The sequence below is a fragment of the Canis lupus genome, chromosome 35 (genome assembly GCF_011100685.1).
Source record: "Canis lupus familiaris isolate Mischka breed German Shepherd chromosome 35, alternate assembly UU_Cfam_GSD_1.0, whole genome shotgun sequence".
NCBI lineage: Eukaryota > Metazoa > Chordata > Mammalia > Carnivora > Canidae > Canis > Canis lupus.
The window spans coordinates 25745864-25847960 of record NC_049256.1 but is presented as its reverse complement, the minus strand read 5'-3'; the positions used below and the strand labels follow the sequence as shown (position 1 = coordinate 25847960).

Here is a 102097-nt window from a genome sequence, read left to right as displayed (position 1 = left end):
ATTATCCCTTGAATTCTGTGATTTCTTCACTTTGAATTTTGCCAGAGTTGACAGCATCGACCCAACTCCACCCCACTGCCCACCCTCCACAGGCTGTGAGTCCAGCTGGTGGATTCTGCAATGGGACTTCTCACAAAGAATGCATCCACTGGTTAGTTGGATGCTACTGCTACGGTCCTGGACAGAGTTAGCAACCCTGTGGGTACTTGACTCAGAAAGAAACCAGAAATGTATAAGCAGAAACAGATCCTAGAGCTTCTGGAGATATAGAGGATTTTTTTGATCCATCCTTTTGGGAAAAAAAGCAGAAGTGATGGTTCACATGTCCCATGAGAAGACAGCCTCCAAAGACCTCAGGGGAAGGGTGTGAACTGTGGGAGAGGGAAAGGGGTGAGGTGTAGGGTAGGATGGGCAGCTTTGAGCCAATTCCATATTTACCAAACTTTACCAATCCGGTAGATGGCTTAGTTAAAAAAAAAATCAGTCAACATTCTCATTATGTGTCTGTGAATCTTGTGTATCACATCAACTCCAGCTGTCTCCTAGCCCTAGTGTGCAGCAAACCTCTGGGTCAGAAACCCAGGGGAAGGAAATAATTACCATATATGCTCCAGATCTGGTGGCAAAAAGACCCTTTGCTCTTGGACATTTTTCTTCTCAACCCTCCTTTTTTTGTTTTTTGTTTTCTTAATCTGTAAAATAAATCAGTGCCACCGAGAATGTGGTTGAATACTGATTACTAGGCTTCCATTTTGCAACTAGGCTCTAGAAATTGGGCAGGTGTCATGTTCCCATTAAATCCCTGAGGAAACTGAACAGTCCAATAAATGTATTAAATGAGACATGAATTCTGCATACATAACAGAACAGGAAACATGTTTTATCTCATTATGTCCCTCTCTGGAACTTAACTGCTTGATTTCTATAACCCTATACAGCAGGAGGGGAATAGTAAAAATGTGTCACTGAATGAAAACATAGACTAAAGCTACTGTCAGGGTGAATCATACTTTGCAGAGCAAAAAGGCATTTTGGGAGAATTCCAGATGTGTCCACTGTGTCCTCACTCCAGGACTAAAGCTCTGTCCTGAGTGCAAGAACAGGCGACAGTGCTTAGGAGCCATCTCTTTGATCCTGTTTTGACGCCCATCAGGAACGTCCTTCTTTTTTTTTTTTTTTTTTAAATAGGACTAATTGATTTGATAGATTTAAATTAAAAGATTTGTCTAGAGCATTTGTAGGTTCATAGAAAACCGAATCAGATATACAGAGTTCTCATGTACTGCGTCTCCCTCTGCACACAGTTCCTCCTGTTATAAATAACACCTTGTATCAGTAGCACATTTATTACAATTGGTAAGCAAATATTAATTCATTATTATTAACCTAAGTCTGTAGTTTACATTAGGACATTCTTTGAGTTTTGAGAATGCATGATAATGTGTGTCCACCATTACTGCTTTAGACAGGATACTTGGCCCTAAAAACCCCCTGGTGCCTCACCTTTTTATCCCTCCCTCCCACTCTGAACCTCTAGCAACCACTGACGTTTTTACAGTCTCCACAGTTTTACCTTTCCAGATTCCATAGGGTTGGAATCCTATGGTCTATAGCCTTATGCATTAAGATTCTTCCATGTCTTTTCATGGCTTGATAGCTCACTTCGTTTCAGTGCTGAATAATATTCCACTGTCCAAATGCACCACAGTTCATCTGTTCACCTGTTGAGGGACATCTCGGTGGCCTCCAAGTTTTGGCAAATAAAGCTGCAAGAAACATTGTGCGCAGGTTTTTGTGTTGACATAGCAACTTCTCTGGGTATATACCAAGGAATCCAATTGCTAGATTGCATGGGAAGACTATGTTCAGCTTTGTAAGAAACCATCATTCTTCCAAAGTAGCTGTACCATTGTACATTCCCACCACAGACGGACGTGAGCTCTCGTTGAGCCGTTTGGGCCATATTCTCACCAGCATGGTGCTATTGTGTTTTGAATTTTAACTATTTTAATACGTGTGGAATAGTATCTCATTGTTATTTTAATTCGCAATTCCCTAATGACATAGGCTGTGGGGCATCTTTTCATGTGCTTATTTGCCATTGTACACCTCTTTTGATGAGGTGTCTAATCAGATCTTTTGCCCATTTTTAAATTATTTTCTTGCTGTTGATTTTAAGAGTTCTTTGCCTGTTTTGGATACCATTTATCATGTGTGGATTTTTTGGTAAATTTTCCACCCAGGCTATGGCTTGTCTTTTTGTTCTTTTAATAACTCTCCTTTTTTTTTTTTTTTTTTGAAGATTTTATTTATTTTACACACAGAGTGAGAGCACAGCAGGGGGAGCAGCAGAGGGAGAGAGAGAAGCAGACTCCCCATTGAGTGAGGAATCGAGACCCTGAGATCAGGACCTGAGCTGAAGGCAGATGCTTAACCAGTTGAGCCACGCAGGCACCTCTACTTCTTTTTTTTTTTTTTTAAGACTTTATTTATTTGACACGAGAGAAGTTCACAATTTATGTGCTATATCATTTTGAAATTATTACACATGTAAAATTTCCCATCTCTTGTGGACTGATATTCTTTGTTTTTGTATCTGGCATAGACTCCAACACAGTACTAGACACAAAGTAAGAATGAATAGACTTGGCTTGTCTTGACTCAGAATATTTTATTCTGTCATAACTATATCTCGCTTTGCTTTGTTTTTGTTTTGTTCTACACTCTATTCATCCCTGGGCTTGTAGCCCCTCAGGTTATTCTGGATTTGTTTGTTTGTTCGTTTTTTATATTTTATTTATTTACTTATGAGAGACACAGAGAAATACAGACATAGGCAGAGGGAGAAGCAGGCTCCCCACAGGGATCTCAATGTGGGACTCGATCCCTAATCTGGGATCACCCCCTGAGCCACCCAGGCATCCCTGGATTTGTTTGGCTTTTAAGGAAACAGTGACATTTAAGGATGTGGCTATAGAATTCACCAAGGCTCAATTGGATTCTGAACAGAAGGGTTTACACTGGGATATGATGATGGAGAATTACAGAAATCTGATCTCACTCGTCAAAAATTCCTATTCCCTTTGAAATGCCTTTTGCCTCTGTTAATAGCGCTGACGTATCACAAGAATTTAATTGACTTCTCTCTGATGTGGGATCAAAATAATCAGATATTTCTAAGCACATTTTAACCCAAGAGGCAAGTGTTTCAACTTTCCATTTCCCAGGTACGTTAGTTTGAAGTGTGGGTAGACAGACACTAGCCAGTAGGTTAACTTACATGACACTATTCTCTTTACCCTAGATCAGAAACTCTCTGAAATACTCCTCATTGTCATGATGTAGTAGGAAATACACTAGAGCTTACTGGTTCAGAGTTTAGGATTACGAAGTCCACCTGTGTTACCCTGCGCGAGTCACTCAACCTTTCTGAGTCAAAGTTTTATCTAAGACAAAATAGTACATTACTTGGCTCATTATTCTCCTAGCAAAGAAAAATGCATTGCATCATAATATTTGTGATCACCTGTCCTCTACCTCTGCTCCCAGCTGGGGAGTCTTTCTAGGGACATATTAATGTCAATTTTGTACTACCTTCCAGACCTTTCCATGCACTCTGTATTCCAAAAACACTCAAAGTCTATACTGAGGACCTTAATTGGATTTTTTGACCTTGAAATCTCCAATATCTTATTTTACTCAACCAACATTTTAAATTCTTAATGTTTCACTACTTTTCTTCCTGAAGAAGAAATTCTGTCTCAAGATTGTGACATAGAAATCCTGAGTTTCCGGCTTGCTGGCCCGCTCTACACTATTTATTTGTTCATGAGAGACAGAGAGAGAGAGAGAGACAGAGATATAGGCCTTCCTGCAGGGAGCCCAATGCGGTTTCAGGCCCCCAGCCCCAGAGATCACGGCTGAGCTGAAGGCAGACGCTCAACTGCTGAGCCAACCAGGCATCCCCATGAGACAGATTGATAAATAGATATAGAAGGAAGATCTCTATAAGGAGAGGGATTGAGGTAGAGAGGAGAGATTTATCCCTCATTAAAAGCTTTTCTGGAAGAACCATGACTCACACAGCCACTGATGTTTTACTGTCTTGTTACACAGCAATAGCTTAATGAAGCGACAAGGCTAGTAGTTGTCTACAGATCTGATTGCATCCAAGGTAATCCTTTTTCGCCGAATATCATGTGCTGTGTACTTCCTGTGACTTCATCAGGAAGCACACAGTGTTAATTTGTGCCGCTGTTAATGATGCTAAATTTGATCCCTAGTTTCAGTGGAGAGGTAAGTCTCCTCTCTGTAGAGATTTGTTTTTCTCTTTCCAATTAGCCAGATAGCTGTGCACTGCCACTTTGGTACCTGAGAATCTCCTGTTGCCCAGGAAGCACACTTTTATTTGATAATTTAAGGATGCATTGATGAGCCTCTAGATTTTCCCTTAAGTGGTTTTCCTTTCTGTCGCTCTTACTGCTATCTTCATCTATACAGAATCCTTAGAGGGGCTGCTCTATCAACTCAAGTGTCAGCGAGAACTCTCTTTTTGACCTGAAAATAAACTCTGTCCGTGTGTCCTTGTTCTGATGGTGTCACACTCGGGTAAAGTGAGGTCCTGCGCCCTGCTCCCCGCCTAATCGGAATTCCGAGGTTCCTCTCTATGAGTAAGACTTGTAGTACCAAAACTTGTTTTGAAAACAAACATAGGAACAAAAAAAAAAAAAAATCACGAGGGAACATTTTTTTCCATATATAGGCCTAACGAAAACTACACTCATAGACTATCAGGCTGAACTGGAAAAATGAAATGATCATGTTTGAGGAGGGACACTTCATCGCCGGTGTCTCTGTGGCGCAATCGGTTAGCGCGTTCGGCTGTTAACCGAAAGGTTGGTGGTTCGAGCCCACCCAGGGACGGTGGTTGCCATTTAAGGATCTCCTGCGGTGGTTTTACTTCTGATATTTTGTCTGACTAGGTTGTTTCTGACCATTGTCACAAATTAAATGAAAATCGAGAATGGAGATACACGTCATATTCTCTTGCTCGGTGATTACGGATTTGCCGAGTCCCTTCGCGGTGCCCTCAAATACAAGCGCAAACCCGTCCTTTGTACCTGCTGCTGCTGACTTTGTTTCCAGATTCCACCTCCTGTACCTGCGTCGGTTCGTCCGGTAGCGTGCACACCGAGAAGGGCAGCAGCGGGCGCTTGGCCAAAGTCCTGCAAAGCTTGCCCCTTACACCGAGCTGGCCCGGCCTCTCCCTCAGTCGGGTTCTCAGGTCGGAACCCCCACGTCTGCAAGTGACAGTGAGGAGTGCTGAGGCTTCTACCTGGAGCACCTGGCCTCCAGGGACTGGTATTTCTGCAAACCATGTTTCCTCGCTTTTAAGAGTAATCCCCAAAATGGTCTCTTGCACTTTTCATAAAAGGCATTTTGACATTAGCTACCAAAATTAGTCTTCACAGACTTTCCACTTCTGGAAATGTATAGAAGTGCTGCATTTGTACAAAATTGACCTATGTCAGGGTCACTCATGGCAACATTTAAAAGAGAAATAAAATAGTAAATGTAAAAAAGGAATTTTCCTGCCCTCAAAGGGCTCAGTCCCCAAGGAATCAAGCTGACATTTCCTCGGGAAATTCATTTTCTTCCACCCGTTTTATTTTCATTTCTCACTGGACCTGTGAATTACCCAATTTACCAGGCTGTACGTGTGAGCTAATCATGCAAAACTATTGACTGGGAGCCTGAGATGCTGACCTTGAATATGCCACCTAGCCTGAGAAGTTTATTTCAAATACATAAGCCCTATATGTATTTTACTTTCTAAGTTGTTAGCAACCTAAGGGAAAGAAGTTTCTTAATCTTGATATTCTCTTTATCTAGCAAAGGTGGCAATGGGCACTTAGAATTCTGAGTACATAAATAGCTGATCAAATTCTGACACTGGATCTTTCTGGCTCAGGTGGAAGACATTAGGACCCAAAGAAACAATCCACATGAAACAAACTCACAAGAAATGAACACAGAAACAAGGGTATGGAGTTCTTATAAGACTGAGGCTGTAACATTACACACATTTTTGTTTCATGGGTGTGAAAGGTATAGGCATTGTGGAAAATGTTACACCAAGCAAACATTTTTTACCGTATGGTCATTTTTATTCTCTCAAAACAAGTGCATGACTAAAATTTTACTTCAGAACCAAGTAAGTGGATTAATCCACTTCACCCAAAGAACAAATGCATAATTATATTAAGCATAGTGGGGAAAAAAAATTAAATAGCACTAGCAAAATCCAAATTATTACATTCTACTACTTCCTAGAAGTTTAAAAAACTAGATATTGATCAGTTTGTTCAAGATTTTTTATTTTTAAGTCATCTCTAAACTTGACATGAGGCTCAAACTCACAATCTCGAAATCAAGATTTAGATGCTTTACCAACTGATCCAGCCAGGAACCCTGCCCAGTTTTAATGTTTATCATTTAATTCCTTAGTTTATCGTGACACTTCACTTTTCAGCTTCTCTTCATGGCTAACATAGACTCTGTGGCCTCCAGAGCTGCTTTGAATATTGTTTGTGAACCCGCCCTCATCTAAGCCTTAATTCATAAAAGTGCCCCTGAGGGGCATCATTTGGGCCTGACTACCTCCTAGGTTTTGTCTGCCTTTACAATGGTTTCTTGAACCAAACACTCCATCCATGGAGCTTTGTTTCCAACATCAGGACTAAACCAAGTTAATTTCGATTTTAAATTCACTTTTCAGGAATGATCTAGAAACCCGGTGAAAGTGATCCATCTCTGGAAGACTGTGATTCAGAATCAGCTCCATATTAAGCATGGCTTACCATCCAAGATAGAGTCAACCATGCCCTCCCATGGCCCCTACTTTATCCCTTATATATATCTACAATGATGCCTGTAGTACCTCTGTATATTTATTTCTTATGTATCTGTCTCTTTCTAGTGGTCTATAACTTAATGCCAAGGGCCATGTATTATATTACCTACCATTCCTGTGTCCTCATACAGTGACTTAGTAAATGCTGGGTTAGATAACTGATAAAATGGGCTAAGAAATTAATTTGATAGATAGAAAAGGTCCCAGGCTGAATTGAGAGGGGTCAGGGAGGAATGGTGTCTCTGAGACCAGGGGATGAAGTTAAGGGGAGTGAACAGGACATGAAGAGACAGAAGTCAGAACTTACAAAACGCCTCCCATTTCCAATAAACTACAAACACATTTTTTTCTTTTCTATACAAACATTTGGAAGGTGGCTCCCAATGCAGTCCCACCCCATTAACCCGTCCCTGTTAATCTTATCTAAATAGAAAGGATGGTGCTGTTGCCCTTCACCTAAGTTAGTAAAATAGCTTTCTGCATTAGATATTATCACTCCAGCATGAAGTAAAGGCTCTTCCTGGGTCCAGAAAGTGGGATTTTTAGAAGAGCCTATTGGGCAGGAAGCAGACAGTCAAGAATCAAACAAAATAGGAATGTGCAGTTAGTCATACTCATGCTAGTATGAATTAGGTGCCTCAGCCAGGCAACAGGAGTTGGAGGGGGGACCAGAGATCCATAAGACGTCTATGTCTAAGCACCCACTAGAGATTCCTGGTCTTAGAAATGAAATGTCTGCCTGAGTAGTCATTATCATGTAGACAGGAAGCAGGGCCAGGAGATGAAAAGGGTCTCTCTCCCTTTTAAGAGTCCCTGACTAGTGAGGGTTCCTCTGTGCTCTCTGAAAGTGGTGGAGCTCCAAAGATCTTGGCAAGCAGCCCTCGGTTGGAACGAGCCTGGTCCTTGGCATTAGCTAAGCGAGCCCGTTCACTTCCTCCAGGCCGAGCTGCCTTCCGGGCTCTCAGCTCTTGCTCAGTAGGACGCTGGGCAAAGTTCCAGGAGCCATTCGGGCGGGAAGAGTCCCCATCAGTAGCAAGGAAGCGCTGTCCCCGTTCCACACTTCGAAGATAGAAGTCAGTCTCACGCTTGGCCTGGGCAACCTCGGCCCTGAGGCGCTGCCTGCGCACCTGGCGCTCAAAGGCAAGATGTTCGCTGAGGTGGGACCACGTGAAACGGTGCAGGTACTGTGGACAGGAAAACAGGAAAAGATCCAGGTAAGATATGTCAGGAATGCAGAGGTGAAGAGAGAGAGTGAGGCCAGCAAGAGGGAATGAGGTGCCTAGGCTGGGGCTGGGGAGGTGGGAGGATGAGATGCGGCAGGAGAGCCTAACCCCCCTCACCTTGAGATTCCATAGGTCGTAACGGAAGGGGCTGCGCCTTCGGGCTCCCATGGGCGTGTTGTGAAGACTGGCCGCCACACGCTTGGCTACTCGCTTGTCCCGGAACTCCACCCAGCCCTCGGTGTAGTCCTTGCTGTACTTGGACCGCTTTTTCCCTCCCGTGGCTGAGGCTGACACTGCCTTCTTCTTGCGCCTCACGAACCCGTCTGTGAACCAAAGGCACAGCAGTGGTTTAGGAGGCCGACGTGGCACCCAGTCAACTTCATCTACGACCCCTCGGGCCAGGAACCCACCGCAAGGCCTTTCCCCGTACGCCATTTCCCTACGTCAAACTCAATCTTTTCTTCAAACGTCAACTTCTGCATCAGATCGGCTCAGGACATTCTATTTAAAACTCGCACACGCCCCCAAACCCAATTCAACCAGAGCTCAGACGAAAGCTGGGGTCACCTGGCCATACACCCGTCCTGAGTCTGTTTCTAGACTCAGGTCACGAGAGCAGAGGTGATGGGTGCCGTTGTGTTTGAAAAAGCCTCAGATTTTTATTCAGGGTGAACTCATTAACAAGCCGGCAAATCCGGTTCAGGAAACGGGGGCGTGCGGAATCGACACGACAAGCCCAAATTAACCATCCAAGCAAGAACTACTCATCGTGTGTTACTGAGCTATCCACCCCCGATCCCGCCTCCTGAAAGCTGAGAGCTCCGCTGATGACCAAGGGAGTCGGGCGCCGGCCTGGAGCCCCGTGCCCCCGCAGCGCCCTGGCTTCCGCGCCAGGGAACCCACCCCCTTCCCGAACATCCAGGGCCCGCGCTCTTACCCTCGGGCTGGAAAAAAACGCGTCCAACCTCTCCGAACGCGCTGAGAAGGTTCCGTACATGCAGAGGTCGAAAGCGGGGCGGGAGGTGGCCCAAGTACACAATACCCGGCACCACCCGCTTCTTGGCGCCACACGCCGCCTCTTCAGATTCCTCCTGCTCCTCCTCTGCCTCTGCTTTCTGGTCTGTCCCTTCCAGAGGCTCCTGCCCCACAGCTTCCTTCTCCAACTCCTCTGCCTCCATGCTGGCGCCGATGAGACGTACGACAGCCGTAAAGCGCCGCGCCGTCCTGCCGCACACCGCGTGCGCCGGCCGGCGGCGAAGGGCGGGGAGATGACGTCATAGTACATAGAAGGACCGGATTGGACGCAGCAAGCGGAAGTGGGGGCCTGGTCGGCCGCGGGATTCGAAGCGGGAAGGCGGGATCAAAGGCGAGATGGTGAAGCCGGCTGCGGCTGGCGATGGGGAGGCGGGAGTGGAGGAGTTGGTCCCCGGGGGTCACTTACCCTAGAGAACGCCTCGGCTGCGTGGAAACACGCAGGAGGCGGCCTCTTCTGGATACGTTGCAAAGCTTTGGGAAGTCGGGCGAGGTTTCTGTGTCTTAGCCATCAACCCGACATTTGACCTACGGACCTGGGCAAGACTCCGGTTGGGAGATGATACCACCTTTCAAAGTGGACTTAACTTTCAGTTTTTAAAATTGTCTGGAGTTTTGACGTTTCAGTTATTTTTTTGAGAATCCGAGCGCTCTGAATGTCTTTAGGTTTTGGAAATGTAGTTTAGCTTTGAAAATACACGTTTCGGAAATTTAGAGAAGTTTTAAAGATTTCAATTGTGACCTCATTTAGTGTAAAACCTTTTGTTTGCTTTAAAATATTAATTATAAGTTTGATTTTGTGAATAGGATTACCAAAAAAATGTGCAACAGTTAATATGCAACAGTTACTTCTCTGGTTTTAAAAACGTTATTTCGGCGCCTGTCATAGCTTTGTATTGACACGTGATTCATATTGATGTTACGAACACATGGTTTCCTGTGTCCCCTCGGCCCTGGCGACCCGGGGCGTCGCGCTGCTCTAACTCTGGCCCCCTGGGCCCTGCCCTGCTAGAGGCCGGGAGTAAGGAACCTCCGGGCCGGCGATGCTCACGCCCCTGAGGACCCGGTGCCCCTGCTCGACCCCGTGCCCCTGCTGCAGTCCCGGCCACCCCCGCCCAGCCCCCTCCCTACCGCCTCCGAGACCTCTCCCGTGGCGCAGAAACCGTCCGGGAGGGGGCGCCGTTCACCTGCTCTTGGCGCCGCGGTTCCCCGCCACGCCCCTACCCCTTCGCCCCCGCCTTTGCACCTGCTGCAGGGCCAAATGCAAAGCCCCGAGGCTACCAATGTGGACAGCGGTGCAGCCGGCTTTCTAGAAGGGGCCCCGGGCGAGTGTGAGGATAATATAAACCCGCCCTCGCTGCAGCCGGACAAAATTTCCCATCCCGCTGAGACGGACGTGTGCGCACACGAAGCCGGAGGACTGCAGCAGGGGCACGGGGTCGAGCTATCATCCGAGGGGAAGGCTCTCCCAGTGTTTTGTGGGCTTTTTTGTTTTGTTTGTTTGTTTGTTTAAGATTTTATTCATTTATTCATGAGAGACACAGAGAGAGAAAGGCAGGCTCCATGCAGGGAGCCCGATGTGGGACCCCGCCCTGGGCTGAAGGGAGGCGCTCATCCACTGAGCCACCCAGGCGTCCCTCCCAGTGTATTTCTGCCTGAACACGGCGCCTAGCTCTTTGATAAAGAGGACGAAAGATCGAATAAACCAGACTTCTCCGGTGCTTACACTAGTTTCATTAATTTTATAACGGGATTTTCTATCAGTTGCCCGCCGCCCGCCGCTGCTTTTTTGGAGGAAGGATGGGGGCGCTAAGAGATACAGACTCGGTCCCGCATTTAATTCTAAGGTCTTCAGGGACGCCTGGGCGGCGCAGTGGTTGAACGTCTACCTTTGGCTCGGGGCGAGATCCTGGGGGTCCAGGATTGAATCCCACATCGGGCTCCTTGCGGGGAGCCTGCTTCTCCCTCTGCCGGTGTCTCTGCCTCTCTGTGGGTCTCTCACGGATAAATAAGTAAATAAACATTTTTTTAAAAATTAAAAAAAATAATAATCTTTACCTCTTCAAAACACGGAGCCGCGGTGGATGAAGTGAGAGCACACGTCTAGGTTTTGCTTCACAAGGTCGGGGGTGGGAAGGGGGCATGAAGGGGTATAGATGATGCTAGTTGTACAGGTGTGATGCCTATGATGGTAATTTGTGCTGTTTTCTCCACCTGTGTGTATTTGAAGTTGTCATCAATAAAATGTTTATTCACTTGAATATCAACAGAGAGCCCAGAAAGGCCATCCAAAAGGACCTCCAAAATAAAATGAAAACCTTGGGCCAAGCCTGCTTTCTGCTTCTCCAGACTCCGCATGACCCTTTCCAAAACTTCATGAAAAGTCAGTCTCCCAGGAGACCCTGTCTTACATAAGCAGCTTCTTTTGTACGAACCTGAGGATCCTTTATTTTTTGTTGTTATTTTCAGGCCTACGAGTTCATCTGTGAGCACAAACGACAACCTGCCCAACTGTGTTCAAGTTTTCTTAACCAAAACAAAACAAACAAACAAAAAGTTTTCTTAACTTTCATTAAGGGTCCAGACTTGCTGCGTCAATGAAAACCTTTCAAAAGGTACAGTCCTCCGAGCCGGATTCGAACCAGCGACCTAAGGATGCCCACGTGACTCAACATCTACAGTCCTCCGCTCTACCAACTGAGCTATCGAAGGATCTGAGGTGTGGCTTCTTAGAATACTTTAAATAATGTTTATCTCAGTGGTTTTTCACTATTTTTAAAATAGGTGAACAAAAATGCTAGGAATGTTCTAAAACGGATGGAGTGGTGATCATAGAGATACATTAAATAATTAATACCTTTAAACACTTAAGCTTTGTGCTTTTTACTGTCTGTTTTAGGTTTTTATTTTCTTAAATTTTTTTACTTTATTCTTTTTTTTTTTTTGTATATTTTTTATTAACGTTCGATTTGCCAGCATAGTATAACACCCAGTGCTCATCCCATCAAGTGCCCCCTGCCCACCTCCCCTTCCACTACCCCTTGCTCATTTCCCAGTTAGGAGTCTCTCATGTTCTGTCACCCCCTCTGAGATTTCCCACTCATTTTCTTTCCTTTCCCCTTTAATCCCTTTCACTATTTTTTATATTCCCTGTGTGAATGAAACCATGTAATGATTGTCCTTCTCTGATTGACTTACTTCACTCAGCATAACACCCTCCATTTCTATCCATGTTGAAGCAAATGCTGGGTATTTGTCGTTTCTAATGGCTGAGTAATATTCCATTGTTTATATAGACTACATCTTCTTTATCCATTTATATTTTAATGGGCACTGAGGCTCCTTCCACAGTTTGTCTATTGTGGACATTGCTGCTATAAACACTGGGGTGCAGGTATCTCGGTTTTTCACTGCACCTGCATCTTTGGGGTAAATCCCCAGCAGTGCAATTGCTGGGTCGTAGGGCAGGTCTATTTTTAACTCTTTGAGGAACCTCCACACAGTTTTCCAGAGTGGCTGCACTAGTTCCCATTCCCACCAATAGTGTAAGAGGGTTCCCCTTTCTCCACATCCTCTCCCAACATTTGTTGTTTCCTGTCTTGTTAATTTTCACCATTCTCACTGGTGTGAGGTGGTATCTCATTGTGGTTTTGATTGTATTTCCCTGATGGCAAGTGATGCAGAGCATTTTCTCATGTGCTTGTTGGCCATGTCTATGTCTTCCTCTGTGAGATTTCTGTTCATGTCTTTTGCCCATTTCATGACTGGGTTGTTTGTTTCTTTGCTGCTGAGTTATAATAAGTTCCTTTATAGATCTTGGATACTAGCCCTTTATCTGTTACGTCATTTGCAAATACCTTCTCCCATTCTGTAAGTTGTCTTTTAGTTTCGTTGACTGTTCCTTTTGCTGTGCAGAAGCTTTTTATCTTGATGAAGCCCCAATAGTTCATTTTTGTTTTTGTTTCCCTTGCCTTCATGGATGTATCTTGCAAGACACTGCTGTGGCCAAGTTCAAAAAAAGGTGTTGCCTGTGTTCTCCTCTAGGATTTTGATGGATTTTTGTCTCACATTTAGATTTTTCATCTATTTTGAGTTTATCTTTGTGTATGGTGTAAGAGAATGGTCTAGTTTCATTCTTCTGCATGTGGATGTCCAATTTTCCCAGCACTATTTACTAAAGAGACTGTCCTTTTTCCAGTGGATAGTCTTTCCTGCTTTGCCGAATATTAGTTAGTTGACCATAGAGTTGAGGGCCCATTTCTGGATTCTCTATTCTGTTCCGTTGATCTATATGTCTGTATTTGTACCAGTAGCGCACTGTCGTGATGATCACAGCTTTGTAGTACAACTTGAAATCCAGCATTGTGATGCCCCTGGCTCCGGTTTTCTTTTTCAATATTCCCCTGGCTATTTGGGGTCTTTTCTGATTCCACATAAATCTTAAGACTATTTGTTCCAACTCTCTGAAGAAAGTCCATGGTATTTTGATAGGGATTGCATTGAATGTGTAAATTCTCCTAGGTAGCACTGACATTTTCACAATATTAATTCTTCCAATCCATGAGCATGGAGTATTTTTCCATCTCTTTGTGTCTTCCTCAATTTCTTTCAGAAGTGTTCTGTAGTTTTTAGGGTATAGATCCTTTACCTCTTTGGTTAGGTTTATTCCTAGGTATCTTATGCTTTTGGGTGCAATTGTAAATGGGATTGACTCCTTAATTTCACTTTCTTCAGTCTCATTGTTAGTGTATAGAAATGCCACTGATTTCTGGGCATTGATTTTGTATCCTGCCACATTGCTGAATTGCTGTATGAGTTCTAGCAATCTTGGGGTGGAGTCTTTTGGGTTTTCAATGTACAGTATCATGTCATCTGTGAAGAAGGAGGGTGTGACTTCTTCTTTGCCAATTTGAATGCCTTTTATTTGTCTGATTGCTAAGGCTAGGACTTCTAGTACTATGTTGAATAGCAGTGGTGAGAGTGGACATCCCTGTCGTGTTCCTGATCTTAGGGGAAAGGCTCCCAGTGTTTCCCCATTGAGAATGATATTTGTTGTGGGCTTTTTGTAGATGGCTTTTAAGATGCTGGGGAATGTTCCCTCTATCCTTACACTCTGTGGCGTTCCAGCTGTTCACTCTTTAAATCTCAGATGGAATTTGTAGGTTTGCAGGATGATTTGAAAGTTATCTAGGTAAGTTGTTGGGGCCAGGTGTGTTGAGGACCCCTCTCCTCCATTTTCTGGTGAGGTCCTGTTTTAGGTGTTTAAAAAACAAAAACAAAAACAAAAACAAAAAAAAACACCACCACCCATGTTCCATGTCCTGTTTGCTTAGGTATAATATTGATAGGACCATCACCCTTAATTCTACTTGCTGTCCTGCTGTCCCTTCCGCTTACCGCCGCTCTATTTAACCAATAAATGATAATTTATCCTAAATATAGACAGCGCGGTTAAAGAGGGATCTACCACCCTGAAGTGGACATGCTGCCGAGTTCATTTTGAGAACATTGCAATTCTTTTTGAAGGACAATGAAAATAATGTATAGACACAAATGTACTAGATCGAAAACAGAGGCATTGTGCGTGTGCTGGTGTGTGTTTGTGAATTGAGTGGCTCCAATACTACAGTGAGGCAAATAAATGAAACACCCGTCCCCAAGTTTAAAAAGAGAAATGTAGATATTTGTTCGTAGGGATGCTGCCATGCACTGCTAGGGAGCACCTATAACGGCATTTGGCTTCCTGGCAGAACATGGATGGAGAAAGCAGGAAGCCATCTGGATGGACTTTTCTTGACGATATATTTATAGAGAAGATTTCTGGTAAATTTATAAAAGAGTATTTCTTATTAAAAAACAAAGTACTGGGACACCTGGGTGGCTCAGCGGTAGAGCGTCTGCCTTCAGCCCAGGGTCTGACCCTGGAGACCCAGGGTCAAAGCCCACATTGGGCTCCCTGCATGGAGCCTGCTTCTCCCTCTGCCTGTGTCTCTGCCTCTCCCTCTGTGTGTCTCTCATGAATAAATAAATAAAATCTTTAAAATAAAAATCAAAGTACTTCATAACTGGGCTTTTGAAAAAATAAATTTTTCTTCAAAAGGTGCATGAGAAATCTGCCACACATAATTCATTTTTGTTTCAGTTATTCAGTTCCCTATCATGAGAAACTAAGAATATGTGGTCTGGTACATTTCTTTCCAATAATCTAACCTGATATGGGGGGACTGTGAGAAGCTGGAGTAGAAAAGGCTTAGAGAAACAAATAGCTTCTGTGTGAGACCATCTCTTCCATGTATCAAGTGTCCTGACAGAGCCTTGAACACCACAGGCATGAAAGCAGCCAAAATCTAGGATCTAAGTTCACGTGTCTCTCAAGTAAAAGCTTCCCCAATTTTCTTTCCTTTTTTTTTTTTAACTGGAAAAAAATGTTTAAATTTTACCTAAGTCTCTTAGAACACACACAGATGGACATGATTTTCATTACATAGGACGACATTTCCTTTCCAATGTGTCTCCTCATCTTGGAAACATCCCTTGCAGCTAATCCAAATTTCTTTCTCTTTTCTGTCTTTTGTAAACTTTCAAACCACTACCCGATGATTCCATATTTTTCTCATCAGCTAGTGCTGGGTTAAGCACAGACAAGTGCTTGTCTGAGATTCAGCCACTTCTATTGCAGAGTTGATTTCAGTCTGAAATGTTTCTATAGCTAACTGACTCCTAGATGGTTCTGACTCAAATTTGCCTGCTCCTGAAGCCTGCAGACAATATTCCAGTGGAATCTCAGCAAAAAAAGAAGCAAACTATTGATAAATGTAACAACAGGGATAATTTCCCCTGCATTATCCTAAAGGCAGATACACCTACATGCGTACTGTATTATTCCATTCATAGTACATTCTTACAAGCACAAAACTAAAAGAATAGAAAAGTCAGTAGATAACAAAGTAGAATGTATGGGGAGGGACTAACTACAAAAGGAACATGGGGAAGTTTGAGGGTGTGATATAACTATTTTTTATCTTCATTGTCATTGTGGTTACATGACTATAATTTTGTCAGAACTCATGGAGTGGCATGTTTTATGAAGGGAGTGTTTTATGTAAATGTTGCCTACATTTTTAAAGTGGGAAAAGAAACTTCCAAAAAATTAAAGCAGGTGAAAAGTTAAAGTGTTTAGAAATCAATATAATCTTATCATCACATTTAAAAAGACCTATATGATTATCTCAATATATGCAGAATAAACATGGTAAAATTAAGGGTGCATTCATGGATTAAATTTCTGCCAACTAGTAATATAAGAGAATTTCATCAGCCTATGAAAGACATATGGGAAAACCCTACTGTTACTACATCTAATAGTGAAAGACTGAATGCTTTGCCACTAAGATCAGGTCTAGAACAAGGATATTGAATCCTGACTTCTATTCAATATTGCCCTGAAAGTTCTACCCAGTACAAATCAAGAAAGAAATAAAATCATAATTTGAAAGGGAAATGCAAAGCTATCTCTATTTACATATGATGCAACCATTATGAGAAAATGCTGGAGAATCTCCTGTAAAGCTACTGCAAATAAAAAACTTACCAAAGGTACAGGACACAAATATAATGAATTATAATTCTATTTATTAATAAGTATTCTAATATTAACACTGAACAGCTGGAACTTGAAATATAAAACACCATTTAGAAGGGTATAAAAACGTGAATCTTTATAGAGATCAATTTAACAAAAAATACAATGAAAACAATACATTCTAAACAGAAAATTCAATATTTTTCAGATGCAAATTCTTCCAAATTGACTTATACATTTAATGCCATCCCAATCAAAATCTCAATGACCAGTTTTGTAAAAATTACAAGCTGATTCTAAAGTTTATATAGACTGAAAAAGATATAAAATACTCAAAACAATTGTGAAGAGAAGAAGAAAGAGGATTTAACACCACCTGGTTTCAAGACTTACTACAAAGCTAGATAGAGTCCAGAAAAATATGCCAAAAGTGGATATTCACATGCTAATAAATGAACTCAGACCCTACACAGTATAATGGACAAAACTCAAAATGGACGAAAACCTAAACATAATGACTAAAACTGTAAAACTTCTAGAAGAAAAATCTTTGTAACTTTAGGTTAAGCAAAAAATTCTTAGAGCACAGGTAAGCTATAAAGAAAAAAATGATAAACTGGACTTCATCAAAGTCTTTAAAAATCTCAAAAGATGCTTAAGAATGTAAGATAAGTAAAAGGCAAGCAACAGGTTGGGAAAAATATATGCAAAACATTTAGATAAATGTTTAAGGGATAAGTGACAAAGGACTTGTATCCAGAATATATAACACACTCAGTACAACTGAGTAGTGAGCCATGAATAGGCAAATGATTTGGATAGATAGTTCACAAAACAAAATGTACAGATGGCCAATAAGCAGGTGATACTGATCCTTAACATTATTATTCCTTACGGAATGCAAATTACAAGCCTCCATGAATAAGAGCTCCTGTTGCTTAACATCCTCACCAGCATTTGGTGTTGTGTTTTGGATTTTGGCCATTCTAATAGGTATGTAGTGGTTTCTCATTGGTTTTTCAGTTTACAATTCCCTAATTACATGTGATGTAAAGTATCTTTATTTGCAACCTATATATCTTCTTTATTGAGTTGTCCAGATCTTTTGCCCAAGTTGTTTATTTTATTGTTGAGTTTTAAAAGCTCTTAGTATATTTTAGATAGCAGTCCTTTATCAGATTTGTCCTTTGCAAATATTTTCTCCCAGTCTGTGGCTTCTATTCTTATTAACAGTGTCTTTCTGAAGAAGTTTTTAATTTTAATGAAGTCCAACTTACCAATTATTTTTTTTCCTGAAGCATGCCTCTGGTGTTGCATCTAAAAAATTACCCCCGCCTCACATACACACAAAATTATCGCCATGCCCCAAGCTACCTACATTATTTTCTGTTATCTTCTAGTAATAACATAGTTTTGCTTTAACATTTAGGTGTATGATAATTTTGAGTTAATTTTTCTGATTCATTTTTTTGCATGTGGATGTTCAATTGTTCTACCACAATTTGTTAAAAATATGATTGATTGGTTTTTGCTATAGACAAGGTTTAATTCTATAGAGAAAGGATAAGCTTTCAATAACTGGTGTAGGTACAATTGAACATTCATTTATATAAAACAAAAAAATCTTTGACCCTACATCAATACCATAGTTAATTCTATTTTGATCGGAGACCTAAATGTAAAAGATAAAACTTCCAGAAGAAAATCTCTGTGACTTTTGGTTAGGCAAAAAAAATTTAGCACACCAAAGAGCACAAAAATATAAGGTGTAAAAGAAAAAAAAAAGACAAATTGGACTTCATCAAAAGTTTAATGTTTGCTTTTCAAAAGATACTGCTAAGAAAATGAAAAGTCAGATCATAGAATGGGAGAAAATATATGCAGGACAAACACCTGACAGATAAGACTTTTATCCAGAATACATAAAGCATTCTTACAACTCAAAAAGGAGGCAAACAATTCAATTAAAAAAAAAAAAAAGGAAGGATTTCAACAGACACTTCACCAAAGAAGATATACAGGGACAAATAACTACCTGAAAACGTAGACATCATTAGTTGAGGGGAGTGCAAATTAAAACCACATGAGATGCCTGGATACACTCATTGTAGGAGGCAGAATTCTAAGAGGGCCCTGAGATTTCCACCCACCTCTTATAACATCTGAATAATCCCCACCCCATAAATATGGGTAGGACATGTAATTGTGTCTTGTTAGTTACAAATTTGAATGGCTAATATTTAAAAAACTGTTCCAAGTGTCATCTAAGATGTAGAGAAACAAACTCTCATCCATTGTTAATGAGAATGTAAAATGGTACAGCCATGTTGGATAATAGTCAGTAGATTCTTTAAAAGTTAAATATACACCTACCATAGGATCCAGCAATCCCACTCCTATATATTTACTGCAAATAAATGAAAACACATGTCCATGCAAAGACTTATACCCAAAATATTTATAGCCACGTGATAGTTTGCAAGGACAACCACAAAAACATACCATAGACTGGGTGACTAAAACAGAAATGTATATCCTTATAGTTCTGGATATAGTTCTGGAGGCTGCAAGTCCAAGATCAAGGTGTCAGCCAGACTGATTTCTTCTGAGGCCTCTGTTTGGCCCAAAGAAGGGTATCCTCTTGTTTCCTCTGCACACCCATGCCTCTAGTGTCTCTCTCTCTATCCTAATCTCTCCTTCCTATAAAGACACCGGTCAAATTGGGTCAGGGCACACCCCACATCCTCATGTGAATGTTGTAAGTAACTTCTTTCAAGGCTCTGTCTCCAAATACAGTCTCATTCTGAGGGCCTGTAAAAATTAGAAATTAGAAAAATTAGGAAATTAGAGCTTTAACATATGAAGGGGGCACGTAATTCAGCCTGTAATTGTAAATATTTTCTCAGTTCTATTAATAATAATAAAAACAATAAAAAATTTAATCAGCTGGTGAATGAATAAACTAAATTATAGCACATCCTTGCAATGGATGACTGAACAGTAAAAAGGAATGAACTATGGATGTGCACACGACCAGGAAGAATCTCAACAGCATTGTGCTCAGTGGAGGAAGCCAGACTCAAAGCAGCACGCTTATATGATTGAATATAATTTTCAAAACTCATCAAACTCTACACTTAAAAGGAATGAATGTTATTGTGTTTAAATTATATCGCGGTAGACGTAATTAAAAACAAAACCATGCAAAAACTTCAACATCAATTTGACGTCTTGCTAAGCAGTCGGTTTCTTGCTGCACACAGCCTCCTTAGCACAGATTCCCAATTTACTCGTTTTCTTTTCTTCTGCCTATAGTACTTATTCTTTTTAACATATTATACAATTACACAAATTTGTTTTAACCATATTTTCAAATCTCCAATGCTTTCAAGCTGATGTTTTCAGTATTATATCCAACAGTTTTAGTTGTCCTAAATGTCACATTTGGGGAAAGTTACCTAGTTGCTTGTGTGAAAAGCAGCCAGAAACAAATGCAAATCCTTCATCAGTTAAAGAACCACCATGCAGCACTCAGATGTCCTAGACTTTCAGCAAATTGATGTAATGGACTATTATGCTGTCTCCCACATGGAGAAGCCAAGTGTACCGTATATGGCCATATATGGTGAGCTGTAAAGGACATTACTGCTTTTTAAAAATATTCTGACACAGTGTTCTAGCATATGTAGAATTATAGTCCATTACTCTTTTGGAAATACATGTGGCCATGCAACACAATTGTTTTAACAAATGATATGTCTCTTCTGGAAGTTTGAGAGTTAATGAGCAATTCACCATGTCCCTCTTTACCCTCAGCCTGACAAACTAATTTATGATCTGAGTTGTAGAGGATCTACCAGTCAGGGTCCCAGGATGGAGTGGAGTCCACTAGCCAAACCATGATTTATATGACACAAAAATAAGAGTTTCTGGTTATGAGCCCACATGATTCTCAGGGGGCTCAATAATGAGGGATGCTTATTACTCCACTGTAACTTAACCTATTTAAGTGGACATATACAGGAAATCTGAAAATCTGAATCCACTAAGAAGGCTTATTCACCTCCTAAGAAAATACTCAACAAAAATGTGTGGACTGTGCCAAGATATATGGTGAGAGTTTTCAGATTTTTTTTTTAAAAACAATTGTCCATGTTATATCACTGAGCGATGAAAAAGCTCAGTGACATTTTGCGGAAAGTCTACCTGCTGGCCTAGTGTCATCTTACACCACTTTAAGAGATGTGGGTTTTTTTTTTTTTTTTCCAATTACTCCAAGAAATGGGTTCTAGGAAAGTGTTCTGAAATAATTCCTACTCATAGGCTGAGGCTCTTTGTGGAATTCCTGAATGTGTTGAGCTAAAAGTAGAACCACTTCACTGGAGCGAATACAAATCTGGATTGGAAGTTGTACATACTATGGCAATTTTTCAAGACTGGACACTGCGTACGTGAGCTGGGACTCCAAGCAAAAAGGATTTAATTTATAAAAATAAAAAATTTTTAAAAAGGATTTAATTTAAAGTCTCGGACAGAGGCATTTCACCTGCTCCAGGTCCCAGCCATATCAGCCATAGTGGCCGCCCTTGTCCAAACTGTCTCAGAATTCAGACTGTTTTCCTTTTTTCTTGGTGGCTTCTCCCAGCCACTTGGTCTTTGGGAACAGGCTGAAAACTATAGCACGAGTCTTCAAACCCAAACTCTCCTGATTCCTTGCTGCTCCTGAAAATTACCAATCCAGGTAATTTTTAAAAGTGGAGTTTTATACCAGACTGGGAGTGAAAAGACTGACCAACGTTACATGACCACGTCACATATTTGTGCCCTGTGCACTTCCGTGGCTTGAAAGCTGGAGGAAACCTGGTGGTTGACTTGTTTCCACTTTCAGTTCTGGTGCTGGGCCTGTACACGTCTGAGCTCCACTGTTCTCCCAACGCCTCCCAGCCCCGGGCCACCCCCAGGTACGGCCTCGGCCAGCCTGCAGGGGGACAGCTCGATGCTGATGTGCGCAGGGGGAGGGAATGAGCTGGGCCTGTCCCCTCTTTCATCCTTCACACCCGCTCCTCGGAAACACAGAAGCCGGCGAGATGAGAACACATGTCCAGGTGGTGCAGAGGTCAGGGTGCGGGGTGGGGGTGGGGGTGGGGGTGGATTTAGTTTACATGCTGCCGACAGGGTGGCTGCGCCGGGGCTATGGGCGAATGAAGTTCATTAAGCTACTTCCCACCTTGGGGTACGTCTGAAATTCCTCCAATAACAGGCCCCTTCAGGGACCCCCAGGGTAACCGGGGGCCCCTACTCCCCAGGGGCGCGCCCCCTTGGAGCTGCGCTGCGCAGAGAGAGGTTGCGGTTCGCGCCGGACTAGTAGGACCGAGACGGCTGGGACAGCGGCCCGCGGACCCGCCGCGGATGTATTTCGTGCTCGTAAATAAGAGAGGTGCCCGCGTTCCTGTTTGAGCGGAAAGTCCTCTGTAGACGCGCCAGAAGGTGGGGTCAAGGGTTACGGCGGCTTCCCCGGAGGAGCCCGGCATCTCCAAAATTGTCGTCCTTCGAGCCGGATTCGAACCAGCGACCTAAGGATGCCTCATTGCTCCATCTACAGTCCTCCGCTCTACCAACTGAGCTATCGAAGGACCCCGGAAGGGCCTCTTGCAGGATTGCTGAAATAATGTCTATCCGGAGGGTTGCCGTGTTGGTAACGTTCAGATTCGCTTCTAAAAGTGCAACTTTGAGCTGTCTTCTTAGATACCGAGTGTATTTTCTATAATGAACTGGGTCACTGGCCATGGCTTTAGAAATACATGAAATTCATTGGGTTGTACATCTCAGACGTTAGGATATTACTTATGTCTATCTCAAGGAAAAAACCCAAAGGGTACCCATCCCATGTCCTCTTACCCTAGGAATAGCATAGCTCAAAGTAATGCCCTGGGTTACACCCGGCTTCCTTCCTGCTCTCTGGTGACTTCCTTCTTCTCTCAAAAGCGTCAGTTTGTTCAGTAAGTGTTATAGTTGCCATAAATACAGACAACTAGGCTGAAGATCTCTGGGTTGGGAACAGAGCAATGCCTGGCATTTTGGTACACTGCAGTACTTCATTCTGAAAGTCTAATGGGAAATCGTGTGTATTCATAATGCCTGCGGCAAAAAATTTGGAGTGTTGAGTGTGTGCACGTGTGTGTGTAAATTTTTTTGTTGTTGATGTTTGGGTGGTTCATATTATATTGCGTAATTATAGTAGAGCAATTAAAATGAAACACAAATCCTGAAAATTATTAAATGGAGATATAAATATTCCTTTTCAAAGTTCAATCATTCAACGTTGAAGTTCAACATAGATTCATCAGTTTCCTTGCATCTGCTGCAGAAATAGACACAGATGGAGAAGATACTACACTATCTGGAGCAAATATGTATACATTTTCCTTTGTAATATATTTAAGGAAAAGATTAAGTGGATTTCTGTATAAAATATCTGTACTTATTAAAATAAAATTTCTACAAAATTATATTATTGAAAACATTCCAAAATTTTCTTCAAACAGCACTCACCAATGCCTATTAGAAATGTTGAAAGCACATGGTTGCTCTTGAACTTAGTCATTAGGTCCTTTTCTGTGAGAAACTCAGAGAATAGGACCTAGTGACTTTTTTTCAGTGTTTCTAGCCTGATAGAAAATTCACAGCTAGAGGAAAAATAATCTTAAGAAGTGGACTGTTTCTCTTGACATTATTAGGTGTCCTGTCCATGCCTTGAAACCCAGTGGAAAATAGCCAAGTTGCCAGCAAGTGACAGGATTTCAGAGTGCTGCAAGATTCATTACTGGGGTAATGAGGCACAGGAAGTCCACAGAAGGGAAACAGGAATGTATAAGCCCACTCTCCCCTGCTCCCAGGCTTGCATTCTTCTTCTAGCTTCCTCCTGCCAAAGCCTAACATGGGGTGGGGGGGCCTCCATAATGTGGTATACAGAGCTCCTGCCTCACAAGGCAGATTGAAAAATGATTATTGTCTTAGTCTGCTCAGGCCACTGTGACAAAGTATCACAGGCTGGGTAACTTTAACAATGGAAGTTAATTTTTCTCACAGTTTTGAAGGCTGGAAGTCCATGGCCAACGTGATGGCCATTGGGTTCCTGGTGAAAGCACTCTTCTTGGCTTGTGGATGGTCATCTCCTGGCTGTGTCTTCACGTGGCAGAGTGAGCTTTATAAGGGTCTCCCCTTATAAAGACACTAACCCTATGATATCAGGGTTAGTGCTCTACCCTTACAACCTTATTAATCTTAATTACTTTGCTATTCCAAACACAGTCATATTGGGGATTAGAGCTAAAAACATTTGAATTTTGGAGGGAACACAACTCAATCCAGAGCAGAGAGCTTAGAGTTGAGTCAATGGTTTAACAACTGGTGAAGCTTCTATGTGAACTTTAAAATAATATTCTTGATTTTCATTTAGTACCTGTGGAAACTGAGTGTTGGAAAATGTAATACCCAATTCGGTATTACTGGAAACCAGCACTCCCAGCTCACGATTGAAAGTCCCCAGACAAACCAGTCACTTCCAGCTGAGTTGTGCCAGTGCCCCCATGGATCTGAGCTACGTCCTGTCACTAAATTCTGCACCTGCACCCCTAATAGAGTCATTGAAAATAAATAGGGAGGGAAAAAATGAGTGGAGGCCCAACTGACTTGCGTCTGCAGCCAGGCAAATTCTGTCCAGGGAAGAGTAAGTAGAAAGCACGCAGGTGATGGAGAGATTCAGGGTAAGGCTGACCTTGAGCCAAATCTTGAAACGAATGGTGGGTTTCTACACACACATAGGACACCTGAGTTGTGGACTCTCTGGTCTAAGTTGTGAGGAGGAAGGTAGGTGGAAGGTTTTGTCCCTCAGAAAGTTATTCATCCCTTTTAATCAGTCGTGATTGCAATGAAAAAGAAAAAAAAAAAAGAACAAACGTAAAGGGTATTTTAAGGATCTCAGAAATGCCTGCTCTGCATAGAGACATAGAGTCACTTTCTTGAATGAGTTGTTTCTCCTCCATTTGAATTTTGATCACTTGCTTTCAATGTCATTAAGAGTAAAAATAACACTAACCCAAAAAGAGGAAGTCTCCCACGATGGGATATTAGGGCAAGAAACAGTTGAAGGTTTGGATGTTGGTTGAAGGCCTTCAGATGGCTTTCTGGAATGTGATGGGTTTCTGGCAATGCCCAGCGAGTCCTCCTCTCCAGAGCGAGCTCCCAACAGTAACCAGCACCAAGTACCCAATAGGTCCAGTAAAAGTAAAAGACACGACTACTACCTTTGTCTTTTTGCAAAGACTCTGCATCTAAGCCTGCAGTCATAATTATCTTAGCATCCTAGTAATGTTTTCCTTAGAAAAAAACAAACTTGTTACACCCTTTGATCAAAACCGGGACTGCAGAAGCCAGAATGAAGAAGAAATTAACTGGGACGCGCGCCCCCTCGTGCCCATGTGTCCACAGGCGATGATTTTAAAAAAGAAAAGAAAAGAAAAAAAAAAAAAAAGCCAGGCAGGGATAGATGTAGGGACTTTGGAAAATCTGTTTCTCGGGCCAGCTGAGTCAACGAGTGGAAAATTTAGGGGTGCAGGGATTGTCGGGAACTACTGCGAAGGCCAAAGCCGCGCCTCATTGCTCGAGAAACTTGGTTTTCCCTCCTGGATGCGCCTGCAGCTTTCTTCCGGTCCCGTTTCCTCAGATAGGAACCCAGGGTTAAACTCTCGCCCAGTTTCTAAGACTAGCGTTTCTGAGGATTCCCTGGCCTGGACTCCGCCTGCACTCCCGGGTCTTCCCGACAGGATCCAGACCCGTAGGGCAGGTTGTGGGTGGCTCGGAGGAACATCACCCCGGCTGCAGTCTCGCGCTTCGTTCGCGCCCAGTACTAACAGGTGGCGCCTGAATCACCTCCAGGTATCTAAGGGAGTGAGAAAGGCGCGGCGGCATCTCGGGTGGGGAATTAGCTCAAATGGTAGAGCGCTCGCTTAGCATGCGAGAGGTAGCGGGATCGATGCCCGCATTCTCCAATTTTAGGCTTTTTCAAACAGGACCAGCATAAAGCTTGGCCAGGTCCCTAATAGGGATGGCCTTTCCTTCAAAAGCCACGCTCTGGTGTCTTGTCTTTGGACAGTGCTGGGATAGGCATGGCTAAGTTCTTTATGGAGGATTTCTCAAACGTTTTGCAGATTTGAATATCAGTGTCTGCCAAGTGGATTTACACGTCTAGATTTATTTATGCATTAATATTATATTTGCATTCGCAGAATCTATTTCCCACATGTCCCATCTATTGAGGGCAACCTGAAGTTCTTAAAACTGTGACGAATGATTCCCATTTCTTAATGAGATGGTGAAGAGCCAGATAATATGTAGGTATGTTGGAGATTTGTTTTCGAAACATGCATTTTTCCTCTTCTGGGGTGGTCTTTGGAGGTGGTGGTGATAATGCTGATACTGATACTGGACTATGGCAGTATACTGGAGTATGGCCCAATTATGGGAGATGGAGGACCTCTATGGTGTTTTGGGGAGAAGCTCAGACCAGGACTATCTAACAAATTTTGCATCCAAAGCCCAAATATTATCCTTGAAAAGAAAATTGAACCATTTTTCTTCTTTATTCTTTTGTCCCAATTTGTTTTCAAAAAGCAAGAAGTGACTCAGGAGCTACCATTTTAGACCAACCTTCAGCCCTTAATAGGGGTAGTTTCCAATACATTTTAGGGAGTGGTTCTCAAACCACTACCCCAATTCGAGACATTCTGACCTACATCAAAGTTTGAGAATCATTAAAGAGTAAGAGTTCTGAAACATAGTAAGGAAAATACAAAACATTATCAAGGACAAAATTCTCACACAGCTTTTTAAACTCTGGTCTAATATATTTGTAGCTGAGAACTCTTCCATGGTGCTTAGTATCACATTTTTGAGACAGGGTACAAGTGTGATTAATGTATCTTAATGAGATTGACCCAAAATTAGCAAATGCTTTCTATTGTTAAGAGAAATCTCTCTTTTGAGCTAATTCCCAAAATGGGTAGAAAATCCTGCCAATCCCCCTGTCTTGTCTGTTATTTGTAATTCTAAAATTTTTGTTTGTCTTGTATCTATGGTCCTCAAACCTTGCAGCCCAGTAATATCATCTGGAAGTTTTTAAAACTACCAATGCCTAGATCCCATCTCCAAACTATCCAAGCAAAGGTGCGTTGTAAAATCTGCCCAGGTAACTCTGTATCCACCGACTTTCTTAGCCAGGTTGAAAACCACAGTTACATTTAAAAAAAGAAAAGAAAAGAGAAAAAGAAAACCACAGTTACATAAGTAAACAGAGAAGGGGGAGTAGTGCCCCTGAATTTCATACCACCCCCGAGCCTTCTTCACCTGGAAAAACCCCTTTCCAGAGACTCGGGACTCCGAGCCCACCAGGAGGCGCGCGTGTTCCACCAAGTACCCGCCGGTCGCGGCCTTCCGGCCGGGGTCCCGGATCGCGGGAAGGGAGAGCGGAGACGCGTCTGCCGACCCCGAGCCCCGCTGGGCCGCCTCTGCTGCGCCTGGTCAGGGACCGGTATTTCTCGGCGGCCCGCAGCTATCCTGTATGGAAAGTATGGGGCTGAAATGAACTCTGATCGCGTGGTGTTAGTCATTGTTCCAGAAATGGAAAAAAAATGTTTAAATTGGACTCGCTGTCCATCGGGATAGTCTTAGTAGATGAGCATCGAGGATATATGTATATGTAGCTAGAATACACCATTTCAGGGTGGAGGTTTAAAAAAAAAAACCCGCAAAACTTGAACTCCTTCGAGCCGGATTCGAACCAGCGACCTAAGGATGGCCGTGCGAGCTTCCACTACAGTCCTCCGCTCTACCAACTGAGCTATCGAAGGAATCACACCGCCTGCTCTTCTCGCAGCAGATGCCATCTCTGCGCAAGGTTGGGCGTCTGCAGGCGCTGATGGCTCGATTTAGCTGCGTTGCTCACAGGTCTGCCTGCCCCAGCCGCGTCCACTTTTTTTTTTTTTTAAGCTTTCTTTTTTTTTTCTTTTTAAAATATAATCCAGCAACCTCACGGAAGTGACACTCAAAGGTACACTGCCCCCGACGAAGAAGAAAACGGGAGCATCCGCTGGTTTGCATAAAGGACAATAAAACAAGGAGACACAGGAACGGATAAGACCTGAGCAATGAGCATCTTTTATTAGGAGGAATGAAGGGAGTCAATATTGACTCAACCTACAAACAGGATTTGAAATACTTCAGTCTACAATTCTAACAGGATAATTAACAGGAGGGGGAGGAGGACGAGGAGATGCTGATGGAAGAGGAGGGGGAAGAAAAGAAGTGTAGGGTTAAACTCTCCCAAACCATACTAAAAAGTTCTTGGATACTAGTCTTCGTAGATAAGCCAGACCAACACACTAATTCTAAACCCAGCAAAAGTCTATCCATAAGGAACTAAAACAATGTTTTTGAATTCTCTATGTTAACACAAGGTAGAAAGTCATGTCATTCAAATACTAGTTAATTTTGCAAAATGTGAGATTTTAGTTTAGTTTTCTGGGACTGTCTGAATCTCAAAAGGTCTATTATTCTCTGTTAATGGAATCGATCCGAAGTGGCCTCCGACATGAAGAATGTTTTATTCTTCACGTTCCACTAAACCTCATTCAATTGTCCTATAAGGGAGCCATACACACAGAGCAAACGATCCTCCTTGTGCAAGTAGATCATTAAGACCATCTGTGACACAAAGAAACATTTCTCTTTTCCGAATAAGAATTAAAAGCGAGTTGCTAATCCTTTAATTTGGCCATTGACCTCCTCAAGTCTTTATGAAACATCTATTTGAAGAGGGGTCGGTCTGAATGAATTAAATATAAAATTTTACCTCCTCCTCAAGCCCCACTGACTAAATAAGTTACTTTGTAGATGTAGTATTATCCATCTTGTCAAAGTACACCTTTCAAAAAGTTAAATGCATGATCCTTCCTTATACAGATTTTTTTTTAAAGTCCTTCATTTTGTTCCGCTGCACATTTGGGGAGATTCAGAGATAAAGAAGACAGGCCTTAAGGAAGCCCTGACGAAGGGGGGCGGGGCGGAGGGCAGGGGGAAGGTACAGGAGATTTGGGGGATTCTGAGATGCGTATATACATCCTGTATTCTTGCAGGTGAAGAATCTTGCCTGAGTCACATACATGATTCTTTTCTCTATATTTTCAAAATAAACTATATAATTCCACGTGAACACGGGAGGAAGCAGAAAAGTGTGGGTGTCCCATAGTTTTTCTCCTTCGTGAGTATCCTTGGACGCAGGTAGGAGAGGAATTCGAGTCCTGCCTCCGCACGCTCTGCCCCGTCCCTGCACCCAGCGAGAGAAGAGCGGGGGGGGGGCGCGGGCTCCGGGCCCAACAGAGGGGGCGGGGCGCGGTGCCGGTGAGGGGGGGCGCGGGTAAGCGCGGGCGGGAGTCTGGAGACTGGGGTGCAAGGGCTCGCGGCACCTCCAGAAAACCACAGCGCGTGGGGGTGCCCCTCGGCAGGAAGCGTCTCCAGTGGGACCGCGCCGGTCTCCCACCTGCAGGCACTCGCCCCCTCTTCCACCTTCCTCGGCTTCTGGGTCTGTTCCCCCTCCGGGCGCCCCCCTCTCCCCTGGGGAGGGCACTGCGCGAGGGAGCAGAGGGCCCCGGCGCGCCGCGGCCTGGTGACTGGGGCGCGACCCGAGTCTGCGGAGGGCCCGGGCTGCTGGGCTCCGCCCACCCCTCACGTCGCCCCGCCCCGCCCCGCGGGAGCTGCGCGGAGGGCTCCCCCGAGACGGTTCCGCGGGGCGCTGTGGGCGGCGGGCCTCCTCCATCAGCTGAAGGTCCCTTGGTTTTAAGTGGGGCCCGAGCTGCCGAACCTCAGGTCGCCCCTTCCTTGGTCTCCTCGGTCAGGCTCAGTGAGCACCTGCCGGCCAGGCCCGCGAGGTTGGAACCGGTGCCGGCGGCCAGGTGCAGGGGGGCTCAGGGGGGCACACGCGGCGCCCCGCTGTGAAGTGTGTCCTAATGCTTACTGGGTTGTAATACTTCAAAAAGTAGATACATACGACCTTCTCTATAGGCAAGGCCGGTTTAACACGATTTAAAAGTAAATACCGAATCACCGTGGTAGAAATTACAGCAACACGGCAGATTATTTATCAGTGTGTATGATGCAATGGAAAGAACAAAGGCTTGGAACCATTTGGTTCCATTTGGTTCCAAAAATGTTGCTCAGTCTGATGTCAGGGAAATTACTACATATTACTACCACTTTTTTTTAAAGTTCAAGTAGAATTAGCAGTGTTATGTTAGTTTCAGGCCTACAACATGATTCAACATTACTCATTGCTCAGTATGGAGCAAGTGTAGTCACCATCTGTCACCAGACATTAGCACAATATTATTGAGTCTATTCCCTATGCTGTACTTTTCATCTCCTTGACTTAATTTTGTAACTGAAAGTTTGTACCTCTTAATTTTCTGTATCTATTTCACTCATTTCCCCCACCCACCTTCCCCTGGCAACCACTGGTTTGTTCTCTGTATTTACAAGTCTGCTTTTTTGTTTGTTTTCGTTTTAGATTCCACATATAAGGGGAATCATGTGGTATTTGTCTTTCTTTGTTGACTTATTTCACTTAGAATTATACTCTCCAGGCCCATCCATGTTGTCATAAATGACAAGATCTCATTCTTTTTTTATGGCTAATGTTCCATTGTACATATATGTATATACCACATCATCTTTATCCATTCATCTATTGATGGACACTTGAGTTGCTTCCATATACTGGCTATTGTAAATAATGCTGCTGTAAATGTAGGGATGCATACATCTTTTCAGATTAGTGTTTTCATTTTCTTTGGTTTAGTACCAGTAGTGAAATTGACTGGATCATAGGATAGTTCTATTTTTATTTTTTGAGGAAATTTCATATTGTTTTCCACAGTGACCACACCAGTTTACATTCCCACCAACAGTGCAGTAGGGATCCTTTTTCTCCATATTCTCACCAACACTTGTTATTCCTTGTCTTTTTGATTCTAGCCATTCTAACTGGTGTGAAGTGATACCTAATTATGCTTTTGATTTGCATTTCTTTGATGATCAGTAATGTTGAGCATCTTTTCATGTGTCTGTTGACCACTTATATGTCTTCTTTGGAAAAACGTTGATTTGGGTTTTCTGCCCATTTTTAATCTGATTGTTTTTTGGGTGTTGAGTTATGGAAGTTCTTCATATATTTTGGATATTTGCCCCTTATCAGATATGTCATTTGCAAATATCTCCTCCTATTCAGTAGGCTACCTTTTCATTTTGTTGATGGTTTCCTTCACTCTGAAAATGCTTCTTGCTTTGGTGTAGTCCCAATTGTTTATTTTTGCTTTTGTTTCCCTTGCCTGAGGAGACATATCTAGAAAAATCTTGCTCAGTCTGATGTCAGAGAAATTACTACATATGTTTTCTTCTAGGAGTTTTATGGTTTCCTATCTCACATTTAGGTCTTCAATCCATTTTGAGCTTATTTTTGTGTGTGGTGTTCATTCTTCTACATGTAGCTGTCCAGTTCTCCCAGCACCATTTACTGAAGAGACTTTTTCCCATTGTACATTCCTGCCTCTCTTGTCATAGATTAATTGGCTCTATATATATCTGTGGGTTTATTTATGGGCTCTCTATTCTGTCCTATTGATCTATGTGTCTATTTTTGTGCCAGTGCCATACTGTTTTAATATGATTATTACAGCTTTGTAGTATACCTTAAAGTATGTATGTTATACATATATGTTATATGTTAATATATATATACATATGAACTATATGGAGTTGTGATATCTCCAGCTTTGTTCTTCTTTCTCAAGATTGCTTTGGCTATTTGGGATCTTTCATGGTTCCATACAAATTTTAGTGCATTTTGTTCTAATTCTGTGAAAAATGCTGTTGGTGTTTGATAGGGATTGCATTAAATCTGTAGATTATTTTAGGTAGTATAGACATTTTAACAATATTAATTCTTCTGGTTGATGAGCATGGACTATCTTTCCATCTGTCTCATCTTCATTTTTTTTCATCCGTATTTAATTGTCTTCAGAGTATAGGTCTTTCACTTCCTTGGTTAAGTTTATTCCTAGGCATGTTATTCTTGGTGAAATTGTAAATGGGATTATTTTCTAAATTCTCCTTCTGCTACTTCACTATTAGTGTTTAGAACACTTAGACCACTTTTGAATCCTATCTCTTTCTAGCTGTGTGACCTAACTTCCTTGTGCCCTATGCAAAATGGGGATGATGACAATAAAGATAGTATGGATCTTTAGGGGTATTGTTGTGGATAACAAATGAAATAACATTTGTAAAGCAAATTGCATGGGGTGTACTGCTCAGTCCCACCCCTACTGGGTCAAGCAGGGGGAACCCCCACAGGGTGCTTTGACAAATTTCTATCTGGGCCCCACCTTTGGGTAATTCAGAATGGAAACTTCCAGAATATACCATCTGAATCATAAGGGTATCAGTTTAATCCTTAAAACAACAGGTCCCAAACAATGTCACAAAAAATACAGGTACATAATTTAGACTACGTAAGTGATCAGATTTGAGTGAGATTAAGTAAGGAAGCTTTCCTAGATGGAGTGAAATTCTTTATATGGGAATTTTGAAGAAGTGATTGATAACAAAATCACTTTTGACAAAAAGTAGAGACATATGTAAGCAAGGTCTAAAAGTTACTTGATTTTTTTTTTTTAACATTGGGCTCAGTAGTCATAATTGAATGAAAAGTCAGCTATTGGAGTTTTAAGACCAAAATTAATGAAAAGCAGCAATATATACACAACAGTGACCTTTATATTCACAAACACGTATTGGGCACTGACTATCCAGGTGTCATGTGTGCTATGTGCTTGGAACACACAGTGTTAAATAAGACACTCTCTGTCCCCAGAAGCTGTCAAAATGTAAAAGCCCACAGAACAAGTTTGAGTGGGCCATAGAGTTAATGGTTGTAGCTTTGAAGGTTTGACCCGAAAGTGTGGTATTTAAGTTAATGGAACCTTTGTGGTTGGACCAAACTTTAATAAAAGTGTATTATTCTACTATTATAAACACTTGTTTTTTAGAAAAAGTCCTGGAATTTCTTGAACTCTTGACTTCAGTTGATTATGCAAGCATGTGCTGAGACACAGGTAGTGAAGATGACTGGGCAAGGCAAAGCTAAACTAATTCTACTTGCCAACACAGGCCCTGCCTTAAGGTAGATCATTTTACCTGTAGTACACTGTATAGATTGATTGCAAATATCTTATATAAAGTCTGTCATAAGACGGCGAAAATACCAACAGATGTAAGTATTTCCAGGAGTTTCTCAAATTAAAATTTAACATTATTTTCCCTTGAGATTTTGTTTTAATTGATTTGTAACTTCTTCCTCCAGGATTTCCAGAAGCAGTATTACTTGGAAGTGTAAGCTTGAAGAAAGGAAAAACAGAGTTAGGAATGTAAGAAAAGTAAAGGTAAAGTCTATGAAACTTTGCTAGACATTAGATAACTGTCAGGAAAAAAAAAAATTTAACATGTCCATACTTGGACATGTTAGGCATGTCTTGCCTGATAGGCACTAGGCATTACATACTCTTTACTGAGGTCAGGGACTTTCTGGGCTGATGTGTTTCTAGTTAGCTCTTGACCATAGAGATTGCATGGAATCTTCAGTGTGGTGAGTTCCTTATAAGTGGTCATTGTTATTAGTGCTCCATAAAGAAATCTTAGTGAATAAAAGAATGGTCATATATAGCTCTTATGACACTATATGAGGCAGGAATTAATATTCTCAAAGGGGTAACTGGTCCAAGATTTTATTGCTGAGAAATAGTGTCACAGTCTATTCTGATGTCAGACAATCTGTGTGCTAGCTTAACCTATTGATGCTGAACACAGCAATACGTGCACGGAGAGAATCGGGGAGTTTGGCAGATTGGTCTAGAGAAAAAGTACAACACAGAGAACTGTGAGAGGACTTTGAGTTGCAGATAAGTTTGGTGAAAGTTTGGTAATGTAAATGAAAGCTGAATGTGAGAACTCATTATCTGATTGTCCCCAACCCTCTTGGCTACATTGCCTTTCCTTTCATGCAGTCTTAGAGCAGGGTCTTCTCCCTGGAGAAGCTTTGTTGCAATATGGCTCTCCCAGGCCTGTTCTGACTCCTCTGTGACCCTGTGACTCGGGGCAAGCCTGTTAGCTGGAACAGGTCCCCTTCACCTCCCGTTCTTTTTTCACACCTACTGAGTCATTAGTTAAGATCTGTGGAAAGTAATTTCTTGTCTTCTACTTGGATTCTTATAGGTGTCTAGAAGAGGTATCCCTTTTATGATCTCCTTTTATTTTATGGTTTTCCCTTTCCAAAGCCTACTTTGAGTCTATTGTTTCCACATTGAACGCGGATATATTTCGTTATTTTATTTTATTTTATTTTATTTTATTTCATTTTATTTTATTTATTTGAGGAATAGAGAGCAAGAGAGCCCAACAGGGGGAGTGGCAGAGGGAGAGGGAGAGGGAGAAGCAGACTCTTTGATGAGCAGGGGGCCCACCATGGGGCCCAATCCCAGGACCCCAGGATCTAACCTCAGCCAAAGGCAGACGCCCAACCAACTGAGCCACCCAGGCACCCCTGAACACTGATATATTTCCTATGAGGGGGCTGAGAGGGATTCAGGCATTATGCCCAAAGGATGATTTGTATGCATTGACAGCCCTTACACGTGTTATCCTGATTCTCATAACATTATGAGTTAAATACACAGAACAAGTATTAGACCCCTTTTAATGGGTCACTGAGATTCTGAGAATTCCATTGGTTTGTCTAGCACCAGGAGACTTCCAAGTGACACAAAACTGTGTGTATCTAACACCTAACATCTTAACCCTTGGCTCAGTGTTATTTTCATTCTCTCTTTCCACCCATTTGCTTTTATACCAACCAGCGCAGAACTGCATTAAAAGGTATGATGTGCCATTCTTTTTTATATAATAGGTTCATGCAGCTAATCAAATTCATCCTATTTTTACTCTTCCCTTGTAGAAGGACTACAGTGAGTTCTGTGGCTCAGTGGCTAAGGTCAGTGTGTACCACGATGGTGGCAGTGGCATCAAATTGGGTCCAGCTTTGTGGACAAGTACTACAGAGTTTGGCTCTCATTGATCCACATATTGGTGCCTTAAGAAATCGTGATAAAAATGCAGTTACTATAAGATATGCATTTTGTGTTCCTTTACGTGATGGTCATTCAGGTGGGGACACAAGAGAAATCACAGGGGAGGCTCAGGAAAACAAAAGTTTATTCTACTCACGGGCTCTAGAGCCAGAAAGTACTGTACACAGTGTAGGTTCATGTGGGGAAGCTCCAGGGTGGTCAGGAGGCAGAACCAGAAGTAGGGGACATCTAGACAAAACAAGGCTCAGTAAACAGAAAATTGGCTAACGTGAATAATTTTGATGGTCTCTAAGTAATGGGATGGTCCCTAGTTGCCTTGCACCTGGCTCTGGGATGATCCAATCAGTTCATGATCCAATTTCTCCAATTATCCCAAGAATATCTTTTATATATTTATTTGGTAAATGAGAATTCAATATAGAATTACTCATTACATTAGGTTGTAATGCCTCCAGTCTCTTAATATTCTTATAACCCTGACTTTTTGAAGGTGATTTGTCTTCTGGAAAGTCCTGCATTCTGGACTTGTCTCATGGTTTTGTTCAACTTGCTCTACTTTTTTTCCTACAAATCAGAAGTTAAGTCTAATTAAGTCTAACTTTATTAGATTCAAGTTAAACTTTTTTAGGGACAAGACTCCATAAACGAGGCTGATATTTCATATGGCAACACATCAGGAGGTGACCCAAATAATTTCAATTTTCATTTTAGATCACCTTCCCAGACATGCCTAACTTTTTTGGATGCTATTTCTTCCACTCAGATCCAAGGATTATTCACAGAAGCATAACCAATGGGGGTAGTGCTTTTCCTTAATGAGATGTGTGTGATGGGCTCTGACGGGCTCAAAAGAACGAGTATTAATTTAACCCTCAGATTACAACATTAACGGATTGGTTCCTTGTTCTTTGTTACATGACAGTTGGGGCCTCTTTCCCAGAGGCTTTACCCTCTAACCCAGTTGTGTGTGCAGATCTCTGAGCTGCAGTCCCTGATACTGGCTGACATCATTCATTACATTTCCCTTTTTATTTCACAATCAGAAAATGATACTGTCTTTTCTTTCTGGAATGCCAAGGGGGTTGTCCTCTGGAGCTGCTGGTGCAGATGACCTCTCTTGAGTAGGATATTTCCTTGCTACCTGGCCTATGGTCCAGCCTCTGCCAGGTTTCCAGGTCTGCCCTGGAAACAGGAGTAAGCTCCTACTTTACTGTACTTTCTACTCTGCTCACCTACCCAAGGCTTCCAGAAGCACACGTGGCTGTACAAATTGCTGTTGATCTCTTTCCCTGAACAGGCTAACCTAGAACCTTATATTCACAACATTGTGATTTTGTCTCCCTTTGATTTTTTTCAGAGACTCACCTCTCAAGTTTGAATTTATCTTTAAGCTCACATAGCTTGGTAGGCAGCCCCTCAAATTACTGATGTCTGGCATTTTTTTTATATCTGGCTCAATCCAGTACCATTCAAGCTCTAGTTAAGAACAGAGTCTGTGCATTCTACTTCTAGATTATCTGTCCTGAGGAAAAGCTGCTGTAAGATGGCCTTTTAGGTAATTTAGTAGTATTTATTATATAGTGTTAAATGTATAAAATATTGTGTCAAGGGAAACCTGGGTGGCTCAGTGGCTGAGTGTCTGCCTTTGGCTCAGGTTGTGATCCCAGGGTCCTGGGATCGAGTCCACATTGGGCTCCTCTCAGGGAGCCTGCTTCTCCCTCTGCCTATGTCTCTGCCTCTGTGTGTGTGTGTCTCATAAATAAATAAATATTTTTTTTAAAAAAAGATTGTGTTAAGTGTCATAAAGACAATGCAGCTAAATCATTCATTCAACAAATATGTGAGTACTTACTATGTGCCAGAGAAGTTTCTGAATTCCAAATGTCACCTAGTGTTTTGGGTGTTTTTTTTTGTTTTTTTGTTTTGTCCCCCTGCTATGAACTGAATTGTGTCCTCCCCTCCTGCAAATTCATATGTTAAAGCTTTACTAAAGTTTACACTGAATCCCCTGTGTGGGTGTATTTGGAATATAGAAGTAATTAAAGTTAAATGAGGTCATAAGGGTGGAGCCCTGATGCACTAGGGTTAGTTTCCTGACAAGAGAGGGCTCACTCCTCTCTTCCACATGAGGACACAATGAGGAGGCATCTTCGAACCAAGAAGAGAGCTCTTACTAGAAGCTGAACAGCTGGTACCTCAATCTTGAACTTCTCAGCCCCAGAACTGAGATAATAAATTTCTGTTGTTTATGCCATCCAAGGTATGGTGTTTTGTTTTGGCAGCCCAGGAATAATAAGACACCCCACCTGCCCAACACTCTTTCAAACCTCCTTTCATCAAGGACTCCTTTGCAGCTAATATGTTATATCAAAGGAGTTAGGTTAGCTGGTGCTCAGGACAAGGCTCAGGGACAGCTTTGGCCTTGGAAGTGATGCCACAGGTCTTAGGTTCAGAAATTCAATTTTTAAATATGTCAACTCAGTTTTAACAATACAGCTAAGGAGCTGTAAAAATAGGGAAACAGCCTTCTGTTCTAAGAAACTCAAAAGATGTTTACAAGCCAGAAATCCAGTAAGTTCATTGACAGAAGCATATGTGGTTTATCAATAATACCTGTTCCACCCAGGATAACCCAATATAGATTTTCTGGCACCCCAGAAACCAGAACATTAGGCAGAGGCTGCAGGGTGAGGAAAGGGAGTTCAGGCTTTACAGTAAGACTTAGGGCTTCTTCATATGCACAACATGTGGTCTGGAAATCCTCCACGGTTGTTCCATTGTAGGTAGAATATCTATAGGAATCAGACATGAGGTCTTTGTTCCTTTGATTTGATGTGGTAAACGCTGGTAATTTCTTTATGACCCAATTCTGTCACTACCACCTATTTTTAAATCAGCCACAGCAAGGCCCTCCTCTCCTAGGGCCAGGAAACACAGCCAGGGACTCGGTTCTCATCTAATCTGTTACATCCCCTCAGTACGTAGGAGACAACCTTATTGAAGGCCCAGACCATGTTGTGTGTTTTCCTGTTAAGTATCCAACATGAGAAAGGTGCTTATGATAAACGTGTTCATCAGTTGATGTGAAAAATTCCTTGTCTGGTAAAGGGGATTTGGAAAACAGTCAAGGTTCAGTGTACCCTTGTAGGAAACTTCTTGTTCATGCATTTTCTTTTAGGTTCTTATAAGTTCTGGTTTGTTAAGGAATGGTTTAATAACAAACCAAGTTATGGAATCCTGAATAAAAATTTAAATAAACTCTTGGTGCATAAATTACTTTATAAATTGAATCCCAGATTAGCAATATAGAAGGTAGATAAGTTAACAAACCAAAATATTGCATCATTTAGGTATTTAAGTTTTTTCTTTTAAAATAACCAGGAATGATTTCCTGGGTTTTCCTCTGGAAAAATTGTCATGAATCATTCAAGATTTAATTGCAGCAGGATAAATTGAGCTTTTGTACTGTTTAGGTATGACACATTTCTGTAAAGCTAAATAAACTAGCTGACTGCTGAGTCTTTTACATTAACTGAGTTTAATTTTCACATTACCAGTTGTTTTTATGGCTTATATAATCACCAATTTTCCAAAAATCATTTAAATGAGAAACAAAGGTCTCCAATATCTATGAAATAAGTAAAGTATCAGAATTAGAACACTTACCTTCTTCAAGAAAAAGGCTGATGGCTTCATCATTATTGTCTACTCTTATCAGATGAATTGAGAAAAGGAATGCACCTGTAATTTCTGTTTCGGTTTTGCTAGCAAATATTGTACTACTTATTCACTGGTCTTAAACCTTTAACTCACATCCCACATCTTAATAATCCAGAGTCAAAGGCTTTTCACCTTGACACTGGATAGGAGACCTTCCTGGAGGCTGTTGACGAAGATGAGCCAACACTACTAACTGCTCTAACCCTGACTGAGCAGGCCTAGTGGTCACACCCATTCCACCTGCACAATTCATACTGATTTGCAGCAATGATAACACAAGATTTGGAAAAAATATCATGAAAAAATGAAGAAGAAATACACTAAAACCTATCATCTTCCTCCGGCAGAAAACCAGGGAATTTGTTTCTTTAATTGAGAAAGAACCCACACCAATTCAGTTCCTCTCTGCAGCCCTTGCTTATTACATTTAATTTTAGATAAAAATGGAAATAGGGCTACATAGAAATTAAACATCAACATCTAGAGAATCACAAATGAAGACAAGACAGTGAGAAATATGCATGTTTCTGTCCTTGTTCTTCCAGAATTCTAACAACTTGTTTTTCTTTTAAGTTCATGAGCTGTAATACTTGAGATTCTCATCTGTAGGTTTTAAGATTTTCTTATCTGCTGTATTTATCACCCAGAGGCAAGATCAAAGAAAATCTGCCTTGGATTCTTTCAAATACTAAGCATTTTGAAGAGTTCATCTTTAGTGATATCAAGTAAAATGTAGCGATACTCTAGGCAAGTACAACTCTTGCTTTGAGAAATTTGGCAGGATCCACCAGGCAACCACGACTTTGCATCAGTATAATATGGTATCAATGCTTCAGATGGAAGCATTTGTTTTGGAATGGGTTGTCTGTGCAGAAAGAATAGAACAGGTCGGTACAGAATTTCTAGACTTCTTGAATCATAGAAGGCCATAGTAACGACACTACCATTTTTTTCGATTGCAGCAATGGCTAATTCTGATGCCAACCGTACTCCAATATTAACTTTCATCATAACGGTGTCAGCTCCCTCCTCTACCAGCTGGACACCATAATCTCTTTAAAGTGGCTGGATGGTCATACATCTCCCATTGACAAGCTGAGTTAATTCAATTGGTTGAGTAGGATCCACTTGGCCAAATTGATAAGATACTGCAATCTATTGAGGCTCAAAGGCTGATAATGGCATCTGAAGCTATGATGACCTTCATTAAACTCATATTTTCGGATTTGAATGTAAAATGGAGTCTGCCCCCCCCCCCCCCCCCCCCCCCGCCCAAAGGCCAGTCTGGGCTGGGTTCCTCTCTGTTGTTCTCCTTTATGGCCTTGGCTATGTTTTCTACCTCTTCTCCAATCTCCTGCCATCTTTCCGGGTTCCTGGAGCCTGGATTGGGCTTTAGGGTGGTGAAGCTCACATGGGGCAGGGTCCGGAGCAGGCCCAGTGCCCTGGCCCCACCCCCTGCCCTGCATAGGGCCGGCCATTACCTGCACGGTCCAGGCCCTCCAAGAGCCTGTTCATGCATTTTATATCGACTCTTGATCCTTGCTTTTACTGTGTATATAATGACAATACCTCCAAACACTAGGGAGTCCACCTAGTTTAAAACATGATTCCCTGTACCCAACGTATAGGTGTGATTGATCTAAATAGGCAAAATACAGAAGAATTTTAGAACTTAATATAACATTACACAGAGCAAGTGATAGATTAATGACAATATTCAGGTTCCTGGGTAAGGAAAAAAGGAAGGTTTGGTTGGAAGAGGATGGAGAGTGGTAATTTGTCTTGACGCCATCGTGCCCGGACGTGGACATTCTTTCAATGCAGTCTGGATATTCCAAGGCTTGTGGCAGTCTCGAGGTGCAGACAGCAGGCAGTATCAGGTGTTCACAACAACACAAATGTTATCATCTAACTCCTTCTGCTCTGATTAGACACTAGCCAAGCTTTTATATGATTTTTGTCTTCCTAAATTTGAGGGCAATTACAACACATACACAGACACACACATGTACTGGGCCACCTAACAGTTTGTTTCTTGGCATAAGTTCATTCATAAAGCAGGCACTCTATCTTCAAAGTTATCCTTGTCCTTCAAGTCCCCATTAAAATCCCTTGGACAGCCTGCCAGACATACCCAGAAATCAGGTCACTTCTCCACACCTGCCCTGTGACCACTCAGGTGTGACTTGACCCTTTCGGCCACCAAGAGCCTTCTAACAGGTGTCCTTGTTTCTAGCATATCTCCTTCAGATCTCTTCTCAACACAGCAGCCAGAGTTATTCTTTTAGAAGCTAGGTTAGTTCCTGTCACTCTTCTACACAGAAACTTCAGAGACTTCCTGTCTCACCCAGTTCAAAGTCCTTACAAAGACTGTAAGACCTCACATTTTTTGACCTCCTCCCATGACTCATTTCCCCTTAAATGTTCTGCTCCAGCCACACTACTGCAAACATGCTTTTGCCTTCAGCTCTGCCTGATTCTTCTACTTAGAAACTCTTGAAAATAACACTGTGGCCCCTCTGTGTTCAAATGTTACCTTCAGTAAGGCTAACCCAATAATCCTGTTTAATACTATGATGAGACTCCCACCTATTCCCAGCACTCTGATCACATTCTAACATCAATTTTAGTTTACTTGTATCTTTGTTTGTTATTGTCTGCCTCCTTCCATAGAACTTAAGTGGCAGGTATCTTTGGTTTGTTCACTGATAAATCTCAAACACCCAAAACAATGCCTGACACACAGGAGTGGTCAAGAAATGTCTAGAATGAATAAATGGATGAGCATGTTTTATTTGGGTTATCAGGACCTCATCCCTCCAGAGTCTACATGAACTGGCAAGAGGAAGAGACAGAGGCAGAAAAGCATATAACATCAAGTTTCTGAACCAAAAGCTAATGATAAACACCTACAATCAGTGTTTTCCATCAGATATTGGCTCTTTGTGGGATTCTAGCCTGAGTAGGCAGCCAACTTGCCACATCTATCATGTTAAAATAGAAAGAACAACCTTAAAAGTGCTCGTTTCTAAGGCATCAGAGATTCAGCCTCACTAAGACTGAGATGGGGCCCAGGAATCAAGTTTTTGAAGCTCACCAGGTGATTCACATGTACGGCCATATTTGGATACCCAAGTTAGAGCATGCCCACTGAATTGTCCTGAGGCCTGAAGAGAACATTAGGACAATGTTAGTGAAGAGAGAGGAACATAAATGGCTAATTGTGCTTTTAGAATAAACGAGGAGGTATGTATGTGTGTGCTTTCTCTATTATGGCCATGGGCATTTTGTCAGTAAGTGCTAGTAAACCTAGGGAAGCTTCAAAGGAATGATAAAGGAGGACAGGCATGATGAAATTTTCAGAGGAACAAGGAAATCTCACAGAAAGGGTCAATTTCACCATGGAAATGATTTTCAAGCCACTCCGGAATAGCACAAACCATTCCTATCGGGGATCATATTGCCCAGGCACAGAACTGAGTTAACCTAGTCCATAACCAGAATGGAATTAGACTTCATTTTGGACCTCATTTCTCAATGTGCAGAAATTTGGTTAAGAAAAAAGGAGTGGGCAGCCCCGGTGGCGCAGTGGTTTAGCGCCGCCTGCAGCCCAGGGCATGATCCTGGAGACCCTGGAGAATGGAGTCCCACGTCAGGCTCTCTGTATGATGCCTGCTTCTCCCTCTGCCTGGGTCTCTGCCTCTCTCTGTCTCTATGAATAAATAAAAGATCTTTAAAAAAAAAAAAAAAGGAGTAAAAAGGATACACAGTAGGAATGAAATGAACGAACATAACTGGTTGGACAGGGCAGGTTTTTCCTAGAGGTGGAGAGTTCAGAGAAGTTGGAAGTAGAAATGCAATTTGGATTCTGAAAAACAAGCTTAAATCTTTGGATTTTATTGTGAAGGTAACTGCAATCTGTTGTGGGTTGTTTGATTCTTCCATTTGTCATATATGAAGGGAAGAAAGGTTGGAAACAGCATTACCTATCAGGAGGTACGTTGTGCTATCCAGGTGTGAGTGAGCAGGAACCAAACAGGTGGGTGAGGTAGTGGTAATGGGAAATTCATCTCCCAGAAGATAAGATGAAATTAGAGAGGGAGACAAACCATAAGAGACTCTTAACTCTAGGAAACAAACTGAGGGTTGCTGGAGGGGAGGAGGTGGGTGAGGCTGGGGTCACTGGGTGATGGGCATGAAAGAGGGCACGTGATGTACAAGATATGAGCACTGAGTGATATAAGACTTATAAGACTTATAAGACTGATGAGTCACTGACCTCCGCCTTTGAAACGGAAGGGAGAAAGAGAGAGAAAGAAAGAAAAAAAGAAGAAGAAAGAAAGAAAAGAAAAGAAAGAAAGAAAGAAAGAAAGAAAGAGAAAGAAAAAAGAAAGAAGAAAGAAAGAAAGAAAGAAAGAAGAAAGAAAGAAAGAGAAAGAAAGAAAGAAAGAAAGAAGAAAGAAAGAAAGAAAGAAAGAAAGAAAGAAAGAAAGAAAGAAAGAAAGAAAGAAAGAAAGAAAGAAAGAAAGAAAGAAAGAAAGAAAGAAAAGAAAGAAAGATCGTTCATCTCCCATTATTCCCTAATGACACTTGCTTGGGCCAGAAAGTGGAGTCTCAAAACTCTGCGCGGACATTGCCGCCTCTCACCTCTGCCCTGTGTTTGGATTATTTTTTCCACCTTCAGATTATACCTTTTCCAACATTTCTGCATCCTTCTCCCTGTATCCTAAACCTTTTTTCTCGGGGGGTAGTACTTCTGAATCATCCGTGTAGCTTAAATACACAGAGCCCAAGCCCTACCTCAGCTAGGCCAGAAAAATGCATTCCCGGCAGGGGGCGCTGCGCCTACACCGCAAGCTGAATAGAGCAAGTCAGAGCAGCTTAGCAGAGAGCTGGTGAACCGTGGCCACTTGCTGTGATTCCAGAATTCCACTCCTTAAAAGTGTTGACCTCCAACATTCCTCTTGTTCGACAGCGGTGTGGGACTTAATTTCTCAATGTGCAGAAATTCAATTAAGAAAAAACACTGAAAAAGTAAGGCAGTCACCCAATACAGGGCTCAAACCCACAGCCCCTGGATTAAGGGCTCTATACCTCTATTGACTGAGCTAGTCAGGGAACCTAAAGAGCTCCTTCCCCAATTTATTATGAGGACATATAAATTCTTCTTGGGCCTGCTAGGAATGCAGGATTCCAGATTTTGCTTGATTATTTTTGTTTTATAAAGATGGCATGAAAGCCAAGATGTATAAGCATTATTCTAAATGACTGTGCACATCCCACCCACTTTCACTACATCTCGGCCCACCTCCATTCTCACCATCTGCTGCAATAGACCCCAGAAGGTTTCTGGGATCCAAAGGTCGGCATCTCTGGGCGCTGTAACACTTACCCCAACTCTGGCATTCCCAGAGCCACGGACTGGTTGCCTATGCTCTTCCAGGCATGGAGGTGAGGAGTCCAGGCCCTCCTGGGCCCTCTCTGTGGCCCCCCTGTCACCTGCCAGCCTCCACGGTGCTCTGTGGATGCGGCCCTGAAGAAAATCTATGCGGTTTTTTTTCCCCTCCCTTTCAGGCCCCCATGCTTGCTCATTTTTTGTACTTCTTCACCATCAAGGCTGACACACACCTCAAGAGAGGAGGCGCAAATTCATTTTAATATAAATTATTTGACAACCACTAGAATATGGGATCCAGTGATTTTTTTTAATGTCTCATTTATCACCGACTACAGAAGTTCATCGAATATAACAGATGCTAAACAAATTGCTGTGTACCAAATATCTGAGTGTACCAACAGTATCTCCAGGAGGCGAGAGAAAGTGCCCCTTCCCAATAAGGAACCAGAACCCGGACCTCCTGAAAGATGGGGGAATAGGCAACGCTATGCTAACGAGGAAAGCCAAGATATCTTGTACAAAGTTTGCCAAAACCCCAACTCTGTAGTTCGGTGTTTTATTTTTCCATAAAAAAGCGATGCATGAATGGTGGATGGTACTGAATTGAGATGTGCATCGTCTTCCTATACTTTCCTATGATCACACCCCTGGGTTGGAACTCTAGAGGAACCAGAAACATCAGCCTTTGCAAGAATCCCTTTAGAGTTGGCGGAACACGGAATAAAAGGCAAAACTGAAAAGTGCTTGTCTCTTTCAAGTCAGAGTTCCCGTGTTACTCGGATTGAGGGAATATGCAGCCTACACACTTCTACCAGAAGTGATAGCAGTTTACTGAATGGCCTCTGTATCCGTTTGCGTTGTGTGAGAATTTGAAGGCCGAGTTAGAAAAAGTGGAATCAGGGGAAGTCACAAAAACTGGGCTCGTCCGGGATTTGAACCCGGGACCTCTCGCACCCTAAGCGAGAATCATACCCCTAGACCAACGAGCCACCTATACTGAGGCTCTCTCTGAGTATATTGAATATTTAGTAAAAACAATTTTTTTTTTTGGTATTCCATTCATATTTGGGTGTGTGTAACTATAACCGACCTTTATTTGGACCCTCCCTCCTTTCTTATTTTCAAAACCGGGTAGACGTGGCTCTCAGCACTTCCCCAGTCCTCGCAAGGAGCGCATCAAGCCTTAGTGCTTCGCAGAGGGCGCTGACCCATCCCGTGTAAGCAACAGCCAGGGCGGCTGCTCCGACAGTGCAGCAGCCTGAGCTCCTCCTCACCTGCACCGGTCGAGGCCCGAGCAGCCCCTCCCTCCCTCTGCAGGGGGACCAGGCCCACCGCCGCTCGCACGTCCCCGACCCTCGGGACACTCGGCCTGGTCCCGAGGTCCCCCACGCCCATAGCGGACGCGTGGGAGCTCCTACCGCTGTGAGGTCGTGGTTGGATACAGGAAATCAGCGGCCCTAGGAACACTGGGAGACCCAGGGAGCCGGAGCCGGCTTCGGTGGAGAAGTTGGCTGACACAGAGCGTAAGGACCAGAACCGGCCAAAGCAAAGGGGCCTGCGGCCGTCGCCACCCGGCCGCACGGGGCAGTAGGGGCCGCAAGGCGAGGACACCGTGCGGGAGAGCCCATAGGTCAGAGTGGTGAGAACCTGCTCGTCTCTCAGAAGGATTCCTCCCCTGTCCCGCGCGATGATGGACCCAAACCGCAATCCGACACCGTTTTCCTTCTAAATGAATTTAACAATCCCTACGGTGTCCGGCTGGCTTTCTGCTTCTCGGAGCAAACTTTCTGAGCACGAGGGCTTGCCAAGAGGGGTTCCCAGGGCTCTCCTACGATGGAGTGGACTCGCGGCAAAACGTTTCTTATGGGGACGCAGTCTTAACTTAGAACGCGGGCCTCCTTTTCCACCGGAGGGTCACCAGGAGGATTTAACTCAAGGCAAGGGCAAAAGAAAAAAAAAAAAAACGTTGGACTGGCCCGTACGGGGATCGAACCCGCGACCTTGGCGTTATTAGCACCACGCTCTAACCAACTGAGCTAACCGGCCAACTACGCAACAAGGGCGTTCAAAGTCATAACAAGAAGGTATTGTTGCAGCTTTTTACGCTGCAAACAGCATGGTGCATCTGCGCTGCTGATTTTGCCCGCACCGAGCTAGGCTTCGTCCCTTTCCCAATACTTGTCCTATGTTTTTCGTGCCCTGACGCAGCAACGAGGTGCTAGCAATACCCCCCCCCCACTCCCTCTCTGTATTTTGAGGCCAAGATTATCTCTGCCTCTGAAGACCAGCCGGATACTACAAATTGCCTTTCATTAATGGGTCCTGGGCTAATTTCCAGGCTGATCTGCTTCCGCCATCTCTCCTTCCGGTGTTTTTTTTTCTACGTTTCCAGGGCTACTGGTTTCAGGTAAAGATGAACCCAAATACCTTAGAGTTATCCTGTTTTCCTCCCTACATACACAATTCTAAAAGCAGTGGCTACAAGGACACTGTGGAAATCGATGAAGAGGATATCAAGTCTAGTGATTCCACGTTTTAAAAACATGGTTTCTGATTGTGTTGGCAAAACATCTTGGAGATGCCGGGGATCGAACCCGGGGCCTCATACATGCGAAGCATGCGCTCTACCACTGAGCTACATCCCCAGCCCTGCAAGCCCTGTCTTTCTAACTCTTCCCAATTCTTTGACTCCTATTTTCCTCCCCAGGAACCAGAAGATACTTTGAATACTGAGATTAAATTTTCCTTTATCTGCTCAGCAAAATCATAACATAGTTAAAAGAGCAACATCCATATTCCAAGTAGAGGAGTCTTCCAGCTATGGGACGTTTGTCAGACACTTAACCTAGAGACTAAGAGATGGAACCAAATACCTAAAAATCTGATGAGAAAAAGGACAGAGAGACTCTAAAAGCTTCTTTCTCATATGTTATCTAACTCGAATTTAAATAAAAATTTGAAAATAAAAAGCTCCTTTCTTTCCGTTTTTTTTTTTTCTCTTTTATTTTAAAGACACGTGAGAGGTACTGCAGTGATCTATAGGCTAATAAGATCCCTGGCAACTTGAAGCTGAATTGAGAGAGAAGTGGAAGAGTGTCTCAGAACAGGCGATATTTATTTACTTGAAGATAAATTGGCTGAAGAAATAACGACCTAAGGCAAGTCTTCCACCTGGATAAAACGGATCCAAATACTATAAGGGGCTCTCACCCATACAGAGCAGAAGGTCTTCTAGAGTCATAGTTGGCCTTGGGACTCAAGACATCCAGTGCTAAAACTGGGAAGTTAGTCACCCCACTGCACTTGGGTCCAGTCCCAGAATCCAGAATTTCCAGGCCAAAGCCCTAAGCGGGCTTCTAGAAGGATGGATCTCCTCTATGAGTCTCTGGAGCACAAGGCTGGGAAGAGGAGGGAGGAGTGGGTCAATAGCAGGCCTCCTGTTTTCTTCTGGACCCTTCTTCCCAGCCCTGGAAATGTTAGGGTGCCCTAGTGCTTGCAGGGCATGTGTTCAGGGATCAATAGAATATCATGCCCAAATTGTGCTGGTACTCAAGGACACCGACTGAGAAGATGATTAAGTAAACAGAGATGACTAAGTAAACCTGAGATTGGTTTGTTTGTTTATAGATACATAAGTTTGGATTTTATTATGGAAATTTCCATAGTATATTGTTCACAAACTTAGAAACACTATAATAGACGCCAAATTATAAAGAACAAAAGAGAGAGAATAAACCCCAAATTTAAGACAGTGTTTACCTGGGAGGGTGAAGAGATAGGACCCCAGAGGGACAAATGAAAATTGGTAATTGTCTAAGCTGAGAAATGCACATGTAGATGTACACAGTATTCTAATTAGTTTTCTTAAAACCCATATACAATGTAGGATGTGGACAACCAAGGACAGTGGGTATATGGGAACTTTATATTTTTGCAACTTTTTGGTAAATATAAAACTACTCAAAAGTTAAGAGTTTATTTAAATTAAAAATTAATAAATGAAGACAGCTGACACCCAGCACAAAATCAAACCACTCCCTCTGTTTCTCGATCCATATTCAGGTGTCCAAAGTGCCACCTAAAACCTTAAAAGCACCAGCAATGAATCAGCTTCATTTTGAAAGTGCTCTGTTTGAGGCCAAACGTAGAATATTTGAGATATTTCTCTGGGAAACTGAGGAACTGAAGGCCAGCATTCCATAGTTCTTGACTGCACTGAATTTTATATAGTATAGTATATATCTCTATATAGTATTGACCTATACAGATAGTGTGTGTGTGTGATATATAGTGTGTGTGTGTATATACACACATATAGTGTATATACACATATAGTGTATATATATACATGCATACATATATATACATAAACATATACTGTGTGTATATATATATATACACATATATGTATCTCTATACTTTATAGGGAGAAAGAATTTGGGGCAACATTATAATTAATATAATATGGTTAGACCTTGGTATTAAAGAAGACCCTCCTTGTGACTTTCTATGCTAATTAGTATATTTCTAAGCATTTTCTAAACGAGCAATGCTGAACCAGAATCACAGGTGAAACTTCTAAAATAATTTCCTCCTTCAAGTTTAGGGATAGATTGACTACAGTTGATGTGTCAGAAGCATTTCATGTGAGCCAGTTGAGGTGTATGAGAACTCTATGTGAGCCCGGATAGCTCAGTCGGTAGAGCATCAGACTTTTAATCTGAGGGTCCAGGGTTCAAGTCCCTGTTCGGGCGGTTTGTGCTTTTCTCCCCTGCTCCTGCATTTTTAACCCAGCAAGTATATAACCGGAAAGAAGATAATATCAAATCAAAGGCTGATTTCACTAAATAATGAGGGGATCCTGAACACAATACAGATATCATAACCTAGGATTTGTCCAGAATGTAGAATGGCCTTTTAGTAAGGTGGCTGGAAGCTGCAGCATGCTAAACATTTCATCCAGAGCACAAGTAAAAGTTTCATTAACAACGGTCACAAGTTATCAAAAGTCAAAACAGAACTGCTTCCTCTGCCCTACACTGGAGTGCTCCTTTCCAATCCTCTACTTTGCTCAGCTCTGGGGATGCCCACATCAGCCCTTAGAATTCAGGTCCCAGTTGCAGCAACTTCCAAACTTTTTGGCCATTTCCAGTTTGAACTTGAGTTTACATCTGGACCCAGACACACAAATGTAGCAGGAACAAAATTGACTAACCACTGACCCTCACATATGCACTGCATTCTGATATTTCAGATTCCCTCCTATTTACAATGCTGGGAACTAGCCACCAGTAAATTGATTCCACATCCCCCTCAGTGGGAAACATTGGGCTTAGAGTAATCACAAAGATGGAATTACAGGGTGATGCATCCTGTGCCAAGTAACCTGCCTGCTCTGCCCCTTCCCAGAAATCCCAGGCCCCAAAAACCTCAAGTGACCTGAGCGCATTGGCAGCAACATCATCTCTGCCCTGCTTGGAGTCTCTGAAGAAACAGAACCTGGCAGCCCTTGCTTGAGATTTCATTTGGTCATTGCCCAAAGCAGAATTTTCATCCTAGAGGATCCAGAAGATAATAGAGAAAGTGGATTTTACATTGCTATGAAAAATCATCAAAGTTGCTACAAGCAATTCATATATTAGATCATTATAACATGGCACTGGATTAAGGTAATGGATATGTTGTATTTCCATTCTCCATTACTGTCCCGATCCCTAAACCTGTCTCCATTAATCTTCAAACCTACAAGTCAACTAGTTCTAATCATTTGTTTTACCAGAAAAAGCCAAATGTGGCAGGCACCTTCCACTCAAGAAACTCAGCTACTTTGAGGTTGGTGTCCAGAGGAAAAAGCTACTAGAAGTTTCCATGGGTCATTTACCCTTCTATTGGGCAGATGAGTTGAGGAAAACATCCAGATTTGAATTTTCCAAGCCATGCTTCTAGAAGAAGAAGGAAGAAAGAAGAAGAAGAAGAAGAAGAAAAGAAGAAGAAGAAGAAGAAGAAGAAGAAGAAGAAGAAGAAGAAGAAAAGAAGAAGAAGAAGAAGAAGAAGAAGAAGAAGAAGAAGAAGAAGAAGAAGAAAAAGAAAGAAAGAAAGAAAGAAAGAAAGAAAGAAAGAAAGAAAGAAAGAAAGAAAGAAAGAAAAGAGAAAAAGAAAAGAAAAAGAAAAGCTCAATGAGTGAAAGTAACTCTTTGTTGGGACATAATCCTTCATGAATCTCTCACATTTCTACATGTATTGCTAGCAAGGCACTGACTGCTCTTTGTTCTGGATTTTCTTTTCAAAGATGCTTATACAGCAAACACTGTAGAAGTGAAGACAGAAATGTCTCTCCAGAGCAATGGGTAGGCATGCTTACTGCTCATTATAAAAGAATTGAGATCCATGGTTTAGGGTTTCTTTCTTAGAATCCACTGCATGTACAGATGTCATTCATGGTTTTGCCCTCTGAGAACTAGAGCCAGGGAACCAGAGAAAAAAATGCTCGTAATCTGGCTATTGCTATTACTAGAGTAATGGACTTTCCATTGTCTCTAACCCAGGAGTCTTGTGAATTATACCAGTATCCACGGAACCCTGTGTAGCAAGTTTAGCTTTCACGCTGGGTAAAATTTCAGACCTTGCCCATTTCTTGGCACTCATCAACCCGACGCTCTCCTCTTCCTTCTGTGTATTCCTTATCTTGGTTAGTTATACAACCACCCACATAAATCCAAAGCTAGAAACTAAGTCCTGTCTCAGACTCCTTCCCTTTCTTCATCCCTATTCCTCCTCCTCTGGATCCAACCCATTACCAAGTCTACCCGTTAAGTACTTAAGAGGAAGGGGTGCAGGGAATTCTGTGAAGACTTCATTTCCTTTTCTGCTCCCATCCTATCACGCAAATTCAGGCTCTTGCCATCTTTCTGAGGATTATGACAATCATTTTATTACTATCTTTTTTAGTATAGTGGACAGCTGTTTTTGCCACATCCTCTTGAAAGTCTTCATTTCTAGGCCTGAATAAAGCAGTATATTTCATAGTCAGGAAATCTCCACTTCCAATAACCTCCCTCTAATTCCACCATACAAAGGCCAACTGGCAGAGGTTTTTGTGAAATGCAAGTTTGCAAAGGCTTTTCCCCAGGGTTAAAACTTTTAAGTCAAACAGGATAAAATCTGAAATCCTTTGCAAGAGAAAGACTCTTCCTGAACTGCTTTGCCTCTACGGTATTTCTATCCATGACATCCTTCTTTTCTCTTGTGTTTTATCTAACCGTATGTTAACCTATGGCTCCTAGGGCAGCACAACCAAAAGTGGTGCTTAGAGCTAAATCCTTTATGCAAAGTCTCCTTTGCAAGTCTTTCTTTGTAAGGACGTATGGTTTAGAAACTGTGGAGCCAAATCTTGGAGCTTTCCACTTTTGTTTTTTTTCTTCTCTTTCCTCAGGATGTGGACAGCATTCTTTAGCATGCATATCTAAATGAAGTCATACATATAAGTAAATTTAGATATGTTATATATTTAGTACATATTATATTACACATTTAGTTACATATATATGTAACTAAAATTAATATAGTTAACAATACTGCGTTACATAGTTGAAAGTTGCTAAGAGAGTAAATCTGGAATCTTCTCATCACACACACAATTTTTTTTGCCACTATGTAAAATGACAGATGCTTACCAGACATTGTGGTGATCATTTCACAATGTACAAAAATACCAGACTGTTATGTCATATAATTGGAACTAGTACATTATATGTCAACTGTACCTCAGAAAAATAAATAAATAAAAAAATGACCGAATTAATGGGCTGAATTCTGACTTATTTTTGTGCTCCCTCAGAACCTCATGTGATTCATGTCATCATGGTCACCTAAAAGAAATGTGACCAGGTGCAAGAAAAGTAATACTTAAATTACTAATATCTACATCTCCAGGGGGAGATGGCTCCTCTGTGCCAGGTGCTGTAGGAGGTACCTCTGCAAGGTTTCTTAACCTGGGGCCCGGTCGGTCAACCTGGAAGGAATAAATATTGACATCTTTAACATCTCTGACGTTGAACTAAAATCTGGCATGCCCTTCACATATGAATGTAGAGAGCAAAGGACAGTAAGAAGTCCCTGTGGTTTCATCGCCAAGAACAATCACAGGTTACAGCCTGCAGCCGACCGATAAATCCCCGAGACAGGAAGAGTGATGCTCCTCAAGGAACTCGGGGCTGCCTTACTGCTGATGTTTTACCAAAACCCTAAAGCTATTTTCCCTTAACAGCAGCCAGACCATCAAGGTCTTATGGAGCCCGCTTCCAGCTGACAGAGTCCCTAGAAACGGAGGTTTCCTCCACCTTCCCTCCTGCACAAACTAAAAAGTGTGTCACCATCATCCTCTCCTCAGGATCACCCCTTCTCCTGCCCGCGGGTCCTGCCCCAGCTACCATGGAAACACCTGCTGCACCGGTCCCGGGCCCCTGTCACCGGAACCCACATCCGATGACTGCAGCATCGCAGACCTGAGCGAGGAGACACCTTGTAAATGGCTCATACTTACTCTTCCGACGTGACAGTGGCCGTAAGACGGGGCTTGATGTAGAACATTCAATACGTCAGCACAGTGTTATTTTACATGCTTGGTAACTGTTTTTGTCGTATAATTGCCCTTTCTCTATTTGTTACTGCTTTCTTAGAATATAATTTTGAGGAGGGCTCTACGGGCAGGATCGCGAGGCCAGAGGGCACTGAAGCCCCTAAGGGGTGCCCAGGCCCCAAGTGGCTTCCGGCTCTGACAATCCCCTTCGGGCAGGGTCCTGGGGGTTAGCGCCCTGAACCCCAGGCCTCCGCACGGTTGTGAGGGGTCCAAGGAATCCGGGAAGGAGCTTCACAGGGCCGGCCTCCCTCAGCCGGCTGGAGCCGGGCCGCGACGCCCGAAGCAGAGGCCTCCCGAAGCCCTAGAGAGGCTGGAAGTGCTTGGTGCGGCCCTAAGGGCTCTGGGCGCGCATGCGGGGGGCGCTCGTACTTCAGGGTCGTGCCCCACGTGGGGTGGGGAGCGCTGGAGCGGGTTGAGGGCATTTGGCGCCGTTTTTACGAAGATCGCTGTGTCCACTGTTGAGAAGAGGGCTTTTAGGGCCGGCAGTGAGGCTCCAACCTGATAGCCGGAGGCCAGCCTGGCAGCGCACCGGACAGGCCCCAGATGGTGGGGCCGCCACAGGAAAGCTGTGAGTGGGTTAAGGAGAAAAACTGGGTACCCTGCTCCCTGCCCCAACTAATACACATCATGCCTCCTAGTTAACAACCATCAATAAAGGAAACCTGACCCGGGGGTGGCAGCGCTTTCTCTTCTCTCTCAAGGTGCCTGCTCTCATGTCTGGAGATTGTACTTTTTGCTTTAATAAACTGCCCCACTTGTGTCACTTTGCTGTGCTGTGTGTCTGTCCTGGGGTTCCTTCTCGTGACCAAGAACCTGTGGTGATGCCTTCAGGTCTGGCTGAGCCAAGGCTCCAGGGCCCCGGGGTACCCCCAGTTCACCAGGCAATAAAACTAAGAGGTACGGAAGTGGATACAGGAAAGTAAGTTTCCCTCTCTCTTTCCAGCTCTTCCAGGACCAGGGCCTCCGTTTTGAGAGTCACAAATTTTATTATGGAAAACTCTGGATCACTCAAGCTGTTTGGTGTCAGACACCCAAATTCTCAAAATATTCATAAACCAGGATGTCAATTTATTAATTTACAGATAGGAATGTAAGTACCAAGTGGGTCAGAAAAGGGGGCAAAGAGGTTTAAAGTATAATAATCACTATTTCCTAATTTAGATTTAGAAATATTTGTCTAAAATATTTAGAAATATTTGTCTAAAAAACTACCATCTTTGTATAGAAAAAAATAGGTCTTTCTAGTTTTATGTTGCTAGAGAAACACTGAAATCCTGAATTCCATATGACCACTTCCCCATTGAATTTAGAGTCCTTTTATTCTTTTATTACTACCCTTCTTAATATATGTGTGTATGTATGTATGTATGTATATTTATTTATTTATTTTACTTATGAGAGACACAGAGAGGCAGAAGCAGGGTCCCTGCAGGGAGCCCGATAGGGAATTCAATCCCAGGACCCCAGAATCAGGTCCTGAGCCAAAGGCAAATGCTCAACCGCTGAGCCACCCAGGTACCCCTAATTACTATCTTTCTTTAGTGGAAATTACAACCGTTTAACATGCAGAATATTATTTCTTGCACTTGATTGTTTCCTGATGGTGTCTTGGGAAATGCCTTAATTTACACAGGAACTGGACAGATCACATTTGAAATTTAAACTACTGATCTTAAAAAAAAAAAAATATATATATATATATATATATATACCACTGATCTTTTCAACAATGGAAAGCTTCCAGGCCCTGCAGTTGTAGACCTGGCTCTTAATTTGGATTTTTCTACTCACTGTATTATCTCAAGGGAAATTATTTCATTTCTATTTGCATCAGTTTCACTAAATGTAAAGCAAAAGGGGGATACTAATATTCAGCTCAAAGGGTCATGGAAATCACTGGACAGATACAGTGTTTGGCAAACAATAAGCACTCAAGAAATACCTTATTGTTAAAAAAAAACCTACTACAATTTGGCTATGCATTAATTTTTTTTAATTCAACAGTTTATTGAACATCAACTATGCACCATATTCTCTTAACATCTTTGCAAATGTTATTACTCTTACTAGAAGGCTTTCCTCCACTCCTTCCTTGCTTGACCACTCCTGTTTTCATTTTGCTGCCTAGGTGTCAAAATTACCCAGGAAGTTCTCCCTGAAACCCCTTTATACGCTCTGGCATCAGGCTCAGGGCTTCCGCAGCAGTATCACCACAACACTAAGCACAGTACTGTGTGGTGACTTTTTGCATTTGACTTTGGCTTCTGATGACAGAGAATGCTTTTCTTTGGTCCTGACCTGTTCTTGCTTGGCAAAGAGAAAGCACAGATACAGGTTTTGCTGTTAACCAAATAAAATGGGGCAGGAATAGTTGAGCAGAGGGAAGGACAGCAATACAGCATGGTAATATAGAATTTCATGCAATTCAGTGTGACGGCCATCTAATTTGTCTTCCTTCTTCAACTTTTGCCCTCTCCAGATGGCTGATTGCTTGCCCCCCTACCCCCACTTAGAATGTGTTCTCTGTTGGAACGCTAATGGTATCCCATCACTTTCAGAGAAAAATTACAGCTTGGAGGGTCTTCCATTTCCTGGCCCTCGGCTTTCTCTGCAATCCTATCAGCTGTCACTCTTATCCATCTTCTTTCCAGTTTAGCCACTTCTGCAGCCTTATTCCCTATTCTTCCTCAGCGAGCCAAACAAACACATTTTCACCTCCTGTCTGCTGGAGTGCTTTCCTTGCATATTGACATCTCTTGTTCCTTTATTTCATTAAGTGCTCTGCTCAGATGCCATCTCATCATGAAGGATTTCCCTCACCAGCCTATCTAAATGGCACCCACTTTTACTTGTTAACTTAAGGCCCCTCCTCACATAAATCTGTGTATTTTCTACTTCTCCCTCCCACCCTGACCCAACCATAATATCAGATTGGTGACAGTAAAAACTTTGTTTGTAAAAAAAAAAAAAAAAAAAAAAAAAACTTTGTTTGCTCCTGTGCACTAAGCAGTTGGACAATGCTCAGCATTAGAAAGAGTAAAAATGGGAATAAAACTGTGTAGAAACAAAATTGTCTGTGTATGGTTTGCCTATGTAGAAAACCCAAAAAAATAGAGACATATTACATGAATTAATGAGAGTTTAGCAAGGTTGCTGGATCTAAACATCAAGTTTAGCTAAAAACAGAAACTGCAGTAATTAAAAAGATACCATGAAAATAGCATAAAAACATCTGAAGTCCCTAGGAAATATTAATAAAAGACATTTATGGAGAAAATTATAAAACTTTATTGAAAGACATTTAAAAAGGCTAAATAAATGGAGAACTATATCATGTTCATGGATTGGAAGACTCAACATTGTAATTAGTCTACAAATTCAATACAAATCCAATAAAAATTCCAACATTTTAATTTTGTTTTAGAACTTGTCCATCTAATTCTAAAAGTTGTACAGGAGAGCAAATGGCTAAGAATAGCCAAGATATTCCCAAGGAAGAAAAACTTGGTGGTGATTTTTTTTTTTTTTTTTTTTTTTTTTTGGAGGTGGGATTTGTCCTGAGATAGCAAGATCTTTTTTTAAGTTGTAGTACTCAGGCTTGTATAGTACTGCCACAAGGCTAGACAAATTGGCCAGTGAGTCACCCACATGTGTAGACTTCATTTATGAAAGAGCTGGTGTTATAGATCAGTGGGAAAGAATTAAGTCATTCATAGAGTGGTGCTGGGACAACCACCACTTATCCATATGGAAAAAAAAAAAAAAACATTCAACTGAACTATCTCATACTTTTCACAAAAATCAGTTCAGAGCAGACTAAAACCAAATGTGAAAAGCAAGACTATAAAAGGTCTACAATGCAGTAAAGAATAGCTCTATAACTTTGGGTAGGAAATCCCCTACCACCAAGCTAATTTGTATTCAGCTTAATAAGATATTTTTTAAAACCAGTTTCTTCCAGGAGAGAGTTGATAATCCACAACATTTTACAACTTTCAAACTCCCCTCCCCCGAAAGTCAACAGTCTTCGGTTGCTGTTTTGAAAAGGCAGAGTTCTCAGTAGGGGTGGATGTTTCACAAGAGATATGTAAGATCTTTTTGCAGGTCAACTCCAGCATGTTAGAAAGATGCTAAAACTCTCAGATTACAAAAGGGATGATCTGCAAACTATGAGCAGGAACCTTGGCTCTTTTGAGCAACACCATGTTGATGTCATCACCAGAAAGCCTGAGTATTTTAGGAGGCCCAAGGCCACATCAAAACTATTTCAGGAAGTCAGGTATATGCTGATGGCATCAGGAAAGAAGACAAAGTTTTGCTTCTCCACGATGTAAGGCTTCTAAGCCAAAGTGGCTGAATTATGTGAATGTCAGAGAATCCCTCCTGGGAACCAAGAATAATCTTCAAACACAAGGATAGAAGATCTCATCTTCCCCCATTTCAATCCAGCTTCTGAGACATTCTGTTAGTGGTATTTGCACTTTGCATGAAAGAAAAGACAACAACAATGTGTCTTGTAGGCTAACAACAGAAATTTGAAAAAAAAAAAATTCTACATTTTTATAAAACTTGATTAAAGAAAAATAGTATTTCAAACAGTATAGTCACTAGAAGGACAGCGCTATCAAAAAAGTACCCTTCACTTGGCATCCCCACCACCTTCTGCTTTCTGTGACTGGGCTGCAGAAGCATCTAAGTTCTTTGCAGCGTTGTTGCCATCCTTGCCACCCTCTGCTTTGCCCTTTCTCCTTCTGGGCAGCTTCTCTCCTTTCTTGGCAGGGGTCTTTTTAGGCCTGGGTTCTGGTTTTGGAGGAGCCGGTTTAGCAGACAACCGTGCTGATCTCCTCTGTGGCTCATCCTTCACCTTCCCTTTGTCACCTTTAGCATCTCCTTTTGCCTTTCTCTTGGGCATGGTGGCAGCAGCGCTCGGCAGGTAGCTCTGTCAGTCCAGGGAAGGGGTGGTTTCTGTCTCCTTCCCACTGCTCCTAGAAAGATTTCTTTCACAAACACAGAAAAGTATAAACCATGATGGGAAAGACTGACAAATTTAACTACATTAAGATTCAAATTTGACTATGTTAAAATGAATACTTTGTGTAAATCAAAGATACTATAAAAAAGTAAAAAAGGTAAGTTGCAAGCTGGGCAAAGATATTTGTAACATATATGACTGACGAGGGATTTGAATCCAGAATATATAATGAATTTCTACAGATCCATGAGAAAAGGACAAAAGGAAAATTTTAAACAGTGAGCAGAAGCGTTAACAAGTACTTTTTAGAAGAAGCATGAATGGTGAATAAACACAAAAAAGTACTCTTAAAATGCATACTAACATTTCACACCCATTAAACTAGCGGAAACTAAATTGTTTGACAAAATCAAGGGCTCAGTAGATGTGTAACAATGAAAACACCAAATACTGCTTGGATGTGTGTTTATGTGTATACAAATTAGTGTATTAAATTTGAAAACATACTGAAAAGCAATTTCACTTCTGGGTATTTCCTAGAGGAATTCTTAGAAATGTGCACAGGAAAGAAATCCCTACAAGAATGTTTATGGCAAATCTGTAATTTCAAAACACAATACCACCCACCGGCCTTCAATGATAGAATAGGTAAATATGTTTAGTAGCATCTATGCAAGGGAATGCTATTCAGCAGCAGAAACGAGTAGATTACAGTGACACGCAAAAACAGAGATGAATCTCAAGAACATAATGTTGAGCAAAAATGACAGGTTGCAAAATATGTACAGTATAGGTCCATTTACAAGTACAAGAGTAAATGACATGTTTAGGCTACAAGCATATAGTAAAACTAAAAAGAAAAACAAGAGATAAAGATAAAAATCGAAACAGTCACAGCAAAAGGAATTGAGAAAGGGATGGCGGTTGGAGAGTAAAAAGATCCAGAGAAAGGGCTGGGGGTAGCATTCTCTCCCTTGAATTGAGGGTGGGGTGGAGGAGGAGTGACATGGCTGGTGTACTATTCTCTGGATTCTACACAGAGCCATTTTATGTATCTGTTCAAGAATTAATAAAAATTACTTTAAAAAAGTACATAGCCCAAAGCACAGGTTCAAGGATATACAGAATGGAAAGTGATTTGAGTTTAGGTAATTAGGGCCTAGGCCTATGGCTGGCATTCACAAGCACTGTGTGAACTTTTTTAAAGCTTTACGCTAGGACTAGCTACTCACACTTCTGTCCCACCCTTGAAAACATTTCCTGGGGAATTCTGTAACCTATGCCCTGTCCCATTCCACCATGTTTTAATTTAAGAAAAAAAAATTATCTTGTCCCTAAACTGCTCCAGAGTATTGTTTTGTTGTTTTGTTTTTGCTGGACCTCAGTATCTAAATACATAAAGGGCAAACATGATCCTTGAGCAAACTTGGTTTTGATTTTTATGTTCCTTGACCAACAAAAATGATCACCTACAAATGGTGCTAAAACATCAAACTATCTATTTTTCTCCTCAGTTTTTCACCATGACTAGAATTACTGGAAATGTTGCATTTTTCCTTCCTTCTTGTGCAATAGAGGGAGAAGTGTATTAGTATAAAGAAGAAAAGAAGAAGCAAAGTGACTTGAATCAGTCAGTATTTCCCTTGGTACCTTATAAGAAACTTTGGGAACTGAGATTGAAACTGAGAGGAGAAACAGTTCCATGCTCATGCTGAACAGCAATTCACTGAAAAGCTAATGTGAAATTAGCTGGACCCTTCTAATCCCTTACTGTGCTCTTCCTTTGCCTCTAAATAATCGAAATTACTGAGGGCCGAAAAGTCCCTGTTGCCACAGATACACGCTGCAGTTCAACTGATCCAGTAGACTCAACCTGCTCTCTCCTGAGGACATGCTTCCCTAGACATTTTGTGAATTTATGCCTGATTTATTCCTTTTTTTTCTCTCTCCCAAATGTATCACTAAAGAAATGTGTAAGCGATTCTTAGAGAACAAAAGTTTTTTTTTTTTAATCCAAATTCTGACACAAAAAAGAAAATACTTTATAAAGAAAGTACTTGAGAAGGATGCCAGAAATCACATAGGTCAACTCTGGGTATGGTAAAGGTGTGCCCAGAAAGGAAAAGGTAGGAAAAGACAGCTGTTCTTATGAGGAAGGAACCAACGTTGCGAGATATTTTATGGCATGAAAATCATTTGGTCTTCTATTAGGGTAACTTGGTTTACATCCACTGCCCTGGTGCGATTATTAATAATGTCCCCATTCACTCTCAAAAGTGTGCCAATGTGAATAAAAAATGATAATGTCACTGTAAACATTCTGCATATATTTTTAGAGGCCTTTTCATTACCAGAGGATGAGAGAGGAGACCAAAGGGTGAGCTTTTCTTCTAGGACACACTTCCCTACAGAATGGACACTTCATACCATTCTCCTTCCATCTCACTCCAAAACTGTGTATCTTAGCCCATGTCCTGGTGTGGGAACGCTCACAGTCTGTTTCGTGGGCTCAGTCTTCTTCATGTTAGATCCCTTGCAGTCCGTCCCAAGCAGGGGGGCCGTGATCACCACATGTCAAAGGCCGAAACACAGCAGGTAACAATAAAGATAAATTCAAGGAAAACAGGCCACCAGCTAGATGCTGTATTTGAGTATATGAAATGGATTAGTTCCTTGAAACTCACCTTGCGGAAGCTTATCAGGAGACCACAGGCTGACTCTCCAGAGACCTTGCAAATCAGGAGACAGATACACAAATAAGGAAAAAGGGCCAGTGGAATAAAGTGATTTCATTTCCATGAAGGCCAAAGATAGATGGGTAGGGAGGGTTCTCACCACCCAGTGGTGTTAACTGCATAGAAATTATTGGTGGTGGAGGGCCAGGGATTTTTTAGGATAATGAGACTAATCTGTATGAGCTATAATTGTAGATAGATGACATTATGCAGTTAACAAAACTCAACTGTATACAGTGAAGCCTAAATAAATAATGGACTTCCATCAATTGTAACAGATGTATCCCACGAGCGCAAGCTGTTATTAATAAGAGAAACTAATAATAGAACCTACGTCCTGCTCAATTTGTCAAAAAGCTAAAACTGCTCTTAAAAAAATAAAGTCTACTAATTAAAAAAAAACTATTTTAAGAATTAAAAAAAAAGAAGTGATAATTTGTTAGGCAATAAAATATAGAAGTCATAGGATTACAAATATTCCATCATGCATGTGAGAGAAATAAATATTATAAACTGGCAGATAAATCACATAAGTAATTTTATAACTTTGGGAATACAGAGATAGGACTTTCAATACTATCACCAGGGCAAGAAATTACCAAGACATGGCAACAATTTTTAAAGTTTTAGGAATTTAACAATTCCCCTTTGTTAAAATAACACATCCAAGGACAGAATTATATTAACAGAGAACAGAACAAACAAAATAGTTCATGAAAGTGTTGAATCATTCATTTTCACGTTGTAAAGAATCAGACTGAAATCCTTAAGAAAGCTCACAGTTCAACTCTTCATTTAACCAGACTGCTTGTTCTATAATGTGGAAAGGTATCTTTCCCTCAGCAGCCTCAAGGGAGAGGGAACATCTGCCCCATCCTTTTTAAAAATATTTTTGTTAGCTATGAAGACTTGTATTTTTCATTAGAAACAGACCCATGAAGTTTAAATTAACCAGCAGAAGTAGCTTCAAAGACCTAAAAGTCAAATAAGAAGCAAATAATCTATTTCATCTGAAACAGAAATATGCAAATGATGAGTAATGAGGAGATGCAGGGTACTACAGTTTTCTGTGAGGTTAACTGGTGGAAATTTTCCAAACTGTGGCAATAATAATATATATATAAAACGTCAATCTCAGTCCCCAAAAGTGAGCTGAATTTGTCCCTCACCCAGCCCCCACCCAAATTCATTGGTTGAAGTCCTAACCCCTAGGACCTCAGACTGTGACTGTATTTGGAGATAGGGCCTTTAGAAAGGTAGTTAAGGAAAAATGAGGTCATGCGGGTGGGCCCTAATAATAGTAGATTAGAACACAGACAACACAGAGGGGTGACCATGTGCAAGCTAAGGAGAGAAAGGCCTCAGAAAGGACCAAAGCTGCCACCATCTTGATGACTGACTTCCAGACTTTAGGACTATGAGAAAATAAACTTCCATTGCTTGTCATATGTGGTCAGTAGCACTTTTGTTACAGCAGTCCTGGCACCCACCAACACAGGAGAATAGAGCGTAAAGACCTTAGTGGCCTGCGACACATCTTGGATTAGGTGCATTCTGAGGTTTTGCATAGCTCTCAAAATCCTTTTCCTGGTTTTTTTTGTTTTTGTTTTTGTTTTCTCTTTCACTGTAAGCTTGTCTCCAGTATCCATGGAGCAAATCCTACCTCATCCAATACACACACATCCTTCCATTTCCAGCAACCATGTACAAGGCACATTTAAGCAGCATTCTTCTGCTCCCTTGACTGTTACTGACCTGGATCTCAGGGAGATAGTTCTAACTTGGGTTCTAGTCTCAATCCCACCCCAAAGTCAGAAGGCCACCTTCTTCTCTCTGCACCTTGGGGTCGGAGGGAAGACCTGGAAGAAGACTGCTAACACCAAGGTTAGGAAAGAGAGAATAAAGGACATAACACAATTAAATAAAAAATTGTACATGCAGGGTGTGGTGTGCCACAGGAGCAAGAGCTCACATGGCGTCAGCCATTACCTAGAGCCTTTTTGTTCTCCACCTTCCAAATGAATTATCAGCCAAGGTGGGCAGCCTTAGCTTCCATTTGGCATTAAGTGAGGGAGGCAGGGAGGGAAGGGTAGTAGGAGAAGGTAAGAACAGGCAGGGTGTCTCAAAGGGTAGGGCTGCTTCTGCATCTTGCCAGAATACACCTGGTTTGAAGAAAAGCAGAGAGCCACAGGCTTCCAGTGAAACTGTCCCCCGTCTGCAACTAGTTGGCTTGGGGCACACATGGTCTCCCAGCTAAGGTACTCCTGCCCACTGGCATCCCAGAAGGATGGGAGAGGACAAATCTGCCAGCATCTCCCAGGTTCCTGAGACCCGTGCCTCCTTTCAGGGCACCTCTGAGTGATAGAGGAGAGATTTCAAATGAAAATGTCTTGGGTACATTTCTATTGAGCACATGCCAAAGCTTATTATCTTGCTAACAAGGAAATTAAAAAGATGACAAAAGCAAAGGTTTTGGGATGCCTGGGTGGCTCAGCAGTTGAGTGCCTGCCTTCCATCCAGGGCAAGATCCTGGCGTCCCAGTACAGAGTCCCACATCGGGCTCCCTGCATGGAGCCCGCTTCTCTCTCTGCCTGTGTCTCTGCCTCTTTCTCTTTCTGTGTCTCACATGAATAAATAAATAAAAACTTCAAAAAAAAAAAAAAAAAGAAAAAGGCAAGGGTTTTTGGAATAGATATGAAAATGGAGGAAGAAGAGAAAGAAAAAAAGAGTGAAAGAAAGAAACAGCTCATTCGATAAAGATTGCCCTTTCTTTTTTATATTATGGTCGTAAAAACACCGCATTCATAGCAATCATTTCAGGGAACCTAGAGCAATGGGATCTGAGAGACCAGGCTTGGCTAACCCCTAAAAATAGCAGTAGTAGTAGCAGCGGTAATAAAAATAATACAAGTATTAATTGTAGTAATAATTCATCTAGGAGGGAAATCCCGAGGATATACCTGAAGCTGTCCGGTGGAATGTTAAGACTTCTGCACCAGAAAAGCCTTTGACGGATCCCATTAACACGGAAGCAGGCCATGTATGGCAAAACAGAGGTAGAGGCCAAACACTGGGGCTCAAGACCTGATTTTAAACGGGGGCTACCAGGTGCTTTTCTCAAGCTTCAGGGCAATACGCGGAATCCAGCTGGTCCGTTTCTTAACTTTGGGATCGTTTTCTTTCTTTTGGCGAGGAAAGCAGAAGGCCACGGTGAAGGTAGCCCGAGGCGCGGCCAGGGAGAAGGCGGGGAGAGTACGGGCCCGCCGCGGCCCTGCAGCTCACGTCCTTGCAAGGGCTCCCCCGCCCCCGGTCGTGCCCCGGCGTCCCCGCGGGGCTGTAAGCTCAGGAACCCAGCACCGGTCGTGCCCCGGTCGCCCCCCCCCCCCCCGGTCGTGCCCCGGCGTCCCCGCGGGGCTGTGGGCTCGGGGACCCAGTGCCGGCGCCCCGCCCCCCCGGGCCAGCAGCGGTGCCGTTACTCCGGAGAGGCGGGCCAGGCGGGCCCTCACGGCGACCCGGCTCGACTGCGGAGGCCCCCGCACCCGAGACTTGGGGGACCTCCCCACGCACCCAGGCGCGCCCCGAGGCCTCCGCCGCTTACCCGAGTCCGCGACCGTCCGGGAGGCGAGGGCGCCCGGCTGCGGCCCGGGCCGCGCGGGTGCCCTCGGCTGGGGCAGGGCGGGCACGGGCCGTGGGGCGGAGGAGAGACGCGTGCGGCGGGCCCTGCCGGGGACAGGAAGGTGACCGGCGGCGAGGAACCGCTTCCGGGACTGCGGGCAGCAGCTACCTCGCGTCGGGGCAGGGGAGAGCCGTCTCTCCCCTCGCGAGACGTCAGGCCGCCGCCCGGGCCGCGAGCCCCCGACCCGCCTGGGGCGGCGCCGCCTCAGCACTATGGCCCGGCGACAGGACCCCCAAAGGCTGGGGAGCATATTTCTGAAGGCGTGGTATTTTTAAAAATCACATAAAACAAAATTTTGAAGAATGAGTCGCAAAACGGAGCGCACCTGTTTCCGCCCGGTTTCGAACCGGGGACCTTTCGCGTGTGAGGCGAACGTGATAACCACTACACTACGGAAACCAGCCGCGAGGCTGCCTCGCTCGAAGGTAGTTGTCCCTGCGGAACACGCCCCGCGCTCGCTCTGCTCCGCTCCGCTCCGCTCCCGCCTTCCCCAATCCCTGCAGCCGAGCTTCGTTCGCGGGTGCGTCGGTGCTTGCACGTTGAGCGCTCGCACCTGACAAGGCGGTAAGACGCGCACATGGAGTCCTTCCAGAGTACATGCCTGAGGCCAGAGCCTTAACAATTCACGCTCAAAATGGCCAGACGGAGGAAAACTAGAGAGACTACGATCTTCACGCGTTGCGACCGGAACGGGCACGCCCCGGGACGGCGCGCACTCAGCGGCCGAGCCGCGGCATCCGCTCTGCAGTGGCCTGGTGATCCCCGCGGTGGTAAAAGCGGGGGCTTTCTCGCCGCGGAGAACTTGCAGGAGACTCCCTCTGCGCGAGGTCTGGAACCCTGCGTCCCTCGCCGCCGAGGCGTGGAGGGAAGAGTAAAACGGAAGCGCGCCCACCGAGCCAGCCAGGAGTCGAACCTGGAATCTTCTGATCCGTAGTCAGACGCGTTATCCATTGCGCCACTGGCCCCGCATGCGGGAAGGGGGCGCCTGCAGGTCTTCGTGAGGACTCGGGTTCCGGCGGGGCCCGACGCCAGGCGTCCGCGCTCTGGTCGCGCTCCGGCCGCCGCGAGGATGCTCCGGGGCAGCCACCTGCTCGCCGCCCGCATTCCCTCTTCATCCACGCGTTCGCGCCGCAGCCTGTGTCACCCACCGTTCAAGGCTCTGGAAGCGGAGCCTAGAAGAAAACAGGTGTGATCCCTGCCCATCGAGGAGATTACAACCGTGAATCACTAAATAAGTAGAATAATTATGATAAGCACTTGGAGGAAAATAAACCGGGAAGTCCAGGAAAGCCCAGCGGAGTCGGGGATCAACGATAGAGAAACGCGGCCACCGGGGGAAGGAGCCATTGGAACGCTGGAGGTCAGGGCGGAAGCCAGGAGGGACCGGTGCGCGCAGGCGACCCCCGCGAGGGCTCTGCGTGGGACCTGTAGGAAACTGGAAGTCGTTGGGGGATGGCGTGATCGGACATGCTTTCTTGTCTCTCCTCGAGTCGTTAAAAAATTTCCATCTCAGTATTTACTAAGCAAGACTCGGTGCTAAGCACCTGCTCTGCCTGTGCTTCCACCGCTGGGCCCCACCGCACAGCATCTGACACCTGTCAATGGAGCATCATCAGCCCGGACACACGGGAACGCTCACGGGTTTGCCTTCTCAAATAAGCATCTCTATTCTCTTACGTGTGCGGTTCAGCCTCTGTATTCCTGAGGAGTCAGCGTTCTCTCCATGCCTGGGTTGAGCGTTGTAAAGTTGAGGGCTGTTGACAGAGAGAGTAAAACTGCCTGACGTGGAGAACATAGGCGCTGAGTTTAGAAAATACTTGCTTTCAGCTCGTAAGATTGCAGCAGCCCTTAAGAAGAATATGCATCTTGCTACTCTTTTCTGCATAAGTCAAAGTACACCTCGTTGGGAATTCCACACACACACACACACACACACACACGCCCATGGTAGAACAGGGGACTTCTGACGGGGGTTTTGTCCTTGTACCCCTAGGGCACTTTGGTGGTTATTGATTGCTTCACAGAATAATAATTTTAAATATAAAGAAAAAAATAACGTAAGATTTCAAAGGGAAATCAATTATATTGAAATATGTTGTCAAAGTATTAAAATGGAATATATGGTAATATTTGTGCTCCTTTATTAATGCACTGAATGACAATATACAGCAGGAGGTCTAATAAGTACTGTAATTTCAAAGCACTTGTGAGCATAAATGGTATTTAAAGAAATTTGTAACAACTGTTCTTTTATATGAAATATTCGTGATTTCCAAAAGCGATAAAGTAAAAAGGACTGAAATACAAGTGTGATTTGTTGCCTGCATTCATAATGGAAGAAACCCCAAAATTTCAGTAGCAAGTTAGTCAAAATAAAAATGTATTTTCCCATCCAAGTTCACAGACTATCCGGTCCCTAAAGGAAGCAAAAGACTTCTAAAGAGAAGTTTGGAAACATGAACAATTTGCCTGCGTTTTCAGAAATAAAGCAAACTGGGGTACTTCTTGGTTCTGTTTTATCCTCATCACATACTCAGGATAGGCAGGCCAGATCCCACGGTGTCCCTGGAGCCACGGGTCCCATCCTGCACCTCTAAAATGGGCTTCCACTCAGATAGCTGGAGGCCCTGTCCACATTTGCTCTGCTCATCCGCTCACCAACAAAGACCTCTCTTTGTTTTGCAGGTTTTGAAAGCTTCTCCTGCTGCTTCAAATTTCTTAGCCATGTTCACAAATGGACATGAGCTGGGGCAGGCTTTCACTTTGTTTTTGGAGATCTTTATACTGCGCCTTCTTTTCTGAGAGTTCCAGTTTCTAGTTTCCAGTCTTTTCTTTAGTGGTTGTATCAGTCAGAGAAACAGAGTCCAGAAAAAATAGAACCAGTAGAAGAATATAAATGAGTGAATGAATGAATGAATGAATGTTTCTAGGACTGGCATGTATGAAATCTGCAGGGCAGGCCTGTACTTTAATAAAATCTCAGGCAGAAGCTGAGACTACAGTCTTGAAACCAAATTTCTTCTTCCTCAGGAAAACCTCCATTTTGCTTTTAAAGCCTTTCAACTGGTTGGAAATATTAATGGGTTAGAAATAATAATTGGTTCAACTGGCTAGCTTATCCATATTACTGTGGATACTTAGGGTCAAGTAATTGTAGATTTAACCATATTTACAAAATATCTTCACAGTAACATGTAGATTACTGTTCAGTTGAATAACTGGATAGCATAGCCTAGTTGAGTTAATACACCAAGCTAACTGTCACGGTGGTAGACTCCTCTCCTTTTCTGTGTCCCAGTATACTTGTTCTTCTGGTTTCCTTCTCAAACATATGGAAAATGGCACTGTCTGCCCCTCCCACGCTTGTTTACATTAATGTCAGCAGGCTGCGACACAGAGATCCCCACCTTCTCCAATTTCAGATTTGTGGGACAGAGCTAATGTAAGAGGCCTTCCATGGTCTTTGCTGGTCACACTTGGAATTGAGTAGAAGAGAGAATTCACACCCAGATTTCTGGAAACAATTGCTCTAAGTCTCAATTTTTTCCCTCTAGCTTGTTAAACAACTGCCTTCCCAGAATTTCAGTGCAAATGTAGACAGCTGGTAACCAAAGGGAAAAGCCAAACAAAATACTATTGGCTCTGCTGTCTTTCTGACTGCCACAGTTTGATCAAAGCCATATGAGGTGTGACTGTGCTGCTTATGACTATATTAGCTCCAAGTGCACTAATAATATAATGGCTACTCTTATCATATTAAGGAAAACAGGTGATTATTCCTTAGAGTCTCAAACTAATTGTATAGACTTTCTATGTTTTACTGAAATGAGAAATCTAGTAGAGTCATGGGCTTTTACACCTCACTCCCCCACCTCCCATCATATATGTAGGTGGAGGTAAAGGCCTCTTATAGTGTGACAGAGAACTCCTTCAAATATTGATAGAGTTTAGAAAAACTAAAATATTGATTTCAACATTATCACCATGACAATAGATTTCAAGCAACACAACCAATCATCATCTCATAGGGGAAGTTACTTTCGCAGTTTACGGCAACAATTGGGAGTTTCACTGGTGCTTACTGTTCAAATTTTATTCCCAAGGACAGATTTATTTTACAGAGAATAGAATAAATTGGGAACACTTACAAATACTCACATGAGACCTCATGACAATCTAGAAATTCTTATGAATGTCTCAATTTGACATCTTACCAAACAGATCCTTTGCACAAGTTTTGGGACAAGAAAGCTTCTCTCCCTCTGTAGTTGCAGAGGAGAAGGGACTGCTCTCTCCTTTCTCTCTAAGACTAGGTCTAATTATGAAGTCTTGTATTTTTAAGGTGTGACTCTGGAATTCCACTAGCTAACATTATAAGCAAGAAGCAGGCAGGTGGAAGCTAATTTTCTGGAAAGAAATGGGGTTAAGGAATGACTGAATTTTTAATTAAAGACTGAAACATAGGACTGAGAGCTCGCTCCCTTCGGGGACCAGTTCTGGGTGCTGGGAGTATTCTGGTGTCAGTGTGGTGTGTTCCCTCCCTTGGGCCTCAGGTCCCACTCCCACTCCCCGCGGAGGTAGGAGAACTGCCCTGCTCGCAGTTTCTGGGACAGGACGCCTCGGGCTCCCGCGGGAAGGGACTCAAGTTTTCCTGTAGTCGCGCGGTTTCTTAGGTCTTCGTGGTGGTGAAGCGGGATTGACTAGTCGTTAGGGTCTGGGGTCGTCGTGGGGGTGAAGCATTTGTGCTGCTCCTGAGCCTGTATAGTGAGAAAATCCAGAGATGCACACAACAAAAGCAAAGATCATTCCCTTTCACAGTCGATTTAGGAGCCGGTGAGCGTGTTGGCTCCGTGGCTTAGCTGGTTAAAGCGCCTGTCTAGTAAACAGGAGATCCTGGGTTCGAATCCCAGCGGGGCCTTTTGTGATTTTCCCACCCTCAATAAAGAGGATGAGTGATCAAAGTGTAATATTTGGGATAGATTACTCTGCAGAGTTTGGAATTTAACTCTACTGTTTTATATGGGTCTGAGGGTGGCCTCTCTGTTTGCATAGAAGAAATGTAAAGATGAACTTACATTTCTTTAGGGAGAAAGAATTTCTACCTTGTCTTTTTCCAGGCCTAGAGTACAGAATTCTATCAAATGCAGAGGACAGCTGAGTCACCGTATAGAAGTCAATACTAAACCACTACTTAATCCCGTTACTGAATTTGACTTAATCTTCACCCCCCTGCTCCATAGGGTCCAGGAACACCTTTACTGGGATGCTTCCAGCCAAGAGGCCCTCAATTGATTGCATGAGGTAATAGTACTGGCTACTAAAATGTATAGAATGTTCCAGGTGATGAATCTAACCATCTCTCCCAAAAGCTTAAAAGCCTTTCTAACTCTCCATATTTTCAATCATGAAAGTGATTTATACGTACCGGTGGAAATGACTTAATCAAATGCTTGTTTATTCAAGCGGTGACTATTTGTCCAGAGCCAACTATAAGGCAAGCACCATACTAATCACACATGGGTCCTGAATTCTGTTCTAAAAAGACTAGGGGACGGTGTGGCAAACAATTTAATGGCAGTTCCAGGATGGTAGCATGGAATAATACTGGGAGTGGGGACACTGTGGGACATGGTTTGCTATTTAACCCAGACTGGCGGAGATAGAAGGAAGTGGGGGAAGACTTCATGAAAGAAGTGACATCCAGACTGAGCATGAAGGAAATGTAGGAGACTTCTTGCAGACATGAGAGTGGATTGAGGAGAAGGAGTGGAAAAAGTGCTCAGGGCAAAAGGGAAACTGTGTGACCAGAGGTGTGAAAGGGGATGCCCAGTGCAGGTAAGTGGAAGCAATGAGGGCAGGGAGGTATGTCTGCACCTGAAACTCTTCCGTGTCTGGAGATGACCAAAGGCCTTTGGGCATCCTCATCATTTGTGGCCTCATGAAGATCACAGATGGACATGACCTGATAATTGACAGTTATCAAGTGCTTCATGTTCATTTGTTTTGTTTTGTTTTTGCTTTTTGGTTTTGTTTGTGTTTATGTTTGTGTTTTTCAAAAAGACCATGTGTTACCAAAGCAGAAAGGGTGGCATTTGGAATTTACCAGTTGTGAGTAAGTAGAGTCTACAGCTGGACTGCTGAAATTTCTGTGAGGAGGTGGAGCTGGAATTCCCATTTCACCCCGCATAGCAATACTCATCTACTTGCTTTTTATCTTTGTTGCCACCCTGTCTACTTCTTGGGGCAAGGGCTATATCTCTGGATCTTCAGAGTTCAACATAGGCCCCAGCAAACAGCAGGTGCTCTATTGGAACAAAAAAATATCGTTTATCCGGTGTTGGTTATTTACCAGGCATTTATTATTTGCCAAGTACTTAATACATACTAAGTTATGCGATTCTCACAGCACACTTACAAAGGATTGTTCAATTATTTCCCATATTTTAAAGAGGAGGGCACCAAGGCAGAGGGATACAAAGTCACTTGCCTGGAAAGTCATAGAGTTCATAAGTGGCAGAGTCAGGGGTGAGCTCATGTAACCAGAATAGCATTAAGTCAACCTGTTGGCCCCCCAAGTATCTCCGAATGCTTCTCCTCTTTGCACCTATTTGCTGTTCCCTCCTTTGTCATGTGCTGCTGAGACCCAAGTGGGGACTCAAAACGGGCAGAAATAGACTGAATATATGGCCACCTGGACAATAAGGAGAAACCTACTTTGGTTGTTCTTTACTAACCTTATTGACGACCATCTTTCTAAGAAATACCAATTCATTTTTCTTTCACTATATGTATGAATGTTCCTGTGAATTTTAAGGAGTTTGGGAGAGGGCAGAATGATTCTGAATGTCAATGATCACAAAACAGATTTGCCCCATTTGCTGTCTTTCTAAGTGAGTATTTGATTAGATTTCTTTTTTAAAAAGGAACAGTGGGGAGAAAATTCCAGTTACCTGAGATTTTTTATTATTTGGGGCTTTGCAATAAATTGTGTAAGAATAATAATATTCACTGTCCAAGTTTTGAGTTCAAAACAGAAACACCGTATGCTAATATTTGTAATTAGCTATTGATGCTTAAGATAAGCAGGCTGGACATCAGGAACCTTGAATTTGGGGAATATTTCTGAAGATGTCACTACACATGAATTTCTGTGTTTCTAAATCACATTCCCTGGGTCCTGAATCCTTTTCTGAAGCTCAAAGTTTGCAAACCGTCAGACTCTCATGCTCTTGTGACAGGGAAAGCTTCATAATGGAATAGATGGGAGGATGTTCATTGAGAGCACCTTTTCTGTGGTGGGGAGGCATGGGACCCAAACTGGGAGTCATCCCTGGGTGAGTAGGCAAACACACACTTGTGACAATTGAAAGAAATTGGTCTTTTTTTTCCAGGCCTAGATGTACATACAGCAGCATAAATAAACCTGAAAGCCATGGTAGGACGGAATATGGTAAAAATAGAATGATATAGGAGGCAGCGTCATTTATGTAAATTAAAGAGGGAAGCACTGAAACCAAAAAGAAATGTTCTACAAAAAAACATTTAGAAAGGAAAAGATGACCTCTCTCCAGTAATTTCTTACGGGGGTGAGGGATGAGAAATAAGCTTGAAGGTGAATATTAGAAAGAAATCTATAAGTAAACAGAACAAAAGAGGGGTCCTGGGGAACATCATCAGTGTTTGTGATTTAGGAGTTGACATGCCTTTCATTCCTTGAATGTGAGAAAGATAGGAGATGAAGGTAAAACTACTAGAGTTTATGTCTTCTAGATAGAGTGCTTAATTTTAGAGCGTTGATAAGAAATTTTGAAATATTGATCATTCCACACGATGGAGAATATAGGAAAAGGAGGCAGGATACATTCAATTGCTAAAAACGACTTGTCAGGAGTGGGATTCGAACCCACGCCTCCAGGGGAGACTGCGACCTGAACGCAGCGCCTTAGACCGCTCGGCCATCCTGACTCGCTGGAAGTTTCCCTGGCTCTGAATATATTTCTGGGCCCCCGGAAACACTATTAATTTATTCAAGATAAGGGACTTCCCCGGAGAAAGAGTTAAAGTGCGCCGGGGTAAGCCGCCGGCGCGCCCGCCTGGGAACCGCCGCACGCGGCCGGGTTCCCGGGGCGGCCGAGGAGCACCTGCTCTGCGACCTGGATTCCAGGCCCCGTGGAGGGCGGGGCGGGATGCGGGAGAAGAAGGGCACCCTCCCTCCACTCTCGGGGAGTCCTGCAGAAGGCCACCGCGTTCTCCCAGGTCTTAGGCCGCGGCAGGTGAGTGCGGGCTGAAGCCCAGCCCGCAGGTGCTCACTCTGGGAGCCAGGTTAGGAGGCCGGCTGGTCTGGCTCCGGGTTCTGAGTTCATTTTGCTCTATGCACTGAGGACTTACGGTGTTACTCTATGGATATTTTACTGCAAGAGGTAGTTTGAAAAAAAAAAGGGGGGGGGATTGGGGGGAGTAGTTTCTGTATCTAGTAAACCTGGCACAGGGGGCCCTTGATACCATGCAGCCACCTTTCTAAACATACCTAACATCATATATGACCTTTTCTCGCCAAGTGTTACAATCAGGATCCTGTGGTCAGAAAAGCATTCACTGCAAGTCCGGGAACCTGACTGCGAGTTTCAAACAAAGCTAGGACTAGTGTATTAACTGCCCGCAGTATTTCAGACAAGACATTTTGTCTCTGTCCATCTGAGAAACTGCTTTCCTAGGTGCTTTACAGTTTCATCTAAATTCAGTTAAGGAAATACAGTGCTTCATCTCATAAATGATGCATCAAATCCTCCTCTCTGGGGAACCAGTTAGAGGCAAATTCAGACCTACTGAATCAGACATTTTGGGGACAAAGTCCAGTAATCTGTGTCTAATAACTGCTCCATGCAATTCCAAGGCAGGCCCAAGTGTGAGAGTCACCTGCTTAAAGCCTAGCAACCTGTAATTCTTTCTTTCTTTTTTTTTTTTTAACTTTTACACTTAAGTATTTTATTATATGCTGCTGCCAGTGTATATAAATTTACGGGGGTGAGTAAATTCTATTTCTTGTGAAATAGAAATTTATGAAAATTCAGAGAGGTAGATGTTAAGGACTGACAAAGGAAGAAGTTTATATAGTATGGCACGTGTTATTGGGATAAGCTTTTGTACAGGCTTCAAATTTAGTTCTCCTTTGAATATTCACTGGTTCATGTAAAGTGGTTTAGAAAACCATCAAAAGATTCGTTTTACTACAAAAAGGAACAGACTTTCTGGGGTCTGAAGGGATTCGTACTTGAAGATACACCAGTTTGCAGGGGGTCGTGTTGGACATTCTGCAGACAGAATTGTTTCAAATCTGCAGCTGCCTGGGAGACTTTCACGCGGTTGAGCCCCGCTTCCAGCCGGAGCTGCTGAACCACTTTCTTCATCGCGGTGACGCTGGAGGAACCAGAGGTTTCGCAGGTGCTGGGCAGGCTCTTCCGCGGGTGGATCCGTCGCGCAGTGGGTCCGAGGGGCGCAACCTGTAATTCTTAACAGATCCACTGCTCTGCCGGTAGCAGGAGGTGACATGTGAAAGCATGTAGCTATTGCCAACATCCTCCCCACCTCAGACCTGAGAGTTCCACCTGGGAATTGTATTTGTTAAGAATTCCCCTCCACCCCTAGGTGATTCTCCTGTGAACCCACTTTTGAGTCATTATTTTAGGAGCTTTAGAAACAGGCTGAATCTTTCTTTTAAGGGTAAAGTGGAGGAACCACATTCAAAAGAATGTTCAGACCTCTGTGGTACAGGCCTCTGGCCCAAAATATTTGTGAATCCTAGAGTGCCAGAGTCCAAAGCACAATTTATGATGGATGTTCATAGGCTCCGTATATGTGAACCCACGTGCACTGGGATGTCTGGATATGAATCATTGGAGATAGCCAGGGATGACTATAACCAAAGGAAGGTGTCCCCTGGTACCTGAAATGCCAGAGCCCACCTGTCCAGGAGAAAAGATGGAAATAATCTGTAGAGAATATTAAAATCCGATTATTGGAGTGGTTGTACAGGAGGAGGCTGTATGTAAGCGTTTTGTGAAGACAAATATAATCTCTCAAGGATACAGATAAACTTTTTGGGTTATAGAGGTCTAGCAATACCCGATGTCATCTCTTTTAGAAAATTCAGAAATAAAGCCAGGACTACCAAGACTGATTGTTTCCTCTAGGCACTGGTAGCTGGTGCCAGTTGGAGAGAGCCTGGAGGTTCATCAGATAAGTTCTTCCTTAGAGGTGTCTCAGGCAAAGAGGTGAGAGCTGGGGGTGGAGTGGGTGAGTTTAAAGGAAGGACACAAATGTTTCCTAAGAATCTACTGTCAGCTCAGTACTGTACCTGGTGACCATTTTCCTTGAGTGGTCAGGGAAATCATGGATCATGGGGAGGTCAAGGATTAGGAGGAAGGGGAGAGGAGTCACAGAACTGATTAAAACCTATGATGTCTTTCTATTCTCAGAGAGGGGTTCTTGTGACAGCCCTGTCTATTATGAGTGAGATTTCACATAAACATTTCAGGATACACGTTATACATTAAGCCAGCAGAGCAACTGCCTAAGGTTCCCAAATATTTTTAAAGAACTTTGGACTTTGTTTTTCTTTGACTTTCTAGAAGTATAATTTGAACACAAATGAATACTTAAAACCGTGATAAATAATGTTCTTCTCCCAAGGGTATTGAGGTGTGGGGCATGGCATGAGGTGGACAATGTGGTGAGAAGTGTTTGAGGTAGGGGTTCCAATGGAAAGGAAGACACTGGGTGTTGAGGATCCATGAAATGATGAAGGGGCCCTTTCTATCTGGTTCTCCAGGTCCCTGCTCTTCGTCCGAATAAAAGGTGGCACATTTCATTGCTTTTTTTCTTCTCCTGACCTTCTTCATGCCTAAGACTCACCCAATCAATGGATCCCACCTTGGTAATCTCTCTAAGTCTCTAGTCTTGCTACTCAATCGTGGTTTGTTCTGTGGAATATGTCCTAAACAGAGAGAGAACAAGGACACTCGCTTTCAGATCCTAGCTTGGACACAGACTATATGCTTTAATTAGATATCTTTATGTCTCCTGGCTTCAGTTTATCTCTGAAATCCCCAAATAACACCTGTGTGGGTCTCCTGATATACAAGCCTTTATGTGTATTCATAAAGGGGTTGGGGTCTCCAGGCTGATAGTAACAAAGATGAGTAATAGAGAGTTGTTGACAATGTCGTATGTCACGATACACAGTGAATGTGATGATAATAGGCCTGTCTGGTGTTCAGAATCGCCCCCTAAGAGACAATGTTGGGCTTTACTTTGTCACAGTCCTCTATGAGGGTAGTTAGTAGACTGAAAATGAAGAAAAATTGGTTCTTAGCTTACTCATGAGATATGTCATGTGGTATAATGATGGAAATAATATGTCCAGTGTGAACATAATTCGGAAGCTGGCTTTCTTGTTGTTGGATCTGTAATAGATCTGATTTTGATGATTTCTTGGCAGGCGACACACATATCAGGTGATATGGTCTCCCACCATTTGGTGGACCTTTGGAGACTCACAGTCTGCCCCTTTGGGCTGTGGAGATGCTTGAATTGCATTAAGGTCAGGCCTTCTGTGAAGGAGACCCTTTTCGATCCTTGCTTGGGACCACACAGGGGAAAGTGGGCATCTTACTGAACGACAAGGGTCTTGAAATAGGAAACCATAGGGCTTCCCCTCTGGAAGAGTGGTTTCTAAAGATCACCCAAGTGTTTCTGGTTTTCCAATTACAAGGCATTACCATTAAAAATTTCCCAAATCTTTCCTCCTCCTGGAGGAGTACTGTTAACATCTGAAGAGGTGGCCTCACTCACCTATACCAGGAGTCAATTACCTTTTTAGTAGTAGACATGGAGTCACCTCCCAAACAGAGGCTACAAGTCAGCAGCCACGGGTACTCCGGCCTTTCTGTAAGCAGCTAGAGGCTAAGGGGACAGCAGCCCCTAGTGCCTGCCTACCCCTGCCAGCCCACTGCCATCAGGCCTGCAGAGGAGTCTTGGAAACAGAAACGCACGCTGCTCTGTCCAGTCAGCTGCATTCGCATGCAGTTTCTTTCTTTCTTTTCTTTCTTTCTTTCTTTTTCTTTCTTTCTTTCTTTACACATGCAGTTTCTTTCCTGTTTTTGTTTCAGTTCTACTCATTGAGGTAAAGAAAATGTGCAGATGCCACTTTCAGCAATCAACAGACTTATTAGGCTAAAACCATGGGTGACCTCTCTTCTGGAAACTGGAAAAACACAATGGAAATGGAAGGTGTAAGCAGTCCATTGGCATGATAAGCTACATGTCTACAGGAAAATGCAGACATGAACAGGTGTGGTCAGCCTAGCTGTGCTGAGCACAGGGACAAGGCATCTGGGGACCCAGGGGACAGTGCACAGGGATGGTGGGTGGGGAGACTGAATGCTGGCCTGGGGTGGCCATGGACTGCAGGGGAGCAAATTGAAGGTACATTTGGGGTCTTTTTTTTTTTTTTTTAAGATTTATGTGTTTATTTAATTGACTGAGATAGAGAGCACGAGCAGGGGGGAGGGGCAAGCAGGCTCCCACCGACCAGGGGGCCCCATGTGGGACTCGATCCCAGGACCCCAGAACCAGGAACTGAGCCAAAGGCCAACACCAAACCAACTGAGCCACGCAGGTTCCGAGTCTGAGGGGTTTAAACCAGATGTTGGGATGAGGGCCGAGGGGCCCTGAGGCTGACCCTGGCTGATAAAGGGGTGCAGTCACTCAGGTGGATTCCTGTAAAGCCTCTGAGATGGACAGATTCTAAATCAAAAGGAAGGAGAGAGCTGAAAATGTGTGTGGAGTCCACAAAGTGAGACTGGAATGACCCCTGGGTGAGAGGCAAACAGGAGACAGCAGAGAGGAAAGCAGGATCTGGGGTATGGCAATGCTTGCAGCCTGGCTTTTGTCTGAAGTTTTCTCCTGGATCAAATGTTCAGTCTGGCCCCCAGCCCTGCTCATTTCATCCCTTCTCTAGGCCCCCAGGCCAACTGCTCAGATCCCACAGAAGTAGTGCCAGTGGTCTCCACTCTGGAGGGTGTGTCTTAGGGAACTGGAGATACAAGCCCAGAAACTCTAGAAGTGGGCCAGGTGTTCATCCTTGGCCTGGGTTCCCCTCACTGTCCTCCTTTGGGATGTCCCCCCCCTCACAAGTTACTTTATGGGATTTCAACCTTGGATCTTCTCTTCCCAGAACCTTTTGGGTTTCCTGCTTGCCTAAAGCATGTTCCTCTACACATCCCTATTCTGGACACCCAGATGTTTCTGTCATAACCCCATGCCAACCCAACCCCCATCTTATTGCCGAGCTATCCCTCCCTTTAGGATTTGGCCTCTGGGGATAGGAGAACACTGGAAGGAGCTTCAGAGTCACCTCCCTGCCCCCTGAGCATCAGTACAGAAACAGATGAGGAAGGTCCCACACCCCACACTCTCCAGCAGCAGCAGCAGCAGCACAACCTCCCCAAGACCAACTGATCCCTACCCAACATGAAGAAATGGAGAAGCTGGCAGGTGGTGCTTCAGAGGCATGGAGGGAAGGCCTTAGGGCAAAGGAAAGCAGTCTGGCTGGGATATTCCTTAAAGTGCCCTTTGGCTGGGCTGGGTGGGGATTAGCTTAGAATGGAGGGTGTCTGTATCCCCAGAGGCAGAGTCCTGCCCCATGGGGGACAGCGGGATCTCCTTAGTGAAGTCCTTGGCATCAGCAACCACTGTGACTCTCTCAGGCCCATCAGTGATTGGGCAGATGGTCAGGGGCTTTTTACCACAGGACCACAGGCAGAAGAAAGGCTGGAGGGGACCAGAGAAGGAGGCATTGGAGAAAGCATAAATAGGGGACCCATCAGTCATATTGTAGAAGGAGATGTCTCCTGATTCATAGTCCAGGAAAATCCCCACCCGACGGGGGGGTCCTACCAATGGGAGAGGGGTCCGCCGTGGGGTGAGGGCCCAGTACCCATTCCCATACAACTCCACAGCCCAGAACCCATTCTCAGGAGTCATGGGGTCAAACCCTTTCTTCACCACATTCTCCCTACATACGCCGACTGCCCAGTCAGCCCTGTCTCCCACCTCTACCTCCCAGAAATGTCGCCCTGACGTGAAGGTCTCACAACCTAACACACAAGGCCAGGAGTCAAATCTCTCTGGTTTCTCAGGCAGTTCTTGACGTGAATCTTCCAGTCGGACAGACTTTGAATCCTCAGACAAAGAGAGGTGGGGGTGGGCGGTGTCTGGATCCAGAGTCACATCAACTAGAGACAGAGAGCGCAAGTCTGAGCATCAGTGACCATTAGGGGTTACAAGACCTATTCTTTCTTTTCCAATAAATAAGTAAGTAAGTAAGTAAGTAAGTAAGTAAGTAAGTAAGAAGTAAGTAAGTAAATAAGCACTGTTCTAGATGTTAGCAGGTCCTCTTAGGAGGAGAACTGTTTGGCCTGTGCAGCTGTCTCTATTTTCCTCTTCCATCAAAAGTCTTGGGGTGAAGTGTGAGCCGACTGTCCGCCAATGCCCAATGGTCCCTGTCAGAGGGGCTTGTCTTCTCATCATCTCCCAAGGGCCCTCTATGTGCTTCAAGGAAAATGTGGAGGCCATTTGCCATCATCTTTCCCCTATCTATCCTTACCAGGAAAATGGGTTAGTGTTTTTTATTTCCAAGTATGATAGGACTTTGAATCCCCGGGGGATTGAGCCTCAGAGCTCCTGAGAAGTTCAGAGCCACTGACCTCTGTGCAGTGTAGCCTTTTTCCATTCTGCAATGAGAGAGAGAGAGAGAGAGAGAGAGAGAAAGAGAGTCAGTGACAGGTTTTCTAACAAGAGAGAATATCTTGTTGGTGAAATAATGACAAGAAGAGAGAACTTACTGAGCTCTTCCAGGAGTTTCTCTGGAAAACAAACAAATACCTTTATGACCTTTTATAGTAGGCATGAGAGAGGGTAAAAAACTGGTGTGAGGAACACATAAAGGAGTAAATTGTTAATTTATGACTACCTGATTACAGAAACTTTGTCAATAATAAGGAACAAGGATTATGGTGGTGTTTTTTTGTTTTTTGTTTTTTTCCTAAGAAATGTGCCAGTAGGAAGTTCCTACTGGTTTGGGATTAGATCTTCAATCTTTACTGGGAAACTGAGTTAGAAGTGAGAGGAGAGTCTGGGGGCTGGGGAGTGGCAATAGTGAGCGAATATCAGGTCTAATATCTCAGTTAGCATTGGTTTTTGACTCCTTCTACACCCCAGACCTTCATATTGGGTATCGGTGGATTCAGGTGCCTTATAATCCCCCCCCCCTTGACTTTCAGAATTCTGGAATCAAATATCTTCCCATTGGCAGCCATCTGAAAGGATTTGGATCTAACCCCATTTGGAAGCACGCCTGACAAGCAGCCCACGACTTACCCTTAGAGCTGAATTCATCCTTTCTGTGTCTAGATCTTTCCTTGTATAGTCTCCAAGTACAAACTATGGACCCAATTGTGAGAAGTCCCAGAACCATCAGGATGACAGCCACTGCCACCATCCAGGGAGTCAATCTTGGGAAGAAGGGAGCTGAAACAAAATCCCAAGAAGGACAAGTTGTTGTACAACTCTGAATAAATCCAGCTCTGTTTTCTGATTCCAAAGGGTTGGAAGAGAGGATGATTTGGACCTCTCCCACTCCTCCTCTGGCAAAAAATAGTCCTTCCAATGCTGCTTTAAGCTTTTCAGAAAAGTTTCAATCTTAAGTAGGTGAGGGCAGAGAAAGAGAGGAATGAAATGAACAGGAGTCATTTCGGGCCTGATGGCGTGCTGCTCACTAGGGGTGTCACCTTTGAGATTGGGACTGGCTGCCTGTGAAAGGATCAAAATGCCTTTGTTTTTTTGTTTGTTTGTTTGTTTTCATGCCTTTGGCTAAGGATTTACTACACCTGCCCTTGGAAGGGATAAGAAAAAAACGTAAAAAGAAATAGCTAGCTCAGAGCCCAAATTCCTAGTTTATGGATGTCAAGGTTGCTACAAGATTACCCTGTTTTTCAACTATGCTCAGATGGTGGTTCCTTGTGCAGGCTATTTAACAGTGCCGTGACAGCCAACAGGACAAAAGGCCACTCACACAAGTGTATTTGTTTAGAAGAAAACAACATGTATGGTCCACACAACCTCTTGAATTTCTGTTATATTTCAGAAAGCCTTAATGGTTTAGTAATTCCAGTTAATATAACCAAGATGATGTAATTATGTTTAATTTTGCAAGGTATACAACAGTGATCTACTTTGGTGTCAGTTTTTCAAGAAAGTTTGGAATATGGGCAAGAAAAAAAAAGTCATTTTGGGACAGGACCTGGGAAATAAAGAAAATAATGGATCAATTCAGGTTATTGTGAAAATTCTTTCTTAACTGTCAATACAGGATGGGAGCCAAGTGGGTGGAGGAAGTAAATCAGGAAGGGAATTGTCACAGAATGGGACCGTGTGCCACAGAATGGGACTCAATGACCAAAGAATAAGGAAATGTTCCTGCCTAAGCCAGAGATAGTTTGGGGGAATAATGAGAATACCTGCTTTCCTGAGGACCCTGGAAACCTAGACAGAGCTCTAGCATGGGATGAGAAAGACAGAGGGGCAAGGGTGGAAATGGGTTTTCTTGTTATTTCAGGAGAGGAGGCCCACCCCCAGAGACAAAGTTTCTGTATCTAAGATCTATATCCCAAAATGGAAAATCTGGACTTTCTATGAGATCAAGGCAGATTTTATGGATTTAGGATTTAAAATTCTTTTTTTAAAGGTTCTATTTATTTATTTTTTAAATATTTTATTTATTTATTCATGAGAGACACAGAGAGAGGCAGAGACACAGGCAGAGGGAGAAGCAGGCTCCATGCAGGGAGCCCAATGTGGGACTTGATCCTGGGACTCCAGGATCCAAAGGCAGGCGCTAAACCGCCAAGCCACCCAGGAGCACCTAAAGATTCTATTTTTTGGGACACCTGGGTGGCTCAGTGGTTGAACGGTTCAGTGTCTGCCTTCAGCTCAGGGCGTGATCCCAGAGTCCCAGGATTGAGTCTCACGTCGGGCTCCCTGCATGGAGCCTGCTTCTCCCTCTGCCTGTGTCTCTGCCTCTCTCTCTCTCTCTCTGTCTCTAATGAATAAATAAATAAAATCTTTAAAAAATATTCTATTTATTGGACAGAGAGAGAGAGAACAAGCAGTGGGGAGAGGCAGAGGGAGAAGCAGACTCCTGGCTGAGCAGGGAGCCCAAGGTGGGGCTTAATCCCAGGACCCTGGGATCATGACCTGAGCTGAAGGCAGATGTTTAACCGACTGAGCCACCCAGGGCCCCCTGATTTTATGCATTTAGAATCTTTTCTTTTCCGGGGCACCGTGTGGCTCAGTGATTGAGCGTCTGCCTTTGGCTTGGTTTGTGATCCCGGGGTCCTGGATTCGAGTCCTGCATCAGGATCCCCCCCCGGGGAAGCCTGCTTCTCCCTCTGCCTATGTCTCTGCCTCTCTTTCTATGTACCTCTCATGAATAAATAAATATTTTTTTAAAGAGTCTTTTCTCTTTTAATGAAATTGAGGGAGGTTCCTTTATGCCAGTGGTCCTTTATGCTTAGGTGGGGAAAGTAGACAATTGTACCATGAGGGCATGGCGTGGGCAGGTGTCCCAGGCAATATGGCCCTGAAATGGCATCAAATAGGAACCCAGCCTTGATTTCACTGACCTGGTATCGAAATGTCTACTTCCTTCTGCTGGCCAAGAAGGAGGTTCTGGATATAGCAGGTTACATTCTTCATGGAGGGGTCTCTGATGACCACTGAAGCAGCCACACTGAACAGGCCTTCTTCATCAGGATTCCTAGACTCTGATGTGGATGAAAACTTTTCTCCCTCGGAAGTTCTCCACTGTATCTGGGGTTCTGGGTACCATCCTACTGAGGTACACTCCAGCCGGACCTCTCCACTTTCTTGAACTTCCATACGGATGTAAGGATCGGAGCCCAGAGCTATGGAGAGAGAAACTGGCCTTACTTCTTTAGTGGACGTTCTCCTGGGAGTCTTATAACCATAGGGTTACACAGTTTTAGAAACAGAAGCACGCAGGGACTGGGAGTGAAGGATCCATCTTCATCTCCTATTTCATTACACAAGAAAGCTGTGCTATCAATAAAAGAAATTTCCTGCCTTATCGGAGAGGGATGCCATATCGGGACTTAGTGCTTGAGATGTGGGCAGGAGTTTGATGGGCCAACAAAGGGAGCTTTTCTACTCGGCAGGAAGAGCAAGACCAAGGGCATAGACACAAGTAAGGGAGCTCCAGAGATGGGAGAGGGCTTTGGTCAGAAGTATTATGAAAGCCTTTGGGGGGGGGGGGTAGGAGAACTAGGAGTGGGTATTTGAGGATGGTCAGAGAAGGAGTATCCTTGAAGAGAAGGAGGTTGGAGGTTCTTTGCATTGAGATTGTAGCTGACAATTTAAGTTTCCTTCATCTGTGTTACTGATTCAGGGATTTTCTTAAATGGGTTTCAACCTCATCTTCCCTACACACAGTTATGTCCTAATATATATCAACATAAAGCTGTTTTTCCTTTCTGTCTTCAGCCTGATTATCTTCTTACACTTCTACAGAGTACAAACAAACAAACAAACAACAAACCAAGCTGCAGAGAAGAATCCTCAAACATGTGTCCACAACTGTTGGTTTAAATCCAGGTTCCAATTTGTGTGAAAATGTGGATTCTTTTCATGAAAAGGCTGCCATCTACAGCAGATTCTCAAAGATGTCTATCACTCATAAAAGGTAACAACGGCAGTTTTATGCTATCAGATCTCTAGGGTTTTATAATCAATGTTTAAGATACTTCCCGAAGAAGGAAATGTGAGTTGTGCATAATGCATTATGTCCCTGTTCTGAGGCAGGGACCCAAATTACACCCAAGTATTTTTTAAACTTTTAGTATAAACATAAAAGGTAATATATTCATATACTGGAAATTATAGGGCAGTCTGAGGCATAGTAATAATATTCACAAGTATACAATACTTCTACAAGCATTGATAATGCAGTTTCTTAGGTATTGTCCAATTTTATTTCATTCTTGAAAAATCTTTTGACAGTTTTACAGCAAGGAATAAGGCTCAGAAAGAGATTTGTTTGCTGCCATTCACTAGTAAGTGGGAAAACCAGAGACAGTGCATGCTTTCCTCCTGAATGCTTACCATTTGCTTTATTGTTTCGCCCTGAATTTTGGCTTGAAGCAAAATAAAAGGAATCAAAAACCAAAAACTTGTCTAGGTGGATCAAGAATGTTAAGGAGCAGCCAGGCTCTAGGATCTTAGGAAATCAGTCATTGGGTGCTAATCCATAAAGCAGCCTCAGAGGATGTGCTGCTTTACACAGCCTCATCGTAGTGGGTGAAAAGTACGTAGTGAAAAGTAGATCAAAATGTTCAGGGCTGAGCCTGAATCACGGAGACTACGGTGTGCCCATGGAAAAGAGTGTTCTAGAGCCATTACATCTTACATTTATTTGATTAATAATACGGGGAAATGCTCTGACCCCACTCCCAAACGCCCCTCCCGCCCCCTCCCACTCTGGGCCTGCCCCCTTGTCCATCCCAAAAGGCATCTGGGCACTGCATCTGGTGGTTTCCAAAGCACCAGGGCCACAGGATAACCCACCGCGCCCGGGTCAAAGCAGGCGTACTTACCGGCCACCTGCAGGTGCACGCTGGCCTCCTCGTAGCTTGCGTCCTGCCGGAAGGAGCAGCGGTACTCGCCGTCGTCCGAGGCCCTCACCCGGTGTAGCCTCACGGCCACGCGCCCGGCCGCGATGTCGGCGTCCACGAGCGAGGCCCGGCCGCGGTACTGGGCCCCCTGCTCGGCCTCCTGCTCGCGCCCGTCCCTGCGCACCAGCACCGCGGCCGCCGCCTGCCCGCGGAACCAGCGCAGCTCCATGCGCTCGGCGCTCACGTTCGGGGACAGGTGGCAGGGCAGCTCCACGTCTGCCCCCACCGCCGCCACGACGGGCTCCGCGGGTCCAATCACGTCAAAGCGGGCTGCGGAAAGCGGGCAGGCAGACAGCGTGGACGCGGGACCCAGGTCGGTGTGGGCAGCGGGAGTGCCCGGCGGAGGTCGCTGGGGCCGCGAGAGGGAGGCCCGGGCGGGGGAAGGGGGCACCTACCCGAATCTGGCTTGGACAGCTGGAAGAGAGTGAGGAAGAGTAGACACGACTTTGGGGAAACTGCCATCTCCAAGCCTTCCTGGGGCAGAGGCTACTGGTGGCCTACCTGGTCGTGGTCGTCAGAACTCCCGCCTGGGTGATGAACGAACGAATGAATGCACGGGAGATCGCGACGTTTCTTTCGACACCCTTCTCTGCGCCCTCCCCGCCCTCCCCGCGGCTCCTTCCAGCTTGGAACGCCCCGGACCTTTGCACCTGAAGCCCTCCGCTCGCCCCTCCCACTACAGACCCTTGGTCCCGCAGCCACGGCCCCCGCGCACCCACTGCCCCTTTGGTCGGCCGCGCATCCCGCCGCGAAAGAGACCCTAAAACCCCAAGAGAATCTTAGAAGAGAATGGTGAGGCCTAGTAACCATGAATGCGCTTCTTATCAACGAACAACGCTTGGGACCACGGCTTTTCAAAAACCTCTTTTCCCCCCAAATATAGTAGTTTGGTATTCGCTTTGAGCAATGCAGGCTGAGACAGAAACCGGGGGTTGAAATGGAAGAGAACAGAGAAATGATGAGGGGAGAAGGCACAAGAATGAACCGAGAGAGCAAAGAGTAGAGGGTAGAGGGATAGAGGGACTGGGAAAGAAATGGGGAAGAAGGAGCCAGAGGAAGAGCAAATGCGCTGCTGGCTGCGGCTCTCGGGTTCTCTGGACGAGCGGGAGCGGTCACCGTACTGATCTCTGTTCTGGCAGGAAGATGCACCAGGGGGTCCAGCGAGCAATCGGCAGAGCTGGCTGTGGCCCCAGGAGCAAAAGTTAAAGACAGCGGAAGAAGGAAGGGGGAAGTGCTCTCAGGAAAGCCTGCCCCCAGGTCCCAGATGACTTTACTTTTGGGGGGGGAGGGGTAGTTTTCCAGAGAGATGGTGAGTCTGTGTATTTGTGGTCTTCAGCTCAAAGACCAGAATATACACTGAGAAGCTGGACTCAATCAAAGGTGATTGGACGAAAAAGAGAGGATCAAGAGAACACTAAAATGAGCTGTAAGGCCTTAAACCTGTTCATTCACCTCTTCAAATCTAATCTCCTTTTAGCTCTAAATTAGGAATATTGTTGATAATACCTTCTTTGGAAAGGCACTGGATTAAATGAGATGAAGCAAGTAAAGTGCTTAGAGAACCGTAGGGATTTAGAAGACGGTAAGTTGTTATCCTGTTTGTTGTTTATGTGGGTTGAAAATTTAAAGGTAGGCTGGGAATGCATGTGTATGATGCAAGACCTCAAAGTGACCTCCCTGCAAGCAACTCAACCTGCATCTCCCTATTTTGAACTAAACCTCTTATTGTTATGAAAAATATTTTAAATATGGAAAAACATTTTTATTTTTTAGGATATTATTATTATTATTGAGAGAGAAAGAGAGCATGAACTGGGGGGTGGGGTGGGAGAGGGAGAGAAAGAATATTAAACAGGAGCCCACAGCAGGGCTCTATCTCACAACCCTTAGATCAGGACCTGAGCCAAAATCAAGAGTCTGATGCTGAACTGACTGAGCCCCCAAGGAGTCCCTTTAAGACTATTTTTAAGTAATCTCTACACCCATTGTGCAGCTCAAACTGACAACTCTATGATCAAGATTTGCTTGCTCCACTGACTAAGCCAGCCAGCCACCCCTGGAAAAACATTTTAAAAAAGTAGAAATCACTGGGGCACCTGGGTGCTCAGTTTGTTAAGCACCTGCTTTCAGCTTGGTTCATGATCCCAGGTCAAGCCTCACATCCACACTGGGGGTGGGGGGGTGGGGTGGTCCCTTGCTCAGCGGGGAGCCTGCTTCTCCCTCTCCCTCCCTCTGACCCTCCTCCCCATTTGTGCTCTCTCTCTCTGTCTCAAATAAATATATAAATAAATAAAATCTTTAAAACAAAAGCTCATTTAAGGTCAATCTCTTCCAAAGTAAGCATGTGCAACCACTCTTCTAGAATTTCTCGTTTCTTCACTTGTATCTTGCTGTGGTCCCATCTGAGCACGATAACTAGAGGGGTTTTAGGAAGAAGCTCCCAAGCATTGCCCAACTCAGGTGAGAGACACCTCAGGTGTTATCTTGGGTCTTATCCATAAATTTAAAGTAAATTACAGCATTGTACTTCATTCTTTATGAGGTTTGTTTATATATGACTCTGGATAGCGTATGCCCCCTCCAAGTGAAACCAAGTCTCCAGGATGATGGTTGGGTTTATTCTGTGACAGACAACTTCCTGGCCCCTTTCTCTGCTAGTGCACACCTGACCTGAGTCTTGCTTTGACAAGCTCATATATTTACTTCTGTCTTTTGTTTGCAAGTCTATCTTCCTCTCCTAACCTAAACTCTTGAAGTTCCTATTCTCAGGCTTTTCATCAGCATATAAACCAAAATAGAATTTGCAGCTCAAATCAAACCAGCTGGTCTTTGCCCTTCCTAGTTTGAAGTGCTTCTGTCTTGTTCTCAACCTGGCTTTTGGAAATATCACCTATAATCAGTTTCTTTTCCTCAACCCACTCTGACTAGACTTCTGACCTCTGCTCTACATTGTCAAAAAAATTGGGGGGCGGGGGTAAAAAAAAGCTTTTACTTGTCTCAAGGGAGCTAGACTGACAAGGAAGAGGCCAGGGGAATAGAAAGCAATGGTATCCAGAACTCATGCTAAGTGGCAGCCATAGTGTCAATTGGGTGACCTCTGAGTTATCTCTCCATAAACTAACAGCCTTTAAAGGCAGGATCTCTGAATCCAGGCTCACTCAGGGAAAAAGTCTACGAGCCCCTATCCCTCTAGGCTCACGCTGTGTGTGAAGTCCTGTATGGTGTGGGGCTGCTATGGGAAAGGTCCTGCTACTGCCCAGCCCCTGGAGACTGGAAACACAAACTTCTCCCTTAGAGACATGAAAATCATTTGAGTTGAGGAATGTGATGGGCTCCACACGAGCAAATCTAACAGCAAAAATGTCAGGACTTGCCTCCCCTTGCTCTTTTCCAGCATGGCTCTAATTTCCCAGTGCTGTAGATCAGTTGAATCCAGGGATTACGCTCATCCTTGTCCTACGGGACCTTCATCTGCTCTTTGTTGAGGCAACTGCTTGCTGCTTCTCTCTCTCTCTCTCTCACACACACACACACACACACACACACACACACACACGCACGCGCATGCCGCGTTTTTAAGTTTATTCATTTCTTTACTTAAGTAATCTCTGCACCAGGTGCGGGGCTTGAACCTAGAACCCCAAGATCCAGTCACAGCTTTTCCCACTGAGCCAGTCAGGCCTGCTGCTCCTTCTCTTTTTAAAATTAGTTTTCTTAGGGGCACCTGGGGGGTCCAGTTGGTGAAGTGTCTGCCTTCAGCTCAGGCCCTAATCCCAGGGTCCTGGGATCCAGCCCCACATTGATGGATCCTGCTTCTCCTTCTCCCTCTGCCTGCCGCTCCTCCTGCTTCTCTCTCTCTCTCTCTGTCAAATAAATAAATAAGATCTTTAAAAAAAATTAGTTAAAAAAATTAGTTTATCTTGCTAAAGTAATCCATACAGATTTTTAAAAATCCAAACAGTTAAAGAGCTTTTAGGAAAAGCATCTATCTCACTTCCACATCTCATTCCCCAGAAACAGCTTCTTCACCTGCTTGTATTATCTGGCATTTATCTAGGTATTTCTCAAGACTATAATATATTACCTTCTTTTTTTTTTTTTTTTTAAGATTTATTTACTTGAGAGAGAGAGAGCACGTGCGAGCATACACGTGTGTGTGGGGGGGGCGGTGGAGGGCAGAGGGAGGGAATCTTCAAGCAGACCTCCCCACCCCACCCATGAGATCACGACCTGAGCCAAAACCAAGAGTCCATCCCTCAACTGACTAAGCCACCCAGGCGCCCTGAAACTATAACCTATTTCTGTTGCTTTTTCTTGACATAATCATTTTTAGATTTCACTTTTCAAAGCCCTAGCAATTAAGTCGATGATGATTTAGTTCTTGTGACAGTTAATTTCCTTTGTCAATTGACTGGGCCTAAGCAATGCCCAGATAGCTGGTAAAACATTATTTCTGAATGTGTCTGCGGGAATGTTTCTGGAAGAGATTACCATTTGATTCTGTAGACAGGTTAAAGTAGATTTCCCTCAACAAGGTGGACGGGCACCATCCAATCCATGCAGGGCCCGAATGGAAAAAACAGGAAGGGCAAATCTGCTCTCTGCTTGAGCTGGGACATCCATCTTCTCCATCCCTCAGACATTGGCTCCCCTGGTTCTCAGGCCTTGGAGTTTGGACTGGTAGGCCATCACTTTTCCTGGGCATCCAGTCTGCAGGGCACAGATCATGGGGCTCGTCTGCCTCCATAATCCCACAAACCAGCCCTCCTAACACATCTTTTTCTATACATCTGTATAGATCCTGTTGGTTCTGTTTCTCTAGAGAACCCTGATGGATACAGCTCTTTAATCACCATTAGAAATAGATCCCTTTTGTTCCATGTTTCCAATGCTATGGTTCTGTAGCTATAATTTTATGGATCCAAGTATCACATCTGATTCATTTATTTTCCTATACAATTTCTTGGGTTTTTTCGGGGATGGAAGAGGGAAGGAATTAAATGGTTCATCTTTTTTTTTGTTTGTTTGTTTACCTTTCTGTGTTCCCATCACAGGTTTTTTCCCACCCCTCCAACAGCCTCTAGGTATAGTTTCCACAGTGAAATACATCAGATGGTTTATTAGTGCTAGGATGTGTCCCCCTGCCCCCAGTGTCCCTCCCAGAGTGATGTTTAACTTACCTGAGCCTATGTTTCACTGGAGGGTTTTCTAAATAACAGATTCTGATTCGATAGATCTGGACAGGATCAGAGTGGTCCTAACTGGGGCTGCTGGTCCACAGGAGTTTACCCTGATCATTATTCAGAAGTCACAAGTGAGGAGGCAGCTGGCAGCTTTACATGAATTGTGGAGCTGCCCCTGAGGGGTGGCTCTGGCTCAGGGTCTTGGGCTAATTTCTGTTGCTAAACCAAGCTACAACAAAGGGTGAGGGCCAACGGGCACCGGGTATAGTACTGAATTCAGTGGTTTCCGAGGGAGCTTCATGGTCAACTGCTCTTTCTTGGGGCACACACCGTTGACATGCAGATAATAATTAGAAGTGATCTAATGATATATCCATATTGTAACACTAACCTCATTCCCCTATTTACCAAGCCTGTGTTAAATTCAGGTGTGGGGACACCTGGGTGGCTCAGTTGTTGAGCATCTGCCTTCAGCTCAGGACATGATCCTGGGATCCTGGGATTGAGTCCCACATCAGGTTCCTTGTGGGGAGGCTGCTTCTCCCTCTGCCTATGTCTCTGCCTCTCTGTGTCTCTCATGGATAAATAAAAAATAAAATCTTAAAAAAAAATTCAGGTGTGTGGCCGTACCAGGGTTTGCATTTGGGAAGGGTGGCTAGAAAGGAAATGAAAAGGCCTGGAGAAAATACAGGGATAGATTTCTGTGTAGAAGAGGGGCTCCTGGAGTTGGAGGGAGGATAAGTGTGCCCTGGGAGCAAGACACTGAGGTCTGGTTGAGTGGGGACATCTGAGTCAGGTTCCTGGAAACCTGAAAAGGAAAGTTCCTGGAACACAAAGGGAGCAGACAGGGAACTCATGGGAGCCAACAGAGTGAGGTTGGACTGGACAGGGGTAAATAGGAAGATCCTGTGACGGGGTCCGGGTGGTGCGGACCACTTTTGAGTTCTTTCCAGAATCTCTCCCCTGCAGCCTCTTTTCCTGTTACCTGGGAAGTAAACCCTCCAAAGCTACATGCATTCACCTTCTGCGAGGAGGCTCTAAAAACATGAAAATACAGAGTTTAGCTCTTCTTTGGCTGAGGATCTTTTAGGGTGAATATCACAGAAAGTGTACGCAGGTGATTACCGAGAGAGACAGACACAGAGAGAGACAGAAAGAGAGACACAGATAAGTTAAGAAGAAGGGGAGGGGAGGGGAGAGGAGGGGGAGGCGAGGGGAGAGGAGGGGAAGGGAGAGAAAGAAGGGGAAAGACAGAGTCAGTGAATGTGAGAGATTCAGAAGGCATCTCTTTTTTTCTTCAAAGAATTGATACACCATGCTAAGAATTGTCAGTTATCCTCAGGAGAAGACCTTTCCCAACCTGTTCAGTGGCTTCCACTCCCAGCCCCTGGCCCCCACCCAGCCTGCCTGCCCCCCCACCCCACAACTTCTTTCTTAATTATCAGTTACAGATGAGTGTACCTTCAAGTTACTCAGGGAAAGAAATGCATGCACTAATCTTACGATCATATTTAGAGAGGCCTGTATGTCTGTCTCCTAAGGACAAAGTTGAGGCAGTTTATACTCTCTCTTCTCTCTGCCCTCATTACTACAATGTTGTCAGTATTTTTCACTTCTGTGCATCCCGAGGCTTCGAATCCATGGTTGGTGGGAGTTCAGAGTCCCAGAAATAATGAAGAACCACTGATGTGCATACAATTGTGGTTTTTCCATTCTGCAGTAACAGAGACGTTTTATACGAGATGAAAAGCCTTGTTTATAGAAAAAAGTGAGAGAAACCCAGAATTCTTCCAACCTGTTTTAGGAGTTTCTTTGAAAAATAAACCGAACAAAAGCGATCTTAATGATTTGAGCTAAGATATGAGGAAGTGGAATGTGCTTATGAATCACACAATGGAGTCCCTGTTCCCTTCTGTGAATACCTGATTATCAAACACCTGTCAATAAATCATGAACAGGAATGCATGTGTTTCAGTTTAAGTTCTTAGAAATCTGCAGGAAGTTCCTTTTGGCCATAGATGCTAAGAGATGTTGCTGTATCTGGGGAAGTTAACTTGAAGTCTAGAGCCAAGTTTGGGAGGGATGGGTATGAGGGCTGGGAGGCTGACAGGGGTTCTGACTTCCTGATGGCCATGCTGGAGCCCACCAGCCAAAGCTGACCTGTGGCCAAAATAAACTGAATTTGATGGTACTTGTTACAGCAGTATGGACTCCACATGCCGTGGGGAGGCTGGGAGGTGGGGTGTCTCAGTGAGAGGGTGTGGGAGGAATTTACAGGATTTCAGTTTGTGTTGGTGCTTTCAGAGAGGGTCAAAGAAAGAAAGGTTGCTCTGGATGAATGCTGTTGGAAATCAGGCGACTGTTGTATGATCAGATATTCCAATTTTTATTAGGAAGCAGAACAAAGTGGGTTAAAATTTTAATTGGTCAAGAAGCAGTTAGCCGAGACAGGGATGTATAGTCATTTTTGTGGTTTGCATGTGGGTCTTGTATTTTTGTCTGTGCTGTAACATGATTACACAGGGGACCTATCTATTTTGTCTCACTCCATTACAATCACAGAATGGTCTTGTCTGATGCTGACCACAACTGTCATACCTGCTTTTTGCTTTCTCAATTACAGGCCATATTCTTTCTCAGATCTAAAAGTATTTGGGGTTTTATAACCTTTAAAATCCCTTCCAGGGCAGCCTGCAGTTTAGCGCCACCTTCAGCCCAGGGCGTGATCCTGGAGACCTGGGGTGGAGTCTCACATCAGGCTCCCTGCATGGAGCCTGCTTCTCCCTATGCCTGTGTCTCTGTCTCTGCCTCTCTTGGTGTCTCATGAGTAAATAAAATAAAATCTTAAAAAAAAAAAAATCCAAAAAAAAAAAAAAATCCCTTCTATAGGGATCCCTGGGTGGCTTGGCGGTTTGGCACCTGCCTTCGGCCCAGGGCGTGATCCTGAAGTCACGATTGAGTCCCACGTCGGGCTCCCTGCTTCTCCCTCTGCCTCTCTCATGAATAAATAAAATCTTTATATATATTTCTAAAGATTTTATTTATTTATCCATGAGACACAGAGAGAGAGGCAGAGATACAGGCAGAGGGAGAAGCAGGCTCTCTGTGGGGACCCTGATGGGGGACTCATCCCAGGACCTTTTGACCCTTTGCCCTGAGCCGAAAGCAGACACTCAACCATTGAGCCACCCAGGTGTCCCATCCCTTCTATTTTTTAAAAAAGGTTATTTATTTATGTAATCTCTTCACCCAACTTGGGGCTAGAACTCAACCCTAAGTTCAAGAGTCATACGTTCCTCTGATTGAGCCAGCTGGGCACCCTGAATTTTCCCCTTCAAATTTTGAAAAGTCCTAGAATCCTATATCTAGATCCTAGATTGGTATAACTTTTGACTGAAAGTCATCTTAAAGGATATGGAATCCAGGCACATCTACAGTGCAAATGTTTACAAGGCACAAACACCCCTGACAAGCATCCTGATATGGTATAACAAGAATCAAACTCATCCTTCCCATGTGCTCCCCACCCCAATTCACTTCCAAAATAAAAATCCTGTCCAAATGAGACACCTCAGGCATGTGATGACCATTAGCAGAGAATTAGCCTTAGAGGTACAGGAAGAAAGAAAAGCCCTTGAAATTTTGATGATGAAAGACAGCAGAATAGGCCACCCCAAATATGCCACTTTGTCATAGACATTATTTTGAGCTAAAGGTAATTTAGAAGCAGCCGACGCAGAAGCAAAGATATCAGAATTTTGTTCTGGATGCTGCAGGGAAAATGCATTTGGAATTATCCATTATGTGCATTTAAACTCTGCCAGGAAAAAAATATTTTTTAATCTACTTTTTGTAGTTAGTAGTTATTTGTATAAATTAAAGGTTTTCAAGTTAGAAAAAAAGGAAGCAACCCACACAGGAAAAGCTCTTTACCTTCACCCCCCTTTTCTGTCCAAAGGCTGGATATAAATTCTCCTTTTACTGGAGACTGATTTACTAGCCCAGAGAGGAACCAGAAGAATCTGCAAAGAAACCTTTCTCCATTACTTCCCTCTCTTCTTTTTACCTTCCCTTGGGGCCTAAAATTGTTTTCCTTGGTCTGTTCTTTATTGAAGATAGTAGATAAATTGGAATTCTAAACTGCTATTCTGAGTTCCTGCTCATTGACGTTTCCCTCTTGTGATGTACACCGCAGGCATTAACTGTTTTTCTCCTTTTGATCTTGTTAGAGTCCTGGCTGCATCCTAAAATGGGGAGGGGTGGAGTTTTGCCTCCGCTACAAGGCTACAGGGAGAAAGGGCAGGTGTCCCACTAGGTGAGCCTCTGGCATACGGATTATCCCAATGAAGTTACTCCAGAAACAGTGGGTTCAAGGACGCTCACGTCCTCCCCCGTCCCACTGAAAGCAGGAAGCACATCTCCCATACGAAACATACCCTCCCTTTATTAAGTAAAAAAAGCATCCGCATCTCCAGAGGACAGAGGCTGGAGAAAGCCAAGGAGATACCGGAGGGGGGACTGCTCCCAACCCCAGGGCTCTTTGGCTCTCTCAGCAAAAGCAGTAATTGACGCGAAGCCAAGGAAAGATCAGGCCGTGTTTATTGGGGGTTTATGCTCCAAGACCAGGGAGGCGGCCCAGGGAGCTAAGGTCTCGGCCCGCTCGCTGACAAAACCCCAGAAAGCCTGTAAAGAGGCTGAGGAGGGCAGGATAGACGTCCTGGAACCGAGGGGTGGAGATTCGGGAAGCTGTGCGCAGGCGCGGAGGCGGCACCAGCCTCCCACGCCTCCTTAGCATCTTCAGCCTCCACCCCGGGCCCTGACCGTGAGCACTCCAAAGAGGAAAAAAGTAGGTGAAGGGTCGGCGCCACGGTCCACCAGGTCACAATCTGGTTTCGCCCGGTTTCTTCTGGCAGACATCCAGCTTCAGCATCCCTGGAGACGTGCTCACAAACGGGTAGCTCCGCCTTGTCTTCTGGGTGAGCCGCTGGTGAGGGCAGGGGTGGGGTACCAGACACAGCCCCTGTGCTTGCTAGCTCATTCCCCTGAGAGGTTTTACTCTCCTTATTTCTGAGGAGGAGGGGCTGAAGGTCTCCTCTTCTGAAACTGCTTCTTGCGGAGCCGGGGCGTTGTCCCTGTCCTGCCTGGAGGAGTAAAAATCTCTCTGACTGCTCTACTGATCTATAGGGTCCTTGTTCTTCTTGGGACTGGATAGGTGGGTCCCTTGTGCCACCATCATCAGTCTGACAGGAAACTGCTGTCTAGAAGACACAAACTTAACCAGAAGATTAAAGAGGCAAGGTCTGAATATTAACAAAAGAATTATTGGCACAAGCCAACCTAGGAAAGGAAGGTATCATGTGATGTTAGGAGTCCTGAAGAGTTTGGGGATTGTGATTATAGAACCCATGCAACCATCTGGTTTGTCTGTAAATCTCCTGAATGTTTAGTTCAACTTCTCCAGAGATGCTGATGTATGTACAGCAGGTGTTGTTGACCACTGCACAGACACCCCCTTGTTCAGCCCGAAGATAATCTAGAGCTAACCGATTGTCAAGTATGTCATTAGCCAAGGAATCCAGGGACTCCTGGAGGCCCTCTAAGGCATCACCAGCGTTTGAGGCCAGGTTTTCAATGACCTGGGTAAGGTTTTTTAAGGTTGTTTCATGATAGGCAAACTCTCCCCAAGGGGCAGCCAGTCCCATGGCTTCTTCAGTTGCTCCCAAGATTAATCTGAGTGCTCTCGTCTGTCTGGTTTGAGAAGTGACATTATATATAGTGGCACCTAATCCTTTAGGGCCCAATCGTCCCAAAGTGCATTCTCCCCGGAAGTGAACATTATCTAAACACGAATAGGCCACTGCCTGAGGAGGCCAAGAGAAAGAGGAATTGGGGCTCCCTTCATAGGGTAGTTTATTTTGTGGTGGACCGCAGAGAAACAGATACCCAGGGGGAGCACATGCTTGGTGGGGTGAAGAGGAATTAAACCAGCTTCGTAAATGGGGACCCCAATTAGGTGCAGTTTTACATCTGGGCGACAGGGGCCCTCCATCCAGTGGCCCCCCACCTAGTTCTGAGTCCTCTTCTATTCCCTCCTGGCTATCAAAAGCAGATGGGGTCTGGTAGGTGAGCCTCCAGGAAGGGGTTGCTGTTCCTTTCCAGTATGTACAGGAGAAGTTAGGTTGGTCGTCTGGAGAGAGTAGAGATGAGTCTACACACCAGTGGGTCTTGTTGGGGGTACATGTAGAGCTTGCAGAGGAGAATGACATAGGATAAATGGAGGGCAAGCTGCCCACATTGGTGAGGCAGGCGTTTGTCCGGCAGGGACAACAGGGCTGTCCCTGTTTTTTACAGAGAAGAGGCCGCTTAACCTGGAGACCAGTTTGATTCCAAGAGTCTGTAAGCCTGACACATTGCATAGCATCACGATCGTCGAGTTCTACCACTAGAAGTGGTATGCTCCTAACGGACCCAGAAGTCAAGGTGAGAGTAATATCCTCATTTATAGGTACAAACTGGAGCTTAGGAACCCCAACTTGTGGCTGTGGATGACAGATCCAACAATTGGAGAGATTATTTCCAGAGGCCACGATGCTAGAAAAATTGACAATTGAGTTTTCTCTCCAGGTTGCCCCCACTTTGCTATTTTCTTCCCAACTCATTCCCAGGAGAAGGGCCAAGAGGAGGGTCCACTTCATCCATCCCATCATTGGTTTTGATCTTCTAGACCCCGTAAGGGCAGAATGGGTCTTTCCCAGGGAGGGGAGATGACCGGAAACAGTACTCACAGAGAAGGAAAAGTAAAACAAAGGCAACAAAAAGCAAAGTTGGCAAACCGAAGCACCAATCACTTATCTGACTATGAGGGTCGCTTCTCAAATAAGTGCTTGAGTTCTTCTACGGGCTCACATGAGTAAGATGGTCCAGGCCTTTCAGGAATTTCTGAGCCTGTCCAGGAGAAAAAGGTATCAGCCTGGAAAGATATACGCAGCTAGGAATTCCTTGCAGCTTAACTGCTATTGGGGTGGCTAAAATCACCCAATAAAGGCCTTTTCACTTGGGTGGCAACTGATCTTCCGGGGAGTCCTCCTTCCAGGGTTTTAAGGAGATCAGATCCCCTGGATTAATTGCAGTGGTGGTGGTTGGAGGGGTTCTCTTCTAAATTACCTCTAGGGGGGTGCTGGTGGTATGTGATTAGCATAATCCCTAAAGCTTTTTGCACCTAGCCCAAATAAAATGCTGCAAACTCTGGCTTATTTTCCCATCTAGTAAAATACCAGAGTTGAGCAGGGGTCTCCCATGTCATTTCAAATGGGTTGAGTCTTAGGTTAATCTTAGGGGCAGTGGCAATCCTGAGTAGTGCCATAGGAAGCAATTGAACCCAAGGTTCATAAGTTTCTTGACAAAGTTTTGCTAAAGTCCCTTTTAGGGTAGGATTCATCTTGTCATCCTTCTCTGAGGAATGGAGGCGCCAGGGAACATACAATTTATAATTTATTCCCACAGCTGCCGAAAGGCTCTGGGTGATTTTAGCTGTAAATGGAGGCCTGTTATCGCTTTGGAGAGACTTGAGAGCCCTAACCAGGGGAATTCTCTGGAAGGCTTCTACCCATTCAGTAAAATTATCAACAAACATGAGGTGGTATTTGTAGCCCACTCATGGTGGAAGCTGGGTAAAGTCTACTCACTTGTCTTCTCCAGGATATGTCCCCTGGTGTTGGACTGGTGTAAGAAGTGGGAATCAAATGGATGGGTTTGAGATGCATAAATTATAGGCGAGGGTAACTTGTTTTATTGTCTAAGTCCCTATCCTGAAAAGACCCTTTGCACCAAGTCCCAAAGGATGTCTCTTCCATAATGGGTGGCATCATGGAAATGTTGGGCTTCTAGAATGAGAATTTTGTTCTCTCTCCTAAGCCACCTAGTGCTTTGTTCTGTATATCCCCATGTCTCAGATCTTCATGTTCCAGCAGCAGGTATTGAGGGCAGCTGGGGAACTGGTAATAATCTGAGCTGGCTCTTGTGCTAAGGTGGCCTGTTTAAACAGTTGATTGGTCAGCCTTAATACCTTCTTCAATTACAGAGGTCTCATCTTTCTGACAACTTTTACAGTAGACTCCAGATACCTGATTGAGAAGTTGCGCTATCTCCAGGAGGGTGAAATTTAGGGCTTTATGTTTTATTGATAAATTTGTAACTGTTAACATTCCCCTTACTTTCCAGAAGAAAGAATTATTATTATGAATCAGTATAGAGACTTCAGCTTTTCCCTTCTCCCAACTGTAAGGCCCTAATTTGGGCTATCAGTTTAGTCTTTTGGGTGGGCAGAGCATTGAGGTGGAAAAGCTCAAGCCTCTATGACTCTACTTAGGCTCATTATGTAGCCTGGCTTCCAGATGCCTCCTCCGCAAAACTGCTCCTGTCCATAACCGACACCAGATCTGGATGGTCAAGGGGTTTTTCTTGAAGGTCAGGTCTACTAGAATATGTCTGTTCCATTGTCTCCACACACCAATGCTGGAAACCTTCCTCTTCTACAGACGGGAGCAGGGTTTAGTTTGGCACACATTTAAAATAACATCTGGGGAATCTAGCGAGAGGACCTGATCCTTAGTTAGCCTTTCTCTGGTCAGCCAGTGGTACTCTTTAATTTCTAGTACTGTCTGAACCTGATGGGTAGTCAGCAGTTGACCCAGGTCAGCTTAGGGGTCTCGCTCACTAAGAGAGCTGGGCTGCTACTGCTTATAAGCAGCTGGGCCATGCCTGTGCAACTGGGTCTAGTTATTTTGAAAAACAGGCTACCAGTCTCTGATCAGGGTCCAGCTTTTAAGTCAGGACCCCCAAAGCAATTCCCTGCCTCTCAGGGACATCTAAGTAAAAGGCTTATCCAAACTTGGGCAGGGGCCCCACCCAATCCAGTTTTCAAGGCTTTAAAAAGGCCCAGTGACATCCGTGTTGTTGGGGTCCCTTTCTCCCCACTCAAGGCCTATAAGGGGAGTTAGCATCAGACCATAATTAGGGAACCAGATGCAACTGAGCTCTGCCATATCCTGAAAGCCACAGAGAGTTGCTTTCTGGTTTGGGAAATGGGCATAGTGCTGGTGGTCCTCTTGGGATACCCAGTCTGGTGTGAGGATCAAGTCCACATATTGGCCCTATTGTTGTGATATGTGGGCTTTTGATGGGGGAACCCTATATCCTCTCTTAACTAGAAAATTTCAGGTTTGTATAGTCTTATTATCTGAGGCCTGCTTAGCCAAACTGGCTATTAGCAAATTCTCAACATACTGTAAGAGGATCCCATCTCTCACTTTTAATTCCCATTTAACTGTCTTGCATAGTACATTTCCAAATAGATGGGGGCTGTCTCCAAAGCCCTAGGGAAGCACTGTCCAGGTGTACTAAGTAGCCCCTTAAGTACCAGGAGTTTTTCATTCAAAGGCAAGTAAATCTTGACCCTCCTCGTGATGGAATATGCAGAAAAAGGCATCCTTCAGGTCTGGCACAGTGGAAAACTGAGCATCGCCTGGGACCTGGCTAAGCAGATGATTCAGGCTGGGTACTCTTGAGTGTAGGGGAACAATTATTTTATTCACAGCCCTCAAATCCTGTACAAAGAATATTCCCCACTGGACTGCCTCACTGCGAGATCTGGGGTATCACATGGGGATTGACAAGGTTCAATCAGCCCATACTTGAGAAATTGTGAAATTAATGACTGTGTTCCTCTTAAAGATTTACTCTGTATAGGATCCTATTATTCCCAAGGACAGCCTGCTCTGGGTTTTAACTTTATCTGAATGGGGTAGACATTTTTTGCCTCACCCAGGACATGAGTGTCCCACACAGGTGGAGCTACTCAGTTTTGTGTTCTGAGCAATATTTAAGGGCTCAAATCTGGGACCATCCAGCAGTGCCTGTGGATGAATTTGGGTTTCTGTTCAATTTTCATCTTAGTACCAACCCTTTTCAAGGTAAAACATGGCTCCAGAATCATTTAGCAGACCTCTCCCCACCAGTAGGGTCATCAGAAAAGAATGAGTAATAACATTTGATCCGGCTTCACAAGCCAGGGGAAGAGTAAGCTGTCTTACCTTTGACTGTCCATCTATCCCAGTTACCGCACAGTCATGGTTAGAGAGGGGCTGATCATCAACAGGGTGAGGCGGGACAGAGGAGGCGGCTCCAGTATCCACAGGGAATTTAGTTTTTCTATCCACCATGTCAAGGGTGACCCCAGGCTCCACTGGCATGATGGTGATGGGCCTGGTGGGCGCTCAGGCCTCTTCTCTACAGTTGTGTGGCCCTGCTTCCAAGAGGCTGGCCAGGAGGAAGCCAGTCAGCTAGGGCAGCCAGCTGTCCCTTCCACTGGCCTTCCTGTCTGCAGGATGCACATTTGTTCCATCCAGGTGGCCTCTGCTCTGATCATATGGCTCAGGCTAGAGTCTTCCAGGCCTCCTGGGATCACCCTGAGGTGGTGGGCTGTACCAGGGCAGCCAGATCTGCACCTTTTTGACTAACCTTTTGTCTTATTGGCCTCCTCTGCCCTGTCTCAATTGTTCAAAACCTTGAAAGCCTCCTCCACCAAGGGTGACAGCAGGGTCTGAGAGCCTGACTCTAACTTTCATAGAATCCTAATATCCGAGACAGATGGGGTGATAAAATGCATGGCCAATAAAGACTTCCCCGCTGCTGACTCTGGTCTCCACTGGCATATTATCAGAAGCTCTCTATCACTGGTTTAGAAAGACAATTGGATTCTCATCCTCTTCCTGAGTTGTTTCCCTCACTTTGTTGTAATTAACTGGTTTCACAATGCACTTCATCCCTTCAGAAAGGCAGGTAACGAAGTGCCTCATCTGCACCTTGTCCGTTCTGCCCTCATAATCCCATTGTGGGTCCTCGTCAGCGACAGCATTTCCTTCTACCCAAAGCACTCTGTCCCCTGGGCTGGCAGGTACCAGACTGACAGCATACTCACTAGCCTCCTAAAGATCCTGTCTTTCTCATCTAGGGTGCAACAGTAAGGACTATGATGACACCTTGTCAGGTGAGAAAGGAGGTTAGTTAATTTAATAAATGCATCTCTAAATTTAGAGGGTTTTCTGGAAAAATGGCCAAACTTTTCTTTCCACAGCCCCAGGTCTGTGAGGGAGAAAGGGATGGGAACTCTGGTCACTCCTCCCTCGGGGATGGCACAAGAGTCCCTTAATTTGGGGTCTTGGTATTTCTCCCCACTTCTGAGATCTTTTGCAAAACAAGTCCAATTGCAAGATTGTATTAAAACTTAATGATCCATTTTGGGGCCACAGTTCCTGGTCTCCTAAGTTATGTTGGAGCCAAACAGTATTGTAAAAAAAAAAAAAAAAAAAAAAAAAAAAAAATATATATATATATATATATATATATATATATATATATATATATATATATATAAATTTCCTTTTCTTCAAACCATCCAATTTAAATTGATCCCAATGATTAAGAATATATCCTAGAAGGGAATCCTTTGTCACATCTAAGGTGCTGACCAGGTTGGGTAGTTAGACAAAGCTGGTGACTTAATTAAAAAAAAAGGTGAAAGCTGACTAGCAGGTGTCATCCCTGGGACTTTGTGTCTGTGTGAATAATGGACTTGTTCTCGTCCCACTTGGGCTTTTGGTAGAGGCAGACCAGTATGATGAGGCAATCTTGATTTCTTAAAAAAGGCAGCTTCCAGTACAGAAAACGATTAGTCCCTTGAGGCCCCCGAATCCAAATCAACGTCTGGATTTCTTCCATCTTACACCAGAACCAAGTCTGGCTCACCAAGAATTTTCCTTCCCTCTAAATAGAATAAATTACCAAATGTTTCACAAGACAAACAAAAAGGGAAAAGACAGGATGATCAGCGGCAAGACAAGACATGGTAGGAAGTTAACATGCCACTTTCACAAAGACAATGAGATTTCTCAGGGCGACAGCTGATCTGAACCCCAAAGAAAATAACAGAGTCTGGGAATAATTCTGGGTTTTAAATAAACCCAGGAAACAGAGACCAGCTAGAAGAAAAGCCAGGGGAGGGGCCACGAGGCATAAGCCACGAGTCACGGGGGGAGGGAACACTTAGGTCGGGCTCGGCCCCCCCAGAGGACCTCCAGTGACCCCGCAGGGGATCAATACCGGGGAGAAGAGTGTGGGCACAGGGACACTCGGCCCCGCAACGCTCGACCAGAAGGCCTCCCTCGCCGGGGAAGTGCAGAGCCAAGCGACAGACGGGCAGGAATCCGCGAAGCCTCTGAGCCGAGGCAGGGGCCGAACTTACCGAGCACCGGGCGTCCTCGGGAGCACGAGTCCCGGGGGGCTCCGGGGACAGACGCCGGCGACTCCCCAGCGGGCTGAGGCGGGAAAGGCGCGGAGCCGGGAAGCTGCGCGCAGGCGCGGGGGATGCACCTGCTACCACCTGCCTCGCGCGCCTTATTAGCATCTTAAGTCAACACCCCTGGCCCTGACTGTGAATATTATAATAAGGGGAAAAGTAGGTGAACGGTCGGCGCTGGGGTCCACCGGGGCAACAAGCCAGTTTAGTCCGGTTTCTCCCGCGGAGTTCTTTCTGGCAGACATCCTACTTCCGCATTCCTAGGAGATGTCAAGAACGACTTGCTCCGCCTTGTCTTCCAAGGTGACACGCGGGGAGGGGGGGGGGGGCGGGGGGGAGGGTGTCCAAACACAGCCCCTATTCGCTCTTGAGACCACCTTTGATGGCAAAGTTAGGAGGGTCTCCTGGAGGAAGTGATGGTTCTGGGGAGACTTGTCTGCTGCGTGACTCCCCTCCTCTTAACCCCACTCATCCCCCTTCTCATTTCCTGCCTCGCGTTAGTTTGGAAGAATTTAAATGCCTAAACCAAGTGTTTGACGTTATTCTTTATTATACAAGCGATTTCCCACAAGGTACCCCACAGTCCACCCCCCACCCCCCACCCCGCCTTTCTC

The 102097-nt window shown here is 44.0% G+C and overlaps 5 protein-coding genes, 13 non-coding genes and 1 pseudogene across 27 annotated transcripts; 4 read left to right on the top strand and 15 right to left on the bottom strand.

Annotated features, from left to right (window-relative positions):
* The first annotated feature begins 4849 nt into the window (after positions 1–4849).
* Positions 4850–4923, top strand: TRNAN-GUU. The gene has a single exon. It is a non-coding gene; the product is annotated as a tRNA-Asn (tRNA).
* Positions 4924–6145: 1222 nt separating this feature from the next.
* Positions 6146–9365, bottom strand: ABT1 (activator of basal transcription 1). Its single transcript, XM_038584400.1, has 3 exons — positions 9074–9365; positions 8254–8459; positions 6146–8097 (listed from the first exon to the last, which is right to left on the bottom strand). The coding sequence occupies exons 1-3, from the start codon at positions 9312–9314 to the stop codon at positions 7717–7719; spliced, it is 828 nt and encodes a 275-aa protein (XP_038440328.1). The 5' UTR covers positions 9315–9365; the 3' UTR covers positions 6146–7716.
* Positions 9366–11789: 2424 nt separating this feature from the next.
* Positions 11790–11880, bottom strand: TRNAY-GUA. Its single transcript is given in 2 exon segments — positions 11790–11825; positions 11844–11880. It is a non-coding gene; the product is annotated as a tRNA-Tyr (tRNA).
* A 10415-nt stretch (positions 11881–22295) lies between these two features.
* On the bottom strand, positions 22296–22383 carry TRNAY-GUA. Its single transcript is given in 2 exon segments — positions 22296–22331; positions 22347–22383. It is a non-coding gene; the product is annotated as a tRNA-Tyr (tRNA).
* Positions 22384–25727: 3344 nt separating this feature from the next.
* On the top strand, positions 25728–25800 carry TRNAA-AGC. The gene has a single exon. It is a non-coding gene; the product is annotated as a tRNA-Ala (tRNA).
* Positions 25801–27567: 1767 nt separating this feature from the next.
* On the bottom strand, positions 27568–27657 carry TRNAY-GUA. Its single transcript is given in 2 exon segments — positions 27568–27603; positions 27621–27657. It is a non-coding gene; the product is annotated as a tRNA-Tyr (tRNA).
* Positions 27658–39295: 11638 nt separating this feature from the next.
* Positions 39296–44091, bottom strand: LOC100855700 (annotated as a pseudogene).
* A 945-nt stretch (positions 44092–45036) lies between these two features.
* On the bottom strand, positions 45037–45108 carry TRNAP-AGG. The gene has a single exon. It is a non-coding gene; the product is annotated as a tRNA-Pro (tRNA).
* Positions 45109–46091: 983 nt separating this feature from the next.
* Positions 46092–46165, bottom strand: TRNAI-AAU. The gene has a single exon. It is a non-coding gene; the product is annotated as a tRNA-Ile (tRNA).
* Positions 46166–46692: 527 nt separating this feature from the next.
* On the bottom strand, positions 46693–46764 carry TRNAA-CGC. Its single transcript has one exon. It is a non-coding gene; the product is annotated as a tRNA-Ala (tRNA).
* A 2036-nt stretch (positions 46765–48800) lies between these two features.
* On the top strand, positions 48801–48873 carry TRNAK-UUU. Its single transcript has one exon. It is a non-coding gene; the product is annotated as a tRNA-Lys (tRNA).
* A 7148-nt stretch (positions 48874–56021) lies between these two features.
* On the bottom strand, positions 56022–64451 carry HMGN4 (high mobility group nucleosomal binding domain 4). 10 transcript variants are annotated; one of them, XM_038584415.1, is made up of 4 exons: positions 64063–64451; positions 60414–60458; positions 60223–60304; positions 57707–57754 (listed from the first exon to the last, which is right to left on the bottom strand). In XM_038584415.1, exons 1-3 carry the CDS (start codon positions 64388–64390, stop codon positions 60294–60296), a joined length of 384 nt encoding a protein of 127 aa, XP_038440343.1. In that variant the 5' UTR covers positions 64391–64451; the 3' UTR covers positions 57707–57754; positions 60223–60293. The 10 variants fall into 10 exon arrangements, with proteins under 10 accessions (XP_038440345.1, XP_038440347.1, XP_038440351.1 ...); XM_038584414.1 differs by having other exon boundaries at positions 57710–57754; positions 60157–60304; positions 64063–64447; XM_038584416.1 differs by having other exon boundaries at positions 57719–57754; positions 60157–60261.
* Positions 64452–64466: 15 nt separating this feature from the next.
* On the bottom strand, positions 64467–64539 carry TRNAV-CAC. The gene has a single exon. It is a non-coding gene; the product is annotated as a tRNA-Val (tRNA).
* Positions 64540–65032: 493 nt separating this feature from the next.
* TRNAR-ACG lies at positions 65033–65105 on the bottom strand. The gene has a single exon. It is a non-coding gene; the product is annotated as a tRNA-Arg (tRNA).
* A 3879-nt stretch (positions 65106–68984) lies between these two features.
* TRNAT-AGU lies at positions 68985–69058 on the top strand. The gene has a single exon. It is a non-coding gene; the product is annotated as a tRNA-Thr (tRNA).
* A 2964-nt stretch (positions 69059–72022) lies between these two features.
* On the bottom strand, positions 72023–72105 carry TRNAL-CAG. Its single transcript has one exon. It is a non-coding gene; the product is annotated as a tRNA-Leu (tRNA).
* Positions 72106–73216: 1111 nt separating this feature from the next.
* LOC100855681 (guanine nucleotide-binding protein G(I)/G(S)/G(O) subunit gamma-5-like) lies at positions 73217–74531 on the bottom strand. Its single transcript, XM_038583975.1, has 2 exons — positions 74495–74531; positions 73217–73648 (listed from the first exon to the last, which is right to left on the bottom strand). Exons 1-2 carry the CDS (start codon positions 74529–74531, stop codon positions 73368–73370), a joined length of 318 nt encoding a protein of 105 aa, XP_038439903.1. The 3' UTR covers positions 73217–73367.
* On the bottom strand, positions 73522–84545 carry BTN1A1 (butyrophilin subfamily 1 member A1). Its single transcript, XM_038584385.1, has 7 exons — positions 84341–84545; positions 83868–84215; positions 81882–82163; positions 79579–79728; positions 79044–79064; positions 78906–78932; positions 73522–78434 (listed from the first exon to the last, which is right to left on the bottom strand). The coding sequence occupies exons 1-7, from the start codon at positions 84405–84407 to the stop codon at positions 77761–77763; spliced, it is 1569 nt and encodes a 522-aa protein (XP_038440313.1). The 5' UTR covers positions 84408–84545; the 3' UTR covers positions 73522–77760.
* Positions 84546–93709: 9164 nt separating this feature from the next.
* Positions 93710–101746, bottom strand: LOC111094052 (endogenous retrovirus group V member 2 Env polyprotein-like). Its single transcript, XM_038584386.1, has 2 exons — positions 101430–101746; positions 93710–96073 (listed from the first exon to the last, which is right to left on the bottom strand). The coding sequence occupies exon 2, from the start codon at positions 95833–95835 to the stop codon at positions 94492–94494; it is 1344 nt and encodes a 447-aa protein (XP_038440314.1). The 5' UTR covers positions 95836–96073; positions 101430–101746; the 3' UTR covers positions 93710–94491.
* Between the last annotated feature and the right edge of the window lie 351 nt (positions 101747–102097).

What these genes read in the sequence shown, in the direction of transcription:
- LOC111094052 (XM_038584386.1), bottom strand. Translation starts at nt 95,835, where the DNA reads ATGATGGGATGGATGAAGTGGACCCTCCTCTTGGCCCTTCTCCTGGGA.
- BTN1A1 (XM_038584385.1), bottom strand. Translation starts at nt 84,407, where the DNA reads ATGGCAGTTTCCCCAAAGTCGTGTCTACTCTTCCTCACTCTCTTCCAG. An exon ending in GCTGTCCAAGCCAGATTCGG is followed by an intron (nt 84,216 to 84,340) that starts GTAGGTGCCCCC and finishes CGCTTTCCGCAG; the next exon opens with CCCGCTTTGACGTGATTGGA. An exon ending in GGATGAATTCAGCTCTAAGG is followed by an intron (nt 79,065 to 79,578) that starts GTAAGTCGTGGG and finishes TTTGTTTTCCAG; the next exon opens with AGAAACTCCTGGAAGAGCTC.
- HMGN4 (XM_038584415.1), bottom strand. Translation starts at nt 64,390, where the DNA reads ATGCTCCCCAGCCTTTGGGGGTCCTGTCGCCGGGCCATAGTGCTGAGG. An exon ending in CCGGACGGTCGCGGACTCGG is followed by an intron (nt 60,459 to 64,062) that starts GTAAGCGGCGGA and finishes CTGATTTGCAAG; the next exon opens with GTCTCTGGAGAGTCAGCCTG.
- LOC100855681 (XM_038583975.1), bottom strand. Translation starts at nt 74,531, where the DNA reads ATGATTTCCCTGACCACTCAAGGAAAATGGTCACCAG. An exon ending in TCAAGGAAAATGGTCACCAG is followed by an intron (nt 73,649 to 74,494) that starts GTACAGTACTGA and finishes GGATCTGTTAAG; the next exon opens with AATTACAGGTTGCGCCCCTC.
- ABT1 (XM_038584400.1), bottom strand. Translation starts at nt 9,314, where the DNA reads ATGGAGGCAGAGGAGTTGGAGAAGGAAGCTGTGGGGCAGGAGCCTCTG. An exon ending in CGTTTTTTTCCAGCCCGAGG is followed by an intron (nt 8,460 to 9,073) that starts GTAAGAGCGCGG and finishes TTTGGTTCACAG; the next exon opens with ACGGGTTCGTGAGGCGCAAG. An exon ending in ACGACCTATGGAATCTCAAG is followed by an intron (nt 8,098 to 8,253) that starts GTGAGGGGGGTT and finishes TCCTGTCCACAG; the next exon opens with TACCTGCACCGTTTCACGTG.